Source organism: Meriones unguiculatus, chromosome 9, assembly GCF_030254825.1.
Source record: "Meriones unguiculatus strain TT.TT164.6M chromosome 9, Bangor_MerUng_6.1, whole genome shotgun sequence".
Taxonomy (NCBI): domain Eukaryota; kingdom Metazoa; phylum Chordata; class Mammalia; order Rodentia; family Muridae; genus Meriones; species Meriones unguiculatus.
In genome coordinates this window covers 29,466,903-29,611,081 of record NC_083357.1, presented here as the reverse complement: position 1 = coordinate 29,611,081, position 144,179 = coordinate 29,466,903, and the positions used below count along the sequence as shown (strand labels likewise).

At 39.1% G+C, this 144,179-nt stretch overlaps 2 protein-coding genes across 6 annotated transcripts in view; both read right to left on the bottom strand.

Moving 5' to 3' along the window:
- Nek10 (NIMA related kinase 10) overlaps positions 1–26,997 on the bottom strand; it is a 183,720-nt gene extending 156,723 nt beyond the window's left edge. Inside the window, exons 1-5 of the mRNA XM_060390990.1 lie at positions 26,866–26,997; positions 9,084–9,194; positions 8,783–8,843; positions 3,723–3,853; positions 2,093–2,191 (exon numbers count right to left, since the gene is read on the bottom strand). Of these exons, the coding sequence (XP_060246973.1) occupies positions 2,093–2,191; positions 3,723–3,853; positions 8,783–8,843; positions 9,084–9,157 (365 nt within the window). The 5' untranslated portion in view covers positions 9,158–9,194; positions 26,866–26,997. The remainder of the gene's footprint in view (positions 1–2,092; positions 2,192–3,722; positions 3,854–8,782; positions 8,844–9,083; positions 9,195–26,865) is intronic.
- A 3,224-nt stretch (positions 26,998–30,221) lies between these two features.
- Positions 30,222–131,706, bottom strand: Slc4a7 (solute carrier family 4 member 7). Of its 5 annotated transcripts, XM_060390989.1 has the most exons (26): positions 131,459–131,697; positions 102,131–102,212; positions 97,948–98,094; positions 93,914–94,052; positions 93,112–93,272; positions 90,469–90,657; positions 83,545–83,660; positions 82,700–82,759; positions 81,896–82,053; positions 79,576–79,663; positions 76,950–77,096; positions 73,484–73,590; positions 71,271–71,445; positions 68,196–68,329; positions 66,797–67,042; positions 64,147–64,252; positions 56,914–57,075; positions 56,206–56,319; positions 54,441–54,602; positions 54,038–54,289; positions 50,963–51,031; positions 48,295–48,468; positions 41,801–41,932; positions 38,149–38,246; positions 36,072–36,179; positions 30,222–34,163 (listed from the first exon to the last, which is right to left on the bottom strand). In XM_060390989.1, the coding sequence occupies exons 1-26, from the start codon at positions 131,504–131,506 to the stop codon at positions 34,082–34,084; spliced, it is 3,456 nt and encodes a 1,151-aa protein (XP_060246972.1). In that variant the 5' UTR covers positions 131,507–131,697; the 3' UTR covers positions 30,222–34,081. The 5 variants fall into 5 exon arrangements, with proteins under 5 accessions (XP_060246972.1, XP_060246968.1, XP_060246969.1 ...); XM_060390985.1 differs by lacking the exon at positions 82,700–82,759 and having other exon boundaries at positions 131,459–131,696; XM_060390986.1 differs by lacking the exon at positions 82,700–82,759 and having other exon boundaries at positions 90,508–90,657; positions 131,459–131,696.
- Between the last annotated feature and the right edge of the window lie 12,473 nt (positions 131,707–144,179).

The following is a 144,179-nucleotide window of genomic DNA, read 5'->3' as shown; positions in this document are numbered from 1 at the left end:
AGTGGCGCACACCTTACCTCAGAAGGCTAAGACAGAAGAATCCTGAATTTAAGACCAGCCTTGGCTACCCATACATACAAAGACCTAGCTCAGCAAACCAAGGCTAGGCATGTAATTCAGCATAGAACACTTACCTAGCCTGTATAAAGTGTTTGGGTTCCATTCCTACTAATAAAAAATTAGCAAGAGCTGTATATTTGTTTCAAGATAGTGACAATAGAACCCAATTTCAGTGGCTAGAGCTGGGGATAAAAGACCAAGTTTTGGTCTCTAGAAGATTGGCGTATACTAAGGAAGAAGAGAACCCCAGAGTCATGAGAATGAGGAGGACTGATGCAGGCTACATGCTGAAGAAAACGCATCATTCACTTTGGTATTTTCTCCTATCTTCCTTCTCCTCTGTTGCCTCATCCCTTCTTAAAAAATGGTAGATGCCCATCAATTTGAGTATGTTCAATCTATGCCTTCAATCCAACATTATCCCTGGTGTTCATAAAGGAAGGGGCTAGTGGGTCACATGAAAAGGCTCTGAGATGTAATTATTCTATAAATATAAGGTAAGAGGAGAAGACAGTCCTGCCATCTTAACAAGCTGTATGAGGTGGAGGACAATGGAGGACTCCACACTTAATCCTTCCTTTACCCAACTCTGATTTCAGAACTGAACAAACACAGAAACCTGTAGTGCCCATATATAGAAGAATGCTCTTAAAACCCAACATTCTGAATTTCTTCTTGTGCTGTGAAAAAAGGGGGATTGGCATATGATCTTCAGAGCACCTCCTGTTACCAAAGAGTAAGTCAAAGATTCTCCATCAATCATCCACAACAGTGCATTTTAGCTCTGTCCTCCACCTTTGGGTCTTTTACAAGTTGAATCTAGTGCTGGTCAATATAGAAGTCTAAGGCGAAGACATTTATGTGCTTACTTTTGTGGTTATTGGCAAGATTGTAGTTCTAGGGGACAGTAAGACTAAGTGTCTATGTTGCTGAGAGCTGTAAGCTGATGCCCCTGAATATTCCTTCTTTGAGGTGGATGCTCCAACTTGGCTGTTCACCTTAAAGCAGAAGTGACTATATTAGTTCACTGAGTCTCAGACAGGGTAGTCTGCCATTTTTATAATATGCTATTGCTGTATGATCTAGAGCAGGGGTGGGGGCCTCACAAAGGCACAGATGCCATGAGGTAACAGGATGCTCTGGGAATCATTTTGAGAGCTGCCTGCTATGGTTTCCATTTTTATTTTCTGTGAATTGCACTTTTCTGCTTCCTGGTTTATTCAAATGGCAGAGCCTTATCAAAAACAAAATGGAACAGGTCATATAATTCTGATTGAGAAATAAACAACCCTATTTTTCTACTTCTTAAAAAAAAATAATCCATAATAGGACATGGGACTTGAACTGGAAGTTCATATTCATCTTTTTTTTTTTCTTCAAAGTCCAGGTTGGAAGAGCTATGTAGTTGGTCACTGTGTAACTTGCAAAGGTGTTGTCATGTTGTCCACAGTGCTAATCAATGTCTCTTTCATAAGGACTATACAATAATTCTTCCTTGAATATATGACCTCAAAACAAGCACATTAAGGAAAACAATGCTCTCCTATGTCGTACCTGTCACCAAGCTCAGCTAAATTCAGGATCCAAAAAGCGATTCTGATAAGAACACAATGTTTTTTCACATAGACTATCACACAGACTTTGCTCTAGTTTCTATTTTTATATATTTTTAGTTATTTTTTAAATTTTTTGAAATTATAAAATAACTATATAATTTTCACTTTCTGTTTCCTTCCTCCAAAACCCTCCTATGTACTACCACATTCTTTTGTTCTCTAATTTACAGCCTCTTTTTCTTTAGTTGTTTGTGTGTATGTGCATGCTACATACACACATATATATATGTAATAACAATTTAAGAAAATAAGCCATAAACGTTAATATATCTTATACATATATAATCATAAGTACTGCAATGTTCGTATTCCACACTGTCTTCCACTTGTGTGCTGCTTCAAGGCACATTCTCCATACAGGACCCATAAAACACAGTGTTCTTGATTAGAGGTCCGTCTTTTGGGCACAGCCTTACCTGCATCTCAGTCTGTTTCCCACCAGAGCTGTAAAGATCTCCTGAAATAACTGATGCTGTGGGTGTTTGCTGAAATTCCTCTCATTCTTGTAGTTTATACTAAGATGAAAAAAAAATAAAAATAAAAATAAAAAAACAGAAAAACATTTTATAAGAAACATTATTTGGGCTAGCAAAATTATCAATGAAAACAAAGGCCATCTAGGCCATCTACATTGAGACAAAATATTGAGTGTTAAGGTCAACATATTAGTAAGGGCAAGCAACAACTGATGAACAGGAACTCAACCTCAGTGGTAAAGTTGATAAAAAGCATGATCCTAAGAGCTGGTAAGAGGGCTCAGCTAGGAAAGGAGCTTGCTGACAAAGCCTGGTGACCTCAGGTCTACTCTTGGACCCACACAAATGTAGGGGAGAATCGACTCCACAAAGTTCCTCCGAACTCCCATGTACAGTGTGGCACATGAGATTTTACATGCACACACACATGCATGTGCATGTTCATACACACACACACACACACACACTGTAAAAAAAAATGGCTAATTTTAAGATTAAGGCCAAATAAAGTAAAATTCCATGAACTTCACCTTATAGGTAAGTTCTATGACATGGGTCACATGAGCATCTGCCTTTCTGCACCTCCATATACCATTCAACTCTACATTCACATGAGGCCAGGTCAGGGCCGTAACCATTTCTTTTATAAGGTCACTGGTGAATAAGACATTTTTAGTTTTTACAAGTTAAAAATATGAGCCCATAAAATGTCATATGACTTTTCTGAAACTGTTTAAGTTCATAAAATGCCAGAGAAACAAGCTAAGCCAAACAAGTAAATGAGCATCCTATAATAGTCATGTTCATATTCACGCCATTCATTGTTTTCATTGGCACTTACTGGCAACTGAATACATGGTAACACAGAGAGCCCGCTCCCAGGAAGAGAGTGGCCCACAAGAATGTATGCTTCTAGAAGGTCTACACAACAACAGAAAGAAACGCAGACTAACACTATTTGGTTAAAGCCAAGACACTATCTATGAAATTGAGAAACTTGTATTTTTTTAACTATCATCTTAAAAAAACAAAACAAAACTATTTATTTATGTGTGTGTGTTTGTGTGTGTGTGAATGTGTGTAGGAAAGAAGTCAGTCTCTCCTTCCATGATGTGGGTCGCAGGGATTGCGCTCAGACTGTAAAGTTTGATAGCAAGCTCCTTTGCCCACTGATCCATATTGCCAGGACAGCAAACATTATATTTAGCCACCACTTCTGTTCACAGCAACAGATTCCTTTATCCCTTTCACCACTAGAAAGACGGAGAAACAACAAGAACTAAGACCAAGCTTGGGGTTGACCTATCCCATTCAACATCTTGGAGCCTCTTGCTCAGTGGACAACTGTTGACCTTCATGTCAGCAAGGTGTCCAGAACCTCCAAGACAGGTACACCTAAGCATGCCTATTCAACCTGTTACTTGGGCTCTTCCTCCTTCAATCCAGGAACATTTTACAGGTTAACTAAAGTTACTAAACTACAAATATTCAGACTTCAAATTTTCACTTCTGTGAAACATTTAAATAAGTAAAATTGAATAGGCTGTTGACAGCAAGGGAGATTTCTTACCTAAAATTTTCAAGTTCAACTGCTTCTGTGGACTCATGCCATTGACCACGAGCTCTGAGTGCCCCTGCCTTGATGGTGGACTCAGACTTCGTCATGTTATTTTGGGCACTGTCAAAGTTAATGGCTGGAAGCTACAGAGATGAAAACAGAGAGTTCATGACCATTATGGCTCATTCAACACATGATAAAATAAATGGCAGAATGGCAGAGGTAGAGGGGAGGGCCAAAGGAAAGCGTGTTTCCCCACTAGACTAATAATTGAGATAACAGGTTTGTAAATGGGGTTTCCCAAGATTTAAGCATCCTTAACATAAGCATTTACTCTTTAGCTTGGACTCTTTTCATCACAAAGGATGTCACCTGCCACAGATCGCTGTCATGTATGCTAAGTCTGTCTCACACTGACATAAGCAAGAACCTTTGCATTTTACTCAGTGATGTTTCCTGGGCACTTAGATCAGTACTAGGGATGCAGGTTAGGTTTGAGCCAGCAAAGATTTCTGAAGTATCTTGTGTGCTGCAGCTATGCAGCTGGAGAGTTTCTGAACCCAGGTAGCACATGCTGCACGGAGAGCAGAATGTCCCTCTGTCTGAATTCGGCAGTCTGTACATTGTGCGCCAAGGGCTCTGCCACAGCAAAAGGCAAGAGCCTGTCACTATTGCTCAACCTGAACAATGATACTTTAGACACTGGTTTCAAATCCCTGAGTTTACTATAATAAAATAAACGTGTTTAGAACACCTAGAATATATCTGTGCTGCTGTTTACAAGATCAACCCGGCAGCTACATCAGTCGTCAGGACTTACTCAGATGCCAATAGTTGCTATGGTTGAGACAACCCTAAGATTTGTTTTTGGTGCCATGTGAAATCACATATAACATGGAAAAAACGTGCAATCTTTTCCAAAGTGTGAATGAAATATGCCCTACAATCAATTATTAAGAATAAAGTAAGCAAAGCAAAATAAAGGATCTGATTTCAGTAGATTATTTCATTGTGTGCAAATCAATATTAAGAGCGCAATTTCTTTATGTAAAGGTGACCTTCCTTGCATCCTGTAAGGCCGTCAACAGAGAGATGCATTACAGCAGCGTCATTGTCTAACAGCTAGCCTCCCAAGGTGCTTCTTTACCTTCCAGTCACAGTGATATTTTCAAAACAGTGACAATAAACATTCCATCTACAAAACTACCTTTCTGTATGAGTTCAGCTGCCCAGTCTACACCCTTCATGATCAGGTGACTGAAAGAACATACAAGGCAATGCTTAGTGATCTCAGACTCTGTGGGTTTAATCCACCCTTGGCTGGCACTATGACCTTGGAGAAGGCATTTAATCCCTGTGCACACTGGTTTCCATGTCATTACAAGTAATACTAACAGTGTGTAACTCTGGGTTAGGAGACTTCAGGGAGTCGCTGTTTATACAGCACCTGCTGTATAAACTTGCAGGTACAATCTAACTCCTTTAAAAGTACTCTTATGAGTCTTGTAATCACTACCATAAATTTTCTAGGTAAATAAGCTTGTCATTACAAATTAGGTGATTTCCAAATGTCAGTGTATGGCCCAAAAAGGCATTAGACATGAAGTTACAAAAATAAGTCCATTTTCCTGTTATACAGGAGCTGTCATAGTGCACACACACACACACACACACACACACACACACACACACACACACGGACAAACAGGAAGTAGGTTTTCTAGGCCTAAGGAATTTCAAACCCCATTGTCATTGACAAAACTCCTAGAATACTGTCTTCAAGAAAGAAGGTAGCAAGCACAGAGCAAAGAAATCTAAGCCACTCAAAGAAGAGAAGTGTCAGGACGTTGTACAGCTCTCAACCACCCCAATTGTGAGCAGGCAGACAGGCAATACTAAGAATGCTAAGAACCACGTCAGTGAGACACAGTAGCAAGCTATATCTACAAAGGCCAGGGGCTTGATAATAAAATCCTTGATACCAGCAGCTCCTTCAGATGAAAGCAACCTTCATTTAGGAATTTCTTTACCCCTGCCACCCTCCTGCTCACTGGCCCAGGTCCACTGTGTCAGAGTAGCCTATAGCTCTTGATTCCAGGCCAGGGGACAGGTTAGAGCCTGCTCAATACAGTGGACCTTGCTCACTGCACTTACACAGTCCAGTGTCCAGCCTGCACACAAGCCATCTGCCTGAACTGACTGAGCCACCCTGAAGGCAGAATCACATATCTTTTCTTACATTCCTAGCACATTGCACAAAACCCACCACAGAGCTGCTATTCAAGCATGAAGCTGTTGAATGAATGCTCACTTTGTCCCCAGTTAACTCTTTCATCCAGCCAACTACTTGAAGTGGGTTCACCCAGTCCACACACCGGTTGAAGGCACATGGTACAACATGTGGTGACAAGTCATGCATGTGTAGGGATCAAGGCATTTGTGGTGAAGGACAGAGAAACCTGAAGCCACTCCATGGGCTTGAGAAACATTCTGCAAAGTCAGAGCCCAGGGCTTGTTAAGACAAAAAGTAAAGGTGAAACAGTGGACCAAAGTCTGTCAGGCAGCAGGAATTCCACAGAAGACCGGCTCTGATGTGGCAGCTCTGCAAGGCAGGCAGGGCAGTGAGCAGAGGCAAAGGGCCACAGCACAACTCAACAATGGGACAGGCAGCCTAGCTTCCCTGGAGAATCACAGGAAGGACATTCAATTCTCTGCAACTCTGCCCAACACACAAGTTGCAAACTTCTAGTAACTGGTCATCACAGCCCATACGTAAGTAAACAATCAAACAAAATATAAATAAAAAAATAAAAACCAGAAACAACTAGGCCACATCAGCAGAATTCTGGTAAGTGGACCTGACTCACAAGCCTCCCTCCTCAAATGAACCATTGGAAATCTGAGAAGCCGGGCCTGTTTGCACTTGTTGCTGGGGTTTCTTGCTCTGACTCTCCCTTTCCTTGTGTCTCATATTATGTTTGGCTGTGGTTTTAATTTATGATAAACTCCCTTACACTGTATATCCTAATATGTTCCTTGTATTCTTCCTGGAACATGCAGGCTACATGGGAATTCCTCAGCTGTCCTTCTAGAATCCTCTGCCTCACACACATCTACATTGTTTCGGGCAAGGAGAACAGAGCTCTCAGTAACCCTTGTTATCAGGATGATACATGCAGGAACCTTCACAACAGAATTAGGCATAGATTTTGAGAAGCATAGGCTCCATCTGTCCTCCAAGTGAGGCCAGCCACTGCATGCTCTCTTACAGGTCTCAGCTTTCTAAGTAACCCACACATGTTAAACATACATTATCTGTGTGGGAACATTTAGCAAAAATATATGAATTTTTCAGACAGATGACTAAGAATTCTAGGTTGGCTGAAAAAGAAGAAATCATTAAACTAACTTTAAACAACCCTGCCAAGTACTAACAAGGGAGTGGCATAATGAAGGCAAAGTAGATCGTCATATGAACTTCAGCATTGAAAACTCTAAGGCCCAAACCAAATCCAGAAACACTGTGGGCATCTCTTCACCTAGCCAGGGCTTGTTCGTGTTCATAGTGGCCCAAATCCCAGGTCACAGTTCAACGAGGGAAAACTAACCACAAATATGTGGAGTAGATAAGACAGTGAATCAGAAGCAAAGTCAAGGTTGCTGGCCATGAAAAGATCTTATCAGGCAGTGAAACCACAGATTCCCCAAGGCAAGAGAGAAAGGTGCTACCATGAAGAAGGAGTGCTCCAGGTGGTGAAGAGGCGCAGAAGAGGGGGCTGGCGTAGAAGAGGGGGCTTCTGTGGAGGCAGGGGAGTTGATTTGGGCCTGAGAAACAGGGAAGAATTCCAGGAGAAAAAGTAGCTTGGGGTGTTGTGGTTACCCTGGAGGATATGAGCAGGAAGAGAACGAGATCTAAGACAGAACAGAGGAGAGGTAACTTCTAGAATAAGTAGGTACAGAAGAGGAGACATCAGGATCTGGCAGCGTGAATGACACAGAGGAAAGGCTCACAGAGAAAATCTATTTTAAGGACATTTGACTGGCTCACATGTTTTTAACTGTTAGTTAATTTTCCAGCTCATTGAAAAGTGTCTCTGTGGCTAGGACACACAGTGCAGAACTGGGCTGTTTAGATGTAGAACTGCATTCCATGACCATCTTATCCTGAGGTGGTCATTTCTCTCTGCTGCAGATTTTCCATCAGTGAAAGTGAATGGTGCAAACATGAAGAAGGCACTGGCACATAGCAAGAATTCCCTAAGCAGGAACTCTCTTATTTGCCCTTCATGAGCCACCAAATCTTAAGGAAGTCACTCTATAAAATAAATAGATAAAAATGCTATGGTTCTGTACCGAATTTGGATGATAAAAAATAAAACATGATAATGGTATTACCAACCTGTGAACTCTTAAACAATGTATAATATTGGGGACTTTGGAGACAGAAGACCAGGATTCAAGCCATTCAGCACTGCATGAGTGTCTGCTGTTGTTCTTAGGGATTCTAGGTTGTTTCCCAAACCCCCAGTCAATGACCTCTACTCTCATTACTTTCCAAAGTCTTCTAGAAGCAAAACTTAGAAGTGAAGTTTAGAGATAGATCAAGAGTTCCATTCTTTCCTTGACTAATAAAGGTATAAAAATGCTATCACAAATAGCTAAAACCTCATCTCCTTTTTTGGTAGGATGCAATTTGAGAAGCATCAGTGGGGAGGGTGGTCGTATTCTATGAAAGAGAAGGATTTGGGGTATGGAGAGGAGAAAGATGTGGTAAACTGAGCATTGTGGAATGAATTTCCCTAAAGTTCTGAAAGATAAACCTTTGATGATAGAACTGACTGTTCACAGACTGGAGGATTCAAGTTCTGCTGGTTAGAATATATGGTGACAAGCAGAGAAGAAACAGGCTTCAGATGCCAAGTCTTGGCAGAGCCTCACCCAGGTGAGAGAAGCAGCCAGAAAGAGCAAGAAAAACTATGGAAGAACAAAGAAAGTATACACAAGGATGGGAAATGGACCCTTTCAGAAACACGTGATGGCTATTCACATGCCATAGCCTTTGACAATACTACCTGCTGTTTGCTTGACTGAACGTTCAAAAGGCACCGAAGTCTTTTAAGATCTGAGTAGTCCCTAGGAGAAAGAACAGCACAATGTTAGCCCACAGAGGGGTCCAGGTGAGCAAGGTCACTGATGGCACAGTTCCTTGGAAGCCTGCCCCTGTAGGTAAGGGCATGCCTGTCAACCATTTCGTTCCAAACTCTAGAAAGCGCTTGGTGTTTCCATAAACACTGCAATCCAGGAGACAGTTTCTCATGGAAGCATTAACCTCACTCAATGCTGCCACCCCACTGGATGAGTGCACTCGGTTACCTGGTGGTGGTCCCTTGCTGCTTCTTATCAGCTGATTTCTCTGTGCTCTTCACCTTTGTGTCTTGATCAGGCATTGTAAAACATCAATGCCTCAGAATCAACATTGCATTCCTTTCAAAGTAAATGGAAACAACTTTTAGTTGGGCTATGTCTAACTCAATTAAAACAATCAAAATTTATCTATGATGTCTAATCAAACATGTAAAAGTTAATAATTACAAGTATTAGAATAAGTATTGTTTACTTTCAAAGGGTCTTCCTTAGATTTAGGCCATGTCTTCAGCCTTTATTTTCTGGCAACGGTTTCACCTAAGTATTCTGACCAACTTTTCACAAATATTGTTCTGAATGTCAGTGAAAACACCCTCTTTGGGATTTATAAAATATGTCTATTAACAAATACTTGAAGCTCAGTTGACAGTAATTTTATGCAATGTCAGTTGTCTTTCTCCATAACTATTTTTAATTAGACACTTGTCAAGATATTGCCAGACTTCCAGAAGTATGATTGTTTTCATTTTGTTTTTTGTTAATGTTTTAAAGATAAGGTCTCACTAGGTATCCATGACTGTACTGGAACTCACTGTTTAGAGCAGGCTGACCTGAACTTGAGGAGATTCTACTGCCTTCCCCTTTCAATTGCTGAGATTACAGGTTTGTGTGGCCATAGTCAGCTTCCAGAATTATATTTTTCTTTTTAAAGATTCTTTTTCCTTAATGGATTTGTTTTTTTTTTTTTAACTTATGTGTGTTTGTGTGCCTTCCTGAATTTACCCGACATGTATAAGTGAGTGAGGAGGTAGCAGCCAGAAGGCTTCAGATATTCTGAAGCTGGAGTTACAACAGCATGAGCCCCGTAATATGTGTGTTAACAATTGAGCCAGGGCCCTTTGCAAGCTCAGTAAGTGCTCTGAAGCACCGAGCCATCTTTCCAGCTTCCTTACAGAATTCTGAAAGTGTGAAAGCTGACATCTGAACAATACATGTTGACACCACTCATAAGGTCAGGCCACTCTTGTGCAGTCTATAAAGTCACCACAGTGTCCAGTCGGGAGGTACCCTGCCTGGAAACACAGCTCAATAGCCATTTCAACACTCTGAATTCAGTGTTCTAGTATTACAATGATTGCTTTTCCTCGTGTTATTTTTAATCCTACTTCTCCCCACTCAAAAGATTTGAGTTCATCAATAGAGACTTATTGACTTGTTTGCTTTTTTATTTTAATTGATTTCTCTTCTCAACTCTTTTCATCTTCATAAGAGAAGCAGAAAATTGAAGATACTCATGGCTTTCTGCTTCTCTTATAAAATACCTGACATAAACAACTCAGAAAATGAAAGATTCTGACTCACAGGTACCAAGATTTTAGTCCTTAGTCCTATTGCTTCCAAGGCCATCATGAAGCAGAACCTCATGGCAGGGAAGCATGTTAGAAGCTAGTCACAACTTGACAGAAGAAGGAATCAAGAATCAAATACAGCCTTCCAAACAAGCACCCTACCCAGTGACTTTTCTCTTCCTAGGTCCCACCTCCTAAACCAGAGACCAAATCACATTCAATATGTGCTTCCCTAGCACCCATAGCCATCTCTGAAAAGTAATTTAACCTATTTCCAAGAGTCCAGGGTCCTAGCCATTCCAACATTGTTAAGAAGTTCATAGCCAAAATCCCCTCTGAAGTTCAAAGCCAACTAGCACCAGAGAGCCTCTAAAAATCACAAAGAAAGAGGTTCTATTCTAAGACACAATGACACAAAACAGATATCCTCATTCCAAAATGGAGGGATAAGAGACTAGAAAAAAAATTGAAAGCCAGCAAAGCAAACATTCAACTTTGTAGCTCATATCTATCACACAGAGTATGTGAGCTCCAACCAGCCATTTGCAATACACATACACACTCTGGGGTTAACTCCAGGCACTGCTTCCCATGTTTCTCAATGGACATTTCCTGGCATCCTCAAGATCCTTGGGTCTCCACTGCAACTTGGGCTTCCCTGTATCAGGGGCTGACTGGAAGGACTCTAACATTGTTTTATATTGCCTCACCTCCCAGGCTTCCTTTAAATATGTTTGCAGTCTAGGTGACCTTTTAACTCTTGCATTGTGCATGTCCAGGAAAAAACAAAAACAAAAACAAAAACAAAAAAACAGCACCTCATACATGACACCAAAGACTGCCACCATCTTGACCAACAGCTAGGTCCTACTGGACCACTGCCACATTGACCTTGGCAACTGAGAATGGTAAAATGCATCCTGTTGTAACCTTGGAATGCCCACAAAATGGTCTCTTCTCTTTAGCTTTTCATATGGTAGTCTGGACGTGTGGGGCTCTTGCCAGCTCTTAAGGTCATGCCATCACTCCATTGGTCCAAATGCAAAGTAATTGACATAAACTTCATGCTGAAATGTCTTCAGGAACCATGCCTTCCTGAATTCCAAATCCCCACCCCCCCATGCTCTTCTGTAATTACAAGTTTTTTTTTAAGTCTTTCTAATCTGCATTTTTGCTCCTAATTCTCACTGAAAATCTGACTGTATCTGTCAATATCTGTGTCACAAATAATGTTGAGGTAACTTTGGTTCTTATACCAGATTAATTAGGTCTAGGTCTAGGGTCTAGGTCCAGTCCATTCATGCTCTTTGATTGGTAGTTCAGTCTCTGTAAGCACCTATGAACCCATGACATTTTAAATTCTGTAATTAAAATTATGTAATTATTCATCCATAATTATTTTTGATGTTTTTATCATGTTTTTTAACTTTTTAAAATCGCCTTACAGCCTAATCAAAGTCCCCTTCCTCCTTTCTTCTCAGTCTCACTCTCAAACCCCTCTCCCAGCATTCCTCTTTTCCCTTCCCAGAGAAGGGAGCCCATCATGGGTAACAACCCGCCCTTGCACATCAAGTCACAGCAAGAATAAGCTTATCTTTCCCACTGAAGCCAAACAAGGCCTAGCTATGAGAAAGTGAACCAAAAGCAGGTAACAGAGTCAGAGACAGCCCCTACTCAAATTGTTAGGGAAACCATATGATGATCAAGTTGCACAACTGCTACATTTGTGTAAGGGGTCTAGGTCCAGTCCATTCATGCTCTTTGATTGGTAGTTCACTCTCTGTAAGCCCCTATGAACCCAGGTTAATTTACTTTGTTGGTCTTCTTGTGGTGTCCTTCACCCCTCTAGCTCCCATAATCCTTTTCTTCAGTCTTCCACAAGACTCCTGAACTTGGCCTATTGTTTGGCTGTGGGTCTCTGCATCTGTTTCCTTCAGCTACTGGATGGAGCCACTCAGAAGACAGTTAGGCTAGGATCCTGTCTGCAGACATGGCAGAGTATCATTAATAGTGTCAGTGGCTGGTTCTCTCCCATGGGGTGGGTCTCAAGTTGGGCCAGTCATTGGTTGGCCATTCCCTCAATCTCTGCTCCATCGTTATCTCTATACTTCTTTTTTTAAAAGATAATTTTTATTTTTACTAATTACAGTTATTCACTTTGTATCCTACTTGTATCCCTCTCCCTCTTTCCCTCCTAATCTCACCTCCCTCCCTCTTCTCCACCCATGCTCCTCCCCCAGTCCACTGATATGAGAGATCCTCCTCCCCTTCCATATGACCCTAGCCTATCAGGTCTCAGGAGGACTGGCTGCATTGTCTTCCTCTGTGGCCTGGTAAGTCTGAACCCCCCTGAGGGGGAGGTGATCAAAGAACCAGCCACTGAGTTCATATCAGAGACAGTCCCTGTTCCCCTTACTAGGGTACCCACTTGGATACTGAGCTGCTATGGGCTATATCTGAGCAGGGGTTCTAGGTTATCTCCATGAATGGTCCTTCGTTGGAGTAGCAGTCTCAGAAAAGATCCCTGTGTCCAGACTTTTTGGTTCTGTTGCTCTTCTTGTGCCACTCCTGCCCTCCCCCGCCTCCAGGTCTTTCTAACTCCCTGTTCTTTGCACTCTGCCCAAAGTTTGGCTATAAGTCTTAGCATCTGCTTCGATACCGTGCAGGGTAGTCTTTAAGAGGCCCTCTGTAGTAGGCTCCTGTCCTGTTCCCTGTTTCCTCCCCGCTCCTACTTCATATGTTTATTTTATTTCCCCTTCCAAGTGATTTTCAAGCATTCTCCCTTGAACCTTCCTTGTTTCTTAGCTTCTTTGGGTCTGAAGATTATAGCATGGCTATCAGTACTTTATGGCCACTTAGAAGTGAGTACATACCATGCTTGTCTTTCTGGGCTAGGGTTACCTCACTCAGGATGATATTTTCTAATTCCATCTATTTGCCTGCAAATTGCATGATGCCCTTTTAAAAAAAAATGGCTGAGTATTATTCCACTGTGTAAATGTACCACATTTTCTCTATCCATTCTTCAGTTGAGGAACATCTAGGCTGCTTCCAGTTTCTGGCTATTATGAACATAGTTGAGCAAGCGTCCTGGAAGTGTTGTGGAGCATCCTTTGTGTATATGCCCAGGAGTGGTATAGATGGTTCTTGAGGTTAAACTATTCTCAATTTTCTGAGAAACCTCCAGATTGATTCCCAAAGTGGTTGTACAAGTTTGCACTCCCACTAGCAAAGGAGGAGTGTTCCCCTTTCTCCATCCTCTTCAGCATGTGTGGTCCCTTGAGTTTTTAATCTTAGCCATTCTGACAGGTGTAAGTTAGAATCTCAGAGTCGTTTTGATTTTCATTTCATTTCCCTGCTTACTAAGACCATTGAATATTTCTTTAAGTGCTTCTCAGCCATTAGAGAGTCCTGTGAAAATTCTCTGTTTAGCTCCTTACCCTATTTTTAATTGGGTTATTTGGTTTGTTGGTATTTAATTTCTTGAGTTCTTTATATATTTTGGTTATCAGCCTTCTGTTGGATGCAGGGTTGGTGAAGATCTTTTTCCATTCTCTAGGTTGCCATTTTGCCCTATGGACAGTGTCCTTTGCCTTGCAAAAGCTTTTTAGTTTCATGAGGTCTCATTTATTAATTGTTGGTGTTGATGTTCTGTTCAGAAAGTTGTCTCCTGTACAAATGCGTTCAAGACTTTTCCCCACTTTCTCTTCTACTAAATTTAGTGTATCCAGTTTTATGTTGAGGTCTTTGATCCACTAGGAGTTTTATGCATGGATCTATTTGCATTCTTTTACCTGTAGACATCCAGTTAGACTAGCACCATTTCTTAAAGGTGCTTCCATTTTTCTATGGTATAATTTTGGCTTCTTTGTCAAAAACTAAATGTTCATTGGTGTGTGGATTTACATTTGGGTCTTCGATTCTCTTCCATTGACCAACCTCTCTTTTCTTATGCAGTTACACAGTTTTTATTACTATTGCTTTACATTACAGCTTGAAATCAGGGATGGTGGTGATATCTCCTGAAGTTCCATTGTACAGGATTGTTTTAGCTACCCTGGATTTTTTGTTTTTCCATATGAACTTGAGTATTATTCTTTTAAAGTCTTTAAAGAATTATGTTAGAATTTTGATGAGAATTAATTTGAATTTATAGATTACTTTTGGTAAGATGGTAATTTTTATTATGTTAATCCTGCCAATCCATGAGCGTGGGAGGTCTTTCTATCTTCTTCAATTTCCTTCTTTAAAGAATTGAAGTTTTTATCATATAGGTCTTCCACTTGCTTGGCTAGAGTTACCCCAAGGTATTTTATATTATCTGTGCCTATTGTGAAGGGTGTTCTTACCTTGATTTTTCTCTAAGCCCATTTGCCATTTGTACACACGAAGGCTTCCTCCACCAGATTAGTTCATAATATTTTTTATTTTATTTTTAATTTGTTTGTGTATGTGTGGATAAAATACATACATATGTGTAAAGATGCCAGAGGAAGCCAGAGGAATCAAATCTCCCTGGAGCCGGAGTTAGATGTAGTTGTGAACTACTAGACATGTGGGCTGGAAACCAAACTCAGGTCCTCTAGACTAGCATTAAGTGCTCTTTAAAGCTTAGCCATATCTCCAGCCCAACTCATCACCTTTTAACTCAGTCCTTCCAAAAGGTCTAAGGACAATATGCAGACATTAGCCCATTTTCCAACAGAACCCATTATCTATTGGAGCCTCATGACAACAGTCTTTACTATCTACATTCCTGTCAGCATTTTGAGATCCTTCCAGAATAATTTTATGGCTTCTCTAGTTCAAATCTACAAACTTTGCCAAACTCCTCCCAAAATTCATTTCTATAAATGAAAGGGCTTAAAAAATCACATGATTAGGTTTAGTCCAAACAACAACTTTATCTTAGTTAGGGTTTTATCACTATTAAAAGACACATGACCATGGCAACTCGTATGAAGGAAAACATTTAATTAGGGCTGGCTTACAGTTTCAGAGGTTTAGTCCATTTTTGTCATGGCAAGAAGCATGTCAGCATGCAGGCAGACATGGTCCTGGAGAAGGAGCTGAGAGTTCTACATATTGATTCACAAGCAGCAGGAGATTGTCCAACTAAGTATATGAGACCTCCAAAGCCTGCCTCCACAGGGATACACTTCCTCCCACAAGGCCACACCTACTCAACAAGGCCACACCTCCTAATAGCGCAATTCCCTATGCATCTATGGGAACCATTTTATTCAAACAACCACAAGCTCTGTATCTCTGCTACTACCTTTCTGTGTTCACCAGACTTCCCATTTCTGTGACAAAATACCTGACTTAAACAACTTAAAGAAGGAAAGGCCCATGGTTTCAAAGGTCCAGTGATCTCAGCTGTATTCCTCCTGTACCTCTGTCAGGTAGAGCATCATAGGTGTAGGGTATTCACCTCATGGATGGGAAGCAGACAGACAAGTGAGAAATGAAGACCAGAGCTGGGCAGTAGTGGTGCACACCTTTAATCTCAGCACTCAGGAGGCAGAGGCAGGCAGATCTCTGTGAGTTTGAAGCCAGCCTGGTCTACAGAGCTAGTTCTAGAGCAGCCAGGGCTACACAGAAAAACCCTATCTCAAAATAAATAAATAAATACAAGAAAAAAAAAAGAAAGAAAAAATAAAAAAAAAGAAAAACAAAAAGAAAAATTAAGAAATAAAGACCAACCATAACCTTCAGATCCATGCCTTTTGTCACCATCTTTCTCCATCTATGCCCAACTTCCTAGAGTTTCAAACATTTCCCACAACAGTCCTACCAGTTGGGGACCAAGCATTTGCATGAGTGGAAGAGTTATATCAAACCTATAATGTATCATTAACATAGGAAATACAAAGTTAAATACAATGTTGATTTAATTAAAATGGGTGTTCCAATAACCTGATTTCTTTTCTGTGTAAAGATAAAACTAAGGACCAGAGGTGGGATGTATGTAACACAATCAGACTTCAGTGTGTTGTTCCGACATGAACAAAAACCATGTGCTTAGAATTGCATGCATCAATGTGTTGCGAAGTCTAGAGTTGTTTAGGGGCAAAGGATCACCAGTTGATGAGCGTTTTGCTACAACAGAAACTAAATTTTTTTAAAGGCACAAATACAGTATATTGACTTTAAATACTTTTCCAATATAGTTGTCATATTTGAGATAAACAACTGATGTAGGATTAAGATTTAGAGGCCAAGGCTTTCATCGCTGATACAAAACGAGAAATAAGACACTATGAATACTTTAGAATTTGGCAAGGCTATAACACCTCTTAACAAATATTTACTACAAATTTCCTCCCTCTAACCTCAGGCTGAAGCTGGTGAAGGTAACAGAGTCTGTCTCAGGTGTGCAGGTCTACCACACAGAAAATCCCATTAACAGCTTTAAAACATGTTTGTGAGCTTCTAAAGTAGAAAATACATTTAGCAAATGTGCTACTGTGCTGGTAAGATTTTTGTCAACTTGACATGACAGAGTCATTTTGGAAGAGGAAACCTCAGCTGAGAACACACCTCTATCAGATTGGTCTGTGGGCAAGTCTGTGGGGTATTTTCTTAATTAATGATTGATGTGGGGTGAGCCCAAGTCACTGTGGAAGGTGCCAGCTCTGGGCAGATGGCCCTGGATTGTAAAAGGAAGCAGGGCACACAAAGAGGGCTATTAGGCAGCACTCTTCCAAGGTCTCTGCTTCAGTTCTGCCTCCAGTTTCTGCCCTGATTTCCCTCCACTTCAGACTGTGATGAGGAGTAGTAAGAGGAAATAAACACTTTTCTCCCATGTTGCTTTTGGTCATGGCATTTATCACAGCACTAAAAAGCAAACTAATACAATTACACTAAGAGAAAGAAATAGAAATCATAAAGAACGAACTGTAGTTTAATGTAGAGGAAACAGAAAGACCCACCTTCATTTTGTATTAGATATGTAAATGCTCTCCAAAGTCAAGAATCTAAATTTGCTTTTCTTCCTAGGCATCTCGGGGTTTGCTCTGCCTCCCAAGCCCAGAAGCCTGTGCTCACCGCACTGCAGGAGTTCCTGTTCCCTACCCTGCAGGAGCCTGTTTTCTCCACACTTTACAGTCCTTGGTTTTCCCCTTGCAACAGCCTGGTTGACCCAGAAGGCCAGTTTTGTTTGTTTTTTGTTTTGTTTTAACAGGAACTTCAAGTTCACATGTTTTCCTGTTGGCCAAACATCATAATTTCTGTCTGCAGAGTCTAAATGTTGCTTTATGTCCCACAGTGCTGGGCAGGCTCCTTCCAAAGATCTGATATAGATGAGACTGAAAGCAGGTTTTTTTGTGGAGAAAAATAGTTGGCAAAGCCACTAAGAAAAAATACTACATTATATAAAATCTACTAACCATTATGGTCTGGATCTGATTTTTTTTTCTTTTTTTCCTCTTCTTCCCCCCATGCCTCCCTGCTCCACCCCACTTCTGATATAATATTTACATGCGAGTTATAATAGGATTATTATACCTATAGTTAAAATAATCCGGAGGAGCACAGGATGGCTTAAAGGAGTAAATGTAGCAAATGGGAGCGTGCATCCTAACGAGCCGAAACATTTTCTGCAGGTGTCAGCACACTGATTACGGTCCCTCTCCTGTCTACAGTCATTTGCACTTTGTTTTGGATACAGTCTCATGTAGCTGTACAGGCCTTGGATTCCACCTCTTCTTGTTATGCCTCCACCTTTAGCACAAAGATTAAAGACATACAACTAATGAGTTCAGCTCCCGAAGTCTTTTGGTAAGCTGTGCTTAGCTTTCCTTATCAGATGGCAGGGTCCAGGGCCAATGCTACTCAATTTGACAAATAAAAAAGGGGCTTAGAGAAGTTTCTCCTCTGTGACAAGTAACTAAAAACCAAAGTCCCACATCCTTGCAACTCCGTTACTATAAATAAACAGTTCAACATGTGTATCGTGACCCCCAGTGGGGTCACATATCAAATATTTACATTATGATTCATAACAGTAGTAAAATTACAATTTGAAGTAGCAATGAAATAATTTTATGGTTGGGGCCACCACAGCATGAGGAACTGTATTAAAGGGTCACAGGATTAGGAAGGTTGAGGACCGCTGCTGCTGACATTCCTCTAAAGGCTGTTCTTTCAGGTTTTTAAAAGAAAAAAAAATCAGAAAGAACATCTGCAAATAAAACAAGTATGCTGCAATGCATTAGGTAATTGTTGATTTTTTAATACTGTACCAGGGTAATGGAAGATGCTAATAAAGAAAAGTGGGTGACAGGTACGTGGAACTTGGATAGTTTTTGAAATTGAACTGCTTAAAAACAGGAAATGTTTCCTTTTTACAAAAGGAGTCTACATAGCTTGTAGCAGATGGACGACACTGCATCTTTCCAAGCTGTTTGTGTTTGCCCTGTAAAGGCAGCTCAACTATAGTTGTTCAACAAGGAAAAACAAGGTCCCAGGTCCAAAGGGGACCGTGCCTGTTCTAGTCTTACATAGAATATATCACATTGCAGTTTTCCTTTCTTCAGTAGTAGATAGCAGTAGATACATATAGAGTAGCAGAAGGAAGGCATTATTGCATGGAAGAACCTCAAACCACAGTACAGAGCACCTTTCAGGCGGAGACAAAGGTAATGAGAAAAGCAGATGTAGCTTCTGCCCCAACTGAAGAGGACAGTACGCCCTGTCCCAAGGGACTCAAACTTACCACAGTATGAAGGAATACAATAAAAAACAAAACAAAACAAAACAAAAAGACACATGTCACAGGATAACACAGTGGGTCCTAGTTTTTAAAAGCCTGTTCACTCCTGTAAACCCAACACGCAGAAAGCAGAGGCAGAACCAGGCACGATGGCACTCGGGGAGGCAGAGACAGGCAGATCTCTGTGAGTTCGAGGCCAGTCTGGTCTACAAATTGAGTCCAGAACAGCTGAGGCTACACAGTCTTGGGGGGGGGGGAGGAGATGGAGCTGAGGCATGAGGATTGCCATAAGTTATATGACATCCTTTGTACAAAGTGAGTCCAAAGCTAGGCTGAACTATAGAGTGAGGCCTTATCAAAAGAAAAAAAAAGGAGGAATAGAAGAAGGAGAAGGAGGAGGAGGAGGAGGAGAAGGAGGAGGAGGAGGAGAAAAAGAAGAAGAAGAAGAAGAAGAAGAAGAAGAAGAAGAAGAAGAAGAAGAAGAAGAAGAAGAAGAAGAAGAAGACCTACCTATCATTTATCAGATGAGGACCAGAGGTAGGATGTATGTAACCAAGACCACACCGTACTTTTAATGAGAAAGAGCAGAACCCAGTTCACCTTCATGATCCAAATCTCAATGGAAAACTCTGAAAGAGTGGAAAGGTGAGACATTGTTGGAACTGGCCCCTATTAGAGGGCAAAGACAAGACAATTGCTGTCTGCAAAACTTCATCTGAACACTGGGAATGTACAGATGGTTATTCCCTTACCCTGCTTCTCATGTGGAGTGTGTAGATGGTGCATTCTAATATCCTCATAGGATGGAGAAGAAAGATGAAGCTGGCACAGTCTCCAAATCCAGGAATGAGTGGTTATTTAAACACATAGCTGGGGATAAACAGAACCCACATTTTAATAGTAATAGGGAAAGGCTATTAGCCTTTCCCCTTTGTTCTTTAGGTAGTTATATATAAGTTTCCCCTCCTAGCAGGAGAGGGGTTATTGTATTAAGAAACAGTTTTTACAACCCTGTACAACAAGAGGTCATCTGGAGGTATCTCCATCCCCGATCTCAAGCTGTACTACAGAGCAATAGTAATAAAAACTGCATGGTATTGGCATAGAAACAGAAAGGAGGATCAATGGAACCGAATAGAAGACCCAGAAATAAACCCACATACCTATGAATACTCGATTTTTGACAAAGCGGCCAAAACCATTCAATGGAAAAAAGATAGCATCTTCAACAGATGGTGCTGGTCTAATTGGATGTCTACATGCAGAAAAATGAAAATAGATCCACATTTATCACCCTGCACAAAACTAAAGTCTAAGTGGATCAAAGACCTCAACATAAAACCAGATACGCTAAATCTGTTAGAAGAAAAAGTGGGGAACAGCCTAGAACTCATTGGCACAGGAGACAACTTCCTGAACAGAACTCCAATAGCACAGGCTTTAAGAGCAACAATCAATAAATGGGACCTCCTGAAACTGAAAAGCTTCTGTAAAGCAAAGGACACCATCATCAAAACAAAACGACTGCCTACAGATTGGGAAAGAATCTTCACCAACCCTTTATCTGACAGAGGGCTAATATCCAGTATATATAAAGAACTAAAGAAGCTGAAAAGGAACAAACCAAGTAATCCAATTAAAAAATGGGGAACAGAGCTAAACACAGAATTCTCTGTAGAGGAATATAGAATGGCAGAGAAACACTTAAAGAAATGCTCAACGTCATTAGCCATTAGGGAAATGCAAATCAAAACGACCCTGAGATTTCACCTTACACCCATCAGAATGGCCAAGATGAAAAACTCAAGTGACAACACATGCTGAAGAGGTTGTGGAGAAAGGGGAACCCTCCTCCATTGCTGGTGGGAATGTAAACTGGTACAACCACTTTGGAAGTCAATCTGGTGCTTTCTCAGACAATTAGGAATAGTGCTTCCTCAAGACCCAGCTATACCACTGCTAGGCATATACCCAAAATTGGCTCAAGTACACAAGAAGGACATTTGCTTAACCATGTCTGTAGCAGCTTTATTTGTAATAGCCAGAACCTGGAAACAACCCAGATGTCCATCAACGGAGGAATGGATACAGAAAAAAGAGGAAATCATGAAATTTGCAGGCAAATGGTGGGATCTAGAAAAGATCATTCTGAGTGAAGTATCCCAGAAGGAGAAAGACAAACATGGAATATACTCGCTTATATAGACCTAAAAGATATGATAAACATAATGAAATCTATACACCTAAAGAAGATAATCAAGAAAGCGGACACGGGGTATGATGATCTATCCTCATTTAGAAAGACAAATGGGATATGCATTGAACGTATGACAGGAGTCTACCGCAGAAAGCATCTGAAAGACTCTACCTAGCAGTGTTCCAAAGTAGATACTAAGACTCTAACCAAACCTTCAGCAGAGTGCAGGGATTCATATGAAAGAAGAGGAGTTTAATGTAGAAAGGATAGGAGCTCCACAAGGACCAAACATATCTGGGCACAGGGTTTTTTCTGAGATGGACACTCAACCAAAGACCATGAGAGAATAAAACCTAGAACCTCTGCTCGGATGTGACCCGTGATAGCTCTGTAATCAATTGGTTTCCCATAGTAAGGGCAACAATGACTATTTCTAACAGGAACTCAATGACTGACTCTTTGACCTCCCCACCTCCCAAGGGAGGAGCAGTACTGTTAGGCCACAGAGGAGCACTTTGCAGCCAGTCCTGAAAATACCTGACAAAATGGAGTCACATGAAAGGGGAGGAGGTCCTCCCCTATCAGTGGACTTGGAAAGGGGCAGGGAGGAGCTGAGGGAGGGAGGGTGGGATTGGGGAGGGCATGAGGAATACAGAATTAACAAAATGTAACTAATGAGAAAAATAAAATTAAAAAAAAAAAGAAACAGGTTTTAGCTTTTGGATCATTGAGACAATAGGCCCCACAGGTGACATTTCCACAAAAATCTCATGCTGGGGATTGATAGGCTGGAGCTGTACCTCCTCCCAGGAAGAGACTGCACATGCTTTTGGCATGCGTAGCCCCTGTCCTCTGTTCCACCTTTTCTATGAAACTGTAACACTACTACAGAAAAAGTGGACAGAAACTAAGGGTTTCTTCTTCTTCTTCTTCTTCTTCTTCTTCTTCTTCTTCTTCTTCTTCTTCTTCTTCTTCTTCTTCTTCTTCTTCTTCTTCTTCCTCTTCTTCTTCTTCTTCCTCTTCTTCTTCCTCTTCCTCTTCCTGGTTTGACCAAACTATAAATCCACTGTCTGTTAGTGACTACCTGAAAAGGTTTGATGTCTATAAGAGCCTTTGTAGTAGCTTCTAACTACTAGTAGTGATGGCAGACACTCCTTAAAGTGTTGGCCTTCATTTGCTTGCTAGGACTAACCCAGATCTGTGTGAGGACCTGCCCAAAATTAGAGCTTATGACAACAAATAGCATTGTACTTTTCAAGATTTCCGATGTTACAGAGGGAAATAGCTACATATAGATTCTAGGAATCCTCTCCATTGTCATCACTAATGTTTGCACATGGTGCAACTGGGTGGCCTCTACTCTAAATCTACTCAGTGCCGGTGTAAGCACAGGAGATATACTAAGTAATAATATTTGAAAGGTAAAAAACAAAATCTAGAAAGAAATTGTATTCATCAGTCAATGAAAATAACTGAAGCAGCACCCTAAATTTCTTCTTAGTTATTGATTCCACAAACAAAAAAACATTACATCCTTATGCAGGTTAGGTTTTAATGACAAGTTGACATAACTTGGAGTCAGGAGAGGAAGCTCCAATTGGAGAATTATGAATTTGTGGCTAAGCCTTGAGGAACTGCTGTGACTGAGGATCGCTGTGGGAGGGCTCAGCCCACTGTGGGGAGTACCCTCCCCAGGCAGCTGGATCTGCTCCATGGAAGAAACCTCGCAGTGCGCAATGCAAAGAGTGAGTCAATATACAGTGTTCCTCCATGGTTTCCTCTTTAGTCTTCTGCTTGGAGCTTCTGTCATTACAGTCATGGCAGAAATCACATTAGATGAGAGCTAGGTACGACTTGATGCGTTTTTTCTAGTCACATCTTTCCCAAATTAATTAACCCCAAACATCAGCAAAATATGATGAAAACTGGTGGCCCAGTCTTTGTTTGCTCTACTCCTAATGTCAGTTTAACTTTCATAGGGGAGATTTCCTTTCTAAATTGTTTTGCCATGTCTGCTACATAACACTTAACACAAGATCCGGCTATACCATTCCTTGGTATATATACAAAATATGATCAAGTATATAACAAGGACATTTGCTCAACTATGCTCATAGCAGCTTTACTTATAATAGCCAGAATCTGGAAACAACCCAGATGTCCCTCGAGGAATGGATACAGAAATTGTGGTACATTTACACAATGGAATACTACTCAGCAATTAAAAACAAGGAAATCATGAAATTTTCAGGCAGATGGTGGGAACTAGAAAAGATCATCCTGAGTGAGGTATCCCAGAAGCAGAAAGACACATATGGTGTATACTTACTCATTAGACATATAATATAGGATAATCATACTAAAATCTGTACACCTAAAGAAGCTAAGCAAGGAGGAGGAGCCTGGGTAAGATGATCAATCCTCATTCAGAAAGGCAAAGGGGTTGGACATCAGAAGAGGGAGAAAACAGGGAACAGGACAGAAGCCTACCACAGAGGGCCTCTGAAAGACTGTACCTAGCAGTGTATCAAAGCAGATGCTGAGACTCATAGCTAAACTTTGGGCAGAGTGCAGGGAATCTTATGAAAGAAGGGGGAGATAGAAAGACCTGGAGGGGACAGAAGTTCCACAAGGAGAGCAACAGAACCTAAATGTCTGGACACAGCAGTCTTTTCTGAGCTTGATACTCCAACCAAGGATCATTCACAGGGATAACCTAGAATCCCTGCACGGATGTAGCACAGATGTAGCCCATGGCAGCTCAGTGTCCAAGTGAGTATCCCAGTGAGGGGAACAGGGGCTGTCTCTGACAAGAACTCAGTGGCTGGCTCTTTGATCACCTCCCCCTGAGGGGGCATGGCCTTACCAGGCCACAGAGGAAGACAATGCAGCCAGTCCTGATGAGACCTGATAGGCTAGGGTCAGATGGAAGGGAAGAGAACCTCCCATATCAGTGGACTGGGGGAGGGGCATGGGAGGAAAGAGGGAGGGAGGGCTGGATTGGGAAGGGTTGAGGGACGGGGCTACAGCTGGGATACAAAGGAAATAAATTGTAATAATAATGAAAAAAACTTAACACAAATAGGTAAAACTTCCATACTATTTCTAGGAAACCAGTAGTCTAAGAACTGTTATAACCGCCCCATTTTACAGGTAAGGAAACTTAGTTACCAAAAGATTAAGAAATTGCCAAAGCAAGACAGAGCTGGGATTTGGCTTCCAGAGCTTGGCTGAAGTATCTGACATTGCGGACTCTGCTCCCGATCCCTGTGAACAGCCAAAGTCAGGGCCTGTGGGGTTTTTGGTTTACTTTTTCTCTCTCCTCTTCCCTTCCCTTCTTTTGGTGTCAGTCTCCCCAGGTTGCCTAGGCTTGCCTCAAACTCTCTGGGATCTTCTCGCCTTGTCCCTACATCTGGCTCTCTTCTCAGATCTGCCCTGCCCAGCTCATTTGTTCTGAGACAAGCTAATTTGTCACTTCAATTGTATTGCAAAACACCTTCCCAACATTCGGAATTTCTCCTTGGCAGGAGAAACTGGGAGTACAAAGCAAGCTTTAGCTACATGGGACCTGTGTCAAAAATAAGTAAATAAATAAATAAATAAATAAATATAATTTAAAAGGGAAAGAAATCTCTAGGACTTCTATAAAGCATACTATGTCTGAGAAGGTGTTCCTGAGAGGACAGATGGGTTTGATTGAGGGCAGACCCACCCTGAATGGAAGCAGTACCATCCTTTGGGCTGGGAGCCAAGGTAGATTGAAAAGAGGGAAGGAATAGTCAGGTGACCTTGAGCCATGTGTAAGCAATGTGTTAAACCACCCTCACCCTACCCCACCCCCGCCCCACAAGGCCTCTGCTGCTGTGCCTTCCCTGCCAGGATGGACTCTATTCCTTGAGCCCTGCCTGAGCTTCCTGTCAGGCGTTTGGTCGCAGTAACCAGAAAAGTAACAGGCGCAAATCTTGGCTCAAACTTCCGACCCTCCTGCCTCATCTTCCTGATTGCTGGTATTATAGGTGTGTGTTACCAGACCAACAGAATGCACTGGCTTTTTTCATTGCCTACAACTCAGAAGCACAGGAAATACTGTTGGAAGGGACTTCAGGGTGCTCTCTACCTATCACAGGGTACATCTCCTCTTCCTCTAACCTCAGCCTCAATGAGTGTGGTTGGTTCCAACAGACTCACACTCCATATTCTCCTTTCAGCTCCTACATCTTTTACTGGTTGCACAGTTGGCCCCGACCCTGAGCCCCTCAAATGATCAGTAAATAGTCAATGAAAAAAACTTAGGGGCCAGTGATTTGATAGGGGCAAAGAGTTAAAATGCTGAATTGTACGGGACTCAGCTCCTGCAAACCACACTGCTTTGCCTCTTTCTAACAACCTTAAACCACGAAAACCATGGTTTTCATCAAAATTATTATGGCATAAAACAGAGCATAAGTTCCAGACCTTTACAATTAAGACAAAATTTCTAAATTAACATTCACTTACCAAGACATGAAAATGTTTGTAAAAAGCTGATAACTTAAGAGATTCATTGCTTTACCAAGTACATGTTGAGTACATTTGCTAAGTATCTGATCTAGATGCAGAAATATGGACAAGCCAGCCTCTCACAGCTGTAGATAACAAAGTAATCAGGCAACACAGAGACAAGGATGGGGACCTGAGTATAGAGCCCCGCAGAGGCAGTCCATTCTCAGCAGTGTGAGAATAGTTCAGAGCGCCAGGAGTTGTGGCATGGACCACGTTCTGTGTGTAGCTAAGATGGAGCTACTGTTGGCTAACCGAAGCCCGGAATAGGGAAGTGGGAAAGATGAGCTTCTAGGAGAAAAGAGAAACACTCCTTGGCACTTAAAAAATAAAAATAAAAGATATGTCAGTCTACCAATGGTGAGCACAGTGATTGGATGTGTAGGGACAGACTATAATCAGTAACACCAAGGCACTGGTGGCATCTGTGAGAAAGCTTTTGTGAAAACGTTTTTATAGAGAATAAGGGGTGTCTAGGATGTGGTGATGGGGATGTAGACAGAGTAGTACCCATAGGAGTCCGACGGTAATAGGGTCTGGTGGGTAGAGTTGCATTGAGAGGCACTCTTAACTGCAGCAGAGCACTGGCTGCTGGGCTCTGACTTAGGGGAGCATTCTAGGTGATGGTGAAGACTTTCTTCACATCTGCCACACAAGTTACCTAAAGACAGACACTCAGGTGGAGCTGAGCAGAGCCCACCCTGTAAAAGGAAGGCAGTGCTGCTCACAGAGGAGACCGTTAGCCTCCAGAGGCCATGAGCTGACTGGAAGGCAGTACAGCTGTTCATTCATTCCAGGAGCGAACTCTGCATCTCCCATCACACGCTCTTCAGCACACGCTCATGTATTTTGAAGAGGCAGGCTCTGGTTAACTGACTACAAGGCTGTCATCACCCCTCAGGGAAGGTCTCTGTGACTGGCCTCAGGAGAAAGGAGGCTGCCCCTGAGCGGCCTGGGGCTCGGTGTCACCCAACTTCCCACACCACTCACCGCGCAGGAGGGCGGCCCTCTTTCAGGCCAACCTCAAGTCATCTTCCTCCTCTTGCTGCAGAATTCCGGCGAGCTCAAACCAGCCCCAGCCCTGACACCTGTTGGTTTTTTAGTCAATTTCTTTCCTGGCCTAGAGAGGCTGAACCAATGTTCACACTTCTTCCTCCGCAGCCTCAGGCGCTCAGCCAATCAGCAATGACAACGCTGCAAGGTACAGTAGCGCCATGGCGACGGGTAACGCCTGCCCTGCTTCCTTAGCAACCAGAGACCGCGCTGTGAAACTCAGGGTGCCTGAACCTAACCTAGGCATTGCTGTATCCTTGTCAGCACAGCTCTGGCATCCAAAATACACAAGAGGCTTATCTCAGGTGCTTCAAGAATTTTCATACACTGCAAATCAGTTCTCAAAGATTATAGGGTAAAAGCAAGCAAGATAGATGCTTAGTTCTTATTTTGGGGTTGTGAAGGGTGTGAAACTTGATTTTTGGGCCAGGCAGACTATGAACTTCAAGACAGCCTGCTTAGCATTTTTTCGATGGCACAGAATCACTTCAAGCTGCTACATACAGCACATGTATCAGGAAATGCTGAGAAGATACATTCCTCAGACACAAGAGCTCTCTATCTGACTCCTATCACCAGATCATTTGGTAGCTTTGCAAAGTCACTTTTCCTAGAAAGTCTGCAAAGAATTTTTCAAAACGAAAATTCGAATTGCATTAAAATTGTCTTTAAAAGGGCACAACAGAGCTTTTAAAAGTTCTAACCAAATTAACTCAGCAGTCAATTTTTTTGTGTGAGCACAATTCCTAAGGCTGCCATCTCACTTGCTCTTCACATTGCCTAGTCATTACTTCTCATTCTAGGGCTGTGAGAGTGACCTCAGCAGCCTCACAACTGGTAAAGGATGCAGAGAAGGCAGAAGCACACAAGGCTGTGATCTGCAGACCTAAAGAAACTAAACACCAAGGAGGGCCCTAGGGAGGATGCTTAAATCTCATTCAGAATGCCAAACAAGAGAGACACAAGAAGCAATGGAAGAAAGGAAACAGGATGGGGGCCTACTATAAAGGGTCCTCTGAAAGGATCCATCCAATAGGGGATCGAAGCAGATGCTGAGACTCAGGGCCAAACTTTGGGCAGAGCGCAAGCAGTCTTATGGAGGAAGAGAGGGGTGGGATTAGAGGGGCATGGAGAGGACAGGAGCTTCAGGAGACTATCAAAGCTAAAGCCCAGGGGATCCTGCAGACACTGATGCACCAAGGACCATGCATGAAGAGGACCTAGACCCCTGCTCAGATGTAATCAATTGGCAGCTAAATCTCCATGTGGATCCCTGAGTGAGGGGAGCAGTAGTTGCCTCTCTCATGAACTCAGTTGACTGCTCTCTGATCACTCACCCCCGATGATGCAGCCCTGCCAGGCCATGGAGAAAGAGGATCTAGGCAGTCCTGATGAGACTTAACAAGCTATGGGCAGATGGCAATGGTGGAGAACTCCCCCTTTCAGTGGACTAGGGGAAGGGGATGAGGGGAAGAGAGAGGGAGGGTGGGACTGAGGGGTGGGGTTGAGGGAGGGGGCTTCAGTCGGGATATATCATGAATAAATTGTGAGGAAAAATATCTTAAAAAATAACTTTCGTAAAAAATAGCAGTAGAGTTGGAGGAGGCACATGGCTATGACCTCGACATTCCTTGGGGACAGGGCCCTACACACACTCAAGTATATGTAATACTGGGGTTTGGGTAACTCACAGCACACAGTAAGTGGAAGCAAGAGGATCAAGAGTTTAAAGCAAGCCTGGGCTACATGAGATACTGCCTCATAAAACTAAAACAAAATAAAGATCAAATAAAAAACTGCAACTACAGTTCTATACTGGAAGTAAAAGCATGGGAGAGGAAAGGCAAACACAGCACTAAACTTCAGGCCATGAAACCTTCAGGGCCAATGCTCCCAACCAATAGCCAAAGAGGTCATGGGTGAAGGCTGAAGTAGACTACAGTGCATTTATGTAAACCCCTAATTCCCAAGCAGGCAGTCAACATGACAAGCTGAAGATGGACTTTGTCTTCAGTGGGACAGCAAATGTGCTGTTTTTCAACTTCTTCATAAAATGAATGTGACATTGATACTTTGACCTTTCCCAACGATTACCTTTGCTCCATAAAAGACAGCATGCTACCCTGACTCCAGAAGCCGGTGCTTCTCTCTAAGCATAACGGCCTGGCCTGTACTGTGATTAAGATACACGGCCCCACAGAAGCCAAGGCCAAAGACAGGCCATCAGCTCCAACGTAAGGACCCAGGCTGTGTGGGGAGGCTTCATGACTCCACAAAGCCAGGCCTGAGCCATGATGTGTATCTTGTCCTACAGTTCAATCCTAGGATACTTTTACCCATTTTTGTTTGTTTCCTTTACCATCTTGAACGAATGTCTACCTAATTACAGCATAAAATAAGCAAAGACACTGGAAAAGTGGCTCAAGTCATTAAGGATAAATGCTGCTCTTGAAGAGAGGATCAGAGTTCTGTTCCCAGCCTGTAACACACACACACACACACACACACACACACACACACACACACACACTCCTGGGGGTGGGGAGCAAGACTGACTCTAAAGTCAATGCAGGGCTTTAAGTGGGCTTTGAAAAGAAAAAAAAAGAAAAAAAAAAAAAGCAGAAGCAGAACAGGTTTTGCAAACACCAGAAACATCTCCATTGCAAGCACAAGTACAGCAGGCCCACCATGAGAACTGACCATGAGGAGAACTCAAACTCAGATCAGACAAGCAGTAAGTAATGAATGAGGAATCCCCTCCTGGTAAACAGCAGTCACAATAGTCCTGTATGTGGTAAATGTGTTAAGGGTAAATTATCTCTCCTAACTGTAACACAACTTTTGCAAAGCTATAAATATTTTTCTTCATCCCACTCCCATGTCTTAATCATCAATTTACAATTTACAATGAGACCCAGAAGGCTCCCTATGTGGAAAATGGGAGCAAAGTCTTACACTGAATAAGAAAACAATCCAAGTCAAAATTATCCAAAAGAGAAATGGGCCTTGAGCAGAGAGGTTAGTTTTAAAATGATAACACACGACATGATACAAGTTTCTAGGTTTCAAACAGAAGGGAAAATTGGACCAGCATTTAAAAGAAACTTTACCTTCAACATTTCCTAGCCATTATAAAATCTTTTTATTTATACTTCTCTTGTTTCTGCCTTCTACAGGAAGGCCCGGGAAGCAGGAAGCAGAATTCACTCAACTTCACTTCCGTCCCAGCCCCTCTCAAGTACAGAAAGACTTGTCATCTTCCTAATAGCAAAGTAAAAACAACAGCCAACAACTTGCTTTGTAAACTTTTATTGCTCTTTCAACTCTCAATAACATCTACAAAAAAATAGTTTGCTCTAACAATTAGGAAATAAATGTGAAAGGCAGGATGGTTCACATTATAGACTCAGGTAGAGACTTGTACTTCATATAGATGAAAAATATCAGGTCTACAATTTGTTTAATTAACTTTGGATTTTATTATAAAAGAAAATACCATTGCAATTATAAATGTCATAAAAATTGTAACTGGGAAATTACACCAAGGTATCAAATATTATATAAATGGACAATAAATTTCAACTTTAATTTAAGCCTAATAAAGTAAACACTGGAAGACACCTTACTACTACAAAGCCAAAAATCTTAAACAAACAAAGGAACACAAGAAAAGCTATAGCACAGAAACAATCAATGTGCAAAAAGATATGATTAAAAACCACAGAACTGGGGCTTAAACTCTAAGTACATACATGTTAAAAAATTTAAAATAATCATCACATGATTCCATTTGACAATTTATTTTCCAGAAAGTTAAAAGAAACTTTACAATTAAAATGATCACATCTTGTGATTGGAACACTATTTTAAAACTTGAATGCAGCTCGACTTTAAATTTACTTTCTAAAGATAAATAAATAGTTGGAATAAATGAACAGTTCATGTATTTGTACTACAAATGATAGTGATGGAACCTACATAAATACATTTCAGACATGTAAGTTACTTAATATAAACATACTTGAATTACAGTGTTCTATTACTGGCTAACATATTCCACACTGAGCACTTTGTCAGGACGCAGATGCAGGGCTGCTGAGCTGTGCACACTGATGGAACCTAACCAGGCAGCCCTGTTGTGATGCCATACTGTGAGAGACCATTCTTCTTTCTGTACAATTCTGAACCTGCCTTTGTGAAAGAAAAGCCAGAAAACTCATACACTCAAGCCAAAACTTCCAGTATGTGGAAGAAATGAACACTTTGTGGATGGAGAAACAAGAGTTAGTGATTCCCAGCAGTAAACAAATCTTTATAAATACATGCATTAGCACACAAAAACAAAAACATTTCATCTTACATGTCTTATAGAAAGCTTGGCAAATCTGAACATCGGTATGCCACAAGTTTTAAAAAAGTTAAGAGAGTTAAGAGTGATTTCATACATGTACACAAACATTCACACAATGTTTTAAAGACCTTGTACTTCACTTTTGCATATCTAATATTATTAAAAATATATATTATAATCACCCCCTTTAGCATCAGGAAGCTAGTTTACTGTTTTCTCAAAAGCTTCTACTTTAGATTGAAATAGCAATAAGAAGGAAGTAACTTTCAGATAGTTAACACCAGGCTTTATTATATTCTTTGTAAACACACATCTATAAATAAATAAAATACGGTGGAGGGAAGAACATCCTGAGGTGGCCCCACGGCCGTGGTGCTCAGTAGCACTAAGCTCCATCTGAAAATCAAGGCATCTACGAAAGTGCAGGGCTGTGTCTCTGAATTACTCTGTAAATGGGTATGTACAAGTTTAATTATTTTGCACCTTGAGGTAAATCAGTACATAGCAATTACTACTGCTCATTTACACCTATTTAAGGCAGCATTTAAAAATCAATATATATACTAAATTATCTCTCTTGCTGTCTTGCAATGAATGTTATTCATGATTGTTATTTTCAAAAATAGCACAAGAAATGTAACCACCTGAAAGCAGCAGTTAATTACCTCTGCTCTTCAGTGGAGTAGTCTTATCAGATCATTTTGTAAGTCAAGTAGTCAAAAGAAAGCAGATGCCATTAGTAACGAAGACCATGGTAAAACATCTTAGATACAAAGTATTCTGTATGTCTTGTTTTTTGTTTGTTTTTCTGGCACTGGATAATAAGATAATTAAATAAGTCACAGGAAAATTATGATACCAGGTAGTTTTCAGTTTAAATTTTAAAATCACTTCCTGTAAAATAAATTAACCCTTTGATGTCCAGACACAAGGAAATGGTGTGAGGAAATTCTCTTGTTTGGATACATCACAGGGGGTGGGGGTTATAATTAGCAGCAAATGGGGACTTTGGAAATCACTATGATGCTGACTGAAGAAGGACCACTTCAGTGGAGGTCACCAATGACCATAAGCACCATGGCAACACTCCCCATCACGTTAAGGAAGTCCAACAGAATTCCTCAGATAGTACCAAATGGTGCCAGCTACTATTTGAACGAGCAGCCTACTATGTGACCTCAGACGAGGGGATTACACTAATTGGTACACAGTTTAGAACGACTGAAAACTACTTCAATCAAATGTGCCAGAAATATCTGCTTTGGGCAATTCTATTCATTTGATCTAAAGATCAATTTCTTAAAACTTTCGTACTTTAGGTTGAAAGGACTAGAGAATATTAGAATTTCCTTAAAACATTCACCCTAATCTTCCTGCTCTATCACCTTCAGTGTTTCTGAAGGAGACTGGGGCTTCTCACTGTTTCCCTGTGTTATCTATCCTCCTGCCTTATCAGAGATTCATGGCTCCAATCATTCTGCCCCACAAGCTGAAATCGTATTTACTTATTCTGTAGAGAGCTGTGTGCCTATAAATTTGCTATATGTTTACAAGACAGCTCAAAAATACTGGAAACCCAAATGTTAACACAGAACAGGAACAATGTCATTGATGTGAACTGCACAAGAAATACCCAACTTCCTTTTAAAATGTAAATATGGCAGTGCTTTATATCAAAGATGTAAAGTTTGTCACCTGCTTTCAGGTAATGAACAGAAACGCAAGTGAGCACCAAAAATCTAAAACAGGAACAATTTACTCTGTATTTGTTACTGTTTCAAATATCCATATAATATTTAAGTATCACATCAATTAGAATAAATAAAAGATTTTAAAAGGAAATTGGGGATAATAACCTATCAAATACATTGTATACAAAAGAGAAAGTAAGCACAGACAATGAAAGGTAACTCTTGTAAAGAAACATGGCTCACAAGCCCACTTGAAAGGGTACTGACTCTTTATTACTACTCATAACAGAGAGATACGTGAACCTGACACTAGACCACTTTAAGTAAAAAATACCAAAGAGAAACAACAGTGGGACTCTGGGCTCCTAGGAAGGTATGAGTAATGGAAAAGCTTTGCTACAAAGATAAAAAAATTTAACTGTAGCAGATGGGCACTTTATAGCTTTTAAAACTCAAAACATTATGACTTGTGTGGTTCTTAAATTAAAAGTCACATATAATTTTTTTTCTTGTCCACCAAAATGGAAGCCCAGATATGGAAGTTTTCTGATTCAAGAATAACCTCTAAGCCATAAAGTTCCTACCTAGAAAGTCTCCACTAATTTATAATCACTTCTATGTTCATCACCTGTGAAGTATGATGGACAGGTACAAGAAGGGAGCCCACAGAGAAGCCAGGACATGTCATTTCCCACAACACGAGCAGACTCCTTATTCTATCTATAAAACACTACCAAAGGGAAACAAAAATCTTTCAAAATTCAGGTAAAAATTTTAAGTATACAGACTAAGTATGTATCCATTAAGGTTGATATGATTGATTGCCACTAACAGATATTTAAGAAAAACAGATTGAATGCAGTTTTCCACATCTTTCTACTGTATAACAAAAAGGCTTTACCCCCAAAAATAAGTATCTGAAGAGTAAAAGCCATGTACCTCGTTTATACCAGACCACTTCACTAATATGGTCTCCACGGTGCTCACAAGAAATGCCCAATGCTACTTCAAAAAGCCCCGTAGTACTATTATTACATATGTGTGTATGTGTGTGTGTGTGTGTGTGTATACAGATAGGCATATATTTCTATATATTCCTTTTGGTTTGACTTTACAATGAAGTCTCAGCATCCATGTATTTTTTTGATGGTTCATCTTCGAAATTTATTGTCACACTCACAGGCTTTTCAGGGCTGTTTAAAAAAAAAAACAATGAGGAAAAATTATTTTTAAAAGAATCAACCCTAAATTCTCAAGTGGTCAACAAGAGGCCTCTACAATATACCTATGAGATGCTTGCTAATACCAATTTACAACTTGCTGCTTTTGTTTCTTCCACAATCTCATACATGAATATTATATTTTTGATCATATTCACCCCCTCACTCTGTTTGAACCCTTCCTTGTTCCCAACATGCCATTTTTTTAGCAAAAGCAAAGGTGGGATGTTGCATTTGCTCTTATGTATTTTGAAGAGAGGGCCAACCCACATGACAAGCTAAGTGTAAAAGACATGTACTAATATTACTACATAGCCTTTATTTTCACCAAAGCAATATTAACGGTCTGAGTCAAGGGTGCTGGCAGAGTATGAACAGGAATTAAAGGTGAAGTTTAAAGAACTGTGAAATCCTATAGTCTGAAAACAGAAGTAAAAAGAAGGGATAGTTGGGCTTAAAAAACTGGAACTCAAGGAATGAAGATATAAAATACACGATGAAGAGTTGGGCATGGTGGTGCACACCTGTAATCCCAACATCGGAAGGCAGAGGCAGGCAGCCGAGGGTACACAGTGAGTTCTAGGAGAACAGAGTAAAACCCTGTTGTAAATATTCAAAAGAAAAGAAAAAGAAAGAAAGAGAAGAGAGAGAGAGAGAAAGAGATAGAAAGAAAGAGAGAGAAGGAAAGAAAGAAGAGAGAAAGAAAGATGAAGAGTAAGTAGAATACAGATTTTATGAAAAAATAAAAAAGGAATGAGTATGTAAACACCTATCACAAGGTAGAGCTCAGAGAGACAGCCGCTAAACAGAACAGGTTAGAAGGTCTCCTGGAGTTTCATGACCTAGTGACTGGAGAGAATAACCAACACTCAGCAAGTTCCCCCCACAAGCCATGTCTGCAGGAAATACTTGTTAAATATGACTAACTCCCCGTAGGGTACCTTGTTTCTTCTGACATAAGAATTAAAGTTCTAATTTTATCAAAATGAGTACCTGAGACTTCAGGACTTGAAGTAAAAGAAGAAAAACCAAAATGGTGTTATATAACAAAAAAATGTAAGGAAAGGCTTAAAGAAGTTCCAATACATGGTCCACTATAAAACTGAGTAGTATTTATTCACATATCTATAAATACACACACATATATATACATATATACACATAGATACATGGTGATAAAAATGGAATCCCTTATATGTGTATGTGTGTATGTATGTTTCTGTGTGTGTATATGAACTAAATTTCTTCTAATTATTACCTTGAGAAGAAAAGTGTAACTTACCCAAAAAGATATGCTAAATAAAACAAATATGCAAACAAGCAAACAACCACACCAGGAAAACAACTGTTTTTCTTTACTCTAGCTATATAATCTATCATGCAGGGTCTTGCTATGTAAACCTGGCTACACTGAACACAAGCCTCAAACTAGGGCCCCTCTTCCTGTCTTTGCCTCCTGAGGGCTGGAAGTATAAGCCATTATGCCTAGTAGTATTAATTTAATTTTTAGTAATTATTATTCTTTCTGTGTATATATATATATATTCTTTCATTTTAATACAATTATATTCAATTGAACCTTTAACTATGAATGTATATTCAATTTATGAATATATATTCACAAAATATATATGCGCTGCTATGCAGAATTTATTTTTATTATAAAATAGCAAAAATTCTCTTTAGAAATATGCAACTGTAAATTCAAAAGTTAGAAAACAATCATCACAACTCGCATCAGAACAAAATTAAGGTAGAAGAAAAGATAGAAGGTAAGGGGGAAGTTATTTTATCCAGCAAGGAAATACATTTAGGTACATTAGATAAATTAATATAAGTGAAAACAGCAACAGTTACAAAAGCATAAATAGTTATAACTACCTCGTGTTAGGTCTGGTTACTTTGGCATTCTCAGTATTCATGGAAAGTGCCTTCCACTGGGCAGTTTTGGCCATTTCATCTGATATGTTAACAACTGATGGGTCAATACTGAAGAACAAATACACTTTGTGGTTAGTATCCAGTACTTGCAAAAGCATTAATATTGTCATTTTTATTAGCATCATAACATATTTTGTTTTCATCAACGTAAAAATTGAGAAAACATTTGGCATGCACTTAAACTAATATCTAACAAAGTGTTATAAACTTAGAATTCTGCAAACAAAGTCTTCACAGAGAACTCCATGTTCCTTAACATCAAAACTAAGAAGGGCTGATTATATTAGCAAAATTCACTTTTAATTCTTCACTGCAGAATTCAATTTGGATTTACCAGTATGCCAGCCAGACCTTCTGATCATTCAGATAACATAAAATCCAATTACCGTGTCTAGATGTCTAAAATAGAGATTTAGTCAAAATTCTTACAACTGATACTCTCATCAAGTAAAAATTCATAAACACTTTTTCTTTTACAAATCATTCTTTTGTTTTTTTGTTTTTTATGCTGGAAAAAAAAACAACTGAAAATGAAGCTCTGAAAAGTTGCAAATTGGTACAGAAAAAAGACTACTAACTTTTCACTAGAAATTCTCAAGTTTTAGTGTCACAGTGTTATTTCATCAGATGTATCAAAACCAAGGGATAGTAATAATGTCCATTTCCATAAAAAAATTAAATGTAACCTTTTGACATTTCTATGAAATATTACAAAATGGCTTCTGAGAGCCTGAATCTAATGATAATTATGCCCATAAATAACATGTGATCAATGTTACTGGTCACAAGAAATATGAATATTCCATAGATAAAATTGCAATACATCTATTAGCCTCCCCCTTTTTTACATAAAGAAAAACAATTCATGAAGACAAGCTACAATCCTACTGGGCCACATGAATGAGGGGGAAAGCATTTAGCCACAGCTAGCAGGAGATAGAGGCTGACACAGCAGACAACCGTCTAAGAACAGTGGGCAACTCAGTGAGATCAGTCTTAGAATAAATAATAGGAAGTGGGTAGATGTGCTGGCTAATTATGCCAACCTGACAGAGCTAAGGTCATTTGAGAGGAGGGAACCTCAACTGAAACAACACCTCCATAAGATCAGGCTGTATGCAAGCCTATGAGGCATTTTTTAAAATTAGTGATTGATGTAGAAGGACTCAGCCTGTTGTAGATGGTGCCATGCCTGGGCGGGTGCCATGTCTGGACTGGTGGTCTTGGGGCCTCTAAGAAAGCATGCTAAATAAGCAAAGAAAACAAGCCAATGAGCCAAAATCTTCCATGGCTTCTGTATCAGCTCCTGCCTTCAGCTTCCTGCCCTGCTTGAGTTCCTGCTCTGACTACCTTTAACAGTGATAAGAAAAAATAAGCAAATAAATCCTTCCCTCCCCAAGTTGCTTTTGGTCATAGTGTTTGCTCATAGCAATAGTAACCCAAAGTAAAAATAGCTGGTGGGCGATGGTCTGCCAAGCATGCACAGAGCCCCAGGTTCAATGCCAGACACTACAAAAAGAAGAAATTAGATCACAGTAAAACAGCAGTGTAAGAGCAGTCATGTTTTAAGTGACTAATACCAGTTCTTTACAAAAATTCCATCTCTGTTCATACTTTATATCATAATTTTTTAGTTAATACTGCAGCTGGGCACGGCAACGCACACCCTTAATCCCAGCACTCTGAAAGTAGAGACAAACAGATCTCTTGTGAATTGAAGGCCCAACTGCTCCACACAGTGAGTTCCAAGCCAATCAGGGCTACACAGCAAAATCCTGCCTAAACAATCAACACACACCATTAAGACTGCAGAGTGGGAGGATAAAGTGAAGGCAAAGCCTGGGAAAAGATTTCACGTTGAAAATGGTGAGCCTTCTAACCTGCCACTGTGTTTACCCTGCAGAAATATCTACTCACCATTATTTCAAAGAAATATTACATGCTTTATCTGTACACTTGACACATGTAAAAAAAAAAAAAAAAGACGCAGTGTGTAAAACCTAAAGCTGTATCTTACCTATATTTTAGGGTTTGAACTGGAATCTGTAGGAGGCTCCCTCTTTCGAATGGAAGATGCACGGTGCCCGCGTCACCCTGAAGCATCCGCTCAGCTTCCTTGAGAGCACAGACATGAAGAAATTACTTCCTCTAAAATAGCCCCAGGAGGGTTTGTTACCAAAAATACCTTAAAGACGCGGAAAGCCAAACTGACAGCATTATTTAAACAATGTAACTGTCCTAACTGAAAACTTCTTTTGGTAATATGAACACACATACTTACAGCATGAAATTAAAAGAACTACTTGCAAAAAATTTATTTCTGAAAATGAATAACCAATGCTGTCTAAAAACAGTCTGACCTACGTCTGAATACTAGTTACCATACATATACAGCAAAGGAGATAAAACTGAAATCTGATGTCTCATCACAGTGCAGAGTGCTCGTCTATGTAAGGCACAATTTCTCAACCTCAGAACAATGACAAAACATACTTTCTTAGGAGAAAATCTGTGAACACAAGACTTTTTCAAGTCCAAATATAACTTGTGCCAGTGGCAGTCCCTCCAGTGGTAATAAAAAGGCATCTCTGAAACTGAAAATGTTCCTTCAAGTTCATCATCCTAGACGAAGAACTCGCTGAATAAAAAACATCAACTAAAATTTTGACCCATTAGTAATAGAGAAAGACACAAAGAAGAATAGGGAAGAGAGTACTCAAACTCATCTCCCTATTACCGGAAACCCCACCATTTCCAAGTGATGATGCATCCATATTTAAAACTGCTACACTAATTTCCCAGCATTCTTTGCAAGTCAGTGGGGAGACCTTGTACAAGCAACTTACTGAATAAAAGTTTTAGAAAGTTTCCCAAAGCAAGATATTCATTTTTGCTTCTCTATTCTCTTCCTACTGCTTCTGTTCTAGCGGTGATATCTGGAGTTTATCAGCTATTCTGATCCAGAAGGTGAATCTGACAATGGAGACTATAGGCTTGATACAAGGAGCAGAATTCTTGAGAAAATCCACACGAGAAAATAGATCCCAGGGCTTTAAAAATACATTTTTTACATTTGTTCTTTAAATTTATATGTTTCTGAACCAACAGAAAAAAAAAAAAGCAAGCAATCTTTCCTAGGATCCTCCTTGTTGTTTAGCTTCTTTAGGCCTGTAGATTTTAGTATGTTTATCCTATATTATACAGCTAATATCCACTTATAAGTGAGTATACACCATGAGTGTCTTCTGCTTCTACTTCTCATTCAGAAGGGAGAACAGGATAGACAACAGAAGCGGTAGACAAGAGGGAACAGGCTGAGAGCCTAACACAGATGTCCTCTAAATGACTCCAACCAGCAGGGGATCAAAGTAGATGCAGAGACTCACAAACAAACTTTAGACAGAGAGTGGGGAGTCTTATGGAAGAAGGGGGATATGAAAGGACCTGGAGGGGATAGGAGCTCCACAAAGAGACCAACAAAGCCAAAAAACAAAACAAAACAAAACAAAACAAAACAACAACAAAAAACAAGGCCCAGGGGGCACTACAGAGACTAATGCACCAACTAAGGACCATGCATGGAGAGGACCTAGACCCTTTTGCTCAGATGTAGCCCATAGACAGCTCAGCCTCCATGTGGGTTCCCTCATAAGGGGAGAAGAGACATGAACTCAGTTGCCTGGTCCTTGATCAAGTCTCCCTGTGGAGAGACTTAGCCAGCCAAAGAGGAAGAGGCTCAAAGCAGTCATCATGGGACCTGATAGGCTAGGTTCAGACAGTCCTAGGGGAGAAGGACTTCCTCTATCAGTAGAATAGGGAAGAGAGATAGCAGAGGAAATAGGAGGGTGGGACTAGGAGGATAGGAGGGAAAGGGCAACAACTGGGATACAAAGTGGATAAACTGTAAAGAATAAAAATAATATAATAAACAACAAACAAAAAAGCAAGTAATCTGACCTGCTTATTTTATATATTTTGCAAATAAGTAATATTCTACATGAAGAAAAATCACCAATAGCTTACATCTTTATGCACTCACTATTTAGGAAATCAAAACTCTATTTTAAAATTAGAACCTCATTCAAATAATTACAGTGACTATCCTAGTTACAATTCTGGTTGAGATGTATACTCTTTTCCTATCTATATTAAATATGTAAGACCATGACACTTAAAATGAGTATCCAGAGCCGGGCATGGTGGCACCTATCTTTAATCCCAGAACACAGGGAGGCAGATCTCTGTGAGGCCTCTTGATCTATAAAGAAGTAAGCCTAGGACAACCAAGGCTACACAGAGAAACACTGTCTCAAAAGCAGACAAACAAACAAACGACAACAACAAAAATACGTAGCCAGGTATGGTAGTGCACAAATGTATCCCAAGCACTCAGAGTAGGGAATGCTGAAGCAGAATGGCCACAAGTTCTAGGCCAGCCTCAGCTATATAGGAAGGACCACCTTAAAAACAAAACAAACAAAACTGCATATCACTCTCACCTGATTTTAAAACAAAATTCTGAATAAGAATTATGTCACCTTGATACAAGCTAGAATTCTAAGAGGAGGGAGCTTCAACTGAGAAAACACCATTATAAAAATCCAGCTGTAGGCAGGTTTGAAGGGCACTTTCTTAGTTAGTGACTGATGGGAAAGGCCCAGTCCTCTGTGAGTGGGAACTGGTAACCAGCACTCCTCCACAGCCTCTGCATGAACTCCTGCCTCCAGGTTTCTGCCCTCACTGCTTTTGATAATAACATGAATGAAATAAGCCCTTTCCTCCTCAAGTTGCTTTTGGTCGTGGTGTTTAATCACAGCAATAGGATCCCTAACTAAGACAGGAATTTTGAGGAAAGTACTACAAACAAACAAACAAACAACAACAACAAGAAAACCAATGTTCAATTTCTACTTCCTACTCAGTAATAGCACAACTGTAGTTTAAAAAAAAACATAAAACAAAATCGAGGGACTTATGCTTGATTATGTTGTTTTTTTTTTTTTTTTTTTACTTGAATGTGTGTTTCTGTGTGTACCATAGAGAACAGAGGTCACTGGTGTCCTGGGCCATCACAGTTTATTGTTTTGATACAGATGTGCTCTCTCACTGAATCTGAACCAGACTATCTAGAAGGCCCTTCCTCTCCAGGGGGCAGTGATTGCAGATACAAACAGACACACCCAGCTGTTTAAATGGTGCCAAGGAAAGGGAACTCAGGTCCTCATGCTTGTATAGCAAATGCTTTTACCTGATAAACCATCTCCCCAGCCCCTAGTAGACTCTAAAACACATCTAAACTTCATTGGTAGATATGTCAGACCAATGAAATACTGTTATTGTGCAAAACATTAACACACTCAGTGGATTTAAGGTTAAATCAGACAAAATTATTATGTGATATTTTAGTACTGCTAAAAGTACATCTAATTCTTACATTTCTTTCAGTTCACAGACTGTGTAGTTTTTTAAGTATTCCCACATGAGATCTACAAAGGGGCAAGATGGGAGAAATGGATAAGAAGCAGTGTTTGGGTAACACTACCTACCTCTTTGCCTCATTTCAGTAAAATGGAATACTTAGCTGCACTCGAGCTTCATAAGGTCCCTTGAGGATGGTAACAGTATTTGCTAAATAGTACACATCATTAAGCCAAAGAATTCCTTTTTACCTCTTTCTCTTTTTTCTTTTTGTCATCTTCTTTCTTCTTCTTACTTTCTGGCATGAGATCATCAAGCCAACTGAGTTCTCTCTTTGTGAAACACAGATCCATGAGCTTGCGCACAAAGACTAGTGCAAGCACCTGAAGAAGATGGGAGAGACAGAAAATACATACATTGAAAAGGGAGAGGAAATGTCTACTAAAGCTTATATACAACAGGAACTGCTGCAGCCATTTTGTTTAAAAATTAGAAACCCCCTTTCACTCCCCTAAACTTAGTTCACATTTACAGGAAAGGGACAGAGTTCTTTATTTTATCTTCCAATTGTGTATACCACAAAGGAACACAATAAAAAAAGGAAGTCATTCTGTCCCTCTCAAAAGAGATTTACATTGTGTAAGTACCTATCATAAAACAGCTTTGGACCTCTCGGACCTTGCATTAGAAAGTCTGTTCTCAGGCCTGAGCGCTAGTTTCTCAGTGAGAAGGGCGCACGTGAACTGCTTTCTGTGATGGCCTGTAGATGTGCATGCTTGCACAGGCTGAGTGGCTCTCCTTTACTCATTCTTGCTATGTCCATCTTTTACTTGCTTCCCTCACTTTAAAACTTGTTCATGAACTTTTTAGAGTGCTACTTAGTGTAGACAGAAAGCTGTGTAGTGCGTTACAAATATTTTCTCCTGGTTTATAATACAACTCTACAACTCAGTTTAAAATACCTCCTATCAGCCAAAACCATTCAGTGGAAAAAAGACAGCATCTTCAACAAATGATGCTGGTCCAACTGGATGTCTACATGCAGAAAAATGAAAATAGATCCATACTTATCACCCTGCACAAAACTAAAGTCCAAGTGGATCAAAGATATCAACATAAAACCAGAGACACTAAATCAGTTAGAAGAAAAAGTGGGTAAGACATTGGAACTCATTGGCACAGTAGACAACTTCCTGAACAGAACACCAACAGCACAGGCTCTAAGAGCAACAATTGATAAATGCGACTTTATGAAGCTGAAAAGCTTTTGTAAAGCAAAGGACATAGTCATCAAAACAAAACGATAGCCTACAGACTGGGAAAGGTTCTTCACCAACCTTATATCTGACAGAGGGCTGATATCCAGAATATTTAAAGAACTAAAGAAGTTAAAAAGCAGCAAATCAAACAATCCAACTAAAAAATGGGGTACAGAGCTAAACAGAGAATTCTCAGTAGAGGAATACAGAATGGCAGAGAAACACTTAAAGAAATACATCCTTAGCCATCAGAGAGATGCAAATCAAAACGATCCTGAGATTTCACCTGACACCCATTAGATTGGCTAAGATCAAAAACTCAAGTGACAACACATGCTGGAGAGGTTGTGGAGAAAGGGGAACCCTTCTGCATTGCTGGTGGGAATGTAAACTTATACAACCACTTTAGAAATCAATCTGGTGCTTTCTCAGACAATTAGGAATAGTGCTTCCTCAAGATCCAGCTATACCATTCCTAGGCATATATCCAAAAGAGGCTCAAATACACAACAAGGACATTTGCTCAACCATGTTTGTAGCAGCTTTATTCGTAATAGCCAGAACCTGGAAACAACCCAGATGTCCCTCGGTTGAGGAATGGATACAGAAATTGTGGTACTTTTACATAGTGGAATACTACTCAGCAATTAAAAACGAGGAAATCATGAAATTTGCAGGCAAATGGTGGGACCTAGAAATGATCATCCTGAGTGAGGTATCCCAAAAGCAGAAAGACACACATGGTATATACTCACTTACATAGTCCTGTAAGATAGGATAAATATACTGAATCTATCCACCTAAAGAAGATAAACAAGAAAGAGGACCCAGGGTACGATGATCAATCCTCACTTAGAAAGACAAATGGGATGGACATTGAATGTAGGAGCAAACAAGTAAGAGGACAGGAGCCTACCACAGTGGGCCTCTAAAAGACTCTACCTAGCAGTGTATCAAAACAGATATTAAGACTCATAACCAAACCTTTGGCAGAATGCAGGGAACCAAAAAAAGGGGGGGGGGAGTTAATACGACCTGGAGAGCACAGGAGTTCCACAAGGACCAAATATATCTACGCATAGGGGTCTTTTATGAGACTGTTTCTACAAACAAGGACCATGTATGGATCCAACCTAGAGCCCCTGCTCAGATGTAGCTGTTGGTAGCTCAGTATCCAAGTGGGTACCCTCATAAGGGGAATAGGGACTGTTTCTGACATGAACTCGATGGCGGACTCTTTGATACCCACCCCCACCCCCCTCAGGAGAAGCAGCCTCGATAGGCCAGAGAGGAGGACTTTGTAGCTAGTCCTGAAGACACCTGATAAACCAGTATCAGATGGAAGGGGAGGAGGTTCTCCCTTACCAGTGGACTTGGAAAAGGGCAGGGAGGAGATGAGGGTGGGAGGATGGGATTGGGAGGGAAAGAGGGAGTGGGATACAGCAGGGATACAAAGTTAGCAAACTGTAACTAATATTAAAAAAAATAAATATTAAAATAAAATACCTCCTATCATAAAAATACACCATGAATAAGGTATTTTTATCCTTCTTTTAACAGAAGGTTTTCCCATCTTCTCTAGAAGTTCTCTTTGAACCACTGGGATGAAGATAAAAATTATACAACATTCCTACTACAACTTCATTCAACCTCTTAAAATTTGAGTCCATTTAGTTTTTAATAAGATATTACATAGCAGGTACTTAATTCTTAACACCATATATTAAACTTTCTGGTGAACAAAATGACCACCTTTCATGACATAATCTGTCCATGGTATTCCCACTGCAATACAGTTACATATCAGGACAAATCTCCAGCCTCATCAGTCTATTTCTCTGGTCTCCTTACTCATTGCTATACCTTTTCCATATTGTGTGGACCTAAAAGTAGTTTTCAAACATTTGGTTGTCCAGACAGTATGATATGAGCACAAAAAAATTAAGTAGACAGAAAAATTCCATTCCTAATTATACTTATCTGATTTCTTATTTTCTGTAGCTTGTAAGTCTTGATTTTTAACAAAAACACAATGTGTGTATATATATATATAATAAAAAATATTTGTACAGTTTGAAATGCATGACAATTATGTACATGTAACCCATACTCACAAGATACACTCTCGCCAACCATGTTTTTAAAATATAACATTTCTCTAATTTTTAAAATTATTGTGCTGTTTCACAACAATACCATCTCCACCCTGAAACACACATTTCAAATAAAACTAGTAAAATTCATGCTTAGCACTACATCCTACCTATAAGCTACTTCAAAGAATGGAGAATTTTATAATACCAAACTTCATTGCCATCTATTGTTAGGGCTTTATGAACTCCTAATACTGCTTTGAGTTCAATTCCATCCCCTATTAAACACAAGTTGAAGCTGCAACCCTGGGTATTTCCATACTTGGAAATAGGGTTTTTGCAGACATAGTTAAAATAATTAAGTTTGACAGGGTGGGGTGGTCTCCTCAAATACTTTGCCTGGCATATTTATAAAATGGTCATGCCATGTACGAACAGAGTCACAGGAAGGAGACGTTGGGACAATTCAGACTGTTGCTACTCTGCTATAGAATAAGGAAACCTGACAAGCAGCTAGGAAGACAGAGGAGGGGCTCCCTGCAGACTTCAGAGAGCGATCCTGCGCTATACCCTCAGTTCACAATTTTAGTCTTTAGAATTTGTGCATAAAAATTTTTGTGGTTTTTTAAGACAAAAGATTGTAAATCTTGATTAAAAAAGTTGTAAAGAAATTGACATAAGGTAGTATTACAAATCTTTTTTTCCCCTAAAACAAAACAAAACAAAAACCTTTTTAATTCTTTTATTTCAGTCTACCCTTAAACATTTTCTGGAGTTTAGCCACTACTGAAAGATTTTAACTTTCCATGATTACCACTACTACTGAGGCAGATACGATCTAATGCTGATGTGTTCCTATCCAGATACTCAAATACAACTGTTACCAGTAAGGTTCTTTAGTCTTTTTCCATTTGATTCTAATTAAAAGGTTGAAAAGGATAATTCTTTTAGATACTGAAGTATCATTATCTGCTTTATTATGATATATGATGCTAAGAAATAATAATGTTGAGCTTATATGCTAGCATTTTTTTTTTCAATGCAGTTTATTCAGGAACCTTGAACAATCCTCAGACCCTGGGGAAAGCCAGCCCACAGCTTAAATAGCCTCTGGGTAGCCAACCCAGGCGTGCCACGTGGGCAATGCAGATAGGTCCACATACATGGAAGCAAGCCAGATCCTCAGCCTTAGCCAAATGTGGAGTTGTTTGTGACAGAGAGCACTCACCATCGGGAAGGTGGAAGGCGGAAACCAGCTCCATCTTTAAGGCATAGCATTCCGCAGCTCTCTACAGTTCCCCCTTTTTGTTTTAGACGCATCAGGCAAGAGTAGAGGTCTGATCTCTGATACTAGAAATAAATTGGGACTTTATATTGATGTTCTTTTAGGTGTCATCTACCCAAAGAGCATCAGACCCGTCCGATACCTTTTTCTCAGAGGCGGGACCTGGGGCATCAACCCGCATGCAATCAGACATGCTCTTCTCTGGGTCGAAAGCGGCTGACCCTGAGTGCAGTGCTTAGCCTCGCATCCTGAGCGTATCATTTTAGCTTTTTATGGTATCCAACCATGCTTGGGGAGAATGTCCTGCTTCAATGGCTGTAAAGGCCTGAATGATCATGGCTGCATCACACTGCTGTGAGACTCTAATCTTATATGCTAGCATTTTAAGTTGATTGTACTTAATCATATAAAAACACCATAGATCTTTCACAACTTCATTAGGTTTTGGTACTGAGATCTTACTAGTGTTTCCTGATTTAAAAAACTTCCAGCTTTTCCTTGGTCCTAGAATCACGATCACTATCCGATCTTTTAATGTTCATCAATCAGAGCCTGCTATTCTCAGCTGCTTTCCTAGTCTCTTCTTGAACATAGGCTATGCCCTGGTTCAACCTTTCTGCTTGGACTACTTGAGAAAATGCATACACAGTACAATAATAACCCCCCTTCCTATAGATCAAGAGGTGGCCACTCATAGTTCCCAAGCCAAACCTGGGCCACCAGCCATTTTTGCAGAGCTCATGGACTAGAAATGGTTTTTATAAACAACTTTTAGAATAATTCTGAGAATAAAGGTTTGTTTTCCTTCTTTATTTCAGTGGCAAGAATCAAACCCAGTCTTTGCACATTCTAGGCAATAGTACTACTGAGTAACACTTCCAACTTTGATAATAAATGCAGTATGATCTAGAACCTGAACTAAGTGAAATGTTCCCTCAGTAAGAGAATGTCATTCTTTAATATAATAGTCCTGCATTAAAAAAAAAGTAAAAATATTTCTTTAATCTTCCCACTAAGAAATTATAGAAATGTACTTCTCCCTTGTATTACTTAAGTACTATAGAATATTCTCCTGACCCACAAAGCCTAAAATATTTACTATCTAGATCTTTACAAAAAAATACTTATTGACCCTTGTGCTCTAGATGTCCAGTGAATTTAATCCATTTGGGTCTCGTGTGCATCTGTGGCTACATCTTTCTTCTTCTTCTTGTGCTTACAGAAGTAACTTATTCTCTCATTTTCTTTTACCCAACTAGGTAAAAACTGGGCCACTACTGATTTTGCTGCATTTATTTTGCCTTCTTGGAAAATAATGCCTATGTGTGGTGCACAACTTTCTTTGAGTACACAATCCTAGCTGTACTAAAAGCTTTAAAAACATATTGTTATGATGGTCTTTCCTTAAGTCCACTGGATTCTTTAACATGACATTTACATAGGGTTTAATTTCCAAATCTGTAACATTACCTTAAAAGCTTCACACTGAAATGTAATTTACCTGTAATCAGGAAGTATTGCTCAACTAGTCTTAATAAATGAGTCTTTTCATGACTTTTGTGGATAAATTAATAATTAGTTTTTGCATAGTACCCATAAAATGACAAATACGACCTATTTGCATAATACTACCTATTTGCAAAAATAATAATACTGAATGATGACGTAATGAGGTATAGTGAGTGTGACTTATTAAAATCCTCTATGGCCTTCATAAGTTTTTAAAACTTATGTTTAACTTCTAGATCTGTCAATTTTTAGAAAAATATATTGCAGAATCCCACTTCAAAGTCATGATGTTTTAGTTGCTTTGCTTTATGCACCTGCCTATCAAATTTGTTCTATGCATGTCCCCAATTCTGGAGTTACATAGAACTATAAAGGCAGAGCTCTATAGCCCAAGGAGTAAAAACTAATAAACAACTTTAGAATATGACACTACTCAGAATGCAAAGTACTAGTTTATAGCTGGAAGTTGATCAACATTTTAAAATAATTAAGATACTTAAAAGAGGCATTTCGTTCCTCAAGATCAATTATAATTTTTAAACTGTTAACATGAAAATAACAATTCCATTATAAATTAGTAACAAAATAAAAAAATTCACCATCATGGGAAAAACTACTGCAGCAGCAGAGGCTTTGATCACCCACAGAAGGACGAGGCAGGTCAGCTGGACGACAGTGAACACGTGCACCTTCCACAGGGGGACGTAGCGGAGGTAGATTAGGTCCGGCTGATGCTTGGCAGGCATCCCAAATAATTTGATACGGTCAAAAAACTACACATGAAATGAAGGAACAGAAAAGAACTTATCAACAAAAAACAATTTCTCTATTTAGGAAATTATAATTTTTAGGGTTTTGTGTGTATGTGTTAAATGAAACTGTAAGTTCTTGGACATGTTCTGATAGTACAGAAGAATGTTTTGAGAAAGAATTTCTGGATCTAAAGAGAAAGAAAAATCAAAGGAAAAAAATCAATGCTGATATACACCTTTAATTCTACCACTAATGAGAAAGGCAGGAACTACTTAAGTCTGAGCCTGGGCAGCTAGCCCACTTTAGTGCGTGCTGCAGCAACTATTCTTGTGGTATTTTGTTAGGCATGTGGCTGCTTTTTGTCCTTGGCCAAAATATCTGCCAGAGGCTAAACTGAAGACGTTATGGATTAACAACTTTGGCAGAGGACATTTCCAGACAGCCTAGTATTGACTACGTTGCTTGGTTATTAATGGCTGTGGACAAGATTGTGCATTTTTATAAAAGAAGAAAACTGAGCAAGTAAAAATACAAAATGTACAATTTGAGGAGAAAAGAAAATTGGAATGGAGATAAGTCCTGTGCTCAAGGAGATAAAAAGATTAAAGAGCCTGACTTAAATGGAATAAAGGGAGCGGTGACATCAGGGTAAGAACCCACACTGCTAAGGTTCCAACTTGTGAAAAGCAATTAGAGGAAAACATAGAGCCAGGAACAGTGGAACACAGCCTTTAATCCCAGACTGGGAAAGCAGAGACAAGCAGATTTCAGTGTTCATGGTCAAGCTGCTCTATGAGTTTCAGGAGAGCCAAGCTTACGCAGTAAAGCAAACCATCAAAAGCAGAGTTGGTAAAGACGTAATTGAGCGAGAGGACCATCTTCCAGTCCCAGTGAAGAGAGAAACTCTGCAGTTTCGGCCATGTGATTCTGGCTTTAAAGTCACGAATAGAAAAAGGGGGTTATAGAATCTCCCTCCAAGACTAATGAGGCCTGGCATGTGTCAGGAATGTCCCTGCGAAGAGGCCTACAGGCACTGTGTGAAGCTGTGAAGGTGAAGCCTGGTTTGCCTTGAGACCCCAAAATGTTGAAGATGCCAGAGCCGTGGGATACCTGTGGAGGAGAGCGTCTAACAGAAGATAGAACCAGCCTAACAGAGAGAAGTGTGTTTCAGTCAACAAAGCTGAAAGGAGTTGGAGATCTGGGGGGCACTTTGACATCAAACATGAAGACGCAGTCTGGAGTTCGCCAGGCTGCTTTTTGGCCTTCTTTGTTCCAGTATTTCCTTACTATGCTCACTTTGGGAATGATAATGTATATCCTGTGCCACTGTATATTGAAAGTATGTGATCTGTTCTTTCATTTTGATTTTACAGATCACAGTTAAAAGATTAAATGAGTTGTAGGCAGATTTTTAACTTTGGACTTTTAAACAAGTTTGAGACTAATAGAGAAAATAGGGACTTTAAAGTTGGACTAAATGCATTTAGCATTATAATGTGGCTACATGTTTATGGCGACCAGGAAAAAGAATGTGGTAGTTTGAATAAAAATGTCTCTTGAACACTCAGAAGGCCCATAGGACACTATTAGGAGGTATGGCCTTGCTGGAAGAGGTGTGTCACTTGGGAGTGGCCACTGAGGTCTGATGCTGAAGCTAGGCCTAGTGTGGCAGTCACTTCTGCTGTCTGAAGAACAAAATGTAGAGCTGTCATCTACCTCTCTGGCACATATCTGCCTGCTCCCCACCATGCTAGCTCACCATCAGATAGATAATGGACTAAGCCCCTGAAACTGTAAGCCACCCCCAATTACATGTTTACTTTATAAGAGTTGCCATGGTCATATGGCTCTTCACAGGAATAGTAGCCCTAACTAAGACAGGAGACATGCTGGCTTTGGGACTTGCTGATAGCTACCTTTACACCAATGAGTGACTGGACAGCAGTTTTTATGAGGTGAGGTGGCCACTGTGGGGATCACTGTGCTAATATAAACATTTTCTATTCAGGCTTGTACCTGAGTAAATTTTAGTGGACTGTTGCCACAAAGTGCAGGAAGCACTGGTTCTGGGTTCCTTACCATATAACCTCTGCTGATACCCACACTGCCTTAACATCCTACTTTATAAAACAAGAATTCCTCATCTCCTCCATCAGTCATCATTTTAAGGATTACAGAAAACAATTTACATAATAAGCCTCATTGTAACATACACTTTTATAAGAAATTAATTACCCCTTCTCAGCGCTGAATGTGTTGTTTTCCACATCAGAGAAAAAGTCTTTCCATTCTGACCCTTTCATCTTTCCCTTACTATACTAGTCTTCATTGAGCAGGTATGTGACCTTAAACCCTTTCATTGGGTTTAAGTTGGTGAATTAATCACTTCATTCTTTTGGGGTAAAAGCATAAAATGAGCAGTGAACAGTAAATGTGGATTTGATGCAAAAAGACAGAAAATAGTCACAAGTACAACTTCTGCAATTTTACATTGTTCCATTGTTAAATACTTGCCTGAATTCCTTTCAATGATGAAACTCCCATATAAAGGAAAACACCATACAGAACTGGCATTGGGATAAACTGTAAATAAAATTACTACAATTAGAATTCATCAGACTGAAATAATTTTATAGTAATGAGCACACAGAAACATTTGATGAGTAATTATAGTGACAGAGCTAAAAGTTCTTTTGTGATAAGGACTAGACCTACATTCCTATAGGAAAAGAAGCAAACAGGTGTATTGTTCATACATTTGAGAGACAGTCAATTTAATGACAGTCAATTTAACAGTCAAGAGACTGTTCATTAAAAGGGAGTGTGCTCAGGTATGAGGAGCAAGGGCACTTCAGTCAACAGATTAATTTAAAACCTAGTTAGTTTTCTAAACAAAACAGCCTTCTGTGCTTCAGCTTGTACAAGCTGAAAAAATCCTTCAAATACACAGAACACTCTGCAGAGTGGCTGACACAGCACCAGCCACTAAAGTATTAGCTTACTGCTGCCCAGCACCAATGCAGCAGAACAGCATTTACACTAATAATGTCCTTCTAAAGCTGCAGGATAAAGATGCCAGCCCCCTATCCTGGCAGGTCTTCTCTAGGAAATCCTGGTTATGTGTGAAAAATTTAAAGATATTTTTAATATCTATTGTCAATTTGAAAATAACAGGAATAGTATTAATAACCATGAGATGCTGGCATAAAGAACAATGTGTAGGAAGGTACACTTGTCTATGAATATGTGGATATTAACTGGCTGGCACCTTCCTCCATCAAGTACTACCTTTTTATTTTATCTTAGTTTTATTTTTGAAGATTTGTTTATTTGAATCCAGTGTTCTACCTGCATGTCAGAAGAGAGCAATGGATCGCATTATAAATGGTTATGAGCCACCATGTGGTTGCTGGGAGTTGAACTCAGGACCTCTACAAGAGTGGCCAGCACTCTTAACCTCTGAGCCACCTCCCCAGGCCCCTATTTTATCGTATTTTTAAAGACAGGGTCCCTTACCAAATCTAGAGCGTACCAATTAGGCAAAACTAGCTGCCAACAATCTCAGAGATATGATATATGTGTCTTCACTTCCAGAGCAGTAGGATGAGAGGTTTCTTTATTCATGGATGCTGAGATCTTAACTCAGGATTTACGCTTACACATCAAGCACTGTACCTAACAACTTAGTCAAGGACAGAAACACACTTTCACAAAAAACTGTAATTTCTAAAACAAAATGAAGTTAAAGAATAGCACTGCTTTACATTTTGTAATTCTCTTTAGTGCTGTTTAGCAGGAGACAAGAAAAGTCTTTAATCCTGTGCTTGGTGTACAGCAATATGCTGCAAGAGCCTCTTTTGAATGACATACGTGAAAAACCCTGCCTTTTGCAGGTATGGAGGAACCCTGACAGGATGTCAGGGACTCCAAAATGTCTTTGGAGTACTCTGCTCGAGGACAAAAAAGGGCCAACATAAACATAAGTCTAGTAAATATAACAATATTTAAGGTTACCTGTGGATTCTGGGGATGAAACTAAGCTTGTCAAACCTGGCACTGGCCAGTCCCCTTACTAATTGATTCATCTTGCCAGCCCTTTAACTTTGATGCAGGGATTCACTATGTAGTCCAGGCTAGCCTCTAACTTACAATTCTGTCTTAGCCCAACCCCACCTAACCCCTGCCAAGTGCTAGCATTATAGACATGAGCCACCATATCCAAATAATACTAGAGTAAGTTAAACAGCCAGTGGCTCAGTGAGTCGAAGCTCTTGCTAAGCAAGCCAGACGGTTTGAGCATGGTCTCTAGAACCCAACATAGAATGACAGAAACAGACTCTCAAAAGTTGTTCTCTGACCTTCACACTTCTACTATTGTTCATGTGTGCCTGTAGGTGTACACACACACAAACACACACACACATGCATGCACATACACACACATTTTTTTTTTCTTAATTTAAATCACAAAGTTGAAAAGAACTGTCTCTGAAGAGTTGCTTTTAAAAAGTAAAAAACTGTTTGGAGACTAAGTTTCATTTTAAAGTTCTCTTCATGTTCAAGTTGAGTTCTTCTATTCGTATATAGCATTTTATTCATTTAATTTATGAGCTATAAAACTTAAAGGGAAATTTTCAAAGAGCTTCAATGGGCCCTCATCCCCAAAAGACTACATAAAATACTTCTCTTGTCTCCAAGTTTTTTTAAATATACTCTGCACTATACCACTACTGTATCAGTTTACCTATCAATCTCACTAGCAGACTGTGGAGTACCTGCAAAAAACAATACTACACCCTATTTATTCATAACTCCTGTGCCTAACGGCATGGAAAACAGTCCATAGACCCTTGGTGCTTAAGCTGCCTGGTGTACAATCCATGAAATGAGCCCAAGGAATTCCAACAGTGGTGACTCTCCTTTTCAATCTTATACACATAGGTGTCTTCTAGTTTAAAAGTTGGGTAAATGTTTATTCAGCCATTTTCTTTATAGCAAAAATAACTAAAATACCAAAGATAAATATGGAGTTGGGTTTTTACATAATAAATAAAAAACTTTCAGATTAGATACTTTGCTATAAACTTGTTTTTTAAATTACTATATTCTGTACGGTTTATATCTATAAAATATAGATATAAGAAAAATGTGATTAATAAAATTTCTTACAGGTTCCATTGGTAATACCATTTTTAAAAATTTTCTGGTATACACTACTTTTATTTCATGTGCTATATCAAGAAAGAGCATATTAAGTCCATTAACTTAAAGAAAGTACTTTAAAGAAATCAAAGTAATTATCTTCCATTTTTTCCAATTACTTCCTGCACTGTTCAAGCCACACGTTGATTAACTCACTCCAAATGCACGCTGCAAATGATGGGCTTGTAGGCTACAATTCATTTATCTACATGCTTACTATATGAAAAACACTGCCAAATGGTATTTCTAAACTTGTATGGATTTTAAATTACAGGAGAAAAAACTGATTTTATACATTCACACATATTTCAATGTTTAATTTCTATACAATTAAATAAAAATGTTAAGATAAGTAAAATTTCATGATGTGTCTGCAAAGGATTTTACCTTTAGTACTGAAGTCATGAACACAGAGAGGCCCATCAGGATAAAAATCATCAGCCCTGTAACCCGCTGTTCACGAATCCCCAGAAACTTGGGCTGTTCCCCTGGAGCAGAACATTCAGATTCTACTTTTAAGCTGTTAACATGACTTATAGATAACACTGTCGCAGCCACAAACCATGGTAGGCCCATGATAGAGCAGACTCCCAACATGACACCAACCATTAGCAAGTCAAGGTGATAGCCAGCTCCTTTCTGAAAAAGGAAATGAACACTGGTAAGTCATATTAAATGAAGTCTGAACTAATTATCAAAAAGGAAGAAATTAACTTTCATTTTGCACTTTTAAATGTACTTGTTATTAAGGAAAATACTGCAAACCCTTAAAGAAGTCTTTCAGATTTACCTTGAGTTTGTGTTCTTTTCTGTTGATGATTACAGCTGTGATCTGTTGATCCATAAAGATGAGAATGGTACAAAGCAGAGCTGGAACAGCTGCAATTAGTAAGGTCCACCAAGGGTTATCTCCCAAAGGGCTTATGATCCAGCCCCTACTTGGATCAGTAGGCTATTAAAGTTTAAAAATAAAGAGAAAGTTTCATTCCTCTGCTGTATTCAATTTCCACAGCACATAGTGGATCTATTCCATAAAATACCAAGGGACAGAAAAGAGGATGTGTGGTAAATTATTTGCAAAGATAGTCAGAGAAATTCATCCTGCACCTACAGGCATACCCTTGTCATGGGACTTGCCCAGTCTCCATCTACAGTGGCATCTATTCTCCCTTCTCAACTCAAGATTATTTTCTAACTTAATACACTGTTGGTCTGAGTAGGCATGGCTCCCACAGACTCGTGTTTGAATGCTTGGCTCATAGGAATTGCGCAATTAGGAGGTGTGGCCTTGTTGGAGGAAGAGTATCACTGTGGGGGCAGGCTTTGAGGTCTCCTATAGACAAGCTATACCCAGTGAGGCACCCAGTGAAGCACCTGGTCTCTCTCTGCTGTAGAATCTAAACTCCTCCAGCACCACGTCTGCCTGCACATAGCCATGTTTCTACCATTGCAATCATGGACTAAACCTCTGAAATTGTAAACCAGCCTCGACTAAATGTTTTTCTTATAATAGTTGCCAAGGTCATGGTATCTCTACACAACAACACCCCAACTAAGACATAGACAAAGTAAGCCCAAAGTGACATGTATGACTGTCAAGTCTGGACTTCAACCATGAAGCTTTTTAACATCTCAAAGTCCTGTGATGACTGTGTTTTGAATGTACTTTCTTTGAGGGAAGATACAAAGCAGAAGCAGGGAAGAGAAAGGCCACCACTAACAACTGTTTCAACCCCTGAGGTGAGTCTCCAGATCAGTAAGTAAAGCTACCCTGCCCTACATACCCACTACCCGGCAAAAGCCACTAGACAACTAGACATGAAAAGAGGAAGACCTACTAACCAGACCACATCCCACTTGGCAAGCCCACCTGCTAAAGAGTTATAACTAACGTTTATTGTTTAGAGACTAATAGTTTGGGGTTGAACTTTGGTCTTGTTTGTTTGAACTTGTTTATTTTGAAAAGACAAGGTGTTGCTACGTAGCCTAGACTAGCCTGGAATTCATGATGTAATCCAAGACAGCCTCAAACTTATAAGCCTCCTGCTTTAGCCTACTCAGTTTGGAATTATAGGCACGCACCACAGTGTCCATCTTCAAAGAATTGGTGTGACCAGGTTGGCTTGCAGAGACAGACAAGTATACCAGAACGACACTTTAAATAGGAGCTATATACATCATCTATGGTGAAATCAAATCTCTGTTGTATCAACTCTCTTGTACCTTCTGTTAGATTCCTGAAACTAGTGCTCATGGTAAAGTTGGTACTGCATCGGAATTGCCCAAACAACTACTGACAAAAAAATGTGTACCTTCTCAGATTCAGTAATATGAAACTGATTTTTAGAGCAAACACTGTAGACATAAATTAGCAAATTTTGTATTCTGAAGAACAGGAGGTACTAAAATTTAAATATATATTTGTCAATAAAAAATGTGAATTGACTGCACTTCACAAGAGCTCTTGTCTAATAACTACAATGTCCTGGGTTCAAGCTTTCTCTGCACTAAGTAGTTTGGTATTTCCAAATCCAGTCACTTCTTTTAATACTTGCCTCAAACTTTTCAGGAACATTAAGTTTAGGAGATGGAATTCCCACAAGGTAGTCAATTGCAACCATTATTACTATTGTGAGAAATACAGCAAAGTCACTGATTGTTGATCGCACCTATAATAGAGGGATTACATTAATATAAACAGAATTACTTCCTGTACTTTTTCAAGAATTCATGTCTTTCTCATAAAATATGACACTAATGCATGGATGAGACTACTAATAATTAATAGTGTTATATATGTGTATGTCCACTTTATCCTCAAAACATAAGAAACAAGTCACATCAGACTACCTTTCACCTTTTCACAGTATTATCTTTCTCCTGTGTGTTCAGATATGTAAAATATATATTTATATATAGTATACATAACAATATATACTCCTAATAAAACTACACACACAGATATATATGTACACATATATGTATGTTTTGGTTTTGAGACAGGGTTTCTTTGTATAGTTCTGGCTGTTCTGGAATTAGCTCTGTAGACCAGAATGGCCTCAAATTCACATAGACCCACTTGTGTCTCCCTCCCAAGTGCTGGGATTAAAGGCATGTGCCACCATGCCTGGCCAATATTACTTTTTACTAAAAGCAATTTATCTTAAACTATTTAGCATAAAGTATTAGTCATAAATAATAAATTATTGCTTTGAAATAAACCAACGAAAACATAAATATTACCAAAAATGCATCCCAGTTACCTTGGTAGGAAAATAACGCTTGGTTTTGAACTGCTTGAGGAATGAAGACAGAAAGAACGTCGTAAAAAACAAGACGACACACCAGAAGAGCACATCGGGAACATAAGGCCCATGAGGACCACAAGCTGATCCCACAAACATACCATGGAAAGTCTTACACTCCTGGAGGGGCAGGAGAGGAAAGAAGATGAAGATTTTCAAGTATTCTATAGAGTACTCAAGAGTATAGTTGAATCTAAGACATCAATTTTATTCTTTACCCAGAAAGCTTCTGCTAATCTACTATACCACATCACCAATTAGGGATGTTACGATAGTTCTATCAAAATCACTGAAAAAGAACATTTCACCAATTTTCTCCTTTCTTTTACTTTATGTTCCCTTTAGAGAAAGGTTCATGGTGCTATGAAATGTTTCCACTGCATCCCTGTAGGCAACAGCTACACTGGCTGAACAGGTGGATTAAATATTGTAATTTTTACAGAGGCTGAATGAAGCATAGATAGAGAGTTGTCTTAAAGGACAACTGGAGCTGCACATGGTGGTATAAACTCATAATCCTTAGCTCTCTCACAGTGAGGCAGAATGACAGGGAATTCAGGACAAGTCTCTATTATTACAAGTCTCTATTATTTATAATCTGACGCCAGCCAGAGATTTCACCTCTCCCCTAGAAAAAGCAAGAAAGCAAGAAAGCAAGAAAGAAAGCAAGCAAGCAAGAAAGAAAAAAAGCAAGAAAGCAAGCAAGCAAGCAAGCGAAAAAGCAAGCAAGCAAGCAAGCAAGAAAGCAAACAAGCAAGAAAGCAAGCAAGCAAGCAAGCGAAAAAGCAAGCAAGCAAGCAAGAAAGCAAGCAAGCAAGCAAGCAAGCAAGAAAGCAAGAAAGCAAGAAAGCAAGGAAGCAAGAAAGAAAGCAAACAAGAAAGAAAGCAAAATAGAAAGAAAGAAAGAAAGAAAGAAAGAAAGAAAGAAAGAAAGAAAGAAAGGAAGAAAGAAAGAAAGACAGCAAGCAAGCAAGAAAGCAAGAAAGCAAGCAAGCAAGCAAGAAAGCAAGAAAGAAAGAAAGAGAGAAAGCAAGCAAGCAAGCAAGCAAGCAAGAAAGAAAGAAAGAGAGAAAGAGAGAAAGCAAGCAAGCAAGAAAGAATGCAAGAAAGAAAGCAAGAAAGCAAGCAAGAAAGAAAGAAAGAAAGAGAAAGAAAGATAGAAAGAAAGAGAGAAAGCAAGCAAGAAAGAAAAAAAGCAAAAAAGAAAGCAAGCAAGAAAGAAAGCAAGAAAAAAGCAAGAAAGAAAGAAAGCAAAAAAGCAAGCAAGCAAGAAAGAAAGCAAGCAAGCAAGCAAGAAAGAACGAAAGAAAGAAAGAAAGAAAGAAAGAAAGAAAGAGAGAAAGAAAGCAAGCAAGAAAGAAAGAAAGAAAGAAAGAGAAAGAAAGAAAGATAGAAAGAAAGAAAGAGAAAGCAAGCAAGAAAGAAAGAAAGCAAAAAAAGAAAGAAAGAAAGAAAGAAAGAAAGCAAGCAAGCAAGAAAAAAGCAAGAAAGAAAGAAAGCAAGCAAGCAAGAAAGAAAGAAAGAAAGCAAGCAAGCAAGAAAGAAAGAAAGAGAGAAAGAAAGCAAGCAAGAAAAAAGAAAGAAAGCAAGAAAGAAAGACAGAGAGAAAGCAAGAAAGCAAGCAAGCAAGAAAGCAATAAAGAAAGAAAGCAAGCAAGCAAGCAAGAAAAAAGCAAGCAAGCAAGCAAGCAAGCAAGAACGAACGAAAGAAAGAAATAGAGAAAGCAAGCAAGAAAGCAAGCAAGAAAAAAGAAAGAAAGAAAGAAAGAAAGAAAGAGAGAGAAAGAGAGAAAGCAAGCAAGCAAGAAAGAATGCAAGAAAGAAAGAAAGAAAGAAAGAGAGAAAGCAAGAAAGAAAGCAAGAAAAAAGCAAGCAAGAAAGAAAGAAAGCAAAAAAGAAAGCAAGCAAGCAAGAAAGCAAGCAAACAAGAAAGCAAGCAAGAAAGAAAGAAAGAAAGAGAGAAAGCAAGAAAGAAAGCAAGAAAAAAGCAAGCAAGAAAGAAAGAAAGCAAAAAAGCAAGCAAGCAAGCAAGAAAGCAAGCAAACAAGAAAGCAAGCAAGCAAGAAAGAAAGCAAGAAAGAACGAAAGAAAGAAAGAAAGAGAGAGAGAAAGCAAGAGAGCAAGCAAGAAAGAAAGAAAGCAAGCAAGAAAGAGAGAGAGAAAGCAAGCAAGCAAGAAAGCAATAAAGAAAGAAAGCAAGAAAGAAAGAAAGAAAGAGAAAGAAAGAAAGATAGAAAGAAAGAGAGAAAGCAAGCAAGAAAGAAAAAAAGCAAAAAAGAAAGAAAGCAAGAAAAAAGCAAGAAAGAAAGAAAGCAAAAAAGCAAGCAAGCAAGCAAGCAAGCAAGCAAGAAAGAAAGCAAGCAAGCAAGCAAGAAAGAAAGAAAGAGAGAAAGAAAGCAAGCAAGAAAGAAAGAAAGAACGAAAGAAAGAAAGAAAGAGAGAAAGAAAGCAAGCAAGAAAGAAAGAAAGATAGAAAGAAAGAAAGAAAGATAGAAAGAAAGAAAGAAAGAAAGAAAGAGAGAAAGAGAGAAAGCAAGCAAGAAAGAAAGAAAGCAAAAAAAGAAAGAAAGAAAGCAAGCAAGAAAGAAAGCAAGAAAGAAAGCAAGGCAAGCAAGCAAGCAAGCAAGCAAGAAAGAAAGAAAGAAAGAAAGAGAGAGAGAAAGCAAGAGAGCAAGCAAGAAAGAAAGCAAGCAAGCAAGAAAGAAAGCAAGCAAGAAAGAGAGAGAGAAAGCAAGCAAGAAAGCAATAAAGAAAGCAAGAAAGCAAGCAAGCAAGCAAGAAAGAAAGAGAGAAAGCAAGAAAGCAAGAGAGAAAGCAATGAAGAAAGAAAGAGAGAAAGCAAGCAAGCAAGAAAGAAAGCAAGAGAGAAAGAAAAAAGAAAGAAAGAAAGAGAGAAAGAAAGCAAGGAAGAAAGAAAGCAAGCAAGAAAGAAAGAAAGCAAAAAAGAAAGCAAGCAAGCAAGAAAGCAAGCAAACAAGAAAGCAAGCAAGAAAGAAAGAAAGAAAGAAAGAGAGAAAGCAAGAAAGAAAGCAAGAAAAAAGCAAGCAAGCAAGCAAGCAAGCAAGCAAGAAAGAAAGCAAGCAAGCAAGCAAGAAAGAAAGAAAGAGAGAAAGAAAGCAAGCAAGCACGAAAGAAAGAACGAAAGAAAGAAAGAAAGAGAGAAAGAAAGCAAGCAAGAAAGAAAGAAAGAGAAAGAAAGAAAGATAGAAAGAAAGAAAGAAAGATAGAAAGAAAGAAAGAAAGAAAGAAAGAAAGAAAGAAAGAAAGAGAGAAAGCAAGCAAGAAAGAAAGAAAGCAAAAAAAGAAAGAAAGAAAGCAAGCAAGAAAGAAAGCAAGAAAGAAAGCAAGGCAAGCAAGCAAGCAAGAAAGAAAGAAAGAAAGAAAGAAAGAGAGAGAGAAAGCAAGAGAGCAAGCAAGAAAGAAAGCAAGCAAGCAAGAACGAACGAAAGAAAGAAATAGAGAAAGCAAGCAAGAAAGCAAGCAAGAAAAAAGAAAGAAAGAAAGAAAGAAAGAAAGAGAGAGAGAGAAAGAGAGAAAGCAAGCAAGCAAGAAAGAATGCAAGAAAGAAAGAAAGAAAGAAAGAGAGAAAGCAAGAAAGAAAGCAAGAAAAAAGCAAGCAAGAAAGAAAGAAAGCAAAAAAGAAAGCAAGCAAGCAAGAAAGCAAGCAAACAAGAAAGCAAGCAAGCAAGAAAGAAAGAAAGAAAGAGAGAAAGCAAGAAAGAAAGCAAGAAAAAAGCAAGCAAGAAAGAAAGAAAGCAAAAAAGCAAGCAAGCAAGCAAGAAAGCAAGCAAACAAGAAAGCAAGCAAGCAAGAAAGAAAGCAAGAAAGAACGAAAGAAAGAAAGAAAGAGAGAGAGAAAGCAAGAGAGCAAGCAAGAAAGAAAGAAAGCAAGCAAGAAAGAGAGAGAGAAAGCAAGCAAGCAAGAAAGCAATAAAGAAAGAAAGCAAGAAAGAAAGAAAGAAAGAGAAAGAAAGAAAGATAGAAAGAAAGAGAGAAAGCAAGCAAGAAAGAAAAAAAGCAAAAAAGAAAGCAAGCAAGAAAGAAAGCAAGAAAAAAGCAAGAAAGAAAGAAAGCAAAAAAGCAAGCAAGCAAGCAAGCAAGCAAGAAAGAAAGCAAGCAAGCAAGCAAGAAAGAAAGAAAGAGAGAAAGAAAGCAAGCAAGAAAGAAAGAAAGAACGAAAGAAAGAAAGAAAGAAAGAGAGAAAGAAAGCAAGCAAGAAAGAAAGAAAGAGAAAGAAAGAAAGATAGAAAGAAAGAAAGAAAGATAGAAAGAAAGAAAGAAAGAAAGAAAGAAAGAAAGAAAGAAAGAGAGAAAGCAAGCAAGAAAGAAAGAAAGCAAAAAAAGAAAGAAAGAAAGCAAGCAAGAAAGAAAGCAAGAAAGAAAGCAAGGCAAGCAAGCAAGCAAGCAAGCAAGAAAGAAAGAAAGAGAGAGAGAAAGCAAGAGAGCAAGCAAGAAAGAAAGCAAGCAAGCAAGCAAGCAAGAACGAACGAAAGAAAGAAATAGAGAAAGCAAGCAAGAAAGCAAGCAAGAAAAAAGAAAGAAAGAAAGAAAGAAAGAAAGAGAGAGAGAGAAAGAGAGAAAGCAAGCAAGCAAGAAAGAATGCAAGAAAGAAAGAAAGAAAGAAAGAGAGAAAGCAAGAAAGAAAGCAAGAAAAAAGCAAGCAAGAAAGAAAGAAAGCAAAAAAGAAAGCAAGCAAGCAAGAAAGCAAGCAAACAAGAAAGCAAGCAAGAAAGAAAGAAAGAAAGAGAGAAAGCAAGAAAGAAAGCAAGAAAAAAGCAAGCAAGAAAGAAAGAAAGCAAAAAAGAAAGCAAGCAAGCAAGAAAGCAAGCAAACAAGAAAGCAAGCAAGCAAGAAAGAAAGCAAGAAAGAACGAAAGAAAGAAAGAGAGAGAGAAAGCAAGAGAGCAAGCAAGAAAGAAAGAAAGCAAGCAAGAAAGAGAGAGAGAAAGCAAGCAAGCAAGAAAGCAATAAAGAAAGAAAGCAAGAAAGAAAGAAAGAAAGAGAAAGAAAGAAAGATAGAAAGAAAGAGAGAAAGCAAGCAAGAAAGAAAAAAAGCAAAAAAGAAAGCAAGCAAGAAAGAAAGCAAGAAAAAAGCAAGAAAGAAAGAAAGCAAAAAAGCAAGCAAGCAAGCAAGCAAGCAAGCAAGAAAGAAAGCAAGCAAGCAAGCAAGAAAGAAAGAAAGAGAGAAAGAAAGCAAGCAAGAAAGAAAGAACGAAAGAAAGAAAGAAAGAAAGAAAGAGAGAAAGAAAGCAAGCAAGAAAGAAAGAAAGAGAAAGAAAGAAAGATAGAAAGAAAGAAAGAAAGATAGAAAGAAAGAAAGAAAGAAAGAAAGAAAGAGAGAAAGCAAGCAAGAAAGAAAGAAAGCAAAAAAAGAAAGAAAGAAAGCAAGCAAGAAAGAAAGCAAGAAAGAAAGCAAGGCAAGCAAGCAAGCAAGAAAGAAAGAAAGAAAGAAAGAGAGAGAGAAAGCAAGAGAGCAAGCAAGAAAGAAAGCAAGCAAGCAAGCAAGCAAGAACGAACGAAAGAAAGAAATAGAGAAAGCAAGCAAGAAAGCAAGCAAGAAAAAAGAAAGAAAGAAAGAAAGAAAGAAAGAGAGAGAGAGAAAGAGAGAAAGCAAGCAAGCAAGAAAGAATGCAAGAAAGAAAGAAAGAAAGAAAGAGAGAAAGCAAGAAAGAAAGCAAGAAAAAAGCAAGCAAGAAAGAAAGAAAGCAAAAAAGAAAGCAAGCAAGCAAGAAAGCAAGCAAACAAGAAAGCAAGCAAGAAAGAAAGAAAGAAAGAAAGAGAGAAAGCAAGAAAGCAAGCAAGAAAGAAAGAGAGAAAACAAGCAAGAAAGAAAGCAAGCAAGCAAGAAATTAAGAAAGCAAGCAAGCAAGCAAGCAAGAAAGCAAGCAAGAAAGAGAGAAAGCAAGCAAGAAATTAAGAAAGCAAGCAAGCAAGAAAGAAAGAAAGAAAAATAGAAAGAAAGAAAGAGAGAAAGCAAGAAAGTAAGAAAGCAAGCAAGAAAGAAAGAAAAATAGAAAGAAAGAAAGAGAGAAAGCAAGAAAGCAAGCAAGAAAGCAAGCAAGCAAGAAAGAAAGAAAGAGAGAAAGCAAGAAAGAAAGCAAGCAAGAAAGAAAGCAAGAAGGAAAGCAAGAAAGAAAGAAAGAAAGAAAGAAAGAAAGAAAGAAAGAAAGAAAGAAAGAAAGAGAGAAAGCAAGAAAGCAAGCAAGCAAGAAAGGGAGGGAGGGAGGGAGGGAGAGAGGGAGGGAGGGAGGGAAGAAAGAAAGGAAGGAAGGAAGGAAGGAAGGAAGGAAGGAAGGAAGGAAGGAAGGAAGGAAGGAAGGAAGGAGAGGAAAAAGTAAAGGCAACCAATTTAGCTCTAACTTGACACCTGAGATTAAAACATGGCCTTTCATGAGCAGCAATGTGATCATTAAAATTTTAGTGAGAACACCCACATTTTGGTCTGGAGCTGTAGCTCAGCAGTAAAGCACTTGCCCAGCATATGTGAAGTCCTGGGTCTAAGGTAGCAATTACCAACCTGGAGGTTGAGACTCCCACAGGAGTCACGTTTCAGATATTTACATTTACATTATGATTCATAACAACAGCAAAATTACAGTTATGAAATGGCAATGAAACAATTTTATGGCTAGGGATTACCAACTACATTAAAGGGCTGCAGCATTAGGAAGGCTGAGAACCACTGATCCGAGACCTTACACCTCACTTAAGAAAACAAAAACAGAGGCTGCAGAGATGGTGCAGGGTTTAAGAGCACATAGGCTGGCTTTCAGAGGACCTCAGTTCAGTTTCCAGCACCCATGCTGGCTGCTCACAACTGCTGAAAATTCTAGCTCGGAGGGATCTGACACCTTTTTCTGGCCTGAAAATACTTGCACTCATGCACACAGCCACAAAGCACATAAATTAGAAATTAAAATTAAAAAATAACAAAATAATGTATTTTGAAAACAATCTACATATTTATTATCATGAAAGCTACGTATAATCAGAAAAAAAATGAAGAAAACTGGACATGGAGGCTCACATCCTGAATCCTAGCGCAGGGGAGGCTAAGACAAGACTGCTGCAAATTCTGGCCAGTACCAGCTACCATGTGAAACCAACTCTACAGCAAAATAGGGAAGAGACAAAAGCCAGGTTTCCACAGAGTCCACGGACCTAAGTGCTCCTCAGTTCCTAATGTACTTACAGAAACAGTGAGGTTTCCCCAGGAAATACTGTCTGCTGTCACATTCTTTCTCTTCCACACTTCCATGGTGTCATTGCTAGGGTTAGACGGCTCGGCACAAACACATCTGAGAAATCAGAACAGGAGAATGTTTTAAGAATCCTACATTTAATGTTCATTTGTTTTCTAGATCAATGGCACAAGGTTTTAAGTTTTAACATCTCAGCATTTCTTCCATAGAGGGTAGGAACTAAAGCAGAAAGCAGAAGCACGGCACCTCAAGTTTAAGGCCATGGTGGTGTGTTACAGGGTACTCCAGACTACTTGGAGCTATGTGGCAAGACCTTGTTTTAAAAATACCAAGTGGGGGGGGGGGGGCGGGCGGGGTGGTGGTGGTGAAGCAGCTGCAGCAGCAGTGGAGGCCAAAGGAGGAAAAGATGGAAAAAAAAAAAGATGAGAGAAAAAGTCTGTCAATAACATATTCACTTAATAATAATGTTTGGATATAACATTTGGGATGGTTAAAGACTACCATGTTTACAGTTATCACTAAATCTTATCTCTTTGGACTCCATAGCCTTAATTGTTCTCTCTCTCTCTCTCTCTCTCTCTTCCTCTCTCTCTCTCTCCTCCTCCTCCCTCCCTCTCTCCTTCTCCCTCTGTTGTTTTCAAAACAGGGTTTTTTTTTTGTGTGTGTGTGTGTAGCGATGGAACTCAGAGCCTTAGGCATGATAGGCTATGACTACCTACATTATCATCCAGTAAAACTCACTCTTCTACAAATAAGATGATAGGAGATGTTAAAATCAGAAAGTTCAGTCCATATCCAGAAATATTTCAACTATCACTTTGTAAATGTCAAAATATCAAGCAAAGAAGATACAAAAAAGCTGTAACACATGAGACTGGGCATCAAAGTGTCTAGTGTTTTCAAGTAGGTCAGTGTCATACAACAATTTTCAGACCCCTTCCTACTTTGCCCATCAAACTAAGACTATAAAAAGATAACAAGGATACGGAAAAGGACTAAGGAAAGAGAACGGGATCGGGATCTGTGGCTCAAGGCCAAGTAAGATGGGCTATTTGTCTTATTTTATATTTGCAATTTTTCTTAATGTTTATTATTTTATGTGCTTGGTGCTTAGCCTGTATATATGTCAGTGTGGGGGTGTCAGATCCTCTGAAACTGGAGTTACAGACAGTTGGGAGCTGCCATGTGGGTGCTGGGAAATGAACTTTGATCCTCTGAAAAAGCAGACAGTGTTCTTAATCACCTAGCTATTTCTAATGCCACAAAAAAGCACTAACAAAATACCTTTCTTAACAGCAATGTACTATATATAAGTATGACAGGTACATTTGTTGAACATTCTACATGTTAAAAACATAATAATATAAAATGTGAGGAATATTTAAGTACAAAAATGATACCCTACATCCTTCCATATACCTCCGAGTGGTTAAATAGAGAAAAATATCTAAAACATAGATTGCCAATTTTGATGGCTAATCTTGGTTGTCAACTTGACTATATCCAGAATCAACCAAAACACAAGCTGCTGAGCACTCTACTGAGGGTCTCTTGATCTGATTATCTGAAGCAGAAAGACTCATTCTAAATATGAGCAGCACCTTCTGGGGGCAGCCGAGATAATATGACATGAAGAAAGGAAAGCTTTGCTTTCTGCCTGCTTGCCCTCACTCCATTGGCATTTATCCTGTCACTGAGGCAGTCCTTCATTTCTTTAGGATTCCAATATACACTGGAGAGCAGTAGCTCTCCAGGGATCGTCCAGGACTCCAGCACCAGCCCGGGACTGCTGAGACAGCCAGACTCTTGGAAAGAACAACTAGTAGATTCTCAGCCTCTCCAATGTCAGACAGACAATAATAAATAGAAGTGTGTGTATGTGTGTGCGCGTGCACGTGTGTGTGTGCATGTGTATATACATGCTAGATCTTAGCTCACTTCCAAGATACCCTGCCAAGGAAATGGTGCTACCCCCCCTTACCCCATAGTGGGTAGGTCTTCCTGCCTCAATTAATGTGATCAAGACAGCCATGCTCACTAGGCCAACCTGATCTAGACAATCTCTCATTGAGACTCACTCTTCTAGACAACTCTAAGATTATGTCAAGTTAGTAACTTAAACCAACCATTACCTCAGTAACCAAAAGTAAGTAAACTTCATCAACTATAATTCTATTCACCAATGCATTATCAAAATTTCATCAGAAACAAGTATGTCAATTACCAGATGCAGCTAGACACAATGACTACTACATTGCAAGACTCCACGTTCTTTTACGATGTAACCCAGGGGCACCTTTAGCTTGTGGGACTTCCTCCTGCCTCAGCCTCCTGAGTACTGGAATTAAAAGTGTGTATCACCAAGCCCAGCCCTTTTTTAAAACATCCATTTTAATTTTTATTTTGATTTTTTTTCTTTAGGTTTTCCAGACAGGATTTCTCTGTGTAACAGAGCCCTGGCTGTCCTAAGTGTGTTGAACAGACCAGGCTAGCCTTGGACTCACAGAGTTCTACCTGCTTCTGCCTCCCAAGTACTGGGACTGAAGACATGCACCACCGAACCCCCCCAAATTTTATTTCTTATGTCTGATATCCTAGGAAAATTGTATTTTAATATAAGGATGAAACAGAAGTACTTACGTGTAACTGGTCAATTCATCCAAGTTGTTGTGCATATTAAATGCATATATTTCTCCTAAATGAAAGAGTTTCTCCAACGCTTCATAGATGAATATGATACAAATGAGAGCTGCAAAAGCTTCTTCTGTGAACCGAGTAATGTAACACACAAGGCTACTTGCATCTGTGGCAACCAGTACAATGCACAAGAAAGAAGTCCACAGACCAATACTGGTTCTTAATGATAGATAGGAAAGGTGATAATCTCTGTTTAGAGACATGAATGGAGACATGATCACCATGTACATATAGACTAGGACTTGCACCTAAAGTTTTTATAACAATACGAACTCCAACATGGGATTCCTTTAAACATAACAGTTACCAAATTGCCAAATAATAATTAGATGAAGCTCTGTGGGGAATTTTTGTTTGTTTGTTTTTCCTCCAACTGGAGACTTGGTTACTATATTAAAGAATTACAGCAAAAATATGTTAGGCAATAAAGAGATAAAACCATCAGATTTCACATTAGCAATCAGCTATATGGAACAAGTGCCATATTAAAAACTGTGGCTGGCTTTCTCTTAAGATGAATCCGCATGTGTCACTATGGAAAAGAACCCACTACTACTCCAGTATCTTGCCAGCATTACTTCTTCAGCCACCCTTATCCCTACAGAAAAGTAGTCTCTGATTTTTAATTTCAAATCAGAGATCACTATGAAAGGCTCTACTTTAAGTCATTTCATGCCCTACTAGTCAGTGGAGCTTGCCATGCCAGATTTAAAATCAGCTTAGCCAATAAGCAGAAAATCAGAGCAAGAGAACTACAGCAACCAAATATTCAAAAGCCTACATTGTTTCAGGTTAAAATACTCAAGTGCACGCATGTCATATAGGGAACAGTATTGTTAATGTTGAATTCAAAGTCTATCTACAGTCCGCCCATGCAGCCAACACCCTAGCCATAGATACTAACCCTGAACTCCGATGGCTTTGAGACCTTGTCTCTTTATATAAGATTGATTGCCTGGCAAAGTCAGCCTCGGTGTTCAAGCTCTACTTCACTCTAAACTTCCTCTGCAAGACCAACACTTCCCCCAACGAACAGTTCAGATAAACATCTTACTGGTTTAATTTTGCTAGCACTAAAGATTTTCATTGCTCTTCCTCAAATGATTTGCTTATCATTACTCAAATGCATTAAATTAGTATCGATGGGCAATCTTATTTTTCGTCATCTCCACATTACTGAGGAGAAGTGGTAGTAGGAGGCTTGGTGGGACAACCACATAAAAGCACCCAAAGATACTAAAACTGCACGTACTGTTAACACAGTAAACGCAGTTCATGGACAGTACAACGTAACATGTAATTGACAGGCATACAAATATAGGGGGTGAGAATTACTACTTACCGACAGAATTTGAATAAAATTTTCTCAAACACTAGGACTGGCCCTGTGCTCCCCAGTATTGTTAGAGGCTGCCCAGCAAACAATGAGTAGGCAATCCCAGTTAGTGATGCTCCAAAAAGAGACTCTATCGCACTCTGTTTAAAAATGAACAGAAGCATCACATCAAAAATTATCTCTAACATAGAGAGTAGTTACAAAACCTAAGCAAACATGGAACTGTGCTTTAAAACTAAATCTTACATATGGAAAATTACAAATATATCAAGTAAATAAAGAAAATTTTTTGGTTTTTGCATATTTAATTGAATATTTGGCAATCATCCTTAATTCAACACTCAATACAGTAAGACACAGGCACAAAAGGAGACACACAGGGGTTCAGCTTCATCTGTGCTGTTTTATTTGTAAGCCTATGCAAGCAGAAAAGCATGTTATTTTACTACTCTTAGAAGACTGAAAGAAATACTTTTTATTCTGAACATAAAAAGCACATTAAATACTCAATGATTATTAAAAAAGAATCTTCAAGTAGGTAAACGTGTGACCTTCTCACTGTTTTCTAAAAACCTAAACAAGGTAGAACTTCACAGAAACAATAAATATTTTATCATTAAAGCGCAACAAAATGAGATAAAGTGGGAAAATGAAACTGCCTCAGAGTTTAGTGAGTAAGGTACAGTAATATTTTATTTCACTATCAGCATTATAGCCTAGCTAATACGGTCGGATGGTGAAGCAATGGCAATGTACTATGCCACTAGACAAAGGCTAGAGTTACAGAGAAAGGAAAAGAATTTACCATCTTAAACCTCAAGGCCAACAACTGGGGTGTGCCATCCAGAAAGGAGAAAGCCCGGAATTGGTAAAGACAAGACAAGAAGTAAGAAACAAAGGTCCAAAACAAGAGACAGCACAGTAGCAGGCAAGGACAGGACTGCCCTGGAAGCCTGCAGGGCCAGGTCCTGGCGAGCAACTGCGGGGCAGCTTGTTTCCAGTCCAAGCTCTCTTGTTTTTAAATGGAGGTAAGGATAATTAGAATCCCACTAGCATCTGGGAAGGCACATTCAAACCTTGTCTGTTGCCCAGGGCATATCAAAAGAGGTAGCAATTTCACCATCAACTCTAACAGGATCATCCAAAACATAATCATAAAGTAACAAAATATAATTGAAGTAATGACAACATGAAAAATGAGCATCCATACTAATAATATGTTAACGGTAAAGAATTTACTTTCTTCCTGAAAAATAGGGTTTCACTACAAAACACAGGTATGCCATCACCATCTCTTTAATTCTACTAAAATATGTACATTTTAAGACTAAATTTAGGATGAGCTTGAGTTAAAGGTGAAAATGTGTAAGTGAAATATACACACACACACACAAACCCGCAAAAACTGAAAAAAGATGCATCACAACTCTCATCTGACATAGGTGAGCACAAACTAGAGGTCCCTCCCCAAAATATGGACACTGCCACCAGAAGCTCTGCCATTACCACCCCCACCCTCAATGTTATATAAGAGGCTCCCAAACCACTTTCCCAGTATAGAACTGCTTTATGTCCATACTCATCTTAAGGCTCCGGTTGTCTAATTTATTGGGCCAATTCACGCCTTCCATTCTACAAATCAACTAAGTTTCTACTGCTCCTTCTCTCCCTATAATCAAACCTCAATTTCAACCCTCATTGGCTTATGAATAGTCTCTAATATTTATATTTTCTTCTGCTACTCTGTAACTTCTGAAAACAATCCCCTAAAACAGCAATTTTTATAAAGCCACAGGAAGGAAATACCTTACATCCATATTGTTTCCTCTTTAAAATTCTTTTTTCTCATTTCTGTCACTTCATTTCCCATAGGTCTCTTTTCTCACTTAAACAGTCCAGAGAACACAGGCTACCATTTCCTACCTTTCCAGTTAGGCAGTCCCTCCTACATTGTCTCTCTTCCTACTCCAATGCCAAACACTATCTCAGGCACAAGGTATCAAAAGGCAGAAGGAGAAGACAGGCAGAGACAGTCCATGAGCCAAGCAGCAATACTTCCAAAAAGTTATAGGTAAACTACATTTCCACAGGGCATGGCAGAGTTACAAGTACTATTTCTCACAGTACAGAAAACAACTAAAAACATGAATATTTAAATAATGATTAAAGAAAAAGGTAAAAATGGAATCTAATATTCAGAATTAGAAAATCTTCAATTTTTAGGTTTTCACCTCATGTTCAGTAAACAATATGCCTTTAAAATTGAATAACTATCACTACTTAGATTTAGCTATTGCTTTTTTAGCTTTTAGCTATAAAAATACAATTTTTTCAAGAGTAAATATTCTTAAAGCAAACCCCAGAAATCAAAAATTATAAATCATGTCTTTCAAATTCCATTAAAATATATTTACACCCCCCATAAAATGCCATTCAAGATTTTATGGAGAACCAGTTCCTAGCACAGTATCAACAAGTACAGCAAATAGGACTCTACATTCACAGGAAAAAAAATGGAGGCAGCACTTAATTACAAATAAAAGCTTTGGTGACTTTCACACAGATTTAATAGCAAAATGAAAATAACTTCAAAATCCCACCCTCTGTATAGTTACATTCCGCTGTTTTAAATGGTCTCAGCTCAGTCACCAGCTGGGGCCATAATCCTAATCCTGTGATAATTAGCAGGACACACCAAGGGAGCCCCATGGGTAAATTTCCCACCGTAACCCACCCAGAGCCGTTAATCTCCCCCACAAACCACACACCCACCCCCGAGAAGACAATGAAGTCTTACTCAATTCATAACCATTTCATTAAGCAAGGTAGGATATAAACGGCTTGGTCTTTGTTTGTTTATTTATTTATTTATTTATTTTTACCTCGACTGTGCATCTTCTCCTGTTCAAATGGCTTCCCCATGTTTTCCACAGCAATTACCTTTGGGGAAAGTCTGCTTTGGGAAAGGTTAATGCTGTGGGGAGACTCTTCAAATACAAGCGTGAATAGTGAGACAAATGCATACAGACACTTGCCTCTGAGGAGCTGGGAGCCTGGCCACTACCAATCTTTTGTACTCACTATTCTGCCTTCTGTAGCTTCTCCAAGCAGCCCTCCAAAAGTGATTACAGGAGACATACAGGCACAGTATAGGAAAAGAATCGAGGCCAGGCACTGCAGACTTAATGCATCCTTGAAGTCACTCAAGAAAAAAGGTGCTTTCCTTTTGATGTCAAGTATCAAACCACCAAAAAGCCTAAATAGGTGAGATGAAACTCGTCAAGCTGTAGACTAGAGGATTCTAACTAGTTCAAACTAAATCTATGGGCTATATAAAACTGTAGGTGCTTACTGTTTTGTCAATAAAAATTTAAATCATCGTATAACTTACAGAAGATACACTCATTACTCTAGTGAAATGATGTCAGAGGAAAGATAGATCTCATTAAATTAAAGGAAACAGTATTATATTATGGATTATATACTGAAAAGGCTGCAGGCAAATGACTTTATAGGAGTAATTGTAACTTTGAATGCAAATAGACAAGTAAACATACAATAAACAAAACCTAACCAGCCATTCATGTAAATGTGCAAATGTAATTCTATTCTTTATCTGTAATATAGATCTAAAAGGCAATGGGCAGAAATACAAAGAAGGCAATTATATCTTACTTGGACTTTATGCTATGCTTTAATACAGAAGTCAACTAATATCTACTTTTATGACTTTTAACTCTTGATTTATTTACATAAATAATTCTGTCTGCAAAAAAGAAAAATCTTAAAAACTATTTCAGTACATTGTTATTTGTGTAGTGTGCATACTAATAAAACTAAGAGGTTTTAGGAAAAAAAAATCTAGATTTACATTAAAACATCAAAACCATACCATTTTAACTTTTAAAAAATTAGGCTTTTTGATATTTTTAATCTGAAAATATTCTAATAAAATATATGCACCCTAGGAGATATGGACTCTTTCCTTGATTAATGTCATGCCTCTAGTTAGCAAAATTCTGCCTGGTATATAGAAAGTACCCAATAATACTGCTGAATTTAAAATTCAGGACAGTCTTCTTACTTAGAAAATGGGTAATTATGTATATACCAAATACAAGAAAATAGATAAATATTAACCTTAAGCTCTTGAGAGTTTGGATGCTGCAACCTTTATCATGCTAACTTTTTAGGTTAAATACTTAAATAAATCCTGAAGCTGTTGATAAGTAGAAGTCATTCTATGATCTGTAGCAAAAAGAACCAGCTTTAAATTAAAAAGATGCTAATGACAATGTAGAAGATGGGTCTCCATTATCAAATAAACAACTGACTACCAGGTGGCAGAGGAGTCTCTTGGGTGCTTGAGATGGATGGGCATCTAACTTGGTGCTTCTCAACAACTGACCCTCTCTCCAAAGTACAAAGAATTGGTTTCAGCCAACAGAGACCAGCACTATTGGCATGGAGATAAACTACTATTCTATTACACTCATTAAAGGCTCTTACATTTCAATAGTCACAGATTATAAGTGTCACTAAAGTCTGTGTTAAATATATTTAGTTATTGTTCTTGTCAATGGTGTGTCTATACATGATGCTCTAATTTTACAATGATTTGACTCCAGGTCCTTTAGTTCCACAATGACTACCAGTATCCTGTGTAATACCCAAAGCCATATTTGTCTACAGTATGGGAATGCTGTCACAATCAGCTACTACTAAGTATTTTAAACATATTTTATTAATTTTACCAGGCAACATTTCTATTATTTACTCTAAAATTAACTTTCTAATTTCTCTAATAAAGTTTCCAGAAGCTAATAGTAGGGTCAAGTCATGCTTGTCCACCTAGCTTTATGGTATTTCAAAAAGTAGTATTCACAAAACTTTTAAATCTGTGCACAATATATAAAAATAATTCTCTGTAATTCCTCTTTCATCTCATAATTCTTTAACTTGGAAAAGTATCTATATTTTATTTCAGAACCTTCTGTAGAGGTCACCAAAAAACCCAACATACTATAGTAACTACAATTTTGAATACATGTTCCATTATTTTAATTTTTAAGTAATGATTTGTATATATTATTAAAATTATTTTAAAATGTATGAAAATTGTCCTCGATGTCATATATGTTATAGAAATGCATTTTTTAAAAGACCACACACAAAAAAAAAAAATAAAAAAATACAAGATTGGGTCCCAAATACTTGAGGAGTTAAAAAAGAAGACTATTGGTGCTTTTCCATCAAATCAATATTTAATCTCCCAAAGGAGCATCTATACCCACCGTCCAGTCCTCTGCAGCTCAGGCCCAGCATGATGAGCAGCCTCCTTAGGAGGCTCAACAGACATTGGAGCAGATCCATTGGGAAAGACAGGAATCTTCCTCTTTTCCTGAATTTCACAAAAATACACTTTCAGAATCCAATTTTAAGAAAATTGACAAGGTATCTACAATGTCTAGAGGAAATATTACATCTTAAGAGGATTTTATATAAGTACTCTTGGAAAAAATGTTTCCTAGTATAACATTCTAAAACAATAACATTTAAAAATAAGATGTAATTTAGAATAATTTACCATCTACTTATGTTCATATTTTAAACTTACAATTAGCTTTCTTCACCTTATATTCTAAAACTAAAAGATCTACTCACAAAACTATTTCAAATTTCTATTCCAAAATAGTTACTGTTATATTAAGGTTTCCACAGCCATGATAAAACATCATGAATAAAGCAACTTGGGGAGGAAAAGGTTTATGATTTCAGCTAATGTGTCCTGGTCTTTTTGTAGCACTGGAGATTGAACTCAAAGCTTTGTGCATGGTAGACAAGCTTATCACTGAACATGTCCTCCAGCCTTTCATTTGATTACTTTTAAAAAACAAAGTCTCACTATATACTCCTAGCTGACTTTGAACTAGCTATGTAGACCTGGTTGGCTTTGAGCTCTGCCTTCTAAGGACTGATCACAGTCCTTCCTGAGGAAGTCAGGACCAGGAACCTGGAGCCAGAACAAGAACAGAGGCCACGGAGGAACACTGCTCACTTTGCTCCCTATGGCTGGCTCGGTAGGCTAATACCATCCTAGACCACCAGTCCAGGGGTGGCACTGCCCATAGCGAGCTAGGCCCTCGCACATCAAGTGTCAATAAAGGAAATGCCCTATAAACTTGCCCAAAAAACAAAATTTTACATTAATTTCTAAAGATACTACTTTCTCCACAAACCTACAATGCCAGTTCTCAAGAAGCTGGGGCATAAAGACTGTCAGTTCAAGATCAGTCTGGGCTTAACAAGTTCAAAGAAAAGAGAGAGGGAGGAGGACAGATAGAAAAAGAGAAAACCAAGGACATTTTTCCTTTACTATATGTTTTTCTTAGAGAAATAACAGAGAAATTCCTTCAGTATCATCTTATATCTTATTTAAAAATCAATAAAACCACTTCTAAGATATAAACTCTTCTCCCCCATGAAAACACATGAGGAACATTTCAAAAGTTATCTCAAGAGAACACAGGCTAAAGAAATACCTATGTGCAGATAGGCACATATAATGGAAAGAGGGAAGGAATGGAATATGGAGCAACATGGAATACGGAGCAACAGACAGACTCAGTAACACATGTGTGATCCCACATTACTGTATTAACACAGAATAGCAAGACTTGAATCACAAAGTACGATTGCACTTGAAAATGCCAAGGGGGAAACAGAAAACATACAACAATGGAACATCCTACATATTATAGTCTGAGTCATAGCTAAAACAACATGAAAATATGAAGCATCAGACAGTGGCTCATGCTCACTATTCTAGCATTTGAGATACTAAGGCAGTAGGATCACTGTAAGTTTCACTAAGTCTACTCTACACAGAGGGTCCAGGCCACTCAAAGCTACACAGTAAAACACTGTCTCCAAAACCAAAAGGTAACAAAACAAAACTTTCTTTTTTCTTTTTCAAAACATTTTGAAAGATAGAGTCTGGAGAGATGGCACCGGCTGCTCTTCAGAGGATCAGAGTTCAATTACCAGCATTAACAGGGTGGTTTATAATTATGCATAACTCCAGTTTTAAGTTATCTGATCCTAGGTACCAAGAATGTATGTAGTATACATTCACATAGGCAAGCAAAATACTCATTCATATAAAACAAATTAAACCTAAAAAAAAAATTTTTTAAATGTTTGCCAGGCAAAAAGGAGAAAATAAATCTTTCTGAAGAATAGCAGAAGGAGTGAAGTAAATCAGCTAAAAGCAGAAATGACAGAAAAAGATACACATTAAAAAAAAAAATCTAATCCAGGAAGTAATGGCACATGCCTTTAATCCCAGAATTCCAGAGGCAGAAGTAGATGGATCTCTAAGTTCCAGGCCAGCCTGGCCTACAGACAGTTCCTGGACAGTCAAAGGTACACAAAGACCCTGTCTTGAAAAACCAAATCAATAAGCAAGTAAATAAGTAAATAGATAAATAATCTAAATTATTGTTTGAAAATAATAATAAATAATTAGCCTATTAGCTAAATGTAAGATGTTTCAGGATATAACTCCACAAAGCAAGAAAAGTGTAGTAGATAAACTTTTCAAGAAAATTTGAAATCTGGGCAAGATAGGTAATTGACTAAGCAAACCATGTCCGGGTAACAGAGTCAATATCAGAACAACCACAAAGCTAACAACAGACAAACATCTGTTTGGGATAAAAATGCACAAAGCATACAGTAATACAGGTACATCATCTCTGAATCCACCTCTACTGATTTTTACTGACATACTTTTTAAAATTTTTTTTTTTACTAATTAAAATTTATTCACTTTGTATCCCAGCTGTAGCCCCTTCCCTTTCTCTTCTCCTCCCATTCCCCTCCTACAGTCCATTGATAGGGGAGGTCCCCCTCCCCTTCCATCTGACCCTATCTTATCAGGTCTCATCAGGACTGTCTGCATTGTCTTCCTCTGTGGTCTCCTAAGGCTGACCCCTCACTCCCAGCCTCATGGGGAGGTGATCAAAGAGCTGGCCACTAAGTTCATGTCAGAGACAGCCCCTGTTCCCCTTACTAGGGAACCAACTTGGACACTGAGCTGCCATGGGCTACACCTGTGCAGGGGTTCTAGGTTATCTCCATGAATGGTCCTTGGTTGGAGTGTCAGTCTCAGAAAAGATCCCTGGGCCCATACTTTTTGGATCTGTTGCTCTCCTTGTGGAGCTCAAGTCCTATCCAGTTCGTACTATCTCCCCCTTCTTTCATAAGATTCCCTGCACCCTTTCCAAAGTTTGGCTATGAGTCTCAGCATCTGCTTTGATACCCAGCTGGGCAGAGTCTTACAGAGACCTTCTGTGGTAGGCTCCTGTCTTCTTCCCTGTTTTCTCCCTCTTCCGATGCCCATCCCATTTGCCTTTATGAATGAACATTGATCTCTTCCTCCTTCTTGCTAACTTCTTTAGGTGTACAGATTTTAGTATGATTATCCTATAAATATATGTCTAATATCCATTTGTAAGTGATTATACTCCATGTATGTCTTTCTGCTTCTGGGATGCCTCACTCAGGGATCATCTTTTCTACTTTCCACCATTTCAAACGCAGGGTCTCAGGCATGCTAAGAAAGTGCTCCCACTGAGCCACTCCACTGCAAATTGTTACAACTTTGGAGTCATAAAAGTTCATAATTTATATTTTTCATTAACAGTTTTTACCTTAAAAAAGAAAGCAACCCCCAGAAGCATATCTCTAAGTTCTTACCTGAGAAGGAACACTTTTTGGTGGCTCTATGCGTATAGAAGGATCCCACTCTCCTGGAGGAAGGACAGTTACTTGATCTAAAAATTCATCAATTCCAGATAAAAGGTCATTTCGATCTTTTGCTTTATAAGCTACATCATGAAAAATCTAAAGAAAAGAAGATACTGAGCATAAGTATTTTACAGTGCAGAGAAAAAGCCACCTATACTAAAATGTACTTTAGTGCAGAAATATTGAGTTGGAACAATGGTGTCATGGTTAATAGCAAGCAGTGCTTGCAGACAACATGCTTTCAGTTCCCAGAACTCTCAGGTGACTAGAAACTGTCTGTAATTCCAGTTCTGAAGAATATGATGCCATCTTCTGGATTTCACAGGACCCACACTAACATGAGCACATACCTCTTCCCTCCCTGCATACACACACACACATACACACACACGCACGCACACACAGACACAATGTAAAATAAATAACAAAAAAATTATATAGATTCTTGTCAGTGGCAGGAATCCACTTCATCTGGCAGTATTTAGCCTATCATTAGTATTATCAGATGAATCAACAACAAACAGAAGAAAATAAAGTGTCAATAAAAGGAAAAACATTTTACAGACAAAAAGGAATTTGTTACAAATTGATCCATTACAATAATGTCAGGTCACTCTATTTCTGCCATTAAAATGTTATTTATCCTGAAGGAATAATTATGCACAAAAAAAAGTTTTGTCCATAATTTGCTTAACAAATATTTATTGGTTACCTATGATTTGGTAGGCACAATGTTGTGTGAAATAACAAAAAGCAGGCAGGCAGAAAAGAGAGGTAAGTGATTGCACAGAATAACAAGCTTCTAATACAAACAAACAAACAAACAAAAGCAAAGTGCAGAACAGAAAGTGGACAGAAAAAAATAAGTAGCTAAGAAATGTTGCTAGATGTAGCCCATGGCAGTTCAGTGTCCAAGTGGGTTCCATTGTAAGGGGAACAGGGACTGTCTCTGACATGAACTGATTGGCCTGCTCTTTAATTACCTCCCCCTGAGGGGGAAGCAGCATTACCAGGCCACAGAAGAAGACAATGCAGCCACTCCTGATGAGACCTAATTGACTAGGATCAGAAGGAAGGAAAGGAAGACCTCCCTTATCAATGGACTTAGGGAGGGACATGCATGCAGAGGGTGAAGGAAGGGAGGGATTGGGACGAGAGGAGGGAGGGAACCACAGGGGGATACAAAGTGAATAAAGTGTAATTAATAAAGAATTTAAAAAAAGGAAAAAAAAAAAAAGAAAGAAATGTTGCTAAGAAGACTCATAACCCTGACAACTGAAGTGATAGGCAGAACTGGTGAGTTTGAGTATAGTCTGGGCTATTCAGCAAGACTTTTAAAAAACAAACAAACAGAAAAAAACAGAGGTAGTATTTGAGAGGAAGTCATGCAACAGATAGAATGGGTAGGGTGGATGGTGAAACAATACTTAGGAAGACAATTTTAATGTACAGGTGTATAAGCAGCAAAACTCACCCAGAAACAGAAAGGAAGCTGCTACTGCCAAAGGAAAGTCAGGAGGGTAGGCAGCAAAAAATCAGGGTGCAAGCATGGGGAAGTGTGCAAGGTCCTCTAAGAATACCAACAAAGGGTTTGGATATGAACTTAAAGCAAATATGGTAGCTCATGCCATTATCCCAGCACTTGAAAAGCTAAACTAGGAAGACTACCAAGAGATGGGTTAGCCTGGGCTACATAGCCATTTGAGGCATGCTTAGGTTATATAGAAACCCCAACTCAAGAAAAAAAAAAGGAAAGAAAGAAAGAAAGAGAGAGAGAGAGAGAGGAAGGAAGGAAGGGAGGGAGGGAGGGAAGGACGGAGGGAGGGAGGGAGGGAAGGACGGAGGGAGGGAGGGAGGGAGGGAGGGAAGGACGGAGGGAGGGAGAGAAGGAGAGAAGGAAGGAAGGAAGGAAGGAAGGAAGGAAGGAAGGAAGGAAGGAAGGAAGGAAGGAAAGGAAAGGAAGGAGGGAAGGAAGGAAGATAGATAGATAGATCAAGGAAATGTGAGATCCACATGTACATCTTATTATTCTCAATATGATACAAATCTCCAAAGATAAAAACTGAACTACCATGGTAAAGGTCAGTGTCTACCAAAGAAACAGTAGTGATTATGGAGAAAAAGTGTGAGAGGCTGACACAGATTAGGTTCAGATGTCCAGGGCTTCTGACGCCTTCCTGGGTGGATGCACTGCAGTGTCTGGCAAGCACTGTTAGAAACCTCCCTCAAAGACAGAAGTCCTGATCACTAAAGAGGTCACAGCCAAACAAGACATTCCAAAACCAAAAGAGAAGTAAAGAAAAAAACAAAGAAAAAGTCCCAAGGACACCTCAAAAAAACAACATTCTGAAATTTAGAGCAAACAAACTTCAAAATTTCAATGAAGCCAGCAAGGTCAAATTAAGAGAATAGCAGCAAAAAGGTCTTAAAGCCATCAACAAAGGCATGTGTTAGGAAAGAGCGAATATGAAATAATATAGGACAGACATAAAAATAATTTTATAAGCTTCATTACAGGAAAAAGAAAGTCTATAATTGCATACTCATTGTCTATCTGAAAGGGAATTTTAATTACCTCATCAGTCATGAGAGTGGCTATGGATCTGCCAATTTCATGGTATTGTGGGGCCTTCCCTGCTGGGCCAAGTAACAGAAACAAAAACCTAAGAAAAGATTAAAAGATGATTTTTAAAAGAAGTAACATATACACACAAATCCAGGAAACTTTAAAAACTGATTCTATTATAAGCATAGTAACAACACTCAGACCTTCTTTGAAATCACCTCCAGGAACCAACACAATAATGGCGAACTGTATTTAAAACAGATCTGAACGGAACGGTGGGCAAGCCTTCTACTCGAACACTCGGAATGCAGAGGCAAATAGGATCTGAGGCCAAGGCCGTCCCCTCAGCTGAGGCTACAAAAAGATCCTATTTCAAAAACCAAACCAAAACAGGCAAAAATCAAATCATGAAACTATAAAAGGGATTCACAATTGACTCTATCAATGTATTCCTGTCCAGCTTCCTTAAGGAAGTGGTATTTTTTTTTCCTTAAAAATTCCCATCTTTTATATCCTGGATAAGTCTGGTCTGAGGTGACAAAAAGCACTAGTTATAACAATCTTATTATGTCGTCACTCACTAGGTCACCCAGGCTGACATCAAACTCCTCACTCAGGCTTCTGAGTGCTGGGCTTACAGATGTGCAGCACCTCACTGCTTCCATGCTCAATTCCATTTTGATGAAAGGGTCATATATCCCAGGCTGATGTGGAGCTTACTGTGGAGTCAGAGATAATCTTGAACTTTGGATCCTCCTGCCTCCACTGCCCCTCAACCCCAAGTGATGGGATTATAGGTGTGCCCCACCAAATCTGGTTTATATAGTGCTGAGAAATGAACCCAGGGCTTGTGCAAGCTACACAAACCTGCCAACTGAGCCACATCCCTTGTCTTACACGGATTTCTTGAAAGTAGGATCTGTCAAATCAAAGAGTTCAGAAAAATTCTGAAATGTTCACAAAAATAAAAAATAAAAAATTCTACACTCTGAAACTCTTCTGGATCAAAGCATTTAGTTAAGTATCCTTTCCGGGAGAAAAAAGAATTTTCAACTTCAACAGCAAACCTGTTACTATTTTAGTGTTATATAAAAGCACTTGTTGCATCCTTTCTAACACTACAGTAGTAGATATTACTATTTTCTTAACTGTTTTTGTAGGTTACCTTATGAATAATGTGTTTCATCATTACTTCCTCATTCTTATGTAAAATACTAACAATCATATCCAAATATTTATCCTCTTGCCTTATGAAAATTTGCATATGAAGTAACCAAATCACCTTTCTCATTTGTCAACACTTGTGAAACATAAAATAAGTCTATTTCCATCAAATTCCTAGTAATTGTTAATCTTTCCTGTTTAATTCTTCAACTCTTAATTACTAAATCAGTTACAAGAGTATACTATCAATCTCTTCAAGGTACTTTGGGACCTCCCTGCTAAAAAAAAAAAAACAAACAAGAAAAAAAAAAAAAGACCCTCGTATGGTGGCATATGCCTAAAGCTCAGCACTCAGGAGGCTGAAGAGACTGCCAAGGATAGGAATGCAACCTGGCTCATACAGACTTCATCAAAAACAAACAACAAAAAACCTTCAACTATAGTAAAGAAGGTTACTTTGAGAACAAGTCACATTCTCAATTAAGCTGCTTGTGCTAATGAACTGCAGAGATCTCCTTTTCAATCAGCTGATTAGCACAACTTGCTAATTATCTTTACGGTCTCAACCAATGCTACTCTGTGTGCACATGAAAGGAAATCTGCTGTCAGGCCAAAACAAAGCATTTTGCACACACGCACAGAAGATGGGCCTGTCTCCAATGACTGAGTGTGTCTCAGGACAGTATGAAAGCTGAACATAAACAAGCCTGCTGCCAGGTCCCCAGCACAAAAATGAATCTCAGTAGCTAGCTTTGTAAAACTTCTGCTAAACATACAAATGAAGAGCTGTTTTCAAGCAATATTATTACAACTAGAGAAGATGGCTCATATCTATAACCTTGAAAGTAAGATCTGTCAAATTAAATAGTTCAGAAAAATTCTAAAACGTTCACAAAAAAATTCTACCCTCTGAAACTCTTCTGGATCAAAGCATTTAGTTAAGGACCCTCCCAGAAAGGATTCTTGACTACACAGTAAATTCCAGGTCGGCTGCAAAACGAAACTAGCTACAAGCTGAGAAGTGGAAGATAATTTATATTTTAACACTCAAAAGTATTTTGACACAGTGACTGAGTAGAGTAATTAAATAGTGCCTCTATTACACAAAGCAAGTATTCTTTCAGTGGATCCATATGAACAGTCATGAAAAAGAACTGCTTTTTACCTAGTGGGCACAGGGACCTCAGTCAACCCTGAGAGGAGCACTGCAGGAGCCAGTCTCACAAAGGCAATGATAGGTCTCTCCAAAAAGTCCACTTCTCCTACCAAAACATTGGATGCCTCAGCTCCTGTAGGAATTTTCCTCATGAAATTCATGTCAACCTATTGATAAACAAATAATTTAGAAATATGATTACTTAGAAATGAATGAAAAAATTTTAAGACTACTACTGCCAATCCAAGCATGTGATCTATAAGATGTATAAATGCCAAAATTCACACAGATATGAAGAATGGCATAGACAAATACAAAAGTGCAAGCAAAACTCACCATCCATTGTTCTCACTTCTACAACCTTTACTATGTTAGAGCTCTATATGATCAAACATAAACTTGAAAACTTTTCAATGAATAGACCATTCATTAAAAACTGGTAAGGACACACAGTACACAAGCTAACAATGGCTCATGAAATTATACACAGCGCTACAACATAGTCATTGCATGTTTTTCTATTACTCAGTCGTATTATTTCATTTGTTTTTACTAATCCTCCTTTTTAAAAACCATCATTTCCTAATATTTTCCTTAAATGGAAAAAATGTTATTTACAATGAAAATCTGTAGGTTTGATTGATTCAGACATGGAACAATGTGTAGGGGAAACTCAGCTGCCTGTGTATAATTACAAAAATGTTACAAACACGACACCAGAGCAAGTGAAGATCTCATTTGTACAAAGGTTCACACAAGTTACTAAACAACCACTAACAAGACTATCTATTAAGAGATAAAACCAGCACTTACAGCAGGCCTCTTGAGTCCCACACCCAGTGTGCCACAACTACAGTGCCAGGAGGCAGACTCCTGCCCAACAAGAGACAGGGAGGGTACACAAGAATAGGCCGAGTAAAAAAGTAAAACTGTGTCAGAGGAACAAAGATCAACCACAACTGCCATGCCTACAGAAGATCTATACAATGCAAATTACAGTAATTTACTTATTCAGCAACAAGGAAAAAATTCCAGTTTAGCTAGGAACACTTGCTGATGATCTGAAACAGAGCACCAGTGAAAACAAAGTAAGTTAGAAACAACTGTAACAGCCTTTTATTGTTTGATTTGTTTTTGAAGATAAGATTTTGCTATTTAGTTCAGGGTAGTCTAGAACTCACTATGTAACCCAGGCTAGCCACAAACGAGATTCCTTTGCCTTGGCCTCAGGATAACTAGGATTACAGCAACATGCCAGCATGCCCAGATGAATACTATTTCTGAATAGTCAAAATCCCTACTGATAAGTTTTCTATAATGTGAGAATACATATGAATTGCAGAGAAGTCCTTTTCATGGCCCATAAACTGATTAACACAACTTGCTAATTATTCTTTATGGTCTCAATCCAGATTAATTTACACACACAATGTACATGAAAGGAAATTTTATTTTCAGCCACTGAAACTGTAAGCATGTAGTTCCCCAAATACTTGGAGACTATCCCAGTTCCTGTCCTTACCACCTCACAAGATACCACGCAAGTGTATACACAGCAGTCTACTGAACAGTCAATGTCAGCAACAGCAGCAAAGCAACACATTACTAGTTATTTTCTCAGTAGGAAAGCTAATGAAAACTTACAATTACTGAATTACCTTGCTAAAGTCAACAGTACTATTTTCTCTGCTTCCTCCACTTCCGTTACCTTTCATTTCACCACTTTTACTATTGTCCAGGTTTCCAGGAGCAGACTGTGGAGAAGCCAAAATCCCTGTATTTAAGAAAACACACAACCCAAATTAGAAAAAAGAAAACCCACCTTGTAGCCTGACTTGCTTAGAACCTTAAAGCAACGGTTTATTATGAAAGCAAATGTGAGGTTAAAAAGTGCCAGATATTAGCTTCATTCCAGCAACAGGAATTAGAACACACGAGCAGGATGACGCGGAGTATCTTAACACTTAAAGCACTCTAGTGGAAACTACACAGTAGCCTCTGGAGGAAAAGAAGTGAGTCAGTGTGGAACTACAAAAGATTAGAACTAAGACCAGAGTGTTATGGCCACAAATACTTCTAGGTACCTCACTCTGAGTATCTCTAGCCCATGTGAATTGTATGGAATTCAGTGTGGCCAAGCTTCACCTAGGATGTCATCAATACCAGTATGAATCCTCTGGTGAATTCTAAGTATAATTTAGAAAATTTAAGAGCTACATTTAATCTTCCTTAATCATAAGTTTCCTCAAGAATTTTGATTTTTTTCAGTAGTATTTGACTCATTTCTCCTGTCATCTTTCTAAGAAATCTAACTAAAAGACCATAAACAAGTGTTCCAAGTAAAACATTAAAATTATATAATCAAAGAAATCTGAGCTAAATAATACTCATCACTTGTAGCCATGTGATTAATTAATTCACTCAATTTCTGTGGCTCAGCAAGCCTATAAATTAGCATGTGAATAATGCAGTTGTTGTCTGAATCATAAAGGACGCATGTTCAAGTGTTAGTACACTCACTCCAGGTGACACTCAACAGCAGTGTTTCATAGTAAGAGTGTAAAGCATCACTACACTAATCTCCCTTTACCAAAAGGTCTACAGAAAGCTCAAATCTCAAAAATTTAAAATCCAAATTGCACCACCACACAGATTTCTACCACTAAATCCACCTCATTTTTCTTAAAAGATAAAAGAACTTCTAGTTCAATGATATAAACTACTGAACCAGTGAACATTTTTAAGAGGACAAGAGTACAATATAATACAATCTACTGTTGTACAGAAATTCACCTACTATTAATCAGTCTTTTGTTAAAACTAGTAATCATTTCTATAATTTCAAGCTCATCAGCTGTACTTGATACATCCAAGCATGTTTATGCTAATGGAATAGAACAATCATAGCTAATGAACATAAAATTAAGGCATTAGGGTTCACCGCTTCAACGCTGGACATAAGTCCTCTACAATGTTCACTTCTCTGGTCAACAAACTGAGGTATCAATATGAGTGAAAAAACTTCATATAAAAAGCAGTGCACCTAATTTAGCCATGTAGATAATTCTCTGAATAAATTAAACAATTCTGAAATAAAAGTTATTTCTTAAAAAAATATTTTTTTAAAATGTCAACTTAGCCTAGAAAAGTTATTAAGATTCCTCTTGTTTGACCTTTGTCCCTACACTTCCAGAATAGTGTCTCTTCCTTGCCCAAGGAAGCTGGGAAGAATTAACCTTATCAATACCTTCAAAATACTCCCACACGAGAAAATCAAGAAGAGTATTATTAAACCCTGGCGGGAACTGTGGCTGAGATAGGCACTATTGACTTTGAAATGTATTCTACACATAAGCAAAAGAAAAACCAGTGCAGCTTCTAGAACAACTCAGACAGCAGATTTGAGAGCTAGGAACAAGGAGGATGGGGGGAGGGGGGCATGTAAAGTCGGTAGGAACAGAAAGAATAAAGTAAAATTCAGCTGAAATTGCTTGGCTGTGATGATCATCTTCAACCTGTCCCTTTTTTCAAAATGGCAGGTGCATGTTGAAAACATTTCACCTGCCAAACATGGAAACACAATCCTGTTACTACCAGCAGTTGGAAGGTGGAGACTGAAGAAACAGAAGCTCAAAGCTAGCCTGAGCTACAGAAGGCCTTGTTCTCAGAAAAGAACTAAAACATTCTACCATGATTCTCTCTCTGAATAATATTTTCAAACTCAGCTAAATTAAAACTGTCTCCTTAAATGGGAAAGTCTCCTGGCTCCTAAAACTAGTTACTACTACAAAGAATCAAGGCAGTCAGCAGAAAATGAAGCTTCCCACCACTGCATGGCTACTGAATTTTAGGAGTCCTCCTTTGCAGAACACCAGTTTCTTGAGAGTCCTGCTAGAAATGGCTACATGTTCTAAGAGCAAATGGCAGTTACAAAAGAAGCAATGAAAGCTGATCCTATGCCTTTATCTTGTCTTCAGAAATCTATCCGTTTTAATCTCATCTATTCAAAAAAAGCTGATATCCTGCCGTAAAAATTCATGTATTAAAGAAAATGTGGGAAGGCTTTGAGTAACCCTCGCGCTTCCTCTTCCTGAAAGCGGCCAGAAGTGATCCAGGAAGATGGTTCACTACTCTCTTGACCCTGAAAACCCTACAAAATCATGCAAATCAAGAGGTTCAAATCTTCGTGTTCACTTTAAGAACACTGGGAAACTGCCCAGGCCATCAAGGATATCCGAAAAGCCACCAAGTATCTGAAAGATGTCACTTTAAAGAAGCAGTGGGTGCCATTCTGGCGGCATAATGGTAGAGTAGGGAGGTGCACCCAGGCCAGACAGTGGGGCTGGACTCAGGGTCGGTGGGCAAAAGAGTGCTGAATTTTTGCTGCATATGCTTAAGAATGCAGAGAGTAATGCTGAACTTAGGGTCTAGATGTAGATTCTCTAGTCATTGAATGGATGGGTTAACCCATCCATAAGCTCCCCTTGCCACATTGAGATGATCCTCACTGAAAAGGAACAAATTGTTCCAAAACCAGAAGAGACGAGTGCACAGAAGAAGAAAGAAAAAAAAAAATCTCAGAAGAAACTCTTCAGTTTCGTGCCAACAAAAGCTGATGGCACGGGAATAATAAATTCATTATAAAATAAATGCAGATAAAAGTAAAAAAAAAAGAAAAAGAAAGAAGAAGAAAGAAAGAAAGAAAGAAAACGTGTACCTCAATTCTCAGTTAATAAGAATCTTTATTACCTTAGAAAGCTTTATTAAAATTCTTACTTCCTTTTTAAGTGTGTGTGAGTGTGTGTGTGTACGCACATGTGCATATAAGTGGTCTGAAGATGGCAGCAGAGGGCATCAGATCCCCAAACACAGTGAGCAACCTGACAAGGGGGCAAAAGATCAAACTCAAGTACTCTGCAAGAGCAGTACAAGGTCTTAGCCATAGTGATCTCTGAAGCACTATAACAAATTTTATAATTTACTTATAAAAAATATATCTTATCCTCAACATGAGCACAGCATGAGCATAGTTTAGTATCCTCCATCTCTGAAAACCATCCTTTACCTAACAAGTAAACTTGGACTAACACACCCTGTCATAAATAAAAACAACTGAAGTGTGTTCCAAAACACAGCACTCCTCTTAAATAAAGACTCCACGTAATTCTAACAGAATTTCAATCTTCTCAGACAGAAAATGGGGAAAAGAACATGGCATCCTATCATATTAGGAAAGCTAAGATGTACTATGTTCTTTAAAGAAAAGCATCAAACTCATGAAAGGCACGTCACCTCATCGCAATTATGTGTTCCTTTACCTAACAAGTAAAGTGCATAAGAAAAGCCACACTTCTTAGAGTCACAGCAAAAATTGTTTCCTAAACACCCAAATATGAATTCTAAAATCTCAGTAGGAAAAAAAATATTTAAGAGCTTATGTATAGCCTTCTTTGCAGTGTTTTTATAACCTAAGTTTTAATTGCTTTATTCTTTTTTCTGTAATACAATGTAAAGAACAAAAACATGCAGAAGTCAAACCATAAGCATATCTACATATGCTGCTCAAGCTATGTGCTGACAGGCATTCTCAGCGCAAGTGACCCAGAGGCAGAAAGCACCACACATGGAGGACTCTGGACAGTTGCCTGGAGTGAAGTCAGTATTTTCCTCATTCTTCAGCTCTTGGCCTTTGAGTGCTTCTATGTCTTCCTCAGGCGGATGAATTACTACTCTGGGAATATCATCCCTGTCAGGTGACACCAGTAGTTCTGGGGCCTGAGGCTGACTCTGTTGGGAACTTCTGGAGGCCAGGCGACTTAGGCCAGGGCTGGAAGGAGGACTGCTCTGGGGGGTAGATACTGGGGTGGTACACCTCGAGCCTGCAGGGGTTCCAGCTCTTGAAGAAGGAAGAAGATGACTGAGAAGAAGAGATAAAGGCGATTCTCCTCTCAAGGAAAGGTTTGAGGCAGACAGACCTGTTCGCAAAGAATGGCGGGAGGCAGACAGGCCTTCCCCTGAGATAAAACAAGTAAGTAAAAAGTGATGTTCATTGCATTAAGCAATAAAGAGCACAAAACTCAAACCACAAATTACAAGCTCAAATTCCTGTGAGGGTTAGCAGGTCAGTCATACTTGCTATAATGGCACTAAAAAGTTCTTAAACTGCAATCAGTTCCCTGACTGAATGTGTATTTTAAAAAATAGTTCTCCTAAATGGTACCAACATATATAGATAGTTAATTCTTGAAAGATTCTACATTAGTATTACCTGCTGATTAACTTAAAACTGTTAACGTAAAAATGTTTGTACCAGGGGCTGTTCAGTGCTTTTAAGTAAAGTTTAAAAATGCAAGACAAAATATAGAAATTATAATTATAAAAGAGAATCATAGCCATGTATGATTAATCTCTTAGTTCAAGGCTAGGCTAGTCTGCAAAGCAAGTTTCAAGCCAGCCAGAATTACACAGTGAAACCCTGTCTCAAAAATAAAGGAGAGAGAAAGACAGACAGAGAACTGTAACATCAAATTTTAAATCAGTATTCCAAGGCACATTTTACTTCTGCCATAGTACATCCAGCTAATCAACTGTATACACAATTGATGAATTAGCTAGCTAAAAACAAAGCATTCACCAAGAGCAATAAGAAAGTAAATCTAGAACATTTCAAAAGCATAGCAACAGTTACACTTAAAACACCTGGTACAACTAGTCAATGTGGCTTAAGAGTGAAGCACTTTCTCCTGAAGATTTTTAAAATTAAATAGTTATAAAAGAAATGCAAAAGTCTTATAGCCTGCGTAATCAAAGCTACATAATCAGGAGAGTCAAATATAAAGAGTGTGATAAACCCATTATTTGTATGGTAACTAAAATATATTAATAGAGACAATTGTTAATACATAAACTACCATTCAGCTCTTAAGAGCTACATGCAGAAAAGTTTATTACATTTATAATTATAACAGAACAAAATTAGAACATTGCATTCAAAAGAAAGTAGCCATTGTATGATAAAAAGAAATTAAACTATAGAGAGAAAAAAGAAAATACTACATATAGTTAATAAAACTTTAATATTAGAGTCCTTCAAGTAAATAAATCACGTCACTGCAGTGGAGAATATACAATAAAGGAAAAATGAAAGCAGGAACGATGCCATGTAGAATTTGTTTGTAAATTAAACTTAAGTCCCTTAAATGTTCCAAATTTAAGCAGATTAAAAGACCCCTTAATGATCAAATTAAATATCTTATACTAAGCTACAAACAATGGCTGCTGTCAACTTCTTAAGGCCTTATACATATGGCTAATGACTTAGACAACCACTTAACAGCCATTCAGGGAAGAAAAGAGCAGAAAGCTACTGTGTCCCAGATCCCATTTGTCACAACTTGCAGTCCTAGACTTCCTGTAATGACGGCAGTTAGAGGAGTAAGGACCCTCATAAGCCTCTGCCTCTGGGATTTCTACGTTTTGTTATCTTAGTTCTGTTTTAAGAGCCACATGAGAAACATGCTGGTGTATTCCTACTCTAGAAAGGCAAACGTGCATTTGTTCTAAGAAACTGACAGCTAACTGGCTGTTTCAAGTCAATGGTTCAGCAGTTAGGAGACTTCTTGCTCTTCCAGAGGAACTGGGTTTACTTTTGGCACCCACATGCTGACTCACAACCATTCTTAACTCCAGTTCCAAGGTACGCAATGTCCTCTTTTGATCGCCTCAGGCACAAGGCACACATACATATATGCAGGCAAAATACGTACAGCATAATATAAAAGTAAAATTTAAAAAGCAAAAACACTGTTTCTCCAAGTCCTGCATAAACTGCCACAATTCTCAGAAAGGAAGAGCAGAACTGAGTCTGGCCACCTAGGTTTGAGCCATTCTCAATAGACTGAAAGACACCAACTTGTCTACCATCCATGTTAGATAGCCCTATCTTGAAAATCTTCCACAAAGTATAAAAATGTCCGAAACTAGCTCCCAAAATACTTGTTTATGTTTAGTACTTTTAGGACATTTAGAAGGAAAAAAAATCATCAGGAAAAAAAAACCTAATATAAGCATAAAGTTCAAATTCAGCATTTAAAATTAAAAACATTTAAATTACAGGTCATAATTTATGCCTCTAAAATAATTTACACAAAAACTTAAAACAAAAAAGCAGATGTGATTCTGGGTAAGGGATAGTGATTGTATTTATAGATTACTTAAGGAAAATTTATTACATTCTAGTAACAGTGAATGCTTTTTCTTCATCCAATTGCTTACTATATCACACTGGTCTTATTTGTACAGGCCTGTAATTCTAGCATGAGGGAGGCTAAGGAAAAAAAAAATCCAAGTTCAAGTTTAGCATAAGTTACACAGTGTTTCAAGACAGCCTGTGTTAATGACACTGTGTCAAAGAAACACAAACAAACAAACAAAAAGGAACACTGTTAGAAAAGATAATTCTGGATAAAGAAAAATGGTAAAAGTGTAGAAATCCCACCTTTCTTGCAACACATATTAACTGTAACACTGGGAATGCCATTAGAGAAATATGAGCAAAAACTGGACACCACAACTTATCTCACCATTCCTTTCAAGCAAGTGAGGGTCAGAATGTTTCTTGCCTATATCTGCAAAAGATCGAACCAGGGGAATCCGACTCGTGAATCTTTTCTCATTTTGATGGTGATGTCTTTTCAGGAGAGCTTCTCTCACATTCTCCCTTATGGAGTCATCTAACTGGCCAGAGGCTATCATGTTGTCTAACACCATATCTATTCAATGACAAAAAAATAAATAAATAAATTAGAGTTATTTTTACTACATAAACACTATGATAACATATGAATAAAGGTAAATATAAACATTAGTCATCCATCAAAAAAGAATAATTAGCAAGACCTTATTTCACTATGTAGTGTATTTTAAAGAGCTGCTTTCCCATGTAGTAAATTCTAGTTAATAAATGAAGGAGAAGTAGTAAATTCTATTTAGCTAAATATTCAATGGCATGGGATTCTAAAGATTTCCTCCGAAGTTCTGTGTTGTGCTAGGAACAGGGTGGTAAAGAAATGGTAGCTCTAACTCTGACAGAGGTGCAAAACCAATGACGTAGACAGAATCTGTGACATGGCAAATTCTGCCAAGAAATAAAGGGATGGGAACGTGGGAGAGTAAAGGACTAATGGCAGGGCCCCTCTAGGCACTACTTTCTTTTTCTTTCTTTTTTTGTTTTGGTTTTTTGGATTTTTTGAGACAGGGCTTTTCTCTGTAGACTTGGCTGTCCTAGACCTGCTTTGCTGACCAGGCTGGCCTCAAACTCACAGAGATCCGCCTGCCTCTGCCTCCCTGAGTGCTGAAATTATAGGCATGTACCACCATGCTCAACCAGGGCACTATATTCAATGCACTAAAGTGTGTACAAGGTTTTAAAAATAGATTTATTTTACATATATGTGTCTGTTACCGAGTATATGTATGTGTCCTATGTGCTTGCAGAGGTTGCAGAAATCAGGAGAGGCCATCATATCCCTGGAACTGGAGTTACAGAGAGTTGTGACTGCCGCCTGAGTACTGAAATCAAGCCCAGATTCTTTGGAAGAAAAACTAACGCCCTTAACCACTGAACCATCCCTCCAACCCCTCCCTATATAAATTTTTGAACAACGCACTAAGAAGAATCTGATGAGTTGGCTCTCTTTGTTGTTGCTTTTTTTCTTTCTGATTGGGATGGAACCCTTATACATGCTAGGTAAGTGCTCTAACACTGAATTAAATCCCCAGCCCTATGAGAGATCATTTTAAGTCAAATCTTCAAAACTATGACAAAACTATTACAAAAGAAAAACGGAAAAAAAAAAAAAACAACTAACAGGTAATTCTTAACATTAGCATAATCACAACTCATCACAAGTGAGTGCTTGAGTCCAGTCTCCACACCACTGCATTCTATTCTGGGGGATGGTAGCACAGCCATACCCATGCAGACAACACCAAATGGACTCGGTAGGTCATAATAACTGAGAATGCATGCAAACGGGAGGGGGTTTGCTAAGGAGACCATGAAACAGTGAGTGGGAAGATCTGGTGTAACAAATGATAAAGATACACGACAGATATAAAACTGTCAAAGAATAAGTAACAATATTCTTTTTAAAAATAAAAGTTCTATATTGTGACAACTATCAGATGTAATCTGTCCATATTCAGAATGAATGAGACTTGACAATTCAAAGATTTGCAGCACCCAGTCAAATGTAACAATCACATAAAATTCAAGTTATTTATAGCCCACAAATTACAATCTGGGCTTTCTTAACAAACCAAAATACTAGGTTTATTGCTTTACTATGAGAACAATCTGCAGTGACTACATAGTATTATCCTCATTTACATCAGATTTGATTTTGGTATTGAACAACTGTGGACCAAAGTCATTTAACAATCACAACTCTTTTTCTGTTCCCCTTCCTGATACTCCTTCAAGTCTGTCTCTCATTTTGGTTCCTTTGTTTCCACTGCCATACTTAATGCCAGCTTTACTAACTCAAACAACTCCAAAGAAGTAGTTGGACTTGTTGCTTCCATTACCATCCCACTCCAGAGTTATGCAGGATAATATTCCCAGGGTACATGTCAGGATCACTCTCTTGCCAACTTAATCACAAAAACTGCCCGAATGCTCACCAAATAAAATCAACGTTTCAGCCCAGTAATTTGAGGGTTACCACAATCTGTCCCTTTCTTGGGCAAGGGAAGAAATGGAAATAGGACCTTATATATGATACGTGAGCACTATGCACACTCTCAAGCCTTCTATATTTAATTATTCAAGAAACATGCACCTTCCTGTGGAACTAGCTGACTATACCCAGTCACACCGCCTGTTCTTCTCTGGAACTTTCTTCTTGCTCAGGCTCCTCCATAAAACACTGTCTTCTCTTACAGTACCTGCTTCTTCTGCCCAGGTACACTGATTCTAGAGCTGTATAATTAATGTTCTCGTCAGACTTTCACCATTAAGACTTTCCTCTCATCTCCCAGAGGGCAAACTGCATATGTGCTGATGGCAGTGGTCACATTCTAATTTAACCTGTTCGTCTCTTGGACAAACCTACAGTGCCACCAGAAAGACTAAACCTTCAATATATAGCTGTTAAATGAGTGTCTTAAAATAACACTTCATCTTATTTAATCATCGTAAATGTAAAAACAAAAAAATCAGTAACCTGCTATTTCATCGAGAGTGCTTGCTCTCATATCCAGCATGACTGTTCCATTTAGGATACAACTCCTCAGTTCAAAGAGACTGTGCAAAGACAGAGTCGCCACATAGGGCTTACTCCATCGGTCACCGCCATCTTCAACATCCTCTTCAAATTTCAGCCACCTAAATGAATAATACAGAGACACTGAAAATAAAGGACATTTTATTTGCTTATTTTAATGCCATAAACATTAACTTGATTTTTAAAAAGAAAAACACAGAAAAAAAAATCACCACCAAAACAAAATACTGCCTCAAAATGCATTTCCACAAATTAGGCCAATGGTTTACACTGTCTGCAACCATCTAAACTTCTGCATTATATGGTAAGCTCGTAGTTTAACAACATGTAAATAGGTCATCTTAGTTTGTTTCTTTGTATGAAAAAAAATTATATTTAAAAAATAAGTCAATAAAAACAAAAGAGCAGTATTTCTCTTATATAAGATATTAACTTCAAATTTGTATAAAGACATTTAAAAATCAACCATTACAAACCCTTTTATAACATATTAAATGAGAGCACTCAAGGAAACAAATTGAGAGCAAAGAAAAAAAGAAAATTTCCAGCATTAACAAGGAAAGGGACCACTAAGTAGGTAGAAGCTGAATAATTGCTGCAAGCCTGGGTTATACCCTGAGTTCCAGACCAGCAGGATTATAAAATAAGAACCTATCTCAATAAATAAATAAGTAAACAAATAAATGAATCACCAACTGTATCTTATAATTTCCCTTTATAAACTGAGAGAGAGCAGTGTTACCTGGCGGTCTCCTTCCACTCATACTCTTCTCCATCTCTGTAGCAGAGCTCATCCATCTCTGTGAAGAGGTCATGGGGAATGTGCTCCTCATCGTCATCTTCAGTCCCGAGGATGAACTGTACCCTCTGTGACGGTGTGTCTTTACAAAACAACAGTACATACACTTCAGGGGAAGGTCTGGAACTAACCACTTCTATCACATAAAACAGATTCTGGTGGGGGGTGACGGCTCACATATACAACTCTAGTACTCAGAGAGCTGTGGCAAGAAGAGAACTTCAAGTCTACGGCCAGCCTGGTCGGAACAGTAAGCTCCACACCAGCCAGGACTGTACTACTGTTACTTCCAAACTCCAACATATATATATATATATATATATATATATATATATATATATATATCCATGTTATATACATATAGATGAAGTATTAGATAAAATAGTAGAAACAGCTAAGTTTATGAATTAAAAGAAATGGAAGCCTTTAAGTTTTAGAAACTGAAGTGAAACTTCAAGCTACCAACATGTAGAAGCCAGCTTTCCTGTTGTAATAGAGAAATACAACTGTCAGCTGGGGGTTAGGAGGTCAGAATAACTGTAAAAAGCATACTTGCAAAATAGACACTAGGCCACTAAATAGCAGAAAACCTTAAGGCTTTCAATTAAAAACAAAATCCACTCCGCTGTACATGAGAAATGAGTTCACACAAAAACTGACACCTAAGTAAACAGTCCTCCAGGCCCCTGTGGATGCAACAGAATACTTGAAGAGGTTAGAGAGATCCACAGCCTCTCTCTCCTGGAGCTAAGAAAAAAAGGTATGCATCACCGTGCCCAGTGATTTATTTTTTATTTCTGTATGCACATATGTGCCTATATGGGGTCTGGTAGGGCCCGCAGAGGCCAGAAAAGGGTTTTGCATCCCTTATAGGTAGATTTACAGGCAGTTATAAGCTGCCTGAGGTGGGTGCTGGGAACTGAACATGTGTCCTCTGAAAGAGCAATAAGCTCTCTTCACTGGGTCATCTCACCATTTCTAGTTTTTGTTCCTTTTCCTGCAGCTTAATACATTTTACCTTTTCCTGTAGTTGCTTAGGCTAGACTATAACATCCCTGACTCCTATTCCTTCTTTCCAATGCTCAAGAATCAAATGGCCCACGTCTCTAAGCACTGCATTGGTTGCACCTGACAATTTTTGGTGTAGACAGTTTGGTTTCACTTAGTGAAACCTGTGCTATCAGCCATACCTATGCTGTAAAAGGCTCTATATCTCTGCTGCCTGTACTGTTCTCACTCTCAACAAGACTGAAATTTTCACTGTTTCTGGATTCTTCTTTAACCCAGGCTCTTGAGTGTTGGCCAGGCCCTACCTTGTGGTATCAGAGCAGAAAACAGTTCCTGACCAATCAGCCAGGCAACAGGACTTATCTCACTTGCTTCTTCTCACAATTCAGAACCTGGGCTACCTGCTATCCAGAGATCAAACTATTGTTTTACAAGTTCTGTCCTCCTGGAGACCTATTTCAAAGTGTAGCTCTTAGGTGAGTTAAAAATAATGTACGGTATAACTACCACTTGCATATCAAAGTCTTCACACAAAGACACCATGATTAACATAACTTAGGAACCACTGCACAGCATACGCAGCATGTTGCTAGACTATGTACAACTGTTAGCAGCCCTGGGTTACAAACATGTGCCACCACTCAGCTATTACATGGGTGCTGGGAATTAAACTCAGGTCCTCATGCTTGAGCAGGTAGTATTTTATCCACTGGGCCACCTCCATAGCCCATAAGTGTGTACTACTGTTAATCTCGCTTCAGCAGAGAAAGGAAAGCTGGACGTGGTGGTGCCTTTCTATAATCCCACCACTCAGGCAATGTAAGCAGGAGAATCAGAAATTCAAGACCAACCTCTGCTATATCACAGAGTTTGAGCCCAGTCTGTGCTACAAAAGATTCCATCAATAAACACAAACAATTAAAAATCATGGATGTACTTTCCAACTAAGGCCAGGAAGAATGGCTCCTGCAAAGGAGGGTGGGGAGAAAACGAAAAGCCATTGTGCCAACAATAAGGTGGTGACCCAAGACTATCCACCAACGCACATGCTCACAGGTTACGGAAGTGCTTCAATGGAGTGTGCTTCAAGAAGGCTGCCCCTCAGGCCCTCACACCAGAAATTTGCCATGAAGGCCACAGGACATGCACATGTGTGCACTGATGCCAGGCTCAACACATCTACCTGGGCCAAAGAAATAAAAACTGTTCCCTCAGAGCAATGGCAAAGCCTTCCTCAGGTCTAAGTGCAAATGTTGACAGTAAATACAGAAAATATCCACTGCAGCTTTCTGCCCTCTTCAGATGTTCACAATTGAAACCTGCTCCCCTGCAGTGACTGCCCCTACCCAGCTAAGCTAAACGTGCCTTCTTATTCAGCTGCATGGCCCTGCTTCCCTGTTCTGTTGTATGCAGTAAGTCTGCCTACCTGTCCTCCTGTATATAATAAACGCACTGGGCTTCTGGGGTGTTGCAGCTTCTCCATCAGAGAGCCAAGTCCACCTGATCTCAGCTTTTCTACGTACATCCATCTGTCTTACTTCCCTCATTGCCCTAGTCAGTTCACAACTGAACTTTTCCAAATGCAGTATTCATTTGTCCTTTCTAGTTTTGTTTTACATTTACCTGTTTTCTGAGTGAATGTGTGCAGATGGTAAATGTGCCACAGCACAAACATGAAGTTATCAAGAACAACTTTTCTCCCACTATCATATGAGTTCTGGCAATCAAACTCAAGTCATCAGGTTTGGTAACCGTCATCTCTAAGCACCTTATTCTTTCATTGCTAGCTACATGACCTCTGTCCAGTACATAATCATTTAATATTATGAGGTCACCATTTCCTCTTAGTAAAAGCTCAAAAAATTACTATCAGTTAGCCTCTCTGAGCCAAAGCTTAGATAAAACTTTCCTATAAAATGAAAATGATCATATCCATCTATTAAAACTACTTTTAAAACAGCTCTTTCAAGCTGGGAATGCAGCTCAGCGGCAGAATGCTTGACTGGAATGTGTCAGGCATTAGTGGGTTCAATTCCTACAAACACCAAAAAAAAAAAAAAAGTCTTAGGGGGGATGGGGAGCTGAGACTAAAGAGCACATATCAACCCTTGTCCTTCTAAATAAACAATACTGACATATCATATCAGACCACCATTTCTTGCTCAGGTTAACCAGGTAATTAAGAAGGAAGATAGCAGCAAGTTCAAAGCCATCTTGGTCTACATACTAAGTACCAGGCTCTGTAGGGCCACAGAGTGAGACTATGTCTCAAAGACCAAAAATAAAAAATAAAAACAAAACTGCAATGCTTTCTAAAAGCCTTAGTATCTGCTTAATGTATATCCAAGTAATGAAATATATGGAAGAGTAAAAGGATATAAAACAACACTAATTTGAAAGCTAAATGATAATAACCAGTTTTTAAAACTCAAAAGTCTGAAATAAAAAGCAAACTAAGGTCCACTACCACTGCTACTCCATTTATATCAATGAAACATTAAGCTACTAGTGAACACTCTTCCTAGAAAGGAAAAAAAAGTTATGAGACAAGGAAATCGGTCAGTGTAATACACTTACCTAGCATGCACGATGCCCTGGATTTAATTCTCCAGCAGGCAGAGAGAAGTAATGAAAGAACAGAGGGAAGGAAAGGAAAAGGGACCATGAAAAGGTAGGGAAGAGAAGAAATGAAGAGAAGAAACAGAGAGATGAGAAAAAACTCTTGGTGAGGCCCGGTGGCACACACCTAAAGTGCCTGCATTCAGAAGACTTCAATTAGTCTGAGGCCATCTGGGGCTGCTCAGAGATGCCTTACCTCAAAAGACAAAACAGAAATGTCCTAATTTTACAGGCATCCTCACAAAGTGCTCAAATCACTGCAGATGTATACTTCAGAAGGAATGAAGTGAAAAATAAGATACTTCTTGGAGAAAAGTTAAAGCCCTCAGTAGAGGGCAACTTCTTCCTACCATAGGAAGGAGACTCCCGCCCATCTTCTTTATCTGAGTCTTTATCTTTTCTTCTCCGGTGGTGATGTTTGTGGCCTCGATGCTTGTGACGCCGACGACTCTCTTTACTAAACGGTACATGAACACCAACATACACAGCTCGATGACCTAGTAAAAGTTTTGAAAGTATATTACTGGTTTAACCAAAATGAAAGTATGGCATGCATGCAAGAAAGTATATCACACTTTACTCTAGAAACAAAGAATAACACTAAGCTCAAAGACAATAATGGCAGTCTTCAGTAATTTATTTTATAAAGTGCCACAATGTTACCGTAGGGCACTGCACTACTAACTGATAATTAAGCTAGCCGCGGAGATTACAAGTGGAAACATCAGTCAGTCATCTAAACTCAATCAGCAAATGCTAGATAGACCATACAATATACGGATAAATTATTTTACCTTAAAAAAGAGTGGTGACACATTTATACAATCCTCAGGAAGTTAAGGCAGGAAGATTGAGAGTTCATTGTTAGCCTAGGCTTTAAAGAGATAAGAAACAGGCAAACAAAACAAAACAATGTACTTATAAAAAATACAAGCAAAAGTATATAAATGTTTAAGTATACACATATAAACACACATATACACACTTATTCTATGTACATTCATGGCCAATTCAATTTAGTAGACATCCTTAATATATGTCTTAAGGGTTATTAAGTACCTCATATATTATAACATACTAATATTTAAATAAATGTATATTATTAAATTTTCATTGTTTCAGAGATTTTTTTGTTATTTGAATCAGAACAAGATTCAAATACAAATAAATGAATGAATGAATGAATGAACGAAAAACACCAATTAGGGCTGAAAAGATGATTCAGTGGTCGTGAACACTTCTTTTCTTCCATAGTTTCCAGGTTTATTTTCAGCACCTACATGGCAGCTCACATTCCAGTTCCGGGGGATTCAAAATACCTTCTGACCTCTATACGCATCCGTATGCACATGATACACACACATACATAAAGGTAAAACACATAAAGAACTAAATACTTCAGGATAGATAGATAGATAGATAGATAGATAGATAGATAGATAGATAGATAGACAGACAGACAGACAGACAAAGCAGGTAAGATTTCCTGCTACTACTACTGGGAAAATATTATCCTTTATATCTTACTCCTCCAAAGAAATCGAAAGGTAGTCTCTGCTTTGTCCACTGAGAAATACTGCTTACACAGAGACAACACTGTGTTCACTACTGAGAGGCAACAACCTAATTTCTTCAAATACTTCATTATTGAAATTGTATTTTTTTGTTGAATACAGAGAGATGTGAACCACAAATTCAAAATATAGGCACTCATGGGAAAAACAGTCGATTTTTGCCTTTTTATATAAAATAAACAATATGCTGAAATATTAGGCTAATTTTCATTCTCTTTTCATAAAAAATTTCCTAAGATGGTCAGTAAATAAATACATCAAGAACTTCTTTAACCTTAAATGAGATTTTCTGTTCTCATTTTAGCTTTGAGACAGGGTCTTGCTAGCAGTGAACTCAAGAGTCCTCCTGCCTCGCCTGCCAGATGAGGATTACAGGATTACATCATGCCTAGCCTCTTAGATGACATTTAAAGGTGCACTTGATCCTTATCAACTACATTTGATCATAATCATTTGTCTATTCCCTACTTACAAATCTGTTAATTCAGTAAAATTTTGTTTTAAATTCCAAATGAATACTGTTTTATGTGTCAGCTGCCAAAACATTAGTGTCAATCAAGTAAATAAAGGTGGACAGCCATCATCCCAGCACCTGGGAGGCTGAAACAGAACTGTAAGTTCAAGGTATATTAGCTGTTTTTCTCATGTTACCTGTTTTGTTTTGTTTGTTTTGGAGAGGGGAAGGTCTTTGAGACAGAGTTTCTCTGTGTAGCCATGGCTGTCCTGGAACTTGCTCTATAAACCAGGCTGGCCAGGAACTCACAGAGACCCACCTGCCTCTGCCTCTGAGTGCTGGGATTAAAGGTGTGAGATACCACCACCTTTCATGTCACTCTTCTGGATGCTGAGGCCAGATACATGATCAACAACTTTTTAAAAAGGAGGATTTATGTCAGCTTAGTTTAGAGGGGATATATTAAATTCAGTAAGGTATGACACCAGACACAGGAGGCTCTGGCTCATCTCTTGGCAGCTCAGGCATCATAGAAAGGAAATTTCAAAAGCTCTACTAGTGTTCACTTTCCTTGCCACGATGCTGTCTTTCTTTTTTCCCATTCTTCTAGTCTGGGATCTCAGGCCATGTGATGTTACATTAGTGGTCGGGTTCCCTTCAGTTAAAACTCCCTAGAAATACCTTCAGAGACATGCCTGCAAGTGTATATTCTAAGTGATTTTAAACCTATTCAAGCTGACAATGAAGACCAATCATCAGAACTGGGCTATACAAGAAGTTCTTCAGTAGACTGAGTTGCATAGCAAGGCCTTGTCTCAAATAACAAATGCATCAAAAACTAAGCAACTTTAAAAGTAAAAATAACTAGACTTATAAAAATACATTGAAAGTATTTGTTAAAATATTTCCTAGTACCTAAGCACTCTGACTAACATTAACATACTAAGAACTTGATACTCTATAGAAATTCAAACTCAATTATTAGAAAAATTATACCAGAAATTACAAATTTAATACTTAATTATTCAAGGTTTCTTCAAGGATGTCAGATATGTTTCTGGAACCAAAGTTGTGATGGTTGTATGACAATAGCATGTAAACATTGAACTGAATATTTTTAAATGGCTAACTGTACATGTGAATTATATCTCAATATTAGAAATAACTATAATTAAACTCAGATTTTACAATTTTATTTTAGTGAAACTGTAACTGAAGAGTCAATTCCCGATAGCTGTGTGCTAAGATTACAATCTCATGACTCCAACTAATTCTTGGTGCACCAACCCAAGATAAAATTCAATTTTATGAGTTCATAGCAGAAAGGCTAGAAAAAAATAAGAATATACTAAAACTCACGGATCTGAAGACAGTCTTACTGCTTCTTCTGCTTTTGCTTTTGGTATCCTCTGTTATAATATATTACATGTGGTAATCTAAAGACTTTTAGGTCATTTTTAGTCAGGCATGTTGGCTCATGCAGATGTAAGCACAGCACTCAGGAGGCAGAGGCAAGAAATTCAGGATGAAAATACCTTAAAGTGTCTATGAAAACTCTGCCATGAACACCAATTTAGCCAAATATTCGACATTTAACTCATCATGTTCTACCGAGATGTGTCCTTACTGCTGTGGTATACATTTCATCTTGATCTGCAAACTGTGGACCACTGTACCAAGTACACAAGAACCATTCCCTCCTTCTCCACTGTCACCGTCATGACAACTAGGTGAGGATGAGAAACCCACACAGATGAGAGGAGACTAGGGGGACACAGCAACTAAAGGTGTCACACACCTCAGACTGTGTCCACTGGGTCCTGTAGGATAACCAGTGAATTCAAAAACAAAACAAAACTGTAGTTAGGAAAATGTAAGTAAACCCACTTTTATTATCCAGTGTTAGTTTTTGTATTTTCACAAATGATACGATTTCACAATTAGTATTTTTAACATGAGATGAGCCTGTGCTCACAGGTGCATACAGAAATGTTTTGCATTGTGTATGCTGACATTCTGTAAATCCAAAGCTATTTCCAAAACAAAAGATAGAAAAAAAACTAAAAGAATTTCTTTCCATTTAGGGAAAAAAAAAGAACTCATTTGCTGCACAATTCTAAGTGGTGGTTACTGTAACACCAACGAAATGAACAACTGATGACAACTTTGTGGCTTGAAATCTGGTACTCCAACCAGCCTACCAAAACTGTGGGAAAGGAACACAATTTGTAATCATTACCTTTCATTTTCCCAAGTAACTGCAACTATCAATGAGGTGGGAAAAGCTTCCCGAAGTCTGTCTATGCAATTCTTCATCAGAGAGTAAATAATCAGATGTCTTGACAGAGATAACAACGTTGCACTGTACTAGAAAAGTATTCAATAGTCTTCTAAGCAAATGCTGACCCCAGAACATTTCCAGAAGCACTAAGTGAAGCTTAAGAAAACGCTGACAAGCATTGCTTGGTCATTTCCCTACACAGAAATTATTTCCAATGAACTTACTTTCTAGTTCTTCTTTTTCAAACTTGGTGTTCACGGTTGAGCTGGTTTTGCCAAGATCCACAATGGCTTCTTCATCAGGACCCTAAAAACAAAGCACTCTACTTTACTATACACCAATGTACATACAGATATATTATTTCAATTATTTCATAACTGTACATAATTTCAAAAACCCAAAAGCATATGCTTTCTCATAAAATAAAGTTCTGAAAGTGACTCCATCTTTTTTGTTTGGTTTGGTTTTTTTGTTTGCTTGTTTTCTTTGTTTGTTTTTTGTTTTTGTTTTGTTTTATTTTGAGACAGGGTTTCTCTGTGTAGCCTTGGCTGTCTTAGACTAGCTTTGCAAACCAGGCTGACCCCAAACTCACAGGGATCCACCTGCCTCTGCCTCCTTAGTCCTGGGATTAAAGGTGTGTACCACTGCCTGATAAGACTGTATCTTTTTAAATGTGCTTATTGCAATTTTTTAAATCCATAGTTATAATTCTAATGGTAAGAATGAAAGTGACATAGTGTAATAAACCATTTTTTTAAATAGTAAATTTATCCTTAATAAAACCCACCCAGGACCAAAGGAAAATAAAAATCTTATGTGAAAGGAATGCTATCTCATGTGTCACAGTGGAAATGTTTGTTTTGTTTTGACATTTGCTCCAAAATCCTATAGTTAAAGGAAAACAAGTTTTGCAATGGATTATAACTAAACACAAAACTGTCAAAAATACATACGAGGCTCAGTGTGTAGGACATATTTACTTGTTAGTTAACAAACAGCTAATAAAAGAGCGTTTCATTTCCCTACAAAGGAAAGACAAAGTTGTAACCTCTAGGGAAATTTTGTTCATGATATGAAAATCAACCTTAACCAAGTCTAAGCTTCACAAAGCTCCCTTCCACAACTCTACAAAAACATAGATCTGTAAACGTTTTATTACAAAATACTGTTTTACCATTTTAAGAAAAACTTGTAGTTTACACTTCCTTTCTCAAGTCCTAACAACTTTAATAGAACATTATAATCACCACCATCTACACAGTATAAACTTATTTACACTATCCTTTCCACAGATGCAAACAAGCAGCACATTCCCCATCTCTGAAAGTCCAGTTCTGTGTTTGAGCAGTGCCAGGAAAGGTCTGCACAGCCTTTAGCAGTGCTGCCCTGAAGTGTAAGGCTTTTCTATATACACACAGTAAATTAACAAGCTGTTTATTAACTTTCCCAAAATTCTCACTATCTAAACTCAGGATAGTGAGTTTGGTCTGCTTAAATTTTCAAATAAATTTCTTGCTAGCTCAACTCTCACTGTCTGATTCTCAAAGTTCAGCACCAGGCATAGCATACCAAAGAAAAACATGTTTTCTGCTATCCAGACTTACTTTTTAAAGATAGACACCTAAAGAAAAAACTCACGCTGAATGGGTAGTGTTCAAGTTAATTCAGAAGTTAAAAGACTGCTAGAGCTCTACACTTCAACAGATTGTAACAATTCCACACAATAAACTTAGAAAAAAAAGACAGCAGTTTGTCTGATTAGTCTAAGTTCTCCAAACTTCCTTAGTAATAGACCAAAGTCTTGAAGCAAAATCAGGGACTAAAACAGCTCAAGAGTGAATAACTACAAAACCCCAACAGAACATCCCTCTCATCACTAAGTGAAGGAAGCCTCCAGTTCTGGGAATGGTTAATGTCTAATTGAGTTGTTGGCCAAAGGGAACCCAAGGAAATCTTCAAACACTCAGGCTACTGCCAAGTTATTAGTTGCCCCTCACAAACTGAGGGCATGCCCCATTGTTGAAGACAGCACCTACACACCTTCCTGAAAAGAAGATGTTGACCTGGTACCTAACCAGGGCCTTCATCCCTACTAGTAGTGTTTATGGTCCTGAAAGGTACTCTACATCCTACTGGAGAAGAAAGGGAAACACCAACCCTGCTATAAATCCTTTAATTGACAATGGTAACCTGTCTGCAAGGTGCACTGGTAACATAGCGGCACAAAGCTTGTAGGAGTAATCAGCCAAGATCTTTTTGATTTTAAGGACCACTCGATGAGATGGAATGTAACACTGCTTAGGTGGCCGAGAACCTGAGACAAGATAGGACAAGGATCTATCCAAATACTACTGTTCTGCTGAAGCAACATAGCCAATAAAATGACTCCTAATGACAGTCTGCTATCGTCATAGATCAGTGTCTTGTTCAGCCATGATTGTTCTTGCAGCAGATGGGGACAAATGCAGAGACCCACAGCTGGGCCGTGTGCAGAGTGAGGGACCTCAGAATAGTGTCCTAAAAGGGATATCTCCACCAATATCCTTTCCTCCCCCTCAGGACTCAGGAAACCCTGCAGAAGAGGAGGCAAAAAGTGTTTAAGAGCTAGAGGGGGCAGAAGACACCAAGGAAACTAAGTCTTCTAAACACTGCAGGACTGATGCATATACGAATTCACAAAGACTGTATCATCATGCACAAGGCCTGCATGTGTCTAAGCCAGATGGAGTCCCAGCACTGAAAAGAGGAAGTTGACACAAGCTCCACCCCCAAACCAGTATCTCCAATTAAGTTTTCTCCAATGGAGTCTCTCTGAGTATATAAACCACTCTTAGGGCAGACTCAGACCCAGCAGTAGATGGCCAACACAAAACAAATTCAAGGGCATGTTTTGAAGATCTTTGTCTCATAATGCTTTAGCTAGACATTATTATTTTTTTCTTTTTCTCTGTATTCCCTCCTTAACAGTCTTTTGTGAGTGTGTGTAGGAGAGAGAAAGAGAGGGGGGAGTGTGTGTATTATGGTTTCTGATGTGTTTTTATGTTACTTCTATGTGTGGATGTGTACATCTCTGTATCCATATGTGTTTCTTATGCTTTTTCTTCTGTTTGTTTTATCCTATTGTGGTTTATTTTGTTTTTATCTTATTTATTTTTTATACCCCTGTTTGTATTCTAATGAGAGAATGAAAGGGTATAGATTTGGGTGGTTGGGTGTTGGGAGACAAAAAATGTAATCATAATATGTTGTATGAAAAAAAATCTATTTTCAGTGGGAGAAAAAAAAAGAGCAACTAACAACCTGCCTCCATTAAACAAGTCATCCTAAAAATTTTAGCTGCCCTTAAATGACTGCAGGCCATTTACGTTCCCAAACATGTAACTGACCAGCTCTCCCTTAAACCTAAGAGGTCAAGGCTGTGTCCTGAGAGGCAACATACTGTCCACACTAAAGGGATTAACTGCTCCCATCCAAGCTTTCATTTAGCCTGCACAACTGCCAGATAAGAAACAAAGCAATACAACTACCTCCTGACCTCAAACAACACAGCTCTACTAATCACTTGTGCTAAAAAGAAGACACCATTTTCTTTATATTTACACTATACTTATTTTGCTACTACGTTACTACTGCACTGAGTTAAAATCCACATACTCTATCTTTTTAAATATTTGTCAGAGAAAATACTTCCACCCATGCAAAAAGCAGAATCCTCAGATGATGTGGATGGACACCCCTTTCCTGATCTACTCATGCTGTTCCAAGAGACTACTCGCTACAATCCTCTTCCATTCTCAGTGTAGTGTGTTCTTTGTTTTTTGTTTTGTTTTGTTTTTCTGAGACATGGTCTCACTGTGTAACCCTGTTGGCCTGGAAATCTATACAGACTAGGCTGGTCTTGAACTCAGAAAGACATGCCTGTCCCTGTCTCCTGCATCACAACAGGCCTAGGATTTCCACTTATAAAGGAAAAAGAAAAGAAACAAAACCAAGTCACTTGCAAGAAGGCAATCTTAAACTAAGAAATACAATGAAACAAGGTTTTTGTTTGTGAGGGTGGGGGAACACCTGTAGGATGGGAAACCTCTGTAGGCAAATGTTTAACTAACATGCACAAGGTTCTGCACACGCGCGCGCGCACACACACATACACACACACACACACAAACACAGCGTGGGGGGTGGTAAAATCTAAAAACTAGAAGTAGGTTTTAGGGTAGCAAAGACCTCTAATATCAACCAAAACTTGGGAGCAGATACAGGAGACTCTCCCAAGGACTTTAGGGTACAAACTGGTCAAGACTACCCTGGGCTACACGAAAGAAAACTACTGAAAGTAGATATAAATACAGAGTTAGGAAAGATCTCGAGAATATATTGATTATTTAGGGAAAACGCAATTTACAGTGATATAAGTAAAATCACATACATGTTAAAAATCAATTAAGCCAATTTTGTTTCCAAATGTATGTTTCCACGTTTATTCGTATTTAATAATAAACCAAAGGAGAGGTTTGATGAAATGTGCACCAAACTATTAACTTCTCAGAAAATGTGTCTGAAGGAAAACTAAGTTCAAACATCATCTAGTTGCTATTAGAGCAGAACAAAATAATTTCTTTAGTAAGCTTATGACAGTTCTGGGGACTTGACCTAGGAGCTTGCATATGTCGGGCAAACGCTCTGGCACAAAATTATAACCATAGCCCTAAAGGGGCACGGTTGGGGAAGAGACAACACTGCTTGACTGTGTAACCCAAACTAGCCTTGAACTAACGACAATCATCAACACCCACGTGCTGAAAGAAAAGGTACGAATGAGGCACCAAACTGGCTGAAAGTTAAAGCTTTTTAAAATATTACAGACATGGGCTAGATGTATGGCTCAGGTACTCATGATTACTGAACATGAACACAGCATTGTACACACTAGGTGACTCCCAGCACCTGAAAGGTAAAGGCAGGAGAGTCACAAGTTCAAGGGTCATCTGAGGCTACATAATGAGTTCAAGGACAGCCTGGCCTACATAAACCCTGTCTTCAAAAAGATAAATAAATAAAAATAAAACCTACAGCACTGACTCACCAAAAGAGGTCAGGAAACAAATATATTTCTCTCTTTCCTAGTTTTTCAACTTTAAAACACGAGTAGTAAAGACAGCATCTGCTGTGACTGCCAGTGTACTACAGGCTATATAAACTGACCATCTGGCTATACCATAAGAAATACAACAAAAATACACAAAGGACATGTGGCCATGGACTTCAGCTCCCAGAGCAAAGGCACTGTGTATCTTTAGGGGGTAATAACTTCTCCTAAACGCATGGCTTTTAGATGTGATTGTTTTGGAATAATGCTTTATACCATCTTTAATGCACAGTAAATTAATACTACACGTAAAATGTCATTTTTTATTCGTTTTAAAAGTTGACATAAAATACATGTACATATTAAATGTAAAGTGAAACATGGAATTGTTCACTGAGAACGCACTAATGAGCAGAGCCTGGCAGTCCCAACAGCATTTCATTACTTATATAACATAATTTTTAAATATACACATTTTAACGTCAATTATTTTTAAATGTTCACATAGAAAAGACCCTATCCACACTTTTACCTTTATGCACACAACAGTAAACGAAAGACAGCAATAGCTAAGAACAACATAAAAATGTTCCCTTCTCGGGGAGGGAGGGTGAGACTGGGAGGGGAGGAGGGAGGGGCTTATGGGGGGATACAAAGTGAATAAAGTGTAATTAAAAAAATATTAATAAAGTAAAATTTAAAAAAATGTTCCCTTCTCAATCTATCAATCCTATGATTTGCAAAAACCACCTCAAAAAAATGCAAAGTCACATGAAACATAATTTAAAAAAGAATAAAAAAGTATCCAAATTATATCAATGTAAGTCAGGCTCAATCTAAAGTTAATTATTCAGCTCTGGTGACAATTTTTTTAAATTTATTAATACCTCTGTAGTGCAACATTATCTTTTATTATCTTTTTAATTATCTTGTGATAATATTTATCCATAAAACACATGGATTATCTAATTCAGAAAGACATTAAATGTTCTATACATGAAGTAACAGGCAGCCAAGCTTATTTACTACAACAGTGCTCATACTAGGAAAAGGCTGGAAACAGCCGAGAATTCCTTGATAAAGGAATGTATCAACAAAGTGTTTTACACAGCACAGAAATAAGGAGTAATAATCTGCTTGGGACTAGAGGGAATCAATCTTGAATGCTGATATGATTTGGGTACCTTTTTCTTCCCCCATGTTTTGTTTGTTTGTTTTGAGACACGGCCTCAATCTATACCTCAAGCTGGACTGGAACTCACTCTGCAGCCAAGGAAATCTTCCATCTCAGCTCCTGAGGGCAGGTATGTAAGTCCAAGCCACTTATTTATCTACATATCTGACTTTTCTTCATGCCAGAACACTATAGTGGAATTTGAATTTTAACTAAGTAAATTCCAAATCTGAACAAAAAAGGAAGAGAAAGGAAATATAAAGAGATGAAAAGTGGCCGGGTCATCGTGGCACATGCTTTCAATCTCAGTACTAGTGAGGCAGAGGCAGAGGCAGGCAGATCTTTGTGAGTTTGAGGCCAGCCTGGTCTACAGCGAGAGTTCCAGTATAGGCAAGGCTAAAACAGAGAAACTCTGTCCTGAAAAACAAAATAAAAAAGAAGAAAGAAATGAAAGTGTGAGAACAGGGAAACTGGAGTTAGCATGAGACAAACACTGGCGAGAAAAAGCCCTCGGCAACAATGAAGGTTTAGGCATGTGACACAGGATTAACTGTCATAAGGCAATTAAAAAATCTCACTGGGGTTCTGTGTGAATTACAAGCCATACGTATTTCACTATTTTTACAAGATATACTCTTTCCAAGATTTAACCAATACAGACTTGCTAAGATACAGGATCATCAAATGACACAGTCATCAAATATGTACAAATTTTTAAGTATTTCAAAAAAATTTACTAATGTTAGCTTGGCATAATGGCTCATACCTGTAATTCTAGCATGAGAGGCCGAAGCCAACAACTATCCCAAGTTCCATGCTGGACTACACAGTGTATTCAGGACAGCCTAGGGTTCAGAGACCCAACAGTACACACCTGTAATCCTATCCAACAGGAGAGAGACCTGGCACAAATTCAAGGCTACCTGGTCTTCTAGTCAACCAGGTATACATAGTGAGATCTTGTATCCAAATAAAAATAAAAACAAGCAAACAAAACAATTAAAAAAAAAAAACTACCCTTTTATCATGGAAAACCAAAGTGGGCTGTGAGAAGTTCCACAAAGATTAGCAAATGCTTTTCAAGGTCCACAAACCAGGTGTGGTGGCCCCAAACTGCAACTGGGAGGCTGATATAACTGGATCGCTAGGAGTTCCACGCCAGAATTGGCTATAATATGAGGTCATGTCTTAAAAACATAGAGGGAGAAAAAGAGGAAAAAAAAAAAAAGGAGGGAGAAAGGAAGGGTTAATATCATTTCCTTAAGAACTTGGAACTAAAACTCACTCACTTAGCAAACACCCAGGGCTTGATTTGAGTATTATACTACAAATAGGGGTATGTGTCCATGAATGAAAACAGATAAATCTCCAACTGTTGGTTTATTTAATACGTGACTCTCCAGAAGAAAAAAAAAAAAATCTGGAGGCAAAGGAATCATCTTTTGAAATCCTGATGGGACTTTACAGAATAGGTTTTGCTTTTCCGGTTCAATTTTCTTTCTTTCATTCTTTCTTTCATTGATTCATTCCTTATTTTTTTCATCTAAAAGATGAAAGAAATACAAAAAAAAATTCAGCAGTTTGTTCAATCACACTGTCAATAAAAGAACTACAATGAAAAGCCAATGTTCCTTAATGTCATTCAGGTGAATTCTTGATTTACTAGACTACAGAGCAAGGTCACTTGTCATACAGCATTTCCTACTTAACAAATTCACAGAATCACTTAATTATCTTGCAGGCTGAATAACAAATCAAAAACGCAGTAACTATATCTGGTTTGTTCTCCACTAAGTTCCCAGCATCATGCAATACCTAAGCCCTGGGACATTCTTTATTACTGTGTTGAATATCTAATGTGTCTCAAGATAAAGAAATTATTAAGACTGGGTTCACTTAAAGATCTTTTCTGGGGACTAGAGAGGCAGCAAAGCAGCTGAGAGCACTTGCTGCTTTCCCAGAGGACCAGCACACACATCAGGGGGCTCAAATCCACTTTGTAACTCTTAACTCAAAGGAATCTAATGCAGGTTCACATGTACATTTCCATATGCAGGCATACATACCTACACATAATTAATTCTAATAGATCTTTTTAAAAGATCCTCCATAAACACAGCACAAATATGATACTTTCAAATGTAATGGGTCGATTTATATTTTAAAATCGCAAGAATGAGCATAGAGAAAGTCAAAATCCAATTTACAAATGAAAATCCTCACAAAAAAAAACAAAAAATTACTAAAAATACATGCCATATATGTATATTATGTACATAACAATTCTACTAATGTCTCTCGGTTATTTCCCTTGCCTGAAAAAGCAACATTTACAGAATATTCTTTTCCTGGTCAAATTATTAAAGCATGGGACTTATAAGGCACAGCATTAAAAATAGCATATTAAAATTACTTAAAATGTACCATAAACCTCGTATAAGAGCTTTTCACACCAAAGTTTGCAAAATCCATTATTACAGGAGACATCAGAGATCCCCACTAGAAATTTATTTCTTTATCATCCAAGACATGTGGCTATAACCCAAAAGTAAGACCACCCATAGATCCTGATTATTAAACATGTAGTAAGTATTTTAGCTTCCAGGCATGCTTAACATTACATGATTTCTTTCCTACTGCTTTAGCCACCTCTTTTTAGTTATTTCTTTTATTTTTGAGATTGTAGTACAATTACATTATTTGTTCCTTCCCTTTTCTCCTTCTAAACCTCTGATAGAGCCCACCTTGAGAAGAATTTTCTAGAGTGGTAAAGATGCTGCAAACATTCATAACTTGACATAGGCTTTACTCTTCCATAGGTCAGTTCCACAGCCAAGGGCAGACAATATTCTAAGCCAGTGTTGATGAGCCCCACACTTCTCCGAGATTCACTATCATGCTTAGAAAGATTAAAGTTTGTAAATAAAACACAAATTCTAACTAATGGTACCTACATGTAATTTCCTCGCCAGCCGAAATCTTTCCATAGTAATATTGACAGGATAGTTCTTGTTTTTGACAGTGCAGTAAATCCCTTCCAGAGTCCAGGGACAGTGAGGACACAACTGATTTAGGTCACTGTGCTTTATACAGATGAACGCCTCTAAGTTGCTTTTATGGCACAGCCAATCACTGTCTTCTATGTCACCTAATCTTCCAAGCTGCTAACTTCAACAGTCAGGGCACTAACCAGATCTACACTGTAACAGACACATTTAGAAATACTGAAAGAAGCCAGGCATTTCTGCAACCCCTCCTCTTGGGAGATGAAAGCAAGAGGGTCCTGAATTGAAGGCTAGCTTCTACAACATAGTGAGTTCACAGCTAGCTGGGGAGGGTGCCATGGAACTCATGTGTATGAACGAGAACGAGTAGTGAGAGAAGGGAAGATGAACTGAAAGAATGCAACAACCAGTTTAACGGAAGTTTCTCTATAACATTAGAACAAAGACAGTATATTTGAAGTAGCCTGTGTGTAGATATGTAAGTATGTCTATACCTTACCGTATTTTTCAATAAGCTGATGACCAGTAAGCTGGTTACTTAATTTCAGCAAAACCCAAATGTTTTTATTTTTAAGGATTATAGCAAATAACCTTCAACTGCATCACTAACAGGATGGACAGTCACAATTTCTAACAACTTGAAGGGAAGACAGAAATAAGTAACATAACTCCCACCATTCAGATCCAAGACCCTTTTATACCTGCTTCCTGGAGACTTCAAGACTTCTTAGCAACTCTAGTTTCTAAGAGTTACATCTATCTTTCAAAAAACGAACAAATTAATTTAGAATAACTTAAGATAACAATAAGAAATGCATGGTAGCTTATGGAACACCTTAATGAAAATAAGTATACCAAAAACCATCTAAACTTCAGAGAGGATGATTTTGTGGTTTTGACTGAAACAAGTTCTCCCCATGTAGTCGAGGCTGTTCTCAAACTTGCGATCTTCCTGCCTCAGCCTTCCAAATCAATGCTGGGATGGTAATGGTACACCACCACACATAGCAAATACTCCTTTAAATTAACTCCTCTTTGATACTAATTCAAGTCATTTCTGAAGAGTCAGTTGCAAAGTGAAACCTAAAACAATTTCAAATGAATATTTCATATACAGTTATCAAAACCCACATGTGTACGTTTTCTTTTATTGCTTTCCACTTTGATATATGTGTCTGTGAGAGGAGGGGAGACAAAGTCCCTCATTAAATGGAATTTGCCATTTTGACTAGACTGGATGGCCAGTGAGCCTCCAAAAGCCTGCCATTCTCTGGATGTTAGCACTTGATTCAGAGGTACAAACCAGCTCTGTTGTTATGTGGGAGCCAGGGATCCAAACGCAAATCTTTCTGCTTGCATAGCATCCAGGTTATCCACTGAACAATCTCCACAACCAATTTTCTTTTTCTTTTCTTTTTTTTTGTTTTTTTTTGTTTGAGACAAGGTATTCTGTAGACTAGAATGCTAGACGTCACAGCAATCTTCCTTAGTCAACTTCCCCAGTGCCCCAGCTCTAATTTTTGCAATCTGAATGGGTATCACACTGGTTATTAATGCCCTTCTAAAGTTGTATTTCATGACATGGTAAAAATAAATAAATAAATAAATAAACTCAACTTTTGTCACTAAAACTATCACCATTTGTGGTTAAGATCAAGTACTGAGAAATATCAGTGTCAGACTGGCAGACACAAGTTTTCCAAAATCCTTTTTGCCTAAAAGCCCAAATTATTATTATAAGAAAAAAAAAAACTATCAATTGTCTTACAGAAGGTAACAGGCTCTTTTCATTTATGTGTGAGGAAAAAAAATCTACCGAATACCACTGTCAGCTGTTGAAGTGGAAATAAGTGCTACATGAGAAGAGAGTAGAGGAGGTGATCAGCATGCTGAAAGACATTAGGTGTAATTCTCAGCCCAAAGGAAATAAGTTCATTTGTTCATTCCCTCCTTGATCCAAACATCCATCTATTTAAGTATTTAAGAAACCATTTCCTACCTACCTCCAGAAGCTACTTAAACATTCTTAACTTCACAAGAGGTCTTTAAATTACCATGAACAGTTACTCTTCAAACCAATCCAATGTCAAAGCCAAAGTATTCCAACACATCACCTACCCTCCAAGTTAAACTATATATACGTTTCTCTGTCCTATATATAATGCTATTTGCTCATAAATCTCATGGGGGAATTTTAAGAAAAAAAATTATTCAACCACAAAAATGATCATTTAATTATTTTTCAATACTTTAAGTCTACTAGTAATTCAGTAAAAACTAGTAATATTAAAAGCATTACCAAAAGAAGCAAAATTTATAACACAGTAGCAGGTCACCATAAATACAGCAAACATTGAGATTTGATCTTAATTTGGCTTCTACTGAGAAATCAGAAGGAAATGGTTGAGGAAAGAGAAAAAAATGAAGACCTGCTTCATTTACAGCACACATTAATGAACACACAGCCAAGCTACGTCCTCCACACTGCTATGTTCACATGGCTTAATTTAGGCCATGTGGTGGTTTGATAGAAATGCCCCCCACAGATTCATGTGCTTGAATGCCTGGCTATAGGAGTAGCACTATTAGGAGATGTGGCCTTGTTGGAGTGTGTTTGGCCTTGTGGGAGGAAGTGTCTCATTGTGCAGGCAGCTTTTGAGGTGTCAAGATGTGGAAATCTCAGTTCCTTCTTCAACACCATGTCTGCCTTCATGCTGCCATGCTTCCCACCACAATAATAGACTAAGCCTCTGACATTGTAAGCTAGCCCCAGTTCTATGTTTTCCTTTATAATGACTGGTGTCTCTTCACAGTAATAAAAAAAACTAACACAAGCAACCATTTTGATTTTTACGAACACTAAAATTGAGGCCTCACTAAGATCACCACTTAATGGCTTTGATGAGAAACATGAAAATGTCCTCTTATGTTTTATAGAGACAACTCTTCAAGGTCGCTCTTCAGAGTTGCTTCAAATGCCCAGAGCATTCCAAGAGTTTTGTTTACAACCATACTGTGACAAATGTGCATATGGGCACACCACCAGATTTGGCTCTATTGTCTTAAGAGCAGTAATTCAGGGGCCAAGGTGAAGAGTTCACTGACACTCAGGAGGTCTTGGCTTCAATGCTCAGCACTGCAGATACAACTTAATACTACTTGAATGTCAAAGACAAAACGATACAAATAAATTCACCTTGCTTTTGTATAGAAAAACAGCTATTTAATTACAGTATATACACTTGTCAAGTAATTGTTTTCCCCAAACTGAAGGAAATCACAGGCTCAGGAAGTAATAAACAAAACCTATGGATCTCATGAAACTCTTAAACTAGGGATTGGAGATGACTGAAAAATAAAAAGCACTTGAAGCTCTTCCAGAAGAACCAAGTTCAAATCCCAGCACTCATGTTGGGTAGCTTATAACCACCTATAACTCTAGTTCCAAAGATGAGGCTCTCTTTGCTTCTCCTCAGACAATTGCCAACACACACACAAGCATGCACACACATGAGCAAGGGTGAGTGTGCACACATTTAAAATAAAATCATACTAGACCTGCACAAGATCAAGCCAATTAGCATTCCAGCATGGATGCAGAGGGTTAATGAGACCCAACCCCTACCTGAAGACCTGAAGAACAGGAAAGAGGCATTTTTCCTCAGGAATGTCACACTACTAGGTTCCCCATGCTCAAGTAGATGGTCCCACATCCATGCACATGCAAGCAGCACTAATTGGACTCAATAGCTATTAAAAAGAGAGGGAGGGGAGAAAGAAGAAAGGAGGAGGAGGAAGAGGAGGAGGAGGAGAAGAAAAAGAAGACAACACAAAGGTGGAAGGAAAGATGTGTTAAGGTCCAAAGGAAGTGGGATGGGAGTAACTATCAAGATACATTGTACATATATATGAAATTGTCAAATAAATAAACCATGTTATAAAAAAAATGGTCGAAGTGGCTGGAGAGATAACTTCATCAGTTAGCAACACTTGGCAAGCAAGCCTAAGGACCAGAGTTCAAATACCACCACATAACAAGCCAGATGTTCAGTGTATGCCTAGGGCCCCAGAACCAAGAAGAGTAGCTGGAGAAAGGATAACCACCAGAGCTTGCCGGCTTCCAATGAGGAAGCTAAGGGGTGGGGGTGGGGTGCATGAAACACAGCTTCAGGTTTAGGGAATCAATGAGGATACTCGATGTCAGCTTCCTTTGGCTTCCATGTACACACACAAGCACAAACATATAAGAATACCCCATATTCAGACACATATAAACACAAAATAACAACAGTAACCACAAAAAGTCAATGTAGTGAGAATTCTGTAACTTGGGTTCATTTCAAAAATATAGATGTTATGGAAATGTTTTCGTTTTAATCCCAGGTATGGCAATATGGGCCTCCTTCGTCCCATAGTTAACTATGAAAGTTAATAATCTGCCTCATGCTCTAGCAGGGGCATGGCTTTGTCAGCTGTAGAGAGTTTCCATAAGTATGTGATCTTTGAAATTCTGGGAACTTATCAGAGGATATATAAATGCTAGGGTGCCAAGAGAAGGGGTTGCTGTTGTTGGCTGGTTGGTGGTTGGCTGGTGTTTGTCAAGTAGTTGTGCACCAAAAAAAAAAAAAAAAAAAGAAGAAGAAACAAGTTATCCTGATGAAGAAGGTCAACCCTGCCCCAAGGAACTCGACAACCCTAATCAGCAGGAAGTCTTCTAATGATAATGTCACCTCCATTCCCCTCTATCCTTTTTTCTGTCCTACCTAGTATTAGGGGATAAATAAGGGAGGAAAAGGGTGGAAGAGAGTAAAAGGAAAGTAGCAAACACAGTCTACAAATGGCTCCCAATGTAACCAGATTGTACTACTTAAAGAACCTGAGGAAAAACGTTTTGTATCTACCTGTTTCTTTCTCAGCAACAGTATGAAGACATACATAATCAAACATAAAGCAAAGCCTTCATCCTTTCACAGAAACAGACCTAAACACATTTTGAACTTGGAGTTTTACTAAAGATCAGTGCATGCCTGTAATCCCAGCACTTGAGGTGGCAGAAGCAGGTGGGTCTCCGTGAGTTCGAGGCCAGCCTGACCTACCAATGTCCGGGACAGCCAAGGCTACACAGAGAAACCCTGTCTCGAAAAACCCTGTCTCGAAAAACCAAAATTAAAACAGAGTTTTACAAATATATTTGTTTTCCAGGGTACAGAAATATAAATGCACATAAATGTTGCTCGATATTCCTATTGTTATCTTAATAAAATACTTTTAAATACATACAAGGGAGCTGAACACTTTTTTCTGTTTCCAAATGTTACAGAATAAGTCCTCAGGCCTTTGTCTCCTCAACTTTCACATATTAAAATGGCTGTCAAAACCAGAGCACGTCTACATTAATCCACATAGACCTACTAAATACACTGTAAAGTCATTGGCACTTGTCTATGCATTTTTGGTTGTTGTTGTTCTGAGACACAGCCTTGCTATGCAGCTCATTCTGAACTCAAACTCCTAAGTTCTGCACTGAGTCCTAAGGCAGGAGTGCATTTATGTAATCCTAACACTTTGGAGGCCGAAGCAGGAGAACCACTGTTAATTCAAAGTCATTAAAAGTACCACCAGGACAGCTAGGGCTACACAGGGAAGATTCTGTCACAAAACAACAAAAGAGGTCTGTTGTGGGGCCTAGAAAATCATCTTGGACATAACTTAAAATAACATTCTCTTCTCTGCATTTACGTCAGTAAATAAAACACTGTTATTTGACTGCTTGGTAGAAATATGACTACGGCCCAATGCTTTTATTATATTCACATGCCAAATCTAGTGGTTCCAGCTGCCTAAGGATCTTAGGGCAGCCTGCTTCTTCTTTTACTTTTGATCACCATAGTTCAGCCTCTCTCTTCCCTGGCCTGGAAAATGTGGTCACTTTCCAGTTGGCTTCCAGCTTGCACATAATTGTCTCTAGAGTTGTCTTAATGAGACAGTGCTTTCTGTCCCCATTTAACAGCCAGAGCTCTCGGAATGAATCCAAGCCAAGCGTTTACCTACTTCTCTTCCCCACCAATATCTATGGTCTACTTTGCTATTATTTATGTCTATGTGTTCTGCTTCTCTTGATTCCTCTAGATATTTAAACTGTTTAAATATCTTGTTTAAACTAACCAGATTCTTTTATTGTAATTTCTATAGTGCCTTTAAATTTGTTATTTTTATTTTTTATAAGTTATTCACTTCACATCCCGATTGTGGCTCTCTCCCTCATCTCCTCTCAGTCCCACACTGCCTCCCCCTTTTTTCCCATCCCCTTTCCCTAGACCGAAGCCCTCCTCCCCTACTATCTGACCCTAGCCTATCAAGTCTCATCAGGACTGCCTGGATCCTCTTCCTCTGTGGCCTGGCAAGGCTGCTCTGCCAGGGGGAAGTGATCAAAGAGCTGTTAACAGAGTCCATGTCAGAGACAGCCCCTGTTCCCTGTACTACAGAACCCACATGAAGACTGAGCTGCCTATCAGCCACATCTGAGCAGAGGATCTAGGTCCTCTCCACATATGGTCCTTAGTTGGTGCATCAATCTCTGCAGGCCCAGAAATGTTGGCTTTATTGGTCTCCTTGTGAAGGTCCTGTCCCCTCCAGGTCCTTCTTTCCCCCCACTCTGCCCAAAGTCTGGCTGTGAGCCTCAGCATGTGCTTCAATCCCCTGCTGGGTGGAATCTTTCAGAGGGTATCTATGGCAGGCTCCTGTCCTGTTCCCTTCCTTCAACAGCTTCTGGTGTCTATTCTATTTGCCTTCTGAATGAGAATTAAGCATCCTCACTAGGGTTCTCCTTGCTATTTAGGTTCTTTAGATCTGTGATTGTATTATGGTTATCCTGTGGGATCCCATAAATGACGACCAAACACAACAGGGCACAGAGGAAAGGGCCTCAGGTAACAGCTACCTCTAACTTCTCTGACATGCACTTCTTTCTCAGGTCCACCAGAAATCAGTGTCTCCACTGGCTTCAATTTCCTCTGTTTTCTCAGCACGGAGTCTCTATTCTGGATACTTCCAAATAAGTTTAAGATTATAGATTTTAATTAAACAGATCATTCAAATAACTGGATTGTGGTAGAACACATAAAGCCTGCAGGACAATTGTGCCTGTAATCCAGCACTTAGGATGTTGCAGCAGGCAGGAGGATACAAATGTGTTGGCTGCTGAAGGCCATCTGCTGGTGAAGACTGTCTGAAAACTGTGAATGTGTGCTGTGCCACCTCTAAATTTTGTCTTATTTTGAAAAAGTGTGTAAGACTTTGTGATCACCTCCCAAATTTAATATTTCTAAATGAAAACAGCTAAACAAAATAAAAAGTTGAATGAGGTCTAAATCCATTCTGAATGAATCACAGTTTCTTAAAAAGTAGTAGTCTCCCAGATGCAAAAATACTCCCAAGGAAAACTGACTGTATCCTGCAGTTTACAAGATGTGCAAAAATACCTAAGGCAGCTCCTCCTCTATAGACTGACAATTGGGAGTAGTTAAGATCCCTCACTCTTCCTCAAAGGCCCCACTAAGAATGCACCATGAGGCGAGGGGGCCCGTTGCAGCCACAAATTAAAAGCACATGAACAACAAATGTTCCTACTGCACAGTAATTCTAAAGATGGAACTGAAACAGCACAGTTCCAGCATTTCCACACTGTGACAGCTGCCATCTAATATGAGCTTGGAAATCTTTGTCAATTCGAATTTATAAAATTTTACATGAAAAACCCAGGCTTTCCATTAAGCACAAACCATACAAAGAGTAGCAGACAAGTAAACTGCGTACGACTTCCAAAACTTTATAAACATATAAAACTGGTGGAACCTGATTTGCATACTTATCACCTACTTAAACCCTTAACTCAGATTAAGTGAAAAACACCATCCAAGCGGCCACACTGTGATTCCAGCAATAGGAAGGGCTGGGGCAGGGGTACTGAGTTCCTGCACAGCCTGGGCAATAAAGCAGTAAGCCTAATCTCAAAACACAAACAAAAAATTAAAATGTCCTCAGAACACATGGACACATGCTACTACCACCCCAACACTCAGAAAGAACAGGTACAAGTTTAAGGCCAGCCTGGGCTATGAAACAAGTTACTGTCTCACAACAAAGGAGACCTTTAATGGGATTTGTTTTTCTCATCTAAGGGGTTAAATAGTCTCTGAATACACACTAAGGCTTACGCTAAAATACAAACATAAAAGTACATTAATGAAAAGAAAAATAACTTCAAGAGATGCAAAAAGAATTATCTTTTCCCCAAAATGTTAACTTTAAAAACTTGGTTAAATGAAAATAATTTCCACAGGATGCGTTCTAACTCCCTTTTAGGGAAGTGAGAGATGCAACACATGGTCTGAACAACATGTGAAAGACGTATGACTCACACTCACGGAGAGTTCAAGGCAAATGGTGTTCTCTATAGCAAAATCATGACCACAGTGTGACCAGGATCCCCTACAGCCCTATCATGGTAATTTTAACAAGCACCAGTTCAGCTGGATTATTTGTTCAGTTTATTTTTCAGGATGTTGGGAGCTCTAATGCAGGCCCTTGAGCACCTGAGGCAAGTGTTTCTCCATTGAGCTACATACATCCTTGGATCTTGGATAACTTAAAAATATTTATGAAGCTCAATAACATGTTGAGTGTTTTCACAAGGGGAAATACTTTTAAGTATAATAGGTTTAAGGAAGTGCATACACCAGCTCAACATGGTGGCACACACTATAATCACAGTATTCAGAAGTCAGAAAAGACCATCTAGAGTTGAAGGTCAGCCAACCCATATCAAAAAGGATAAAAATTTTAAGTTAGTTGTACATTGTTGTCCTACTCTACTTTCTATTGTGATAAAGACCATAACCAAAAACAACTTTGGGAGAAGCGTTTACCTCAGTTTATAATCCATCAAGAGAAACCCAGGCAGGAACCTGCAAGCAGTAACTGAAGCAGAGGACACAAAAGATAGTATCCACTAACTGGCTTCTTCTACATGGTTTGCTCAACACTTTTTTTTAGACAACCCAGAACCACCTACCCAGGCGTAGCACTGCCTACAGTGAGCTGGACCCTACCACAGAAATCATTAATCAAGAAAATGCCTCGTAGACATGTCTACAGGCCAATTTGATGGAGGCATTTTCTCAACTGACGTTTCTTTTCCCCAGATGATCCTAGCTTGTGTCATGTTGACAAAAAATAAGCAGTACAATCACCAAACTGTTACTTCCTTATACCTAACCCACTGCATGTTAAATAGTGCCCCTAACCTTTCCTTTATACTTCACTGACTCAAATTCCTGGGTAGAATGTAAATGAGATTAGAACACCATCAACTACAAACTCAAATTTCCAAAGGATAAATGAATTCAGTACATAATTGGGTAGGAGGTACGCAGTTCATTGATGTAGTTATGATTTTTGAAATACTATATACTATTATTGACTATAGTATTATGAAGTACCTTCATAACACGAAAATTAAGTAATTCATGTTAGATTCTATTAATACCTCTCATAAAGTATGTCAATCCATAATATAAAGCAAGATTTAAAAAAAAAACTCATCTACAGCCAGGAGTGGTGGCACCTGCTTTTAATCCCAGCACTCGGGAGGCAGAGGCAAGCAGACTGCTGTGAGTTCAAGGGAAGCCTGGTCTGCAGTGGGAGTCCAGGGCAACCAAGGCTACACAAAAAAATAAATAAATAAAAAGAAAAAGAATAAATCATCTGCTGGGCATGGCAGTATGAAGGAGATTAAGAAAGGATAGTGATTTTGTTCAAGAAGTCTGAGGCCAGCCTGGGCTTCATAGTAAGATGTCTTATCTCAGACAGGAGGGGTGGGGGTGAGGAAGATGAGCTGGGAGGCAGAGGCAAGCAGACTGCTGTGAGTTCAAGGGAAGCCTGGTCTGCAGTGGGAGTCCAGGACAACCAAGGCTACACAAAAAATAAATAAATAAATTAATTAATTAATTAATTAAAAGAATAAATCATCTGCTGGGCATGGCAGTATGAAGGAGATTAAGAAAGGATAGTGATTTTGTTCAAGAAGTCTGAGGCCAGCCTGGGCTTCATAGTAAGATGTCTTATCTCAGACAGGAGGGGTGGGGGTGAGGAAGATGAGCTGGGAGAAGGAGGTTAGGGAAGAAGAGGAGGGAGGAGAAATTAGAAGTTGGTGTTGTGGTGTACATATATAGGTAAGAGAACTGCCTTAAGTTTGAGGTCAGCATGAGTTCAAGGCCAACCTGAGCTCAAATGTTTTTTAATTAAATGTTTAAACATAAAATTTATTTATATAAAAAAGATGACAAGCTGGCTGTATAGTGATATATGTGTATTAGATTCCTCTTTAGCTCTCCAGTGTACGTTTATAGATATATATTCTTAGTTTTCTTTTAGAGAAACACCCCTGTAATCAATTAGGTCTTGCTATCTCTCTGTCAGTTCACAGAACCACCCCTCTTCAGCAACTGTCAGATGGCATAAGGTACGTATCGCATAACGCATTCTACCTTTGTCATACAAGGAGGTTGCATCCAAAATATATATATTTAAGATGGTGTACTACTATTTAGCCCAGACTAGACTGGAAATCACAGCAATTAGCCCACCTCAGTTTTCCAGATGGCAGGATTGTAAGATGAATTACCATACCTGGCTTAAAAAAGCAATTTTTAAACCGACACATTTTCCAATCTTTCCTGTACAGTAGCTAAAAAGACAAAAGTCTACTTTATACAATTGGTGTCAAAAGATTTGCTTTTGTAAGGTCTATGACTGACATTAGTGACCCAGTGCTGTTTTCTAAGAACCATTGCATGTGGCTGCATTCCGCATTCAAACTTAATTAATTTATCAATTACAGGATTTCTCAAGAGCCTTTACTATGTTGTTTTGTATTATGAATTTCTAAAAAGTATGTGTGACATTTCTCATATTTATTTGGCTACAAATAGTTCTTTGACAGAATCTCCTACAGAGTTCACAATCTAAGAAATAAATTATGAGTGAACGTTATGGAGTACATACAAAAATTTCTAACAACTATTTAAGCAAAATATAAGCCTATGAACTTTTAAAGACATGTAGTGAAACTATGTTAATTTTTAGGACACGCTCCTTAGCTGTCTTCTGGACTCCTTTGAGATTTCAATGTAAATCTATTTTTATCTCTCCCAGAAAAAAAAAAAAAGGTTTTTTTTCTTCGGGGGGGGGGTGGAGTTCATAAACCTGAAGGTGCCACACCACAGTCACCTCAATTTTAAAATCAATTTTAAATACAATACTACATTGTGAGGTATAATTTGAATACTAGGGCAGAACCCAGATTCCTTTATTAAACACTAATAAAACACCAGCAAAAAAATTCACTGAGGTTTTCTGAGTCAAAACAAATGAATTGATGCACAAGAATCACATTTCACAAATAGTAATCAAGAAAATAGCTGTGAAAACTTAGAAAGAGTTACCTTTCCATACAGGGGACTTATTTTATTTTAAATAAATCACATTCACGCAAAACAAAAATTTGGTCTTTAAAATTCATTCCATAGAATATGAAATCAAGACTTTTTTTAAGGGTTTTACTACACAGGCTAATTTTGGACTTCTGAATTAAAAGCAACCCACTCACCCCCACGCCCCACTTCAGCATGCCAGGTAGCTAAGTGCAATAAAAGCATGTGTAAGAACTCAACTACTAGGAACTTTTAGAAAGCAATAAATTTTGCTTTTGAAAGGAATTGCTATTGGAAAAAAAATTCTGCTTCTAATCTAAATAGGGAAATGTGAACACCAAGGATAAAAGAAATCCAGTTTTAAAAATACATCACACAGTGAAGTGTGGTAATGCCAGCACTCTGGAGAAAGGGGCAAGTTCAATGAAACTTCAAGGTCTACCTGTTCTCCACATGAACCATGGGTACATAGCAAGATCCTGTCTCCAAAAAGAAAAAAAGAAAAGAAACAAAGAAAGAAGAACAGAAAGAAAAAGGAGAAACAAAAACAAACCCAGGAAACTTCAAGCATGACTACATGTGACTACAGAATTACAGTCCACAAGGACCATGAAGATTGCTGGGGCCCAACCCTGGAGGAGCTATTCTTAGGTTTTGCCACATCTGCCCTAAAAAGGTGTCCACAGCTGGATACAAAATTAACTCAAAAAAATCAGTAGCCCTCCGGTATACAAAAGACAAATGGGCTGAGAAAGAAATTAGGGAAACAACACCCTTCACAATAGCCACAAAGGACATAAACTACCTTGGTGTGACTCTAACGAACCAACTCAAAGGACTTGTTTGAAAAGAACTTCCAGTCTCTGAAGAAAGAAATAAAAGAAGATATCAGAAGATAGAAAGATCTCCCATGCTCATGGCTTGGCAGAATTAACATAGTAAAAATGGCCATCTTACCAAAAGCAATCTACAGAGTCATTGCAATTCCCATCATATTACCCAACACAATTATTTGCAGACTTTGAAAAAAAATTCTCAACTTCATATAGAATAACAAGAAACCCAGAATCGCTAAAACAATTTTCTATAATAAAAAATCTTCTGGAGGTATCTTCATCCCTAATCTCAAGCTGTACTATAGAGCAACAGTAATAAAAACTGTTGCATGGTACTAGCATAGAAACAGAATGGTGGATCAATGGATAGAAGACCCAGAAATAAACCCACACCTGATTTTTGACAAAGATGCCAAAACCATACAATGGAAAAAAAACATTTTCAACAAAATGGTGCTGATCTAACTGGATGTCTACATGTAGAAAAATGCAAATAGATCCATACTTATCACCCTGAAAAAAACTAAAGTCCAAGTGAGTCAATGACCTCAATATAAAACCAGATACACTAAACCTGTTAGAAGAAAAAGTGGGGAATAGCCTGGAACTCTCGCACAGGAGACAACTTCCTGATCAGAACACCAACAGCACAGGCTCTAAGAGCAACAATCGATAAATGGGACCTCATGAAACTGAAAAGCTTCTGTAAAGCAAAAGACACTGTCATCAGAACAAAACCACAGCCTGTAGATCGGGAAAAGATCTTCATCAACCCTATATCTGACAGAGGGCTAATACACAGAATATATAAAGAAACAAGAAGTTAAACAGCAACAAATCAAGTAATCCAATTAAAAAATGGGGAACAGAGCTAAACAGAGAATTCTCAATAGAGAAATATTGAATGGCAGAGAAACACTTTAAGAAATGCTCAATATCCTTAGTCATCTAGGAAATGCAAATCAAAATGACCCTGAAATTTTACCTTACACCCATCAGAATGGCTAAGATCAAAAACTCAAGGACAATACATGCTGAAGAGGATGTGGAGAAAGGGGAACCCTCCTCCACTGCTGGTGGGAATGTAAACTTGTACAACCACTTTAGAAATCAATCTAGCGCTTTCTCAGACAATTAGGAATAGTGCTTCCTCAAGACCCAGCTATACCACTCCTAGGCATATATCCAAACTATGCTCAAGTATACAACAAGGACATTTGCTCAACCATGTTCATAGCAGCTTTATTTGTAATAGCCAGAAGCTGGAAACAACCCAGATGTTCCTCAGTTGAGGAAAAGATACAGAAATTGTGGTACATTTACACAATACTACTACTACTACTCAGCAATTAAAAACAAGGATATCATGAAATTCTCAGGCAAATGGTGGGAACTAGAGAAGATCATCCTGAGTGAGGTACCCCAGAAGCAGAAAGACATACATGGTATATACTCACTCATAAGTGGATATTAGACATATAATATAGGATAATCATACTAAAATCTGTACACCTAAAGAAGCTAAGCAAGGAGGACCCTGTGTAAGATGCTCAATCTCCATTCAGAAAGGCAAACTGGATGGACATCAGAAGAGGGAGAAAACAGGGAAGAAGACAGAAGCCTACCACAGAGGGCCTCTGAAAGACTCTACCCAGCAGTGTATCAAAGCAGATGCTGAAACTCATAGCCAAACTTTGGGCAGAGTGCAGGTAATCTTATGAAAGAAGGGGGAGATAGAAAGCCAAGGAGAGGACTAAAGCTCCACAAGGAGAGCAACAGAACCAAAAAATCTGGGCACAGGGGTCTTTTCTGAGATGATACTCCAAACAAGGACCATGCATGGTGATAACCTAGAACCCCTGAATAGATGTAGCCTATGACACTCAGTGTCCAAGTGGGTTTCCTAGTAATGGCAACAGGGACTGTCTCTGACATGAACTCAGGGGCTGGCTCTTTGATCACCTCCCCGAGTGGGGAGCAAGCTTACCAAGCCACAGAGGAAGACAATGCAGCCAGTCCTGATGAGACATCATAGACTAGGGTCAGATGGAAGGGGAGAAGGACCTCCCAATCACTGGACTGGGAGGGGCATAGGAGAAGAAGAGGGAGAGAGGGTGGGATTGGGAGGGGATGAAGCAGGGAGCTACAGCTGGGATACAAAGTGAATAAACTGTAATAAACAAATTAATTAATTAATTAAAAAAGTGTCCACACGCATTCATACTCTCTATATAGTATACTGATACTTGTCTTCCCCTCAATTTCCTGTTCTCCCCTCTGCCCAAACACCAGTCAACCATACCAATACTTAAAAGTGCTAATTTAAAAGATATTTTCCAAATCAAATTAAAATCTTCATAGTAAACTATAAAATTATTGTACATCAAAAATTTGTTTCTACTGGGCATGGTGACACATGCCCTGAATCAGGAGGCAGGCGATCCTGGAGTTCAAGGACAGCCTGGTCTATATAGGCCAAACAGGGCTACATACTAAGACCCTTAAAACCTTATCTTTAAATTAAAAGCTATGTTTCCTAGAAGACTTTTACCAACAACATCTATAGTTCTATGAGGAACACGCTGCATGTCTTTTAAAGTAAAAGAAGATTCTGTATACTTTTAGTATTTCCCCAAAATAAAGAATACGTGTAAGCTAACGTACCAACACACACTTGTAATCCCAGTACTGAGGAGGCAGAGGTTAGAAGGAGACTAAACTTTCAAGGCCAGCTTGAGCTGCAGAGTGAATACCAAGCAATCCTAGGCAAGAATTGTCTCAAAAATTTGTTTTAATATTTTTAAATATTAAGTAGGAAAAACTGTGCATATAAAAGTATACAAAATACAAGCACACCAAGTTATTATGTTATAGAAAGTTGTAATAAAAAAAAGCTTCTATTACCCTTCCCTTTACATATTTTCTCTTTTGAAACCATTCCACAGTCCTTCCTAATCAAAGAGGTATCTTGTAAGTGTCAATCTACTTTCAAGGTACATCTTTATGTTCCTCATCAGAAATAATACAAAATAGCTTCTTAAATTGGGCAGTCTGGTAGAAAATAAGTAATACAATCTTGGAACCCACAGCCAGAGGAAGATCTCCACGGAAATGTGAACAGAATGACAAGTAAATGGCATTACTCCACAGAACATTCTCTGTACAAGAAAAAATAAAGTATTTAAAACACTAATGCAGTTTGTCAATATGCTGTAATTCTTCAGTTCTATACTGTAGAGGGGGAAAAAGTGCTTCATTAAATTCATTAAAATTCAAAGTCAGCCACTGACTTCATGTCTCTGTTCCCCTTACTAGACAACCCACTTGGAGACTGAGTTGCCATGGGCTACACCTGAGCCGGGTTTCTAAGTTAGCTCCATGTATGGTCCTTGGTTGGAGTATCAGTTTCAGAAAAGACTTGTGTCCAGATTTTTTAGTTCTGTGGCTCTCCTTGTGATGTTCCTGTCCCTTCAAGGTCTTTCTGTCTCCCCCTTGCTAGTAATCATGGGTACTTTTGTACTCTGCACAAAGTTTGATTATGAGCCTCAGCATCTGCTTTGATACACTGCTGGGTAGAGTCTTTCAGAGGCCCTCTGTGATAGGCTCCTGTCCTGTTTCCTATTTTCTCCCTCTTCTGATGTCCATCCCATTTGCCTTTCTGAGTGAGGATTGTATCCTCTTACCCAGGGTCCTCCTTCTTGATTATCTTCTTTAGGTATACAGCTTTTAGTATGTTTATCCTATAGTATATGTCAAATATCCACTTATAAGATCACCTACCCCTGAGAGGGGAGCTGCCTTTACTGGCCACAAAGAAGACAATGCAGTCAGTCCTGATGAGACCTGTTAGGCTAGGGTCAGATGGAAGGGGAGGAGAACCTCCCCTATCAGTTGCCTTGTAGACGAAATGAGGGAAGGAAGGTGGGAATGGTAGGGAATGAAGAAGGGGGTTACAGCTCAGCTACAAAGTGAATACACTGTAATTAATGTAAAAAAATAAAAATTAAAAAAAGGAAAACAGACAAAACAAAAACAAAAAAATTCAAAGAGTATCAGTTCCAGATAAAAATCAAATCTATATCCTAGTCACATAATGTCCTAATCTACTCTTGTTATAGCCCAACCTAGCCCTCTTCTAGTCTTCCAGCCCACAGCACTGCTGCAGCCTGTATCACAATGTCAGTCACAGAGCCCCTGGAAGCTTAGCATCACCAAAGACACAAATAGTTCTAAACTTTTTCAAGTTGTTACATCTCAGGAAAAAAAAAAAGGTGATGCTCTCTGGTGAAGCAAGCAGGTGCAAATCTTATTGTTAATAAAAATGTACTCTTTTTATTGCTACATTCTACTGCAAAATTGAACAATACTGAATGCACAAAAGAATGGTAACTTTAGAAAGGAAAATGGTGCATGTCTATTACCCTAGCTGTATGGAGGAAAGACGATGAGTTACAACTGATTTCCACACTAGAAACTGGCTTCTACCTGTTCTTGTTCTTTTGTTCAACCCTCTTCACTCCCCCGCACACATGCATATGTGCACACACGTAAAAAAAGAGAATGTTTATCTATAACTAACCCATAAAATTAACCTTATAAACCGCCAGTATGCTTCTTTACACAAACGGCCCTTTCTGTAGCTGCAGATCCTATCCGCTTTAAGATCTTATTTGTGTGGTAAGACAGAGTAAGAAAGAAGAGAGAAAGAGGAAGAAAAGCAACCCGTTACAGGATGTTGACAAGTAGCTACCAAAGTTTAAATATATATTGGCTAGCACACCACATGCCACTAAAATGTTATACTAGATTCCTCCAGTGTTAGGGTACTTTGGCTTTCAGATTTAACCTACTCAACTAATGAGGGCTTAGTATAAAAGCATGCTAATGTTTACATCCTTTGCTTGAGCAAAAGAAAACCTGTGATGGCTACTCTCTTAAAGAAGCCATCACCTGGTCTCAGTAACAGACACAACAGTCCTCCAATCCAAGTCTAGTTTCACTTGAACAGCTGATACCCATACTGCCCTTTCCTTTATTGTCACAAATCCATGGAGTATAGCCTCAGACTACCAAGAATAAATCAAAAAAGGTGCCATATACCTAAAAACCTGTCAGTAGCAACCCACAGTTCCCCAAAAGGAGGCTACTGACAGACTAAAAAAACTAGGTTACTTGAGTTGTATTCCATTTATCCTAACACTTATTTTTTTTAAGAATTATTCAAATAGAATCATGAAATATTTTAACTAGCATTCACAAATGGAATGTAAAGGTTATCAGTGTGTTCACCCAACATGCCAAAATAAACTCACTCAAGACAGGACCATCTATCTGGTTGTCTATTTTCTAGTACCCAGTATCCATGAGATCTATAACGTGAAGCTGGGTGAGGTAGAAAATTCCTATAGTTGCAGCATTTGAGGTTAAAACAGGAGGTTGCTGCAACATTGAGGCCAGTCTGGGCTATGTGATGAATTCAAAATCAGTCTCAAACACACGGAGGGTCGGGGGTGGTCTTGCCAATAAATAAATAAATAAAGCCTAAAAATGAGAGAAATCACAGAAACAAGTGTTTCATTGGACTTTCCCAAAATGCTCAAAAGTAGGTTTATTTACTAACACTACAGAACTAGTGATATTTGTTATAACCTACACTACAAAATATAACAAACAAACAAAAAAATCTACTTACCCAAAATTTCAGGTGATAGCTACAATGGTGACATTTTATTAAAGCAAAACAAAAGCTGCAACCAGGCATGGTGGCACAAGCCTAGTATCTGTGATCTCCCCCCTCACCCTGTTCAATACTTCAAAACAAAAGATAAATGCAAGATAAAAGTTTTTTTTTTCCAATGCTATGGTCAACGAAAATCATAATTGAAGGAGAAGAACACTAAATTATGAAAGGATGGGCTCCATTTTCAGAGTAATATAAATGGCCACCAACTTCATGGCCGCTCAATTTTTTACATAATTACAAACAGCAGTACATAAATGTCAATTTTAGTCTAGTCTTTTGACTGGTCCAACAGTCTACCTGTGGTAAAAATTATAACTGAGAGTTGGGCATAGTGGCTCATGCCTGGAATTCAAGCACTAGTGTGGCTAAGACAGAAGGATTGCAGTACCTTTGGGACCTACCTGCGGGACAATGTGGATCCTGTCTAAAAATTTTTTAAAAAACAAAAAAAAAAGGAAGGAAGGAAGGAAGGAAGGAAGGAAGGAAGGAAGGAAGGAAGGAAGGAGGGAGAAAGGGAGGGAGGGAGGAAGGAAGGAAGAAGGAAGGAAGGAAGGAAGGAAGGAAGGAGGGAGGGAGAAAGGGAGGGAGGGAGGAAGGAAGAAGGAAAGAAGGAAGGAAGGAAGGAAGGAAGGAAGGAAGGAAGGAAGGAAGGAAGGGAGGGAGGAAGGGAGGGAGGAAGGAGTTATAACTAACAGATATCAGAGTATCTTATTTTTATGATTTTTCACTTAAAGTGAGCACGTCCTGCTTGTCAGAATTCAGAGTAGGCGCCATTACTTTATTTTCACTGCTTCTTTTGGGCTGGAAGCTTACTGGATTTTATTTCTATTATTAACGTCTGTAAGTTTACTACTGCCAAATTTTATCCTCCAAAAGATTTAGGGAATATCACCTTCCAAAATATTCTCCTATCATGCCACTAATACCATAACTGAGAGTTTTTTGCCACCTGTTTGTCCCGTCCTGTGCCTTGATGTAGACACACAACCACACCCACACACCTCTGAATGAAGCTACTATTAGGGAAAAGCTGGTTCTACTCTGGACACTATAGAATAGATTCTCAGTAAGTTACTGCTCCGAATGAACGAACGAACGAACGAAAAGAATGAATGACCAAATGAATGAATGGAAATAGCAGTTTGAGAATACATGATTTTTGCCCAGCACTGTTTAGGTGCAAATAAGCTGAAGAATAAGCAACAATGTATTTGACGGATACTCTTGGAGAAGGTCCTGAAGGTTCATTCAAAGGCCACAAAGAAAATCCTTAGGAGTTTCCAGTGCTCCATCACTGTGACCCATCATATACCTATAACCACTACCGATCTTCACTGTCTCAAGACTCAAGCTCTCCTTTGTATTTAAAGAGCTTATATTTGAATACTGTGGAGTAATGAACGACCACTGCCCAAAGCCTCCACAATAATCTTAAAATTATCGTGGGAAACAGATATTAAGAAAAATTCTAAGTTAAAAAAAAAAAAAGAAAAGTCGTTTTCCTGGCCGTGAAAAGACTGGAAAATTTATCCCTGCAACCTTCCCTTCCCTTCCCTTTCGCTGGTCAGAGTAAATATTCTCCTTTCGCTAGTAAAAATTCGAAGTAGGAAAATTAATACCACCCCATCCTTTGAGTCATAGCCTATGAAAGGAGGCAGTTTCCTCTCTGGGGCACATATGCGTTCCTGCTTCTGGAGAACGGGCCACTTGCCCCGTCTAAAGGAGAAGACCTTCCTGCAAGTCCACCCTATTCAAGCGGCTGGCTAGTCTCCCCGGGCAAGCGGGGGCTGCGGGGCTGCGGACGCGCGGCGCAGGGCACTGGGGTCTCCCTCGGTCCTTCCTCTTTCTATGGGGCCCGGGGAGAGCATTCGGCCCACGGTCCTTCTCCTGGGCCTGCGACCCAGCACGGCACAGAGCGCTGGCACCGACGGCCGGTCCGACTCGGGCGCAAGAGGGGCAGCCCGGGCTGAAGGACGGCGGCGTCCACGCGGCGGGAGAGCTCGGCCCCGCCGCTCGGCAGAGGGGCGCAGCGGCGGCGGACACGCGCGCGCTCGCGGGACGCGTCCGCGGGGGCTCCGGGCCGGCCGCGGGCCGCCGGCCCCCACGACCCCGCCACACAAAGGCGACGGAGGGGCGCAGCCGCCCACCCGGCCGCCGGCAGCCCCGCCGCGCCGCCGCCTTTGTCTGCGGGCCTCGGCCTCCCCGCTCCTTACCCGCGTGAGTAGCGGTCTCATCTGCTCGCCGGCCCCGTCTGCCTCCATGGCCCGCCCGGGAGCTCGGGGAGGCCGCGTTTCGCGGCCGACACGGGCACGCGGAGGCCGAGCCTGTGCGGAGCGCTGGCCTCGGAGAGCGTCGCCGGCCCCGGGAACGGGCTGCAGGCGCGGGGCGCTCTCGGGCAGAGAGGCAACGGCGTGCCGCGAGGACTGAGAGAACCGGAGGACGCGGCGCGGAGGAGGCAGCCGCGCCGGGACGGGGGCGGGGCGGGGGCGGGGCCGGCGGGCGGGGGCGGGGCTGGCGGCCGGGGGCGGGGCGCGCTCCGGCACGCCCCCCCAGCACGCCCCCTGCCTGTTTGGCACCGAGGCCGGCTTGGAGCGACCGCCTCCAATGGCCAGGCTGCTCAGAGACAGGCGGAGGGAGGAGTGAACAGACATTCGCGTTACCCAATCGGAAGCTCGGGAGGGTCTCTTCGCCCCGCCCCCAAGGTCGATTTCTCGGAGGCCCCGCCCCTCTTTGTAAAGGCTTAATTGACCGAGGCTAAGAGTGGAACACAGTTTATCAGATCGGAAGTTCTACAGACTTTCAGAGTGGAGTGGGGTCACCACGCCTGTAGGCCTGTGGGCTCCTCTCCACGTGTTCTACAAGTAGGAGGGAAACAGGACGACGCCCCATTCATTCTCTGCCTCTGCAAGTTTCTCTCCTAGGCATAACTATGATGGGCTCTATAAAAGACGGGGTACACTTGGCTGCATCCTCCTGTGCTCTATGCACTGGCCCAATACTACAGCCCCTCTCGCTCTTGTGTCCACCCGTATAGGGCACCTGTCAAATATCCAGTCCGGTGCGTGTGCAGATGATGAAGGTCTCCACCACACAGGGTCATTGAAAGATTAAGTCCATTTCTGCCCCTCTGTGAAGGTTTTTGGCACGTGGCGTGCTTCTTATCGTTATTGTAAACAGGATGTTAATAAAGACCGTAAAAGGTTCAGTTGGGAAAAGCTAAACGCGACTGTGGAGGGAAACACTCACCTCCTGCCCACTGGCAACAACAAATAGCAGAGTGAACTGATGGCTGTTCCTGCTTGGGGTCCCAGATCTTTTGTTCCGATTTTCCCAGAGAGATACGGGGTAAGCTAGCACGCACCGGTGACTGACGCGTCCAGGAGCAGGTGTGCTTCCATTAATAACAGCTACTTTTTGAAGAGACCTACAATTAACAGACTGTGACATTTTGCACACATGTCTCATCTCTAATCCACGCAATACAACAAAGCATATCTGGTGTGACTTGACTGTGTCCCCCAAAAAGCTGTACTGGAAACGTAATTCCCAATGCAGTAGTGTTGAGAAATGGATTGTTTAGGAGAAAGGGTTTCAAGAGCTCATGAGCAGATCAATGTGTCTAACCTAAGGTCTGGAACTGCGAATGCCACACTTGCCCTCTCACAAATGCTGGTGAGCCCTTCTGCTTTTCGGATTCGGGTTGACACAGGAAGAAGTCTCTCTAACCAAATGAGGCCCTCCCACCTTAGCCACCACCATCTTCAGAACTGTGAGAAATGTTTTTTTTTTCTTTATAAATGACTCATTGTGTTACAACCACACCAATTATACAGTGTAGTATAGTGTCCCCATTGTATAGATAAAAAAATGGAGACTAATAGAAATAACTGACTCAGGATCCTAGTCATTCATTCTCTGAATGAATTCTGAAGAAGTCAAGAGCTCTTCTGAATCATTCCAATGCCTCACTAAGTATAATTCAACAAGATGTCAGTAGAGGGAGAAAAATGAAAAGAGAATGAAAAGGAATCATGATTGATTGATTGATGACTTTTGTTGCTGCTGGTGTTCTGTACTAGTTTAAACTAGGACCTCAGTCCTGTGAGACAAGAATTCCACTACTGAGCAGCATCCCCCAGCCTTTATATTGGAGAAGGGGATGTGGTAGGTGCCCTGCTGGGTGCAGCACTTGCCCAGCAAGCATGAGAACCAAGTTCAATCCCCATAACTTGAATGATGGGCAGGCAGGTGTTGTAGTAATTGTAATCCTAGTACTTGGGCATCCGAGAAAAGTGATCTCCCAACCAAGCCAGCTACCTAGACGACCCATCTCATGGTCTAGGTTCAACCGAGAAACACAGCCTCAACAAATAAAAGTGGAGAGTGATTGAGGAAGACATCAGCCTCACCTTTAGGCCTCCACTTGCACACACATATGTACAAATATCTCCACATATCTTCCCACAGACATACAAACATACATACACACACCAAAAAAAAAAAAATTGCTCTCAACTCTCTTACAGCAAAACATGTAACAACAAAGTTGACAAAGTTAGCCAGGGAAACCAATAGAAAGAACCCAAGAGAAGGCACAAGAATCACAGATCTGCTCTTTCACACACTAAGAACTCTTGTAATGCTGCTTCAATCTCTGGGAGCTCATATGAGCTTTCATCATGCTGACTTAGAGAGCCTAGTTTTCTTGGTGTCCTCCATCATCTCTGGCTCTTACATCTTTTCCCAGCTCTAAGAGGAGAGATGTAATGGAGACATCCCATGGAGAGTTATGTGACACCCCCCACCCACACACACACACACCACCCATAATGTCTGTCTGTGGGTCTCTATATTTGTTCCCATCTACTGCAGAAGAAAGCTTCTCTGATGATGGCTGAGCAAGGCACTGATCTATGAGTATAGCAGACTATTATTAGGAGTCATTTTATCACTACTTTTCCTCTTCTCCTCCTCCTCCTGCTTCTTCTTCTTCTTCTTTTAGGTCAGTAGCATTTGGTTTTACCACAGGTCCCTGAGGTACATAGTCTCTGGTTATTGGTCACCTAAGCAGTGTTAGGTATGGATTCCACTTTACAGAGTCCCTTAAGTCCGTTAAGTCAGTTATTGGTTGGTTATTCACACAAGGTTTGTGCTACTATTGTACCACTAGCATAATTTCTAAGCACACCATTGTGGATCAAAGGGTTTGTGGCTGGCTCAAGGTTTAGGTTTCTTTTTTGATAGTGTGCAGAGTACCTTCCTGTACCAAAGACCCCAGAACAGAGCAATGAAGGCTGTCTGCAGACACCAGCTCAGTTTCTCCATGGTCAATGATTTGTGTTGGTGTTGTCTTCATAAGCAGAGTCTGACTGTTAGTTTGTAGAGAGAAACCTGTTCTCTTGGCAACAACTTGTGTTCTTTTAAGATTCCAATGGGAGCTCTTTGGCCAACAACTCAATTGGATGTTAACCAATCTGATATTGCAATCTTCTTTGGTGACAAGAGATGACCAGTATGGGGCTCTGTCTCCCCATTATTTGGTAATTTCATGGTAGTAGAAGTGCCCTTAAGATATATGCCAATGAATGGTGTATCTGGATCTTGAGATAGATTGACTCCCCATCTTCCTAAAGAACCGCCACACTGATTTCCATAGTGGCTGTACAAGTTTGCACTCCCACCAGCAATGCATGAATATTCCTCTTACTCCAGGTCCTTGCCAGCATGAGCTGTCACTTGTTTTGATGATTTTAGACATTCTTACAGGTATAAGATAAAAATCTCCAAGTAGTTTTCATTTACATTTCTCTGATACCTAAAAATGTTGAACATTTCTTTAAGGGTTTCCCAGGCATATTGAGTTTCCTCTATTGAGAATTTTCTGTTTAGAACTGTATCTCCTTCTTAAATTGGGTTGTTATTTTCTTGATACTCAATTTTCAAAATTCTTTATATATTTTGGATACTAGCCTTATCTGGATGTAGTTGGTAAGTCTTTTTTTTTTTTTTTGTCTTTTCTTATTATGTAGGCTGCTGCCTTTTCCAAATAACAATGTCCTTAAGGCATGCAGAAGCTTTTCAGTTTCATGAATTTTCTTTTAATTGTTGACCTTACTACCTGTGCTAATGGTGTTCTGTTCAGAATGGTTTTTCCTGTGCCACTGCATTCAAGGCTATTCCTCACTTTCTCTTCTATTGGGCTCAGTGTGTCAGGTTTTATGAGGAAGTATTTGATCCATTTGGAGTTGAGGTTTTTTTATTTTTATTTTCTGTGAGATAAGTATGAATCTATTTGTATTCTTCTGCATGCAGATATCCAGTTTGACCACTACCATTGTTGAAGTTGTCTTTCTTCCAGTTCGTATTTCTGGCCTCTTTATCAAAAATTAGGTGTCCATGGGTGTGTGGATTTCTAGGTGGATCTTCAATTCCATTGACCAATGCATCTGTTCTGGTGCAAATACCAGGCTGTTTTTATGATTATTATTATATCTTTGTACAACTTAAAATCAAGAATATATATATATATATATATATATATATATATATATATATTATACCTTCCTCAGTTCTTATATCATTCAGGATCATTTTTAGTTATCTTAGGACTTTTGTGTTTACAAATGCAGCTGAAATTTTTTCTTTGAAGGTCTGTGAAGCAATTGTTTTGGAATTTTGATAGGAATGCATTGAGTTATTTTTTATTACTTTTGGTAAGGTGGCCATTTTTACTATCCTAATGATTTATCAGTAATCCTACTGATTTATGAGCGTGGGAGATCATTGCATCTTCTGATATTTTCTTCAAAGACATAAAGTTTTTATCATACAGATTTTTCGCTTGCTTGGTTAGAGTTACCACAAGATATTTTATATTATTTGAGGCTTTTTAAAAGATGCTGTTTCCCTGATTTCTTTCTCAGTCTGTTTGTCATTTGTATATAGAAGGGCTACTGGTTTTTGTGAGTTAATTTTGTATCCAACAATTTTGATGAATGTGTTTATCCACTGTAGGAGTTTCCTGCTGGATTTTTTTTTTTTTGGTCATTATGTATACTATCTTAACACCTACAAATAAAGAATTTTACTTCTTCCCTTCCTACTTGTATCCCCTTGATCTCCTTCAATTGTCTTATTGCTCTAGCTAAGACTTCAAATACTGTAAGAATAGATCTGGAGAGAGTGGACATTCTTGTCCCATACTGATTTTAGCAGAATTGCTTTGAGTTTCTCTCTGTTTCAATTGATGTTGGCTATGGGCTTGCTATAAGGTATGTTTCCTGTATCATATCTCTAATCTCTCCAGACTTTTATCGTGAAAAGGAGTTGAATTTTGCCAAAGGCTCCTCTGTTTAATGAGATGATCATTTGGTGTTCAGTTTATTTACATGGTGGATTACATTGATCATGATAGGTGATCATTTTTATGAGTTCTTAAATTTATTTTGCAAATATTTTATTTATATATTATTATATGAGCATGTGTGCTTATAAGGGCAATTGGTCTGTAATTCTATTTCTTTGTTGAATCTTTGTGTACTTTGGCTATCAGAATATCTGTGACCTCATAAAATGAATTGGGCAGTGTTTCTTCTGTTTTGATTTTGTGAAATAATTTGAGAAATGTTGACTTTAACTGTTCTTTGAAATTCTAATAGAATTCTGCAATAAAACCTTCTGGACCTGGGCTTTTTTGTTGTTGTTGTTGGGAGACTTTTAACAACTGTTTCTATTTCACTGGAGGTTACAAACCTATTTAAATTGCTTAGCTAATCTTGATTTCTTGAATTAACTTTGGTAAGTGGTATGTGTCAAGAAAATTAGTCATTTCTTTTAGATTTTCCAAATTGGTGGAGTACAGGTTTTTAAATTCTATGATTCTCCAGAGTTCTTCAGTATCTGTTGCTTTGTCCCCCTCTTGCTACCTTTTAATTAATTCCGATAAGAGTTTTGGCAATCTTATTGAATTTCTCAAGAACTCTGTTTCATTGATTCTTTGGGTGTTGTTTGTTTGTTTCTATTTTATTGATTTTAGCCCTACATTTGGTTATTTCTTGCCATCTACTTTTTTTATCTTTCTTTCTTTCTTTTTCTTTCTTTTTTTTTTTTTTGGATATGATTTCTTTTTGTTTTAGAGCTTTTCAGGTGTGCTGTTAAGTTGCTAGTATGGTCTGAGAAGCCTGAGAAGCAAAAGTTGGACAACTGATGGAGATGTAAGATTCTCTGTGGGGATGAAAAACCATGCTTTAGAGATCTAACTAAAGAAACTGTGGGCCACTGATTCAGGCTGCAGGGTCAGAATTGCATTATAGAGTTGAGTCTAGCTGCAGAAGAAAAAGGTAAGAACTGGACCCAGACAAACAGTCAGGAGGGTAGAGGGATAGCAGGTCCTAACAGGCAAACAGGAGGATCAAGTAGGCCACATCAATAGTGCAAATCAAGCCAAGCCAAAGCCTCCAGGACAGTCAGGAGTTCTCTGTTGGTCCTTAATCCACACTGGGTGGTCAGAGAACAGACTGAGGGCTGGGGGAGCATCACACTTGCAATGCTAGGTATCTATCTTTTTGTGGGGTTCAGGTGAGGAAGTCATACCCTTTCCTTGGTCTGGTGTATCCGGTAAATTCTCAGTCCTGATTCCTTGATAATATTTTAATATTCTCATGTACCTTCACCCAGTTGACCTCAATAAATATATAGGTAGCCCCATTTCTGCTCCCAGAAATAAGCCATTTATCAGTGCTACCTATGTGGGTGAGGGCGGACAGACCACAGTGCTACCCACACGTTCAATGAACTGTGAGGTCATCCTCATGCTGAACACGGAGTTCAAAACTACTGATGAAATGGAGTTGCTTAGAGCTAGGCCCAGTGTGAAAAACACTTCTGAAAAAAATACAGTAAGGGCTCTGTCTGATGTCAATAACAGAAAGGTAACACTAAGATCAGTGATGAAGCCTGCCAACTTCCGGTGTGACACCTTTGAGCTGACTCCTTCTGGGCTCACAGTTGTGGCTTTAGGTGAATCATCTTTCTGTAAGAACTTTTTTGAAGCTTTGGGGAAATCCTCCTTATGGAATTGCAATAATGGTTGGTTAAATGCAGCAATTAAAGACAGTGGCTATTGTAAGAACAGATAATGCACCCGACTGTTATCTGATTGGAATTCAAATTGAGGAAAGGTAGGTGCAAGGTCGTCCCAGGCTTCTGGGGAAGTAGCTTTGGCTCCTCCTTCCCTGTGCCCTTCTGCTAATCCTTAAGGAAAGGCTGAGGTCCTCTCCCTCCCGCACGGCATTCTAAACTCCAAAGAGAAGTAAGTAAAATGTTAGGTGAGAAATAATCCTTAGAGATGCAAAGAGCCAAGAACCTCTAATGACCTTTGTAATACCTCTTCCCTAATGTAATGCAATAAAAGCAAATACGTATGTTTTAAGAAAGTCCAGGAAAAGAGCCCAGTGTGGTGCCTATAGTCCCATCACTCAGGACAAAGGCGATAGGATAGCCACAAGTCCAAGGGTGGCTGGGTCAGCATAGAGAGTTCCAGCCAGCCGAGGCTGCATAAGTGAGGCTCTGACTCAAAACCAAAACCAAGACAGACAAAATGTAGGAAAAATGGAGAGTGTGATTGTGCGTGCCCATAATCCTAGCATGCAGGAGGAGAACAAAGTTATGCGAAGAAGACATATTTTTACAAGGAACAGGAGAACAAGCACAGTGGGTGCATAGCTATAACCCCAGCAGAGGCAGAGGAGGGTAGATTGCTGTAAGTTCAAGGCCAGCTTGATCTACAAACTGAATCCAGGACAGTCAAGGCTACACAGAGAAACCCTGTCTCAGAAAAACCCATAAATAAATAAATAACACTAGTAAAATGAACCATAGGAGGTGGAATATGTTGAAGAAAGACATTTACAAACTGATGTTAATAAACAAAAAAACTGACTTCTCACTAGAACTCACAAGATGGTTAAAAGCAGGAGGAAATTCTGGTGTTTTGTTTAGTTTTTATTGTGGGGTGTCCATAACCACTTAGGGTTTTAAACCGATGAAGCGTCATTGTTAACTACCCGGTGACTACATTGAGTGTTTGGGATCCCAGTGTCACCCAGAGCCTTCCTCAGGGTGAACTTTTAAGGACAAAACCCCATCTCCTGGGCTGACTTTAGTTAACAAGAACAGTTAACACGAAGCTGAACTACAGAAGCCAAAAAACAAGGTGAGTACATTTAACTTTTCCAGAATTCTGTACTTTAATGGATTAAGTCTGTTTTTGTTTTGGCAGGCAGTGCCGTCTGCACTGAGTTTTATGGCCTAAATGGCACTTTCAGCATGGACCCAGTCATGCTAAGGTCAGGGGCCTGTTACAGTTTTGAGTCTGTCCATTCCTTTGGTCAGACTCCTGTTTGACTCTTTCACTAAACCTATCTCTGCCCCTTTGTTGCAAAACACAGAAAGATAAAAGTCACTGTCCTAAACCTGTGGTCACCTTTCACCTGAAGAGTAAAAATCTCATAGGACAGACCAACCCTCATGTGGGTGTGCTGTACCCTGGATCAGAAGTGATCAATCTAGGAACCAGATTGGTCTCCTAAGACAATGACAGTGATTAACAGATTCATAAATTTTCTGTCAACTTGCAGAAAATGATGGGCCAATGATGTGTGTATCTTTGTTTGTTTGTGGATTTGTTTGTTTGTGGGTATATTTGTTGTTTTTGAGACAGGGTGTCTATCTAGTGGGTTTCTGGGAATTGGCTCAGTAGACCAGGCTGAACTCATTGCCTCTACTTTCTGAATGCTGGGATTAAAGGTGTACATCACCATGCCCAGCTGTTTTGTCCTCTATTTAAGCCTAGACCCCAAGCCAGTACCTAAAATTGGATGTGAGTCACTAGACACCCTTATCTGTTCCTCCTCCCAATATGAGCACAGCGAATACATCTTCCTCTCCCTTCACCATCACTTGGCTCTTTGATTGGCATGCTAGAACCAGTGGTTAAGCCTAGCCTGGTGGAGAGGCCCAAACCAGGGCTTTTGTTTTAAAACCTCAATTTCATTGTGATGTCCTGAACATTTGAGGTTGGGGTCAGGGGAAAAGGTGACATGTCCTGGATGACCTGGTAAAAGATACTATCCATGTCAGGAACTAGCCTTCCTACTCCAGTCTAGAAAAGCCTTTGTACTCCCGAGCCCCTCGAATACGGTGCTTTAAAGTCTGAGCCTCTCAATGGGATAATCAGCCCTTCAGTAAACCTGATTCCCGTTCCATAATGCCAGCTCTGCTCTCCAAAATATTGGTTTTCCAGATGCAATTAGTCTGGACCTTAACACATAACTCGAAGAAAATTGTTTTTCTTTTTCTTTCCATGTTCAAACTTGCAGGTGATGGCTCATGGCCGTAATCCCAGCATTCAAGTGTCTTAGACAAGACAACTACCAACTTAAGTTCAGCAGGGTGACATTAGAGACACTGTCAAAAACAAAAACCCAATAAAAAATTTAGCAATCATGAGTATCATGTCCATCATCGACAGAAACTGATTAAATATATTTTAGAACTCCAAATGATGAAATGCAATGTACTTGCTGCCAAGCCTGGTGATCCCTGTAACCCATAGGGTGGAAGGAGAGAACTGATTCCCACAAGTTGTCTTTTTGCCTTCATACCTGCATGGTGCCATGTTCCCTACTTCCTACTAAATAAAATGTAACTTTAAAAAAATAAAGAAATAGTTATCTGGAGGCTGAGGTGGGAAGATCTGAAAGAGTTCAAGGTCATCTTCAGCTACTCTGTGTCTCAGGACAGCCAGAACTACATAGAGAGACCCGGCTTTATCTCTCTCTTGAAATGTTATTTTTATATAGATTCTAAGTGGCTGTATGCTGTACTGGGGTGTCCTTAGGAGGCTCTGTCACTGAGCAGGTAACTCTTTCAAGATGGGTAATAGAGCTAACCCTACCTGTATGATTGAATTTATATTGTTTTGCCTTATGTACAAAAAATGTTTTTTTCCTACAAATTTTTTTATTTTGTTTTGTTTGCTTGTTTGTTTTGTTTTGTTTTGTGTTGGGAGGCTATAAAAGAATGTTTATCATGTTTTTGTTTCAGTGACCTCAGGGCAAATTAAAAGTCCTAAACTCTGGAAAAAAAAAATACAAACTTTGATAGTGATTATCCCCCGACAGGTGGTGTTGTTTGGGGAGGTAGTGGAGCCTTCAGCAGGCAGACTTCAGGGGTTGGAAAACCAGCTGCTAAAGGTGGGTCACTATTAGATGGCCTTTAAAGGTTCTAGCCACTCCTCGTTCCAGGCTTGTGTTCTTCCAGCCGTGACACTTTGCTAAAATGGTGGAGGCCAAATAACCATGAGCTGAACCGTCTGAAACCGTGATCCAAATGAAATTTTTGTCCCTTAAAGTTGTATCCATCAGATCATATCACAGTGGTGTTCAAGTAACTAATACAACATTGTACAGTAGCAGGTGAAGTCTAGGAAATGCCTCAGTAAATGTAACATCAGCAAAAGAAGCACATATGTAATTGATATATTTACTCTACCATTTGGGATTGGTAGATTGTCCTTTCATTCACTTGGTTTTTACCTGTCTACAGCCTACAACATCTTTATTATGCTGTGCTTAGAAAGAATATATAACAGCACCCTTAGTAACAGAATTACGATTTTAGTTCTCACCTTTCAGTTATCTTACAATTGTGGTGGTGGTGGTGGTGGTGGTGGTTCTTTGATTTTTAGTTTTAGTTTTTGGTTTTTTGAGACAGGGTTTCCCTGTGTAGCCTTGGCTGTCTTGGACTCTTTATAGACCAGGCTGGCCTTGATTCAGAGCAATCTGCCTGCCTCTGCCTCCCTGCATGCTGGGATTACAAGCCTGTGTGCCACCATACCTGGCCGGGTTGTCATTGTTGTTCTGTTTGTTTGTTTGTTTGTCTGAGACAGGATCTCAGGGTGGCCTTTAACTCCTGATCCTCTTGCCTCTACTTCCCAAATGCTTTTATTATAGGTGTGTTCTGCCTCTTTCTTCAGGTTTCTTGCCAACTGTGTATCTGTTTCTAATTTCTTATTGCATGTATATACATATATATGTAATTTCCCAGAGGAAACTACATTTATTGAAACTGGAGGCTGGAAACACTCAAAAAGTTAAATAACACAGTGAGTTAGAAGGAGTCCCTATTCAGGCTGAGAACCCATCGTTTCTTTTGCAATTCTGATTTATTTAAAGTCAGTGCAAAGTCATTGATCCCCTAGATTTCTCAGCGGTCAGGCTTGGCTGTTGTAACCTACCTGTGAGTAACAGGTGGGAAGTAGAGAAGTTTGTGTGCTGGTCCACTCCCAAGATGACAATCAAGGATGTTCCTGCAAGCTTCTTTTTAAAGGTGTCACATGTTTTGATTTAGGCAATATTCTTTAAGAGTCCATTCTGGCCGCACCTAAGTATACCTAGGTGTGGTTTATGTTCCAGTTATTTTCAGGAGAAGGTTTCTCTTTGGCAATAGGTACACTAGATAGATCCCTCTTGCCATTTTACATAAAGAATATAACTCTTTACATAGGGCAAAATTTTCATCAGTATGAAGTGTCCATGAATGAAGTCTGTGAAGCAGAATGCAGCAAGCTCAGAGAAAAACACCTGCACTTAAGGGAAATCTAAAGTCCTAAAGTCCCATTTGAAGAAACAGAAAAATGTAATAGATATTTAGGAAGACAGAAATCAAAGAAAAGATGTTTTACTGTGGAATTGAAATTCTCAAACACGGTGTTATTCATTCAGGTATAAATAATTGCTTGAAGCTGGGCATGGTTGTGCGTACCTATAAAACTAAAATTCAGGATGTGGAGGCAGGAAAATAATGAATTGGAAGCTGATCAACACGGACTACATAGGGAGACACTATGTGAAGAAGAAGGAGAAAAAGAAAGAGAAGAAGAAGGAGAAGAAAGAGGAGGAGGAGGAAAAGGGTGGTACAGTCCTGTAATGCCAGGTATTCAGTAGATTTAGGCAGAAGAAAGATCATAAGTTATGGCCTGGACCTACAGGGTGAGTTCAAGGCCAGCTTGTGTAAACTTAGTAAAACCTTCTCTCAAAAAAAGGAGCAGGGTTGGGGCGGGGGGCAGGGGGAAGGTAGGGCTAGGGGTATGAATCTCTGATACAACACTTACCACAATGCTGGAAGTCCTAGGTTCAATTACTATAGCCTAAAATTGTGAAATGGTAGTCAAGAGTGGTGGAGCACACCTTTATTTCCAGTACTCAAGGCCTTCGTGGCAGATCTCCATGAGTTCAAAGCCAACCTGGTCTATATACTGAAAGACTGTGTCAAAAAAGGCAAACAAATAGACAGAAGGACAAAAACACTCAGAAGAGAGGATGCTTGAGTACTACATGTCACTTGAGAGGTGATAATCCAGCCCACAGTCCTTTTCCCAATTGTAAGATCAGCACAACTTTGGAAGACCATCCATCAGCTCTCTTACTCCATGCTGGGGGTAGCTCTCAGGCCATACACTTGCCAGGCAAGCTGGGCTGCACTCCAACCTCAGACAATATTTTTATATAAGCCAATATGGGAAATCTTGGCCTACCAGAATTTCAAACAAAGAAGGAAATTCTAGCTCCGAATCAACAGGTAATCTTAGGAACATTCATTCTAAAGAAGGATTGTTTGGTAAGTCTTTGAAGATTGCTTAGAACAGTTAGTGGAAATCTCATCCCATTCAAACTTGTGTTTGCCAAAGCTGATGACTCTGGATTTAAATGTTGTGCCGGTGGAACTCTCCCTTGCCAGGCAGTGGCTGCTACCAACTGGTTTTTGTATCCTAGATATAACACTTTCTGAAAGTTCTTCAGTTTGTTTTTTTTTTTTGTTCAAATGTTCATTTTACGTCCCTTATCCAGAAAAGATTTGCTCTCTGATCTTAGA

Coding starts and splice junctions, on each gene's coding strand:
- Slc4a7 (XM_060390989.1), bottom strand. CDS start 131,506: ATGGAGGCAGACGGGGCCGGCGAGCAGATGAGACCGCTACTCACGCGG. Junction 54,290..54,440: donor GAAAAGAACACAAACTCAAG/GTAAATCTGAAA, acceptor TTCCTTTTTCAG/AAAGGAGCTGGCTATCACCT. Junction 34,164..36,071: donor GTAACCAGACCTAACACGAG/GTAGTTATAACT, acceptor TTTTTTAAACAG/CCCTGAAAAGCCTGTGAGTG.